Consider the following 144,179-nt stretch of genomic DNA (forward strand, 5'->3'; position numbering starts at 1 on the left):
GACATGCAGTCAGTGTTCTCATGGATTATAGACTGGAGGCTCATCTATAAGAATGCTGCCATCATATGCATTCCCCATACTCAGAAATCTAGGTATCAGGAATGAAGTTGTCCTCATTAGCTTGAGGACTAGTGCCTTAATTTATGCAACAAAAGCTTCCAACTCTCGGGAAACTCTGCTCAGTTCAGCAGTCAAATCATGCCATACTCCTATCAGTGCATGCTTCTGTGTGCATTCCTATGCACATGTGGGCTTCATTGACCCTCAATGATTTAACCGTATTATCTCATCACATTCACTATGTGGTCCCTGGTTGGCTAGGACAGTGGTTCCCAACAGGTGGTCCGGGGACCCCCAGGGGTCCCCGAGCTATGCCAGACGGGTCCGCAAGATGCTATTAGAATAAAAAATATATTAAATATATTTCGTATGATAACAGATTTTTTGTTTTGTCCACTTCCTGCATGAGCAGAGTCTAGCGCAAAACTAGAATTAAATAGAGGCAGTAGTTCTGCTGTATGCCGTTAGGTGGCGCTTTACAAACACTACTGTTTTGCAAAGAGGCAGCGCACGCATTCTACTAATGCTCACCTCCCCAAGATGCTTTGCGCGCGTCGGCTTCATTTGTGCGCTACTGCGCAGGTACCCTGTCTTCTCCATTCCCCTCCCTCCTCCCTGGCGCGCGCTGCCTCTTTGCAAAACAGTAGTGTTTGTAAACAAAGCGTTGTTTTTCGCGGAAGCTACAGTTCGCGTAGTTAAAAATGGACCGTTGGTTAAAAAGTGGTTCATCTCATTAAGAACTGAAAATTAAAACCAACTGATGGAGTACTCTGTTGTAACTGTAAAAAAAATGTATAAATATAAAATATAAAAAGACTCTTAATTTGGCTCTCACTTTTTAATTTTAGGATTAGGAATTAATGGGGGTCCTTGCAACAATAGCAGCTCGATGAGGGGTCCTCGAGAAAATTTTGTTGGGAACCCCTGGGCTAGGATATTGTAGCAAAAGAAGCAGCCACCTGGTTAAAGACAAACAAACTGGTATTGAAGCAGCAGCAGAGCTGGAGAATGATGCCTGCAAATAGGCATAGAAAAGCAACGGGTACGGGTTTTTTTCTCATACTTGCACCCCTGCAAAAAGGACTTTTTTTGCATATGCTGTTCTGAAGGGGAAAATGTGCTACAGCTCTAATCTTAATGGGTGTTTAAGCTGAAGTAGCTTCTGTCTGAGGGGGGAGTACAACAGGCACCAACAGAAACTATAGAGTGGCAGTGAAAGATCTGGAAATTGGCAGAGGAGACACATGCTGTGATTAAAATTAAAGATTCCCCACTAAAGTTGGCAAAGTCCACTCAATACCAACTTGAATTGCAGTTGCTTAAGAAGATGTTCTGTGAACAGGCCTATGTCGCTGTTTGAAGGGTGTTTTTTTTTAAGTGATCTTTTCAATTATTGTTTCGTACCATCTTAATGCTGTTTTATCATTGTACGCCGCCCTGACGTTGCAGTATATAAATGGCAGTATATAAATACCTTTATAAATAAAGAATGCATTCAGGCTCTGTCAAGTCCAGGATGTGGACCACGAGTATTGATTTGTGTCTTTATTGTTGTTGTTTTTTTCATGTTGTAATTTTATAAAACTGGAGAGGGAAATTGCCCGCTTCCCCCTTCCCAGGCATTTAGGCCTGTCCTACACATGGACGGCATATGGGAACTGGGATAGAGATGGTGTGGGAGAGGAGTGAATTTCCCTGCCCATTGCAGGAAAGGAACTCTTGTGTTTGCTACACTGGACACTATTGTGCAAAACCTACTCTGAGGGCTACAAGACGGAATGCACATGAGCATCATCTTTGGGTGAGGAACGCTGCACCATTATTTCAGGTGTAAAAAAAAAATGGATGCCTTGCAACAAGCTCCCTTGCAGCCCTCTGCAGAAGCAGGTAAGGCTTGCAGAGCGACTGTTTCATTTTTTCCTCATGCTGTCATTGTTTCTTTAAGCAGCAAGTGTACAGTCTGCATTTACCAGCAGCCCATAAATAACTCTACTGGAGCCATCGGAAGTCAGCTCTTGGCAGAGTTTTGGTTCTCTCTGTGCCCGCTTTACAAAATGACTTATGCAGACAAAGTTGAGAGCATGGCTATTGCCTTGGGACATGACTGCGGCTCTCTAGATGTTGCTGAAGTCCAATGGCCACCATCCCTGACCATTAGCCATGCTGGCTGGAGCTGAGCAGCAGCCATTGTTAGCTGGTGGGGACTGGAGTCCAACATCTGCAGGGCCACCCATTCCCCGCTGCTGGCTACAAGATTGATGGTCAGTGGATTTAAAATAGCTCTCTCTGTGCATGTTAAAGCAGTCTAAAGCACCCAGTATCTTCACTCCAACATCTCCCATCAAATCCAACACATCTTCAGGTGTTTTCTTGCTCTTTGCTTCAGGAGGTTATTCACCCCATAATCCTATTATTTGGTGGTCGTCGCCCTGAGCCTGGTCCTGGCTGGGGAGGGCAGGGTATAAATAAAATTAATTTATTATTATTATTATTATTATTATTATTATTATTATTATTATTATTCTGTGGAGTTCCAACAAGAGCTATAATTGGCAGAGTGGTTTAATGATCAATCCCTCTTCCCAGGGAACTAACAATGTCCCCATAATTCACAGACAGTCTCCTCTTCATCTCCTCTCTCCTTCGGTACCGTGGGACATTGTGTGTATCTGACATCATTAAAAAAACCAAAAAAAAAAAACACACCACATATTTCTCTTTGACAAGGAAAACAACCAGTGCAGGAAGCCCTGAACCAGATTGTTTCCATAATAATGGGTAATTCCTTGACAACTTCCTGGCTATAAATAGCTGCTGCTAGATTGAAGCAACGTTACTGGACACACAATTGGTCGTGCTGAGCTGATGACACCTCACCACTCACTTCTCTCTCACTCCCATTTTTGTTTCCATAGAGCACTTCAACAGAAAGTTTGGGTCTCTCCAAATCTCCTTATATTGGTCCCCGAATAATCTTGGAAAATCCTCACTTGTTTACAGGAGCTGGTTGAGAAAGGAACCCAAGGTCATTGAACATAACACACTCTCACTGAATACTGGCAGATCCCAAACTTGAGGGGTCCTTCGAGTAAGAGGGATCTCCCAAGGCCTGCTAGTCTAACCCCCTGCTCAACCCAGCAAATCCAGGGATGGAGCATCTCCAAGATATGGCTGCCTAATCTTCACCTGAAGACCTCTAGAGTTGGAGAACCCACCAATCTCTAGGTTATGAGTTCCTTTGTTGAGCTGCTCTTACCACCCTAACGGACAACTAAAATTCCAACCTCCTCCTCTATGCCCATTAGATCTCATCCTGTCCTCAAGGATCACACAGAACAAGTCTTTGCCCTCTGCTGTGTGATAAGACAGTCAGGTATTTGTAGTGCTGTCAAGTCTCCTTGCCCCAGGCTTCTCGGTTTATGCTTGACTGGCCTTTGCGGGCAAGAGCAAAGCTGAGCTACAAAGGTTCAAATGCCTGTATTTGGAAAGTCAAAATTAAATTCCAAAACCATAATAATCACCATTGTCTATAGTAGTTAGTTCATAATGCAGAGTCCGGCTGGATCAGATCAAAGGCTCATCTTGTCCAGCTTTCTGAACCTACAAGGGCCAACCAGGTGACTATAGCATACCTGCCAAGTTCCTCTGTGAAAAATAAGGGACCTGACCGAAAGTAGCATACTGGAAGTAGCGCAGCAGCCATTTTGGAACTGGGCGGAGCAGCATCAAAAGTCGCTTCTGAGCATGCTCCGTCCAGTTCCAAAATGGCCGCTGCGCCAGAATAAACTGGGGAAAAACAAAAAAAAACATTTTTTTTGGCTGGGGACAGCTGGAAAAACGGGGGTTTCCCGGGGAAAACGGGAGACTTGGCAGCTATGGACTATAGGAAGACCCCTATGATGTGGAACATCAGTGTGAACTCTGGCTCATGTTCCCCAGTGACTGGCATTCAGAGGCATACTAACTCAGATTCATTCACTTTCTTACATTTGTACCCTACCTTTCTCCAGCCAGGGAGTCCAGGGTGGTGGGCATGGGGTTCCAGGCCCTGATCAGACCCAGACCTGCTGAACCTCAGCAAGATGGTGACCTCATGTGCCTTCAGACCATACCCTGGGTGTATAATATGACAAGTAGGCAATGAAAGTCTTAATCCACAATGTGGCAGCTAGACTGATGGCTGGGAGTGGCCTCACCTCTGCTACAGTGTGATGGGCTGTTGTGTTGAGAAACGTTCTTCAACAGAATGCTTGGAAGAGCAGTTCAAGAGAATTTCTCTGTGTGATTTATTTTTTCAAAATGGTGATAAATTAGACACTCCAGAAAGGTAACACACTATCAGAATTATTTTCTTTTTAATATAAAACAGCAAATGTTTTAAAACAGGTTTATTTTCCTCTCCTTCCTCTCCCCTTCGCCTTGCCCACACCAGTAAACATTAGGAAGGCAAGGCTGTTTACATTTTAATAAAATTAAGTTACTTGGTGCCACTTTCTATTATAGTCTTTATTGGGAAGTGGAGTAAAATTGCACACAGGGGAGTCATAAAAAGAGGGGGGTTGAAATCACTGTGAACAAAAGTATAGATTCTGAGATTCATTTCTTTAAAATGGATCATGGGGAAGATAGATATCTCCTCCTCCGAACAGAGGTCTGGGTTTCTTCCCGCTTTCGATTGGTGCTGGTAAAATTTGAAAACTTTTAGAGAGCAGAAGAGACCCATAGAGTCAGATGTGTCAAAAGGTAGGCAATTGGCCATATTCAGTTCGAATGGTGCATCTTCCAAGGAAAAAGGAGCCAGCGTTTAGAAACACAGGCCCACATGGATTACCCAAAGTACTAAGGTAGGAAGGTCCTCTTTTTTTGCCTGCTATCCACTGACATCATGGGAACAACAGGTTCATCTGCTGCCTGATTTCAGTTTTTAAAATGGAAGACCAGTTTCCTAGGCCAGTGCCAGGGCGCACCAAGAGTCTTGGCGAAGAGAAACGCTGAGTCCTGACTGCTGGGTCATGGTGGCCGCAGAGAAGGCGTAGTCCTCTGGCTCGTACTTGAACTGGGTGTGGCTGTCAGCCAGCGCATCTTCAGATTGGCCTGGACCCTACGAGGATTTGCAAGAAAGAAATGAATGGGCTTGCTGTCCCCATTACAGGTGAAATTTCTATTGCATTGATTGCTTTAACCCCTGCCGTACAGACTAATATGTTTAACACGGGTCAGTCTTCCAGTCTTCCTGATCTCTGCAGCTCCTGGCTGTATACACAAAGAATGGGAAACCTGTACCCCTCCAGATATCGTTGGACTACAGCTCCCATCATCCTTGAGCAGTGGCCATTGTTGGCTTGGGCTGATGGGAATTGGAGTCCAACAACATCCAGAGAGCCACAGGTTCCCCATCCCCAACACACACCCTTCTTTATGCCACCCTGCTTCTAGTTTCCCTTTCAGTGTTTCTCAAACTTGGGTCCCCAGCATACCTGCCAAGTTGCTGTCAGAGAAATAAGGGACCGGGCCGAAAATAGCAGACCGGAAGTAGCGCTGCCACCATTTTGGAACTGGGCAGAGCATGCTCAGAAGTGACTTTTGATGCTGCTTTGCCCAGTTCCAAAATGGCCGTCGCGCCAGAAGTCGCAATGCAGCCATTTTGGAACTGGGCAGAGCAGCATCAAAAGTCGCTTCTGAGCATGCTCCGCCCAGTTCCAAAATGGCCGCCGCACCAGAATAAACTGGGGGAAAACAAAAAAAATCCATTTTTTTCAGCTAGGAACAGCTGGAAAAACGGGGATTTCCCAGGGAAAACGGGAGACTTGGCAGCTATGGTCCCCGGCTGTGGTTGGACTACAACTCCCACCATCCCTAGCTAGCAGGATGAGTAGTCAGGGATGATGGGAGTTGTAGTTCAACAGCTAGGGAGAAACACTAAACTCTTCTATTCCTTCTTCAGGTCTCCCGTTCATTCTTCTGCAGGACTCATCTCCATTCCCATAATTCCTTTGGTCTACTGCCAACTATGTCTCCCCCTTTCATAGACCTCCGTTTTTAATACGGGCCTTTATTTCTGCTCCGGCCTGCCATACTCTAAGACAATGCCTGATTTCTAACTGGCCCAGGAGGCTTTGAAATTACGGCAGCTTGGCCAATCACTGCTAGAGGAGTCCATCATTATCATCTCTACCAGCAGCACAAAATCCACGAGCATGCTACATATCATATCTTATCATTTGTCAAGATGTTCTGCAGTTCACCATCATCCATTTACCTGGGAAGCTGCCACGATCGACTGCCCTGGATATTGCGATGTTACAGAGGGTTCCGTTTTTAAAGTGACGGTGCTTTCAGAATTTGTGATGGAGGAAGGGGAATTGGTGGTTGAATTGGTGGACCCTGCAAGATAAAACGGTTTAAAGAATTCATACGTTAATGGAAGTGTGAAGCAGAAGCAGATTGCATTATTACTGCTAGTTATAAGCCATATGATTTATTCATATTTCCATCTCCTTCAAACTTCTGACATCTGTGCAAGGCCTCTGAGACCAAACAATTGCTTCTTTCTCAGGGGCGAGGAACTGTAAGGTCCAGGGCTGAATGTGGCCCATGAGGGCTATCTATTTGGCCCTTGGGACCCTCCCTAGACCCTACCCCACCCCATACTTCTCACTGGCTCGCCTCTGGGTGTTGCTTGAGAACTTTTGCCCAGCTGCCATGTTTTCTGGAACTGTGATAATGGCTCTTGCTTTGGGGATGAAGGATGAAGAGGGAGGGAGGGAGGGGAATCTATTACTTCTTTATTGCTAGAATCTAGCCTACTGTACAAAGGCAGCAATCACATCCAGTGCTTTCCCTGCTTTTGCCTCTGTGGCCCCAGCCATGACTGCATGTGGCCCCCAGAAAGTTCCTGCAATGGAATGCAGCCCTCAGATTGGAAAAGGTTCCCTCCCTGTTGTTTTATCCCATTACTAATAGCAAACTCAACCCACTGAGTGTCAATCCTTTTGCAGCCAAAACAATACTGTCCACACACAAGAGGAGCAGTCTTAAGGGAACCCCAAGGCTTGCACAAATAGAAAATACTTTAGAAAAATATCTTAATGGGGACGACAACCCCAAATAGCCAAACAAGGACTAAGCGTTTTAATTTTATCATTTATAATTTAATCTTAATTTTTATAATTGTCATCCTTCAAGCTCACCCTTTGCCCTTGCTTTAACCCTTATCCTTTGTTATCACAGAGGGTCTAACTAGTTGGCCAGCAGAATCATATGAAATAATTCTTTCTGGGTTGCATCTCCTTCAGACTGTGGGTTTGGCTAGGGTTGGATGTGTGTGTGTGTGAAGGTTAAACACAGAGAGAAACCTTGGCTGAACTGTAGATCACACACACAGAGAAAGATGAACTCTCTGTGTGAACACATGGGGTGGATCTACACACAGGGAGGGGGACGCTATAAATAAGTCAGAAATTAAATCGTTTTAAGAAAAAACAATGCTATGAAAAATTACAAATAATTTTGTTTGCTCTCCAGCACCACCTGGTGTTGCATCTTTACAATGCATTCAAAACACTATTTTTTTATTTTGTTTTTTTTACTAATGTAGCTGACTCCATAGTGTGTGTGTGTGAACTGTGTGAGCACTTTGTGAATTCTGCTTCACAATGGTAGAAAGAGTCAACATCGAAGGATCAAATCATGCAGATACTGCCTTCCTTTCCTTAATTCTGCAGTGTAGAAGGTTGGATTGTAAGCTCTTTGGAGCAGAACATCCATGCATGCACTGGGGCGGCATTTATTTTATATTTACTATTATTATTGATACCTGTTGAGGATTTTCCTTTGGTGATATTTTTAGGTTTCCTCTTCCTTGTCTGGATGCTTTCTTTTTTCATTGCCAGAGGTCTGGGTACCTTGACATCAAAAAGAGGAAGAATCGTCAGTACCAGCTTGCCTTTCTGCAGAGCACTCCAGTATTCACTTTATAGTCATTGTATCTGTGCAATGCACATGGTGTCCTTGTCCTTCAAAGGGGTTCATTTTTCTCATTGGCAGTCCTTGGGCTAGTAAATGCATGAGGCAGAGTATTTGGAGAACCTTACGACAGACAGGCACGCACGCACACCCACCCATATTTCCTCCAGTTTCCTTCCTACGCTACTGATTAGGAGAAATAGCTGTGGCTGAAGAGTACAGTATTTTTACTTCTTGAACAAGGATAGTCTTCTGTCTCTGGGACAGGTGAAACCTAGGTCCGCATTTTTGAAAGACGCAAAGCACACTGGCACAGGTTCTGGCCTGGCGGGAGATTCCACTTCTGAACTCAAATCAAAATGCTGTCCTTGGTGCAAAAAGCCTTGGTCAGCTTTGGACCCTGATTCCTTATAGACTGCCTTACCTCATAAGTACTGACCCAGACACCCAGAATAGTTGTCTGAAAGCTTTTCTCTCAGTGCCCTCTCCAAGAAACTTTTAGAGGAGAGCAATGAGAGAACAGGCCCTTTCAGTGGTAGCCCCTCAGCTGCAAAACTGAGGCAAATACTTGTTTCTTTCTCAAGTATTTGGGAACTGATGGAGACCACTATATTGTGCTGCCTTGTCCATCCTGTTGTTGGGTAGAAGGGTTTTTGTGACTGATTCTTTTGTGAATTGACTTTTAGAGTCGTTGTTTTTAAAAACATACAGGCCACTCTCAATTTGTGTGCGTTTGATGCATGCATGTGCCATGTTCGGCACCGGAAGGAGGCGGGCTTAATGCGCTCTGCCAATGCATGTGGTGACCTGGAACGTAACTCCGGCGTAAACTGAGGTGTGCGTGCCTGTATTTATTTCTGTATAATGTACTTGTTTCTGCATTTATTATTTCTTTGGGGCTTTGTGTTTGAAGAGACACATGCATAGAATACAAGGCTATTGAAAACAAGCTCCTTACCCCATGCAGTTTCATGTATAATCCACATGCGTTGCAGACGGGCTCCCCTTCTGCATTCCGTCTCCAGAGCGTAGTGTTGGTCGTATGGCAGTTAGTGCAGCAGAGACCGGCACGTCTAGAGGAGGACTGAAAAGGAAGATAGATAGATCTGTATGTAGGGTGGTGCTGAAGTGATGCATCACACAGGAAATGATCAAATCGGATCAAATCAGAGATAAAGCCCATTTCCTAGAAGATGAGGGGTTGATGTGACATCAAATATAAACATATCTAATTGCCTTTTAAAGCTATCCAGGATGGTAGTCACCACTACATCTTGGGGGAATGAATTCCATAGCTTATAGCAGGCACCCCCAAACTTCGGCCCTCCAGATGTTTTGGACTACAATTCCCATCTTCCCCCGACCACTGGTACTGTTAGCTAGGGATCATGGGAATTGTAGGCCAAAACATCTGGAGGGCCACAGTTTGGGGATGCCTGGCTTACAGCTATGTAAGGGGTAGAGAAGGTAATAACTGCACATCTGTTTGTTTTGCTATTAAAAACTTGGTCCCCACAAATGATGAATTAAGTGATGGGGAGCAGGAATCAGAACAAGATGTATTGCAAAGACTACAGTGGTGACCAGCATTTCAGGAAGATATAGGGCAGGGGTTCCCAAACTAAGGCCCGGGGCCGGATGCGGCCCAATTGCCTTCTAAATCCGGCCCGCGGATGGTCTGGGAATCAGCATGTTTTTACATGAGTGGAATGTGTCCTTTTATGTAAAATGCATCTCTGGGTTATTTGTGGGGCATAGGAATTCGGTCAATTTTTTTTTTCAAACTATAGCCCGACACCCCACAAGGTCTGAGGGACAGTGGACCGGCCCCCTGCTGAAAAAGTTTGCTGCCCCCTGACATACGTAGGGGGTGACACATTTTAGCATTCTGGTTGTGAACTTCCTGAACCCACACTTTTGTTCCCCATTTCTAGGCACAGGTTTGGGCTTTCCAGGTCCAGGCCTGAGGGTTGTTTTTTTTTTTTTTTTTGTCCTGCTGCTTTATACAGTGGTACCTCGGTTTATGAACACAATTGGTTCCAGAAGTCTGTTCATAAACTGAAGCGTTCATAAACTGAAGCGAACTTTCCCATTGAAAGTAATGGAAAGTGGATTAATCCGTTCCAGACGGTCCGCGGAGTAACCATTCATAAACTGAAGCGAACTTTTCCATTGAAAGTAATGGAAAGTGGATTAATCCGTTCCAGACAGGTCCGCGAAGTACTTAAACTGAAGCGTTCATAAACTGAAACATGGGTGTAATTGGTTCCGGAAGTCTGTTCATAAACTGAAGCGTTCATAAACTGAAGCGAACTTTCCCATTAAAAGTAATGGAAAGTGAATTAATCCGTTCCAGATGGGTCCGCGGCGTTCATAAACCGAAAATTCATAAACCGAGGTGTTCATAAACCGAGGTTCCACTGTATAATAATATATAGCATGAGGTCATCCCTCCTCCTCTTCCAGGTCACGTTCAACAGCAACTACAGCAAAAATGGCCAACGCTACAGACCTCAACAAAATTATTGGTTAAACACTGTGTTCACGATAATGAAAAAAAGTGCCAACAGATCACAGTATTGTTAATTAAAGTAAAATCAACCAGGACTGTAAGGATTGTTGTGATACTGTTTGATCAAACAGTGGCATGGCTTTCCCCCAAAAAACATCCTTAAGCAATGTCCTTTCTTAAGGGTCTCCTATCAGCTATCAGCCCCCTTATCAAACCACAGTTCCTAGGAATTTTTTGGGGGAAGCCATGACTGTTTAAAGACATATAAGAGTGATTGAAACATATGGTGTGACTGTGACCATAGCAGATGAGCCCTGTAGGTAGGAAAAGGACTACTCTTCCAGAAGAGGAACCATCAGTTTACAAATTCTCTCCAGCATTTAATATTAGTAGTAAAAGACTAAGGTCTATTTTGGTTGTCAGGGAGGGAGGGAGGGAGGGAGACACGCCACATTTGTTGCAAAAGTTCCAGCATTATTCTTACTGTGTTTTTTTTAAAAAAGAGAAAGTGAATTCCTCCCCCCTCCTCCTATCCCACTCTGCCTTTGCAGAGCTTTGACCTTGGCTAGGAAGTTGTTGACTTCAACATTGCGCCCCAATGTGTTTGTTTATACAAAACCAGACCGAGCCCTTAAAACAGAAAGTCCACCCCAGACTGCGTTCGGCAGCCAAATGCAGCTGATAAGCTTTTGGTATCGTGGACTTTGTAATGTGTTTCATTCAAAGCACGCAGGAAAGGCTCGTATGCAGCTTCAGCTACAAAGCCAGAGAACTGAACCAAGATGGAGAGTCTCACCCAGAGTCACTGTGGCTCAAACAACACATGATACTCAGCTGAACAATTATTTTCTCCAATTCTTTATGAGGTTGACTCTACACACAAGGGTTTGTGTGAAAGGCAGCTCCACTGTTTTGTACTCTGGTGTACACTCGTTGAATGTTACATGTGAATAAACGCGCCAGTGTGCAGCTCAGTGATTTGTCTGCACAAATTGTACATCTGTTGATCATACTGTGTGAGCACCCAAGGAACAGCCATGGGTCCATGCACCACTTTGGGCAAAAGATGCCTGCATTGCAGGGGGTTGGACTAGATGATCCTCATGGTCCCTTCCTATGATTCTGAGGGGAAGAGATGGACAACTCTCCCCTCTCTGGCTAATCTTCTCAAGGCACTTTAGTTCTTAGTCAAACTCTGGTTCCAGATGCAATATTAACCAGCAATATTAGGAAAGAGCTTATCTTCATGTCCAACTACTCTATTCCGAAGTTAAAAATGGGAAGCGTAATGCTGGTGGGTCAACAAAAGAGGTTCAAAGACTCTCTCAAGGCAACTCTTAAAAAATGTAGTATAAACACCAACAACTGGGAAACACTGGCCTGCGAGCGCTCCAATTGGAGAACAGCCTCTACCAAAGGTGCCATGGGCTTTGAAGACACTCAAACTCAGGATGAAAGGGAGAAACATGCTAAGAGGAAGGCACGCTTGGCAAACCCTCACCATGATCAACTCCTGCCCAGAAACCTATGTCCCCACTGTGGAAGGACGTGTGGATCCAGAATTGGCCTCCACAGTTACTTACGGACTCACTGATTGGAAGAAGAAGAAGAAGAAGAAGAAGAAGAAGAAGAAGAAGAAGAAGAAGAAGAAGAAGAAGAAGAAGAAGAAGAAGAAGAAGAAGAAGAAGAACAGCAAAACTAGGAAAGGGCTTATCTTCATGCACCATTGTGATTAGAATTGGACACTTTGCCCAGAATCTCCCCCTTTCTAACTTTGATTAAGGCAGATTCCAGGTGCACACTGACCAGCTGCCATCATGTATTTTTCTCTCCCTTTCCAATACTATGTTTAGGGCTTGAATAGTTTTAATCCGGCAAAGACAGATGAAGGTCATGGGAAATACCTTTGGAATCCCAAGGACAAGTCAACATTTCTGCTGCCAGGGATGTAAGATATATTCTCTAAACAACTGAAGGGGGAGGGAAGAATGTTATACTTTAAAGCTCGTTGAGTAACAGTGGAAGGGAAAGACGCATTGGGTTGTATCCAATGCTATTCCTGCTCAGAGTAGACCCATTGAAATTGATGAACGTGACTAACTCAGGGTCATTACTTTCAGTGGGTCTACTCCGAGTTAGCTGGAGTCCAGCCACAGAGTATAAAATTAGATGAAGTGTGAACTTGCTAAATGTAAACACAGGCAGTCTTGACTCCAACCATGAGGCGCCAGAGTTTCGCAGACTGAATCTGGGGAATGGCTGTGCATTTTGAAAGCTTGGGCTTCCTTTATGAAACCTAAAATCGAAACCCCAAACCTGAAAAGCAGGCAAAAAGAGAGAGAGCAGGGTATGCCTGGGGATTTGGGGGAAGAGAATAACAGTCACAATGGTTTTAAAGCCTGCATTTGGATGTATTCAAAATTAAATTGCAAGCAGATAAAGTCACATATTAGGGTGGCGCTGTGGGTTAAACCACTGAGCCTAGGGCTTGCTGATCAGAAGGTCAGCGGCTCGAATCCCTTTGACGGGGTGAGCTCCGTTGCTCGGTCCCAGCTCCTGCCAACCTAGCAGTTCGAAAGCACGTCAAAATTCAAGTAGATAAATAGGAACCGCTACAGCGGGAAGGTAAATGGTGTTTCTGTGTGCTGCTCTGGTTCGCCAGAAGCGGCTTTGTCATGCTGGCCACATGACCTGGAAGCTATACGCCGGCTCCCTCGGCCAATAATGCGAGATGAGCGCGCAACCCCAGAGTCGGTCACGACTGGACCTAATGGTCAGGGGTCCCTTTAAAGTCACATATATATTAAGAACATTTTGCAAAAGGTTCCATAAAAGTTCCTACACTGAATGCACACTTTCTTGCTGAAGAGAGTCTGACCCTGTAGGCATCCTGAGATGTGTCTCAGTGGCAGAATGCAAAGATCAGGCAGAGGAATGGGGAATAAGGATGATCTCATCTGCACATTGGCTCCAGGTTGCTTAAGACTTTGTATATCACCCACCTCCAAGATACAGGCACCACCCAGCCACAATGCTTCCAGATTCTCTGGATGTAAACTAAAGCTTATTAAACTGGATTAGACAGATTCCTGGTGGATAAGGCTACTCACCAGGATGGCTCTGTGCCTTCAGTACAGGCGGCAGTAAGCCTCTGAATACCAGTTGTTGGAAATCACAAGTGTGGAGAGGAGTCTTGCACCCGGGGGTCTTGCTTGTGGGCTTCCCATAGGCACCTCGTTGGTTGCTATGAGAACGGAATGTTGGACTAAATGGGCCTTGGGCCTGATCCGGGGGGGTTCTGGCAGGCACCTTTCCTTGTGCAGGAGGAGAGAGCAGCCCCAAGGTCTCTAGAGCATTGGCATCCACTCAGTTTGCAAAGAGCTTCAGAATATAAGCAGTCGCCTGCTGGATCAGACCCATGGTGTGTGTGGGGGTAGGACACACACACAGAGGGGGGGGGAGACCAGCACCCTATTTTAACTAGTATCATGCCAGATACTTCCAGGAAGCCCATTAACCAGAACAGGAAGGCACAGCAACTGGTATGTAGATGTTACTGACTCTGAAAATGGAGGTTCTAATCTGCCTATTAGGTTAGAAGCAAAAGAGGGAAGCAAGGGCTCTGTGGAAATCAGTCTGCTCACTCAAAATTATAACACTATGCATTCCAGACCACAGTATTATAGCTCAGTTGGTAGAACATGAGACTTTTAGTCTCAGGGTTGTAGGTTCAAGCCCCCCATTGGGCAAAAGATTCCTGCATTGGACTAGATGACCCCCGTGATCTCTTCCAAGTCTACAATTTCTATGATTCTATGACAGGGGTCCCCAAACTAAGGCCCGGGGGCCGGATGCGACCCAATCACCTTCTAAATCCAGCCCGCGGACAGTCTGGGAATCAGCATGTTTTTACATGAGTAGAATGTGTCCTTTTATTTAAAATGCATTTCTGGGTTATTTGTGGGGCCTGCCTGGTGTTTTTACATGAGTAGAATGTGTCCTTTATTTAAAATGCATCTCTGGGTTATTTGTGGGGCATAGGAATTCGTTCTTTTTTTTTTTCAAAATATAGTCCGCCCCCCCCCCAAGGTCTGAGGGACAGTGGACTGGCCCCCTGCTGAAAAAGTTTGCTGACCCCTGTTCTATGATTTATTCATTTCTACATCGAAAATCTCTCCCTCCCTCTTTCCTCCCATGCAATGTGCAGAGCCTCAACTAAACAATGTAAGGAATAAAATCCAATGGAAATACAGAAATGGGTTGGGTCATCTGACAAGAAGCTGGTAAAAACTGTAAATCGTTTTCATAAGGCGGCTTGCTGAAATAATCAAAAATTAAGTTGGCTTGTGAAGCTGACTGCAGACGATGCCAACTTGATTTCACTGGAAAGAGAATTCCATACCCCTGGTACATCTGCAAGCAGAGAGAATGTGGATTTCAGACCCAAATGTGGCCCCAAGGCATTTCAATCTGAAACCGTAGAAATCTGCCCAGATCTCATACCTTTTCCAGGCCCATGACCAGATCTCTGGCTCACCTGGATGGAAAGTGGCATGTGTCTGGCCACACCCACCATAGGTATGTGGCCCCTGAAAGGTTGCTCATGACTGAGTGTGGCCCCTGGCCTGAAAAATGTCCCCTCCCCTGACACCTAAGACCCCCAGAAGCAGTAAACACAAAAGGCAATCCAATATTAAAGACCAGGCAAGGTGGAAGTGGAGAATCCTTTAGTAAAACAGAAGCCAACTGAGGGTTATTCAGACTTACCAGCCTTTTCTGGGGCTTGATGAGAGGCCGGTTAATGCCATTCATTTTGTGATATAGACCACAGGCGTTGCACAGGTAATGCCCTGTCCCATCTTTCCTCCAAAGGGGAGTGGACATCGCTCCACAGTTAACACATTCTCTGCCATCCCCGGGGAATTCCTCCAAGAACTCTGAAAGTGAAATGAAAGGCGAGACACATTTCGTTAGGCATTCAAGTGGGGACTCGGTCCCTTCATAGCATCGAGACAAGAGACACCGTAGCACATCTCAGAAATGGTAAATCTCCTAACTTGAAGTCATGGAATGGGAATGATGGCATCAGAAAGCCCACAGGCTAGGTTTTGAAGCTCCTTACAGAGGCTCCCTCCAGACATCCTTTCCATTGCATTCATGACAATTTGTGCTCATGATGGGGCAGGACAGTCACAAGAGATCCCACTGTCAATACTGCTTGTACCTTCAATTTGGGGTGCGGTTGCCTCATTGCTTCACATCTAATTGGTGCATATCCCCTTAACTTCCTGCTGAAATCCCACAGGATCCATACCACAAATATTCTGGTTTATTTTTGTCCCGCTTTTGGTACGCCATAGCCTCTTGGGGCAGCAGTAAATGGTGGATTGGGGAACTAGGCAGAGGGCCTTCTCACTAGTGGCCCCCACCCTGTGGAACACCATCCCATCAGATGTCAAGGAAATAAACAACTACAGTGGTACCTCGGGTTACAGGCGCTTCAGGTTACAGACTCCACTAACCCAGAAATAGTACCTCCGGTTAAGAACTTTGCTTCAGGATGAGAACAGAAATCGTGCGGTGGCGGCAGTGGGAGGCCCCATTAGCTAAAGTGGTACCTCGGGTTAAGAACAGTTTCAGGTTAAGAACGGACCTCCAGAATGAATTAAGTTCTTAACCTAAGGTACCACTGTACCTGACTTTTAGAAGACTTCTGAAGGCAGCCCTGTTTAGGGAGGTTTTTAATGCTTGATGTTTTGTGGTGCTTTTAATTCTGTTGGGAGCCACCCAGAATAGCTAGGGAAACCCAGACAGATGGGCTGGGTATAAATAATAAATTTATTTTTATTATCATCATCATCATCATCATCATCATCGCAACTGATGAACAGGAACAAATCCACCACTAACATCCTTTTATCATGTCAATAATGTTACAGGATGAACCTGCCCCCCCCCACTTTCCCCCAGAGAAATCCATTGCATTCCCTGGGAGTGACAGAAGGGCAAAGAATTTCAAGGAAGGATGAACCTCGTAGAGGACATTCCTTCCTGCTCTCCTCAAACACAGCTTCGGGGTTATTGTGTGCACAAACATCTGTGAGTCGGGTATAACATTGGACTAAGGGCAAGAAGCTCAATCAGTGTGACCAAGAGACAAGAAAATGACCACAATGTGTATACAGTACTGTATATTTAACACAAGGGACTGGGCTTGGGCCCTGAAAGAGAGAACCAGCCTGGATGGGTTGTGTCTTAGGTGAGAGCCAAGAGGTTGAGAGATAATAATAATAATAATAATAATAATAATAATAATAATAATAACTTTTATTTATACCCCGCCCTCCCCAGTCAAAACTAGGCTCAGGGCGGCTCACACCAATAAAATTACAATTAAACATAAAAAGCAATTGATTAAAATACAGATTAAAATACAGTATTAAAATTTATCCATTCTTAAGGAAATCAGCCCTGAGTGCTCCCTGGAAGGACAGATCGTGAAGCTGAGGCTCCAATACTTTGGCCACCTCATGAGAAGAGAAGACTCCCTGGAAAAGACCCTGATGTTGGGAAAGATTGAGGGCACTAGGAGAAAGGGACGACAGAGGACGAGATGGTTGGACAGTGTTCTCGAAGCTACGAACATGAGTTTGACCAAACTGCGGGAGGCAGTGCAAGACAGGAGTGCCTGGCGTGCTATGGTCCATGGGGTCACGAAGAGTCGGACACGACTAAACGACTAAACAACAACAATTAAAATTTAAAATGCAGCCTGATTTAAAGTAGTCTATAAATCCAAGCCATGAGGGAGGAAAACACAGGGGTCAGACTAAGTCCAACCCAAAGGCCAGGCGGAACAGCTCTGACTTGCAGGCCCTGCGGAAAGATGACAAATCCCACAGGGCCCTGGTCTCCTGTGAAAGAGCGTTCCACCAAGTTGGGGCCAATACTGAAAAGGCCCTGGCCCTAGTTGAGGCCAATCTAGCCACCTTATGGCTCGGGATCTCCAGAATATTGTTGTTTGTGGACCTTAAGGTCCTCCACGGGGCATACCATCTTGAAAACAGAGGTGAGTTGGAAGGAAAAAGAGGGCATGAGGTACCACCAGTACTCAGTTACAGTATTGCTATCAGTATATAGAACTTTAGCTGAAATTCCTGCATTGCTTTCCTGGATTAGATGACCCTTTGTGTCCCTGACAACTCTACAAGTCTATGATATGAGAAGTGAACACTTAAAACCAATAGTTTCCACTTTGTATTATTGGAGAAGGTAAAAAAAGGTAAAGGACCCCTGGGCGGTTAAGTCCAGTCAAAGGCAACCATGGGGTTGAGGTGCTCATCTCGCTTTTCAGACCGAGGGAGCCGACATTTGTCCACAGACAGCTTTCCAGGTCATGTGGCCAATGTGACTAAACCACTTAGCCAAAGCACATGGAAACACAGTTTACCTTGCCACCTCAGAGGTACCTATTTATCTACTCGCACTGCTATGCTTTTGAAGTGCTAGGTTGGCAGAACCTGGGACAGAGCAACGGGAGCTCACCCATTTGTGCAGCTTCGAACCACCGACCTTCCGATCGGCAAGCCCAAGAGGCTCAGTGGAGACCACAGCGCCACCCGCATCCATATTGTATCATTGGTATCTTCTTCCAGATTGCATTTTATCCCTGCAATCTGCAACGTGCTGTACAGTCATACCTAGGTTTGCAACCGCAATTCGTTCCAGGGAGCCGGTTGCTCCCCGAGTTCATTGTAAACCGAGGGGTTCTTCTGTGCATGCACGAAGTGCCGATAGAGCGCTTCTGTGCATGTGCGTGCTGCGCAGAAGGCTTCTGCGCATCCGCGCACCATGGAACCCGGATGTAAACACTTCCGGGTCCGCGGCGGTCGCAAACCGATCGGTCGCAAATGGAGGCGGTCGCAAACCGAGGTATGACTGTATTATTTTGGGGTTATGAGTGCAGCTGTGTGTACTGTTGTAGTTTTAACTGTGTTTTTACATGCCTTCCTATGAGAGACAGGATAGAAATACAAACAAAATAGATTGTTAGGATTTCACTGATGTTCATGAAGCTGAGGTGTATTTTGCCCGAGGGGTTTAGGATCAGAGAATTAAAAGGATCAAATTTCCAATACTTGTCTCTTTCTTATGTTTTTAAGAGGCAGCCATGTCTCTCCTGAACTAGACAAGTAGAAAAATGATCTACATCCCCTCCAGTCAGTCCACACACCCCTTTTCAGTTCATTTCTTGTATTCTTTAATTAGTAATAAATGTATTGTCAATGAAGCGGCCATAACTAATAGCCACTGACATCCGAGGAGACTCGGAGGAGTGTATGGCTTCCATTTGCCCCCAGAAAAAATCCTTGCTTTGTGCTGTTTGAATGGGCGAGATGAAGTGCGACCCAGCTTGGTTGTAAAAATAAATGATCGGGATGATGTTATTGTAAGATGATAAAAGGGGAGGCGGAGGAGATGGGGAGACTTCCCTGATTTCAATCAAGCGGTGCTGCTTGCTGACTGGTGGCGACAGGCAGACTGGACAAGACCTGGTGGAATGTCTTTGGCTGATGGAGAAGGTTGGGGGATACTGAGCCCTGGGTATCAATCACACCGACAGCTCAGAGCTGACAAATGACAGACTCCGGGTAGAGGTTCGGAGTCAGTTTTACAGCATTACGCCGGCCAAATACTGACCTCGTGGTAGGCAAGGACTCGAGAACTCTGCTCCGGTGGAGGGTCAGAGCTGAGCCTGCAGGCACACATATTTGCCCTATGCTTAGCTTTTAGGGCTGCAGAGTTTTAAAGGAGTCAGATCCATGTTAAATGCCAGCAAAGACTGATTTCTCTTTAATTCCTTTCAGCAGATACACACCACAGCCAAATCAGGCGCAATAGTTTTAATAGTAAGGACCGACTTAGCTTGTCAGATGGGAGGGCAGCATCTCCTACGGTGTGCAGTAAGTGAAGTCTGTCTACCCCTTCCTGGCTTAGCCTCACTCTGGATTATTATTATTATTATTATTATTATTATTATTATTATTATTATTAGTTTGTATGCTTGGAGAATGGTAACTCAATATTTGAGGGAAAGAGGACACTGCAGTTTTTGGACCCCGCACCAAGAATGCCTCACACGCACCTTAGCTACATAGGCTTGTATCATAAGAGGATATAATTTAGAAGGTGCTCTTGACCAAATAAAAAGGGCAGATTCACAGCCGACCTCCATCAATGCACTTTCGGAGCTGTATGCCGCTGCAATGAATCAAGAGACCATTAAATAAAATAGAGATTGAATCTGATAATCTTAAAATGGAGGTATAGGTACAACAGACACATTTTATCCAGGAGAAGGATAAATATAGGGAATATATAGATATGGGCTGCATCCAGCTAGTGCTTAATCATGGTGAGCTGTGCAATCCTATGCAAGGCAGAAGCAAGTCCTGCTATGTTTAATCTACTCCCATCTAAAAGAGTGAACGGGACGCAGGTGGCACTGTGGGTTAAACCACAGAGCCTAGGGCTTGCCGGTAAGAAGGTCGGCGGTTCGAATCCCCACAACGGGGTGAGCTCCCGTTGCTCGGTCCCAGCTCCTGCCAACCTAGCAGTTCGAAAGCACGTCAAAATACAAGTAGATAAATAGTAGATAAACAAGTAGATAAACAGCGGGAAGGTAAATGGCATTTCCGTGCTGCTGCTCTGGTTTACCAGAAGCAGCTTTGTCATGCTGACCACATGACCTGGAAGCTGTACGCCGGCTCCCTCGGCCAATAATGTGAGATGAGCCCCGTAACCCCAGAGTCAGTCACGACTGCACCTAATGGTCAGGGGTCCCTTTACCTTTAAAAGAGTGAACAGGGTTGTAGCCTTAAAGTCATATAATAGCTAGGGTGGGGGCCACACGAAGAAGACCATGCATGTGGTGTTCTTATTGTCATTTTTAGTTATTCAGTTTTTTACCTACCCTTCACTACAAGGTCTCTGCAATTTAAAATGCAATGCTAAAATCAATTTAAAACAAATGTCAAGGTATGTATATGAAGAGATGTGGGAAAGAGTGTTGAATATGCATGCATACATTAAAGTGAACATATGCTAGTCTACATTTATAAATGGAATTGCATGACAGGCATATGTCAAGAATGCTTTGGTGGTGTTTCCTGCTTGGCAGGGGGTTGGACTGGATGGCCCTTGTGGTCTCTTCCAACTCTATGATTCTATGATACATGCAATCCTAAGCATAGGGTGTGTTGACTACACATCAAGATGACTGCCTCTCTGGTGCCATATGAAGTCACATGCGTTTTAGAGAGATACTCCCTCATCCAGTTGTATTTAGAGATCTTCTAGACACAATGTGGTGTGTTATTCCCCATCAGTTTCAGATTCTATATGCAGTTGGACCAAGAAATGTCAAATTATGTGGAGCATTGGGCAGACACATAAAGTGACAGATATGCCCACAGACTATTTTGCTGATGTGAGGGCACTCACACAACCAAGGAAGCCAACCCATGCAGAATACCCAGAGGGGATGTCTATCGTGCCAGTGGAGGCTGGTCCATTAGAGTGAATATGGCACTGCCCCACACCAACCAGAGTCTGCCCTCAGCCAGCCCCCACCTGCCTATCTTATATCTTTCATCCAGTCCATAGGGTGGCAGTGCCTGTCAGCTTCCTCCTCCTCAGTCTCAGTGTTGCTCTGGGAGAGCTCAGCAGGGAGAAGGATGGGGTCCTGTCGTTGGTTCTGGCTCTCCATATATTCTTGGATCTTCCTGCCCTCTGCCCTACCAGTCACCAATGGATTCCAGTCACCAGTCCAGGTCACCCCACCCCAATACACACAAAAAACATGCAGAGGAGCTACAAGCATACTCCAGTGGTTGCTGCTGAAAGTCCCAACACGGGGACTTTTTGCTCTCGCACGAAATAAAGATGGACAGCTTGACAGCAGCCAGAAACAGGAACCCTGTGGTGCAGTTTGCAAAAGCATGCACAGGCATGCTCAGGGGACTTCCAGTTCAAATCTGCACCAGGGAATTCCTCTTCCATTTCCAGGTTGCAATCACCAAGTTGAAGAGGTGATCGCCAGCAATTGGGTGTCAAGTTACACCATATCCTAGGCTTTTGACACAGGAGTGGCTTTTGTTGTCTTGCCTTTCATTGAAGTCAATGGTAGGGAAATGTCCCATGCCCTCTAGGCATAGTCATGTCCTAGGCATGTGTGAAGTGTATCACCCATCTTGCCACATTGCAGCCATGGCACCAGAGGAGTTTCACTGGTGTAGCTGTGATGCCCTGTAGAATGCATCTGGTGTTGCAGAAACAGAGCCCAAAAACTCCAGTACAGGAATGCATCCTTAATCGATATAGAGACAGGTTAAAGGTAAAGGTAAAGGGACCCCTGACCATTAGGTCCAGTCGTGACCGACTCTGGGGTTGCGCGCTCATCTCGCATTATTGGCCGAGGGAGCCGGCATATAGCTTCCAGGTCATGTGGCCAGCATGACAAAGCCACTTCTGGCAAACCAGAGCAGCACATGGAAATGCCGTTTACCTTCCTGCTGTAGCGGTTCCTATTTATCTACTTGCATTTTGACGTGCTTTCGAACTGCTAGGTTGGCAGGAGCTGGGACCAAGCAACGGGAGCTCACCCCGTCACAGGGATTTGAACCGCCGACCTTCTGATCAGCAAGCCCTAGGCTCAGTGGTTTAACCACAGCACCACCTTAATCGATATAGAGACAGGTTAAAAATAATTAAAAGGGTTTCTTCTGCTATGTCTGAAGTTGAAGTAAGAGGAAGAACAAGCAAGTGGTAGGTCCTCTGTATTGGGAACACGGAGAAATGCTACTGGGTGACTGAGCAACACTGAGACTGAGGAGGAGAAAGCGGACAATTTAAGAAGGGTGTTGACAAGCTGGAAGGTGTGCAGAGGAGGGCAACCAAGGTGATCAAGGGTCTGGAAACTAAGCCTTATGAGGAGCGCTTGAAGAAGCTGGGTATCTTTAGCCTGGAAAAGAGGAGACATAGGCAGTCACATGGAAGAGGGAGCATGCTTGTCTTCTCCTGCTCTTGAGGGTAGGACTCAAACCAATGGCTTCAAGTTGCAAGAAAGGAGATTCCAACTAAACATTCGGGGGGGAAACTTTCTGCCAGTAAGAGCTGTTCAGCAGTGGAACAGACTCCAACGAGAGGTGAAGGACTCTCCTTCCTTGGAGGTTTTCAAGCAAAGGTTGGGTGGCTGCCTGTCATGGACACTGGTTTTGATTCCTGCAGTGCAGGGGGTTGGACTAGATGACCCTCAGGGTCCCTTCGAACTCTAATTCTGTGATCTATTCTTTACAGATGAAACAACAGGGACCACCTTTTCCCCCTCTATTCATTTTTAGTTACTGAAATAATGTTCAATTTATTTCGGTATTTATACACTTTATATAAAGCTTCAGTGATAAACCCTTCAGGCAATGAGCTCCCATTTCTATAGTGGCCATTGTTGTAAAGAGGATCTATTTAAAAGTCATTCAACAGGCAACTTCAAAGGAGAGCTGTTCCTATTTCTCTCACTAGAAGAAATGCCTTGTTTTAAAATAGGTCACCTACTACCTACATGGTTTTGTTTTAGCCCTTTCACTTTTGATACAGCAGCTTAAAAATTCATAGATCTGCTGCTCTGTTAAAGGGGTAGCTCCTCTGATATGTAGAGATATATTATATGTTAAAATAATCAAACCAGGGAAACAACCAGGAAGAATTTGATTTTCAGGTAAATACTGTTGTGTGCGGGGGGGGGGGGGACCCAGGTGGCGCTGTGGGTTAAATCACTGAGCCTAGGGCTTGCTGATCAGAAGGTTGGAGGTTCGAATCCCTGTGACGGGGTGAGCTCCTGTTGCTTGGTCCCAGCTCCTGCGAACCTAGCAGTTCGAAAGCACGTCAAAATGCAAGTAGATAAATAGGTACCGCTACAGCGGGAAGGTAAACGGCATTTCCATGTGCTGCTCTGGTTCACCAGAAGCAGCTTTGTCATGCTGGCCAGATGAGCGCGCAACCCCAGAGTCGGTCACGACTGGACCTAATGGTCAGGGGTCCCTTTACCTTTTTTACCTTTACTGTTGTGTGCACATCTGCCAATACCAGAAAATAGAATACAGCCACCCTCAACTCATTCATGGGAAAGTTTTATTGAATACCACTGGTTTATTTCCAAGTAAAACGTGGACCGGGCTTCATATCTAGACATTTAACTCTGGATTGAAATCAAGGGATATGTACTTAGCCAAGCCATTGTAAAGTAAAAAAAAAAAAAGAAGTATCAAGTTCACAAACTGAGAAAACAGTACTGAGTGCTTACTATTAAAAGAAACCAACCCTGCAGCTCATGGAACATTAAGAGCAAACAATGAAGGAGGAATAAGCAAGGCTTAAACAGTTTGTGAAAAAGGAGTTGCCTCAATGCTAATTTATTTCAGTGATGCACAGCATCGCTCCTTCCCAAGGATATTTACATGAATGCAAATTCAACTGATCCCTTCCACCATCAATACCTCTGCATACATTTCACATCACAGACCAACAGACCAGTCTTATTATATGTTTACTTCTGAACTTTCGCTGGGCTCAGTAGGGTTTACTTCCTGATTAAGGGTGCAATCCTAAATGCACTGGAATGTAAGAACAACTGAAACAAGGATTTGCATTTTGAGTAAATGAACAGAGGACTGCTGATTCTAGTCACTCAACTATAATTAGAAGGTACAATCATATATACACAGGGGGGGAAATGTATTGATTTGATATGAAAATTATAAATATGCTTAAGAGTTGATATGACTTTTAATCTAATCTAGCACCCCTATCCAAAGACAAGTCATTTCAAATATCTAAATAATTTAGTTGATCACTTGTTTGATGGAGTTAATCTGTTACAGCTCAACAATTTCCGTAAAACAATAAAATAAAACAATACACCCCAAACCTCAGTAGAAGTATGGCTGTACAAAATGATCAGTAGACTGAATTCTGTAATATAAGATTGCAAAACTGCTACTACCGGTAACTTTTTCTATAAAAGAGTGTAAAATAGGCTGGGAAAGGAGATGCAAATGTGATGTGCAGTTTGATGCCATCCACAATACTTCATATTCCAGGTAGACACTATGGAAATCAACAGTCTTCAGTCATTTATTTCAATGGTCCTCCTCTAAGCATGACTTAGGAATACAATTCATACATGCAATGACTCTGATCTCTGCAAGCTCAGAAAAGAGAATAAGCAAGTGAAAAACTGGTGGTTATGTTTGAAATGAGTTCTTAACGACATGCTCCTTTGCAATTTAATATATTGATTTAAACAACTGAGAAAATTCCAAATGTAAGTAGCAGGAAGGGGAAAGACATGCCATTTTGATACTGATGGAAGTGTAAAGGGACCCAACTTTTTGTTACCGTATTCTTGTTAGAACGTGAAAATTCCTTGCAGGTTGAAAATGTTGCATTTTTCCACTGTCACATCCAGAATTATTTCACACATCGTCCTGGACTCTTCGGTTGAAGATCAGTTTAGAATTTAAGGAAATGATGTACACAAATAGTACATAGAATTTCAGCCTACTAGCGCCACAGAATTAAGTAACACGTTCAACTCTCTTCTTATGTACTTATTCAAAAGTAAATTCCACTTTTAGGGAATTTGTGTTCAGGGATCTACTCCCAGATCACCTAGGCATATTATTATTTTGTAAATCCTAAACTGCAAGGCTGAACCTCCATACATTTGGGGTGTGTGTGTAGATTAATACTGCAATAAATTAAACTTGTTTCAAAGTAAAAAAATTCCAGTGGTTTAATTAGGGCTGCAGTCTTCTGATCACTTACTTGAGAGTAAATCCCATTGAAGACAGTGGGATTTCCGAATAAAAATGCACACGACCTGTCAAAACTACAGGTTGCAGCTCCTAAATATAGAAACAATGCCTTTTGGAAAATCCAAGAGAATTTCCTGCTATGCTAGGGAGACCTGGTTGGGTGGGTTTTGCAAAATCCAGCTGAACTGAAAGGGCAGCGGCGAAGTCACATCGCAAAGGGCTCTTTGCTTGCTTCTTTTATTCGAATGAGAAAATAATTCCAGCGATGAAAAGTAGGAGAAAGGCAGTGTTTAGAATGGCGTTCCCCGGTGAGGCGGGTGGGATTTGGGTCCCAACCCCCAAATCTTACTCTCGAAGCCTTTCCGTTCACTCTGGCGGTGGGACTCAAGGTTAAAGCACTTTTTCTTCTTTTAAGAGTCGAGGACTAATTCTGCTTTGTTCTTAGGATAAAGATAAAGGGCGGAAAAAAGCAGAGACAGGGCCATCCAACCAAGATAACAAAAAGATTAAGTCGTCTTTCAAAAGGACTCAAAAGGGACTTCGGAACGTAAAGCCCAAATGAAGGGACAGTTGCAGGAACCAGATCGAGGCGGGTTTTATTAGCCAAGCGCCTGCTTGAGAAAGTGCGTTTGATTGAGATTCTGTTCTGTTTCTGTTTCTGTTTTGTTATTTTGTTTTTTTAAAAAAGCAGTGGGAACCCAAAGCGAAGCGAAGCGGCTTTGATGGTCCTGTGGCTGGGCGATTTTGAGCGGGTGTTGATGGATGGTGCCACGGCGCACGTAGCCGGGGAGGGCGAGAGATTTGTTTGGGCGAAGGCGAATTAGGAGCCTTGGAGTCTGTTCAGATCTCAACTCATTTACCCCAATAAATTACTTTTAAAAGGCGAAACGGCTGTAAATCTGCTCACCTCATTTAAACACCAAACAGCGTCACCTCTGAAAGCTGCACAACATGGATATTGTGGAGGGAGGCAGATTACTCCGGGCGCCCAAAACCACCGCTGTTATTTCTGACTCCACGGGGAAAGTGTAACCAACCCCGTGGCTCTTTCATAGCGTATATGTGACTATAGAAAGGCTATTCACCAAGGCAGCTTTTGGAAGGGCGCAACAACAAAAAAATCTTTTTCCCTTCTGAAGTTTTGCAAGGAAGGGTTTGGGAAGAGAGAAAGGGATTTTGGAAGCAACGAATCCCGGCAGAATTGAGGGCTGGTTGTGGAATGGAATGCAAGAATCCTCTGCCTGCTTAATTAGGAGCAAGCCTAACTGAATTCAGCGGATTTACAGTCAAGTAAACTTGCATAGGAGACCAGGCTATATGGCATCAAGGTACAGATATAAAAGTTATTGCATGTGTATTGGAGACTAGCCCATTTTCCGTTGGATTGTCAATCTTCCCTTGTCAGTCACCATTCTTGTAACTTTAAGCATTAAACTTTGAGCCATAATCCAATTCAGTAGAAACACCCACCAATTTAAAACTGGAATTCAGACCCTTGTTTTGAAATGATTCTTTTAAAGTGACAGATAAAATCTCAGGGAACTGGATTTTAAGTCAAATGTCCAAAGAACAGAAGAGGGGAAGTTTTCAGCACTGCAGATTAAAAATAGGACCTTCATTTGAAGACTGTCATCTCTTTCTTTTTTATGTTAACAGGTGACAGCTAACAAGAAATGTTATCAGAAAATCAAAATCCTCACCCAGCACCACGTTACTACAACTACAACCCTTCCAAAATATTCCCAGGAGAAAGCTCAATTGCCTCCCAGCCCAATGGGACAATATGCTATTATCCTAAGACAGGGGTCAGCAAACTTTTTCAGCAGGGGGCCGGTCCACTGTCCCTCAGACATTGTGGGGGGCCGGAGTATATTTTTTGGGGAAAAACACGAATTCCTATTCCCCACAAATAACCCAGAGATGCATTTTAAATAAAAGGACACATTCTACTCATGTAAAAACATGCTGATTCCCGGACCATCCGCGGGCTGGATTTAGAAGGTGATGGGGCCGCATCCGGCCCCCGGGCCTTAGTTTGGGTACCCCTGTCCTAAGATATGCTGCAATGGCATATAAAATAGCTGATAGCATAGTGCTAGTCCCCATGCTAAATCAAGACTTCCCAATTCCATTCTGAAACGTCTGAAACGTAGGTAAAAATCCCCTACCGATGGTAATTGATTGAAAACTCACTGCAGTGCAGTTGTTCATTCAAAGGAAATAGAGCACACTTTCACACACCCACACAGACCCAAATCCATGTGCAAAGCAAAGCAAGGCCAAAGCTTGATATAGATGAGCATTTGACCCCAGAATTCCTTCCCATTTGCGCTGCTCTTGATGGGGGTAAAGATCTAAGGGCAATATGCTGATGAGGCACAGGGAACACTCCATCCCTAGTTCAGATTTCGAAGTCATGAACTCAGATGCAGACTTAGGCGCAAGTGCCCTGCATGCAAATCAGCGCCAGCTTGCTTCCAAATGAACAGTGGCTTCAGGCTAGACCAGTGGTGTGCAGTGAAATTTTTCGCAGGGGAACAGTTAGGCCAGGGGCACCAGCTTGCGGGGGCGATGGGGTGGGGGAGTCACAAGCGCCAGGCCTCTGACAAGATGCTGCAGCCCTCCTGCCTCCTTCCCAAAGCCAGGAAGGTGTAGGGAGAGCTCTTGGACCCTGTTGGAGCACCATGCCTCCCTCCCTGAGCCAGGCAGAATCTTCCCAGGCTTTGGGAAGGAGGCACCAGGCTTTGATACTTTAATTTACCAGGAACATTTAGAGGACTAGTCTAGTCCCCATAGTCCACTTGACTGCACACCACTGGGCTAGATCCTGCACTTTCAGTCTCATGTCAGCCCCATTGCTATCTGCATTCGTAGAAATATTTCTGAAGTGCTGTGAACATTTGATGCAATGTAGTGCGACAATACAGAGCATTGCCATCAAAGCCTTTTCTCCCTCTTGGAGGCAGTTTTATACATTAACACCCCACCCCCACCCCATAGAAAGGCACTTTGCCTAGGAAACAGCATAACAAATATAACATCATGGAGCAATTGCACACTGAGCAAAATGCACATAGGTTTATGAATATATTGAAAGCTACTGCCAGCCAAAACATATCCAGCACACAAGCGCTTACTGAGAGACAAGCAGATGAATTCATTGCCTGGAACAATCTACATTGCTCCTTCCCATATAGGGCATGAAAAATATCCTAGTGTTTTTCTCAAGCTCCTTTGTATCTGAGCACTAACTACATTTGATCAGGCACATCTTCTAAACCAATGGGTTCCTGTATATTGCCTGTCTGCAGCCACACCAAGGACAGAATTTGACTTCCAAAGCCATGTCCCATGCACACAGAACCCCAGAAATAGTTCTTACCATTTCCAAGCCAAGGCAGCATTTGCTGGAGATTCTTGAATGCTAGGGTGTGGGGACGATTTGTCTTGGCCAAAGTTTTCATTCTTCTAATATTCCATAGTTGCTACATCTCATCCCTCTCTCCAGTGCCCCCCCCATTTACAACACTACCTCTAGCAGATTATTCTATAAAAGGAGACTTAGTATTTTTAAAATGAATGATGTAGTTATGTATGCACCCACATAAAACAAAACAAAAAATCCAGGACAAACTTTCCAGCCAATTTCAAACCAGTTTAAGGACACCAAGAGAGCCATCAATCTAGTTCAGCTTTCCGTTTTCAACAGTGTTGACTCAAATGCCTTCTTGCCTTGTGGTGGGCTTTCCAGATGAGCCAAGGATAGCCATCATAGCCAATGTCACTCAGACACCTCTTGGAAGCAGCTTCTTCTTAAATAATCCCCCCTTTCACACACCTATAATTTCCAGCGGACCTTAGAGGAGAACCAATTACAAATCAACTACTGGTTTCAGTACAGCCTTAAAGCACCCTTAGGCCATGGGTGGTGAATTTCTGTCCCTCTGGATGTTGCTGGACTCCAGCTCCCATCATCCCTCACCCTCTGGCCATGCTGGCTGGGGCTGATGGGAGTTTGAGTCCGAAAAGTTCTAGAGGACCATAGCTTCCCCATCCCTGCCTTTGACTACATGCACTTTTTGACTCAAAGTGGATTTACAGAATTTTCCAGGTTCTGGAACTGGGGTGGGTTTGCTCATGACAAATTAAGACCAGAGACAGATTGTAGGTCAAACAGACATGTACTGAACACCGTGTGATGCACTCAACATAGTCCTTGTTTGCATAGAATGCCAGGTCAAGCCATGGCTTAGCATGAACAAGCAAACATGCAGGCTTCTGGAGAGGAGACAGTGGCTGTTTTGATCTTCCAGTCATTCTGCTGCTGCGTCGAGCGGAACCATGGTTTGGCTTAGCTGCATGTTGCCCAAACCCAAGCTTGTGGTTTAACACTCCCAGACAAACCATAAGGACAGATTTTGGTTACAGCTCATGGTTTATCAGAAGTGAGGTAAACCACAACCCTGGGATTGGCTGATGCGCTAAGCCAAACCATGGCTTCAGTCAGTGCAAGGCAGAAGCAGAAGAGCCCGAGGAGAAGCAAAACAACTCTGGGAGCCTGTGTGTTTCCTCATTCATGTTATTATGCCACCATTCAGCTTCATGTTATGTGTGAACCGGGCCATAGACCGCACACTTCTTTAACATTCATTGACAGGTTTTGCAGACTTTCATGGTGCTTTTTAAACTACTGTTTTAATGATGATGTCTGGACAAAATAAATTAGTGATAAAGCCTCCATCAGAATGCCCTCAGGTCTTAAAAAAGTGTCCCACCCAGAATCAAAAGGCGCTCAATAGCAGAGAACCAATGGCTTCTGAGAGTTGGACTGGGTCTCTTCATGGGTATAGCCAGGATTTATGTTGTTGGGGGGGGGGGAGGACACCCACCTGTTAACATCCTCTGTCTGGCTCTGTCCAGCAGATTCGGAATGAAATGTCTCAACAACCATTGTTTTAAATTACTTTCTTTTGACCCCAAGTGCTCAGAAAAACCTGTCATGTTTTTTTCTATAACTTCTACTTTTAGTTAAGTATCTTTACTTATTTACTTGATTTAGGGGCCCAGCTGTTCCCCTTGCCCCCTAGCTATGCCCATGAGTCTCTTCCAAGTCCACAATTCTATTACCGTAGTGGGAGATATGCTACATACCAAATGTGGGTCTCCGGCCAGGCAAGCCCCCCTGTCGCGTCTGAAGGCTGTGCAAGACGCTGCTCTCGAAGTGCCCTGCAGTCCAAGATGGCGGCATCTCCGCAGAGCTGACGTAAGCCCCGGGATAAGGGCTGGAGTAGGACCCGTTGACCGAGCGCACCAGTGAATTGCCATACTGGTCGCGTCCCCCGGTGCCCAGCAACAAGGGGCTCTGGTAGCCTGCTTCTCGTCCGGCACCACTACCGCCAGGGGGGCTGTGGGAGTAGGAGAACCCCGGCGGTGCGTGAGGGCTGCTGGCATTGAAGTGCGAGGCCTCGGCGCTGGCCGGCTGCGCCCATCCTGGGTGGCTGCTCAGGGGGTGGCCCTGGTGGGCAGGTTCGCAGCTCTGCAGGTAAGGCAGGCTCTGGAGCATGGAAGGCATCCGGCTGGTGGGAACGTAGACGGCAGGGCTGGCTGGCGAGTGCAGGAAGTTGCTGGAGTCATGGGAGTATGCCGATTGGCCAGGGTTGGGGGCAAGAGTTAAGCTCTGGTACATTTTGTATCCTTCAAGGCAGGAGCAGCGCAGCTGGTGGGGCACAAACAAGGCAGTTGGACGGCAAGGGCCGGAGGTTTGACATGAAGAACTCGGCTAATCCTCCCACACAGATACAACTGAAGCAGCTTTCAGGCACCTGGAAAACAGGAAAGAGGATAAATAAGGAGATGCTTTTGAGTCCTGTATCTTGGCTCCTTCTGGCAAATGACAAGTTGCTTCTTTTGCTCATCTGTCAGTTACATAAAAGAAATTATTCAAAACATTCACTCTAGGGTAACATCCAGCTGTTCTACTATCTGCTAAGCAATATTTACCCACTCTTCAGACCCAAATGTCTCAAATTCATTCATTTTCCTTTGCACATAAGAAGTCCAAAATGGGTTCTCTAATTATTATTAGTAGTAGTAGTAAATGTGAAGAATGATTTTTCTCTAATCAAGCGTATCAATTTTGCTTCCTGTAGCTTCCATCCCTGCCCAAGAAAACTTAGCAAGAGTGGTTTGAACATCACAGCAAAGGTGGGAAAGGAAAACTGGAGCTCACAGCATTTGAAATTTGGAGTAAAACGTCTCCTAAAAAAACTTACTTAACTGGAGATTAATTTTTTTGTATCAATGACTTGAAAAGGGCTGGTAAAAATAAAGAGGCATTTACATATCCTAGCCTATTGTCATTTTTATTTTATTTTATTTTGCCTGTTCTCTTACTAGGTCAGGGTAGCAAACATGCAGGTACCCCATTGCTGTTGCCATTTTTAAATTATGAAATGTACAACTTCAGTGTTCAGCAAGGGCAGCATAAAGTTAAGAAAATATAAGCTATATAATTAAGGGGAAAGATAAGGTCTTTACAATACCCCTGTGAGGTAGGTTAGGTTCAGAGGGTGAGAGGCTTAGGTCACCTAGAGAGCTTTATTGCTAAGGGCAAAGAGATGGAGAACTCTGTGCTGGACACCAGCCAGCCAGTTCTGAAGTGGTTGAAGCACTTTTTGCAATCAGAAGCCAGAGGAGAGACATTTGCACCTCACTGATGCCCCCCCCATTCATGTATATTTGGAAGTAAGGCCCACAGAGTTCCAAAAGGCTTGCTCCCAAGAAAGCCTGCAAAGGATTGCATCCTCAGATCTGGTGCAGCTCACAAGCCACTAAAATCAAACTCATGTAGATTCCAGTTATCCCTATATTACACACCCCCAGTGTATAATCAACATGATGGTGACTTCAATTTATTTATGCCTACCCAGCACAATCCCACTGAGCCCCATTGGGTAATGTTGCAATGAATGAGTTGAGGATTACAGCCTGCATCTGAGGTCTGACAGATGCAAAGAGAAATGGAACAATTGGCTATTTTTAAAAAAGTATTTTGAAAACAATACAAGAATGCATTGTTTGTACCCTAACAGCAAATTCTTTTGCGAGGCTACATGGAATTGAGATCCACCCTTGTCAGTGGTGCTTATCCCCTAGCAAGTGTGCATTGCAGTCTCCAAGCACACTTCCCGACAGGGCCTTACACAGGGAGCAAGTGGCAGTGAGCTCAAGCCTACTCATTTTGAAGTAGTCCTATCACCTTTGTAAGAACAGCCTCCTGGATCCAGGCCACTGGCCCTTATCGTCCAGCATCCTGTTCTCACAGTGGCCAACCAGATGCCTATGGAAAGCCCAAAAGCAGGACCCAAGTGCCACAGCAGTTGGATTACTCTAGAAGTAGTAGCTGGATCCACTTTGAGATGCTCCATAGGAAGTGACTGGTAAACGAAATATTACTGAGTTGCAGCTACTACAAGCAGATGCATTGGAGAGTCTTGTGGCATCTTAAAGGCTAACAAATTTACTGTGACATAAACTTTCGAGCACAGGGGATCCACTTCCTATGCCATTCGCTATATTCAGAAGTTGTGGATTGAAGCGTAACAGCCTTCCGACTTCAAGTGATTTTGTTTTGCGGAGGCAGAAATATAATTTATGAACAAAAAGTCACATGGAACCCATTTGAGGCTCAAGAATGACACTGTTAACCAGATGGAATATCCTCTTCAGCTATGAGTGAATTGATCCATCTATTATGAATTAACCAAGGGCGTCATCCAGATAAGGTTCCTCCTTGCCACCTAGCTGAAAAGCTAATCTCTTACAAATACTTCTGGTGAGTATGGAGAACACATTTGCATGAAATGTGCCCAATTAAAATTATTAAGTGTAAGCAGTGGTGCTCTTGGGTGTGTGTGTGTGTGCGGTTACTATTAATGATAATTAATTAATTTTTATAACTCCTCCCAAAGGAGCTCAGTTTACCATCTGTTAGGAATGCAAAGGATTACAGCCCCTTATATATATATATATATACACACACAAGATTGAAAGCTTCAGAATAAGAAAGAGAAATACTTGGCACACAAATAACATGTGGCATTCACACCCAGAAGATGTTGTGATGGCCACCAACTTTGGGGAAATATATACGGTATATAAAACTAAAATGCAATGAGTGCTTGAGGGACACCAGGAATCCATTCAGAAGAAGTTGCTATTGGAAGGCCAGGTTCCAGGAAGGAACAAGGAGAGACATCAAGACAAGGACCATCCAGCTGGCCACGGTCAAACACAGAAAGGACTTTTGGCCTCATTTGGCTGTCCTTATTAGGCAAGTGGATAGTGTGTTAACTGATGCCCCAGGCTCCAAGTTCATTTACACCCCGGTCCCAAAAGCGCTGTCAGGGTTGAGTTTCATCGGCCCTGATGGATAATGAAGCCCGTTTAGAACCACATTGCCCGGTTGTGGTGAATGCACTGCGCCAATATAAATGCCAGCCAGAAATAGGATACTTTCTGTGCACTGAACTACATCCAAAAGCTCAGCCTATAATATTTAGACAGAAGGCTAGCAGCTTAACAGAACACACTGCAACACAGTTGTTCTTAACTGAGTTTGGAATTGGGCTAAGTACTAACTATTAATCCTGCGTGCTCCCAGTATCCACAGTAGATTTTGTCCTAATCATCACATACACGTGTAAATAAGTCCCACTTCTTTGAAAAGAACCAGGTTCCAGGTAAGTGGATGTAGAATTTTGTCCTCAAAGGGGTTATAAACTGGCGTCAAAGTATGCCATTATAGATGTAGTAACAAATTGCATTTAAAAAAGAAATATTAGTAATATTACTGCTGCTAATACTATTTGCAGATTTTTTTTATTTTTAATTGTTTTTATTAAGGATTTTCTTGGGTTATGATTTCTATGCCAGTCTACTCAGAAGCCGGGCCTAAATTCAATTAGTTGCCCTCCATTTGCTTGAACTGCAGTCTGTGTTCCATGCCATTTACAAGGAAATAAGTCGTGCCTAATTTGGTGAGCCATTTTTGCAAAGGATTGGACCCAGAACTTTGGAAGGAACCCCCAATCTAGGGGTTCATAGTTCTTGGAACACTCTTGAATTATTTATCCTCTCTCCCCTGCCCATAATGGTTTGGATAATTCGGATATGTGAAAGCTCTCCCCCAAAATACACTACTATCCAATAGCCACTTGCCACCCTAATGAAAATTTAGGGGGGGAACCAAAAGCACTAAATCCACTTCCCCTAGAAGGTGGCATTAAAATATAGACTTCTAAAGCAACCCCAAAACCTCATGCCACATATAAAAGCAACACTCTGCTCGAACACTTTAGAGAGCTGGCGATGAATTAAGAGTGCTGGACTAGGAATTGCCCGAGGTAAGGGTGGACTGTGTTCAAATTCCACTCAGCCAAAAAGCTACTTGAGTGACCTTGGAAATGGGTGCTTAACCTACGGTTCTTTTTAAAGTTTCAAAAAGTAAATAAAGAAATAAAGTAGCTGAAAGGGTGAGGAGGTGAAGAAACGCAGAATAAGTACAGCCCTCTGAATGTTTACACGGAAGCAAAATTAACTCAGCTCTTGTAAAAAGAAAGAAAGAATAAAAATAGAAAAAAAATGCATGAAATGAAAATAGTAGTAACCCTTTTGAAGAGTTCAGTAGGAAATCCAGATCTCTGACCCATCACATATTCAAAAAATATCTAGGAAGCCCCTGATGCCCTGCAAATTAACATTGCAGTTGGAGGGCATCAGTGTTTTAATTTCACTAAAACAATTTTATGCAATACAAAATAGCAGCAATCTTTCTGACGTCGTTAGCGGGTTTTGGCTCCTGAAACACAGGAACCAAAGCAGGACGCGTTACTTCCGAAGGCCGACTTAAACCTACACCTGTAACATTTTACTCCAAAGTAAGCTTCTGGTCTCAGGAAGCTGGTCAACTTTACTCTGTGGCTGCGATCTCGGCCGCGGTCCCATTCACTCGGAAGTAAAGGCTGTCGCTGAAATTAAATGGGATTTACAGTGTGCCAACCTCGCTTTCAGAGGATCTCTAGAACAGACTGGAGTTTATTTCCAACGAGCTTTAGGATCGGTAACCAATTTCGCTACTCTACGCAGCTTTCCTTGCGGAAACAAGAGTTCCCCATACAACTTTCGAGGATTAGAATCCCACTGATTTCAGAAGAATTTACTTCCGAGTAAAGCATAGCTTGGCTCCATGTTTACTAGGAAGTAAAAAAAAAAAATACTGGAAGGACAGATCGTGAAGCTGAGGCTCCAATACTTTGGCCACCTCATGAGAAGAGAAGAATCCTTGGAAAAGACCCTGATGTTGGGAAAGATTGAGGGCACTAGGAGAAGGGGACGACAGAGGACAAGATGGTTGGACAGTGTTCTCGAAGCTACGAACATGAGTTTGACCAAACTGCGGGAGGCAGTGCAAGACAGGAGTGCCTGGCGTGCTATGGTCCATGGGGTCACGAAGAGTCGGACACGACTAAACGACTAAACAACAACAAAAATATATATATATCCGAGGAAGAAGCGGCGCGCTACTTGCTGACGGCTTAGCTTTTTATTAAAAAGCACACATACTGAACACACTGAATTCCAACTCCGAATTAAGCGGTTCGCGATAGCATGATTTACTCCGAAGTCAGTCCAATTGCGCTTAACTCCGAATTAAAACTCGAATAGGATTTGCAAGATCATCAGACTGCAATGTTTTAGGCATGTTGTTGGTTTTGTTTTTTTCACGGATACATGCAAAAGTTCTAAAGAAGTAAAAAGCCATTAATGCTAAAATGGGACGTAAAAATATCCAATGTATTTGCTTTTAGGATTCGGGTGGAGCCAAGGAGAGCAAGTTCAGTAAAGGGGATCGGCGGCGGCGAGATAGATCCTTTGCAAGATCTAATGGGGAAGAAGAATGTTTCCTGGGCCCATCCTATATAACCAATCCTCTTGTTAAACGGGGGGAGGGCGTCCTCTCCCTATCAGTTCTTCTGACTGTAGGAAAACATTATCTGAACAGGGTTTCCCCCACCCTTACAAAAAAAAAGATAAAAAATGGGGGATTAATCAGGAAACTCGTAAATCACAGACACGGTTATCAATAGTGGGCTTTTGCAGAGCTAATAGAGCCCCCCCCCTTCCCCCGCCGTTCCCTTTCCCCACTTCTCCGAGTGTGGCATTATCTGGGTAGATAAGCCCAGCTTGCACGAGAGATAATTTAGAGAGAGAGATACTTACGCTGGAGCAGGCAAACTTCTGAGTTGAGACGATTCGAAACAAAGTAAAAGAATTTTAAAAAAAATCCAAAAGGGGGGGGAAATCCCAGGCAAAAGGAAAAGGGTTGTGTGTAAAGGGAGTCTAATGCCAGTATCTCTCCCCCCCCCGTCAAAAAAAATGCAAAACGGGGTCTTGCTCAGTTGCCCATCCCTTTGAAGCGCGGCTCTGCTGCGTCGCCGCTGCTCCGGCTGCGCCTCTTATCTCTGATCCGCTGCGCTGATAGCTGCTGGGGACCCGGCTCGCCTATCGCGCCTGGAGACGAGCTCCTCTCTCGCCTAATCTCGGCCTTAAAGTGATTCCCTTCATCTGCAGCTCGGCCCCTTTACGGCCGGGGAGAGGGGGCCGCGTCACGTGACCGCCCCCCCTCCTGGCAAGCTGGAGAGAGAGGCATGTAGGGCAAGGTTGGGTTGGGTGGCGACCATTTAAAAAGGAGGAGGGGGGAAAGTTCGGGAGATTTCCCTGCCCCAAAGCCAGAAAGTAACTTAAGGGTGTGTTTTTTTAAAAGCAGGGTATGGATTCTCTTGCAGTGCCAAGGCCTCTTGATTTCTCCCTCGATTATTTCCTTTTCAGAGCTGCCTCCCTGGCTGGCAGAGGAAGTCGTGCGTGCTTGTGAATATACAGGAAAGAGGGTTTGTTCAGGGTGCCCGGAATGGTAGCTCTGGGGAGGGAGTAAACTATAGTTCCCAGGGTTCTTCCATATATATAGAGAGAGAAATTGGCTTTTAAATGTCTGAGGTTACATGATAGAGGGCGGAATTTAAAGGCTATAACCCTTAAACACCCTTGCGTGGGAATAAATCCCTTGGACTTCTAGCTGAGTCAATAATGCAGAGTCGTGCTACGTTTATTACTTCTGGGAAATCTTATTAACATCAATGGGACTTTTAAAGGGTTTTTTTCTCTCCCCAATCTCTCAGCATTCCCCCCCATTACTTTTCTCTGTTCTGACCGTTCACCCCTATTGTGCCGACATCTCCCCCCCTTTTGAAATCCTTTCTTAGGTTCTAAATTTTTCGTATCATTAAATCCCAGTTATTCCGTATTCGCTTCCCGTCTGAATTCTCTGAAACTGACACGCATCTGTACATCTATATCTCTGCAAATTCTCTAAGGCAACTAAACCACCCCCCCACGCTTAAAAATGACACGAATTAAACCGGCTTTAACTGTGAGAGAGCAGCCTTGCTTTGCTATCATTCATTCGAAACCTTAAAAAAATGTATGTAATAATATATGAAGGAGGATTTTCTCACCCAGGAAATCAACTCAAAATTATAAGCGGCATGAAGTTTTGGCTTAAGGAGAAAGGTTTGCTTCGGATACCGACCAGCCAGGTCTAGGGTCACATTTGTTGCATAGCCTATTCATATGTAGCATTCACTAGGGTTGATTAACACTTCTCTTCTCCCTAAAGGGGACCATCCTTGCCCTGGGGCTTTTTTCGAAGACTCATAAAAAGGGGGAGGAGGGAGAGAAGATCTGGCGCACCAGCTGACAAACTCTGAAAACCGAGCTTTCTCCCACCGCAGAAAACCCTCACACTGAACTTGCAAATTTTAGGGTGCATTAAAACCGACCGACCGTTTTGCAGTTGTGCCACTGGGCTGTAAGGCGAGCTTGTCAGTTTCACGAAACTGTCCCGAAACCTCATTGAGCGAGTTTGTTCGCTTATTCCACGCGGAACTGGAACCGACCCCAGCCGAAATTTGAAGTAGAGGATGCAACGCTTCCTTCTTCTCATTAGATGTTAAAAGTCAGGGAAAGAAGAGGGTGCGCGAAAGAGCTCGTGAATTCTCAAGCTCCAGGACAGGGTGACTTTTTTAAAAAAAGTATATTTCTGTCTCGGGCACAACAGAGTTAAGCAGAAATACTGTGGTTTCAAAACGATCTCGCCCCCTCCCCCAAATCCTTGATGGCGCTACTAGGTCAAAGTTCGAGGGGAAGACCTTAAAAAAGAAAATGAAAAAGCGAATCTGGTTTCTGGCTGATAGCGAGGAATTTGTCAGATTTGGCCGGGCTTCGAATCAGCGCAGCCAACCACATCCTCGTAAGCTAATATGACACTATATAGCTTGATATATTTCCATTAAGCGGTTAATCTTCTCCTTTCGGACTGAAATAGGCTTTTCCACTGCTGATTCTAGCCCTATTCTACATATTCTGTAGTATGCAGTCTCGAGTCTTGTTAAGTTTAAATAGAGTTTACTCCCCAAATAACCGTGCGTAAGCCTACAGCCACAACAACCCATTCCCAGCGACGTTTACTTGGAAGTAGGTTGTTTCAATGGGTTCGCCACACTTACTTAGGAGTAAGCCCCATTAAAGAACAAACTCGCAGAGGTAGGATTGGATTGTTGACTTCCAGAGAGTTGAGTCTGCTAGCTGGAATACTTGGGTTGGATTTTGCGCTGTTTCCAAATACATCCGGATAGGTGAGATTTACCGGCTCTGGCGATTTTGAGATTAGCGTAAAAATGTACCGGTAAGTAGATGCATCAAACCCGAAGCCTATTCATTTCTGATTTGCATTATAAAAACGACAATCAAAGCCTCCTGGATTTCAATCCGAACCGAAGCTTCAAATAATTTCGGGAGGGGGGGGGCTCAGAAAAATGGTTGTTGGTTGTACCCTGAGCAGGCCCTAGATTCATAAGTGTTCCTGCTTTTATGTAGTCTAAACGCAAGCACCTGTTGCCCTCTGGCAACTCTTTACAGGAAAGACGGAATGCTAAGAGTGATCATTAAGGGCGATACCAGTTTCTTAGGACTTCCGAACCCACCTTAATTTGCAAATCTCTTGCGCTAGAATTGGTTTCTGCAGAAGGTCCCAGGTTCGGGGTCCGGCATCTCCGGGTAGAGTTGGGAAAGACCCTCTTCCTGGAGAGCCGTTGCCAGCCAGTTTAGACAACACTGAACTAGAGGTGGCGTCTTCTGTTCTCCACGGCATGCCCTCGAATGATATCCTAGACCTAGATAACTACCCCCTGCTCAGTTGCTTAAAGGACAAAATGAATTGGATGTGACTTACGTAAAAGGGGATCAGGAAAACACGCGATTCTTTCCAGAGCAGCCCTGCTCTCTTTCCTGGGCCCAGCTGATTCAAACCAGTATTACATCGGATGTGGAGGGTCATTTATCAAAGCAGACTCCACCTAGGCCTCCGAAGTTCAAAGAAGCTCCTCTTCATCTGGCTCCGACTTATTTTAAACTAGTGAGTTAGGAGCCTTAAAACTGAAAGCCCCAGGTTGGTCTTAATGATCTAAAAATCGAAGTGACTTCGGTTTAACTAGCTTGTGACTTCGAATCAGAAAGATGCCCTGACATTCTGAATGTTCGTTGAACCTCCTCTCCCGCTACAGAACAAATTAGGAAACCGAGAACCTCTCAGCCGCCAAGGAAAGCGAGGTCTCTAGCACCATCGATCCAGCTAACACAAGCGAATAAAGAGGAAAGCAAGCGTGTACCCACCTCCCCACTCCCGAACAAATGCTTTCTGCTATGAGCAGTTGCCTGTCAGGCAGTAATCCAACAGGTGTGGCTTCTCACAGCTACCTTGTCCTCAGTTAAAAATAACAGCCCTGCTTTTAGGGCTGAAAAAGAGATGGCCAAGTCGCATTTCTTTTGCAAATGTAAGCTGCCCCCACCCCCAAAATCAATTTGTTTTTGAACGCAACCAGCACCTTTGTGTTGACGTGCCTCAAGCAGTAACGTCGCTGGAGACAGTTGTCCCTTGGACAACTTAGTTTTAGTATTTATTTTTCCACTGGGTTTTCGTGTCGATTATTTAAAAAATTTAAAATTTGGGAGCCGCCTTGAAAGACGGTTGCGGTGGAGAAGCGAGATCTGAACTCCCAGGATGTTCAGCGTGACTGACCTAAATACAGCCTAACCTCTCTGGGTTTAGGTTGTTGTAGTCTTAGACTTTCCTGGGAGTAAATCGCATTGCACTTGGTGGACTTACTTCCGAGTAGACGTGCTTACCGTAGGCTTGCAGTGATTTCCTGAGACGGAGATTGAAGGAAAGGCGAAGACACCTTATTGTATTTTCTAAAGCCAGATTCTTTGCCTTGATGAAATCTCGCTCTGAACAGGTATTACGGTGGAGATGTGAACATATAACATCCCAAGATACTTCCCGTCCATATCTGTCGTCTTCAAATTTCAACAGCTCTTAACTATTCCTAATTCCTCTCCCTTCTCTGCTGAATATATATATATAATTTCCTGCAATCACGTTCACTCACAGAAACAAAACATTCAGAGACAAATGATCTCTGAAACACAAGAAAAAAGCATGCATGAACATCCAGCTACATCTCCATCTCCCTTTATTATGGTTTTATTATTAAACGGATTGCGATTGCATCGTCCTTGCCTACTTTTATTTGAAATAAGAATCTCTGGCCTTATTTTGCTGGTTGATAATCTGCTTTTTAGAAGACGGTGGACAGAAGGTAGATCTCGGCAAAATTTGCAGCAGAACCTTAAGGATTTAGCAAGACCCCCAGCAAAACGACCCCTTCTCCCTGACCTAAACGGCCCTGCTGAAATGGACGTTTGGACGGAACAGGACTGCGCAGAAGGACTTAGTTCTGGAACTCAGAACAAATTCCTGGGCTCAGAATCCTTAAATTCTCTAGCTTTCCTTTCAGTCTCTGACTGGTGCATCCTTCACTTCCAGCCAAAATAAAAGTCGATCACACAAACCCGAAGAATCCTCGTTCTCTAGCATACATCACATTTCTTAAAAACAATTTTTTAAAATACTTCAAAGCACGAAAAAGCAACTCGCAGTCTCTCAAGATAATAAGAGCAACGTAACAGACACACGAAGCTGCGGTGGATGTCTTGCAATGCATACGGAGAAACGATTGCATAAAGAAATAAAGGGGGGCAACGGTGTCCCGGGGGCGGGGAACAGCCCTTATCGCTTATTTGCTAATGTCTCTGGTCAGTTTCCCCCTCTGCAAAATGGGGAGAAAATGGCCTGCGCTGCGACGCCTAGTCTTGCAGCAGCCCCCATCCTACGCACGTGTAGCCAAGATCAGTTTCCCACTGCTCAGTGGGATGTACTCCCAGGTAAGTGCGCAGGATAGATTAATTGCAGCTCCTGCATGCAATGTCGGGGACTTCTTAGAGATGGGGTATGCCCCCTCCCCTTTTAGATTCACTAATATTGCGTCAGAACGTGGAATTATCCCCCCTCCCCCCAGTCCTGGTGGCATTCAGTGGGGAACAAAGATCCTCACGCCAAAGGAAATTCTACTGAGTTCAGTGGATGATGGTTTTGATTACCTATACTTATTTATATCCCACCCTTTTTCATTGACAGGGACTCAAGGTAGCTTACAGATCAAATGAGAACAGCTAAAAACACCCTATCTTTTTTAAAAAAACCAATTAAACATTACTAGAATGAAACTATATTTATACTGTATATAGTTTTATGATTATATAAAGATAGTTTTAATTCTATTGCTATATAACTGTTTATTTATCGATCCAGATTAAGGGTGCTTTGTAGGTCTACAGCTCAAAATGCATTTTGTTATGGTACCGATAGGCACCGATTAATTTAACCCATGGGTAGGCAAACTAAGTCCCAGGGGCCGGACAGTCTCAGCTGCCTCCATCTCCCCCTACCCACTGACTCGAAATCAGGCCAAATTCCCCACCCCTGCCTTGTAACCTTGCCATTGGGACATCAACTTAAGCTGCAGGGGGGGGGGGAGTCCTCTGTAATGAATTAATCCAGACCTCTGACAAGAGTAATCTTTGCCCAGAAGGGTGTCAGGAAAGGGACAGAAGAAAAGAGAGGAAAGGGTGTGGTAGAAAATGTGTGAGAGAGAAGGGTGTGGAAGAAAGAGAGAAAAACAGGTGGAGAGGGAGAGGGAGACAGGAAAGAAGGTGGCTGCTGTGAGAAAAGGGTATTGGACTAGATGGGCCATTGTCTCTTTTTATGTTGATACACATAAAGAGAGGATTAAGTGACAGGATGAGAGGAGAAGTGCACTTTTGACTCTAGCCCTGCCCCACCACTTGCCTTAGTCTGCCAGCAAGTGGCTCCTGAAAGATTACTCTCAAGGGAATTTGGCCCAGGGCAGGAAAATGAAAGCTGCCCCACCCCTGCTCTAGGTGGAATTGAGAAGAAAACAGGCTTCCAAGCCCCTACTGTGACATCAGGCAGAGGTGGCTTTTGCAGGCAGGGCAGGGGAAAGATGCAGGAGGCTTGGGGTGGGGGTGGGGGTGGCAGGAGGGGTAGGGGGTCAAGTCTGGGAGGGGTGGGGGGTCAGGTCTGACTCTCTTAGAAGGAAGTGCTATGAAGAAGGTGGATTGGTCATATTTGGCAGGATGAGGGTGATGGAGACTTTCTGAGGTTTGCAGCTTAAGGCTGTAGGACCTGTGGGCAGGAAATGAAGCAGCTCTGAGGCTAACCTGAGCCACTCGACTGGAGATGTGGAACCCCAATAATGGGGAGCTTGGACAGGCTTCCCTACACACACACACACACACACACACACACATACACACACACACACACACATTCTCCCTCTCCCTCTCCCTCCCTCTCATCATTTTCCATTTTCCATCAGACCAAAAAATATTGTTTTACATCAAATTTCAACACCCCATTTTGACCTCCCTCCCCACTTTCTGTGGTTGTTTATATTTGTAATATTTTTCCTGCATCTCCTTATTTAAGCCCAATTATTACTTATCCCATATATTCAAAATTGGTTTTATCTCACTGCACACCTTTAGGTTAATCCTGCTAATGATTGTATCTGTTTGCAATATTTTTTTTAAAAAAATATTCAATGAATGATTTCCACTCTGAATTAAAGACTCGGTCATCTTGATTTCTTATTTCTTCCTGTAAGTTTCACCATTTCTGCATATTCCAATAGTTTTTGCTGCCATCCTTTATTGGTCGAGACGTTATCTTCGTTCCATCTTTGGGCAAATATCATATGAGCTGCTGTGGTCATATACATAAATAAGTTTTTATATTGTTTAGGTACCTATAATCCCATTACCCCCAAAAGAAAAGTCTATGTTTTCTTAGAAGAGGTTATCTTAAACTTTTTTTTCAACTCATGAGGCTTCTCTACTCTCCTGAACGAGTGGGGCTTAAGGGAATGCCAGCCACTCTCATTACCCTCATTTATTTACAGTTGAGCAGTATGCAAATGTTGTTCGATAAATAAATCTGGCAGGGGCTTGTTCACCCCAAACAGTTCAGATGACTTAATAAAATGTAGCCCTAGTTCCAGCCAATCTCTTATGTGTTGGCTCTTTATTCCTACCTCTGTCTGCAAAGCCACACTCTGGTTGCACAGCTTCCCTTCATTTCAATTGGATTGAATCAGGCCTGCAAGAATTGAAAGTGACTATGATTCAGTCCTTGGGACCCAGGTGGCGCTGTGGGTTAAACCACTGAGCCTAGGGCTTGCTAATCAGAAGGTCGGCGGTTCGAATCCCTGTGATGGGGTGAGCTCCCGTTGCTTGGTCCCAGCTCCTGCCAACCTAGCAGTTCGAAAGCACGTCAAAATACAAGTAGATAAATAGGAACCGCTACAGCAGGAAGTTAAACAGTGTTTCCGTGTGCTGCTCTGGTTTGCCAGAAGCGGCTTTGTCATGCTGGCCACATGACCTGGAAGCTGTATGCCGGCTCCCTCGGCCAATAATGCAAGATGAGTGCGCAACCCCAGAGTCGGTCACGACTGGACCTAATGGTCAGGGGTCCCTTTACCTTTACCTTTATGATTCAGTCCTAAATACTCCCATGGAAAGAGGGGAGAATCAAGCCACTTCCTTGTCATCTCCAGAAAAATAAAAATGACCCAGGCACCCGGTGCTTGTCAGAAAACAGAGCGAGTGGCTGAGGAACTTTAGTTCACCTTTTCTGGCTTGACATGACTGCAGAGAAGCTAGTACCGGTAAAGCAATTATCAGGATCTCTGCCCTCTAGTCATTTCAGCTCTCATTGCCTTGCTAGGTCATAAGGTATTGGTCCAGTACCAACTATCTTGGATCTTAGGATCAGATGGTGAAGCCTTGTTGGTGGTGCTGACATTGGGGGCTGCTTGGATGGCAGCAACCATCCACAGGGCATTTTGGGTGGTGGTTCTCATTTTGTGGAATGCCCTCCCTCGAGAGTTGCATCTGCCTCCCTCTTTATTGACTTTCAGGATATATTTTAAAACATTATGGTTTACCTAGCCATTTGATGGTTGAAGAACATTGTTCCTGGCAATGCTTAGATCACCAGTTGAGAATTGTTTTAGCTGTTTTACAGAATGTTTTAAACTGTTTTTAGTTGTTGTGTTTTAATGTTTCATCATCACTCTGTCTGCTGCCCTTGGACCCTTCAGGAGGAAAGGTGGGAGAAAAATTGAATGAAGTAATAGAGAAATAAGAACATAAGAACCTACTGGATCAGGGCAATGGCCTACTAGCCCGGCGTTCTGTTTTCACAGCGGCCAACCAGAGGCCTATGAGAGGCAGCAATTGAGTGCAGCAGTGCTCTGTCCATCTGTGATTCCTTGCAACTGGTATTCAGAAGCATACAGGGGTGGAACATAGTCATCATTGATAGAAGCCGCTTATCCACCATGAATTGACCTATCCTCCTTCAAAGTCATCTAAGTTGGTGGCCATCACTACCACTTGTGGAAGTGAATTCCATAGTGTCACTTTGTGCTATGTGAATAAATACTTTCCTCTGTCTGCCCTGAATCTTCCAGCCGTCAGCTTCATTGGATGTCCACGAGTCCCAGTGCTATGAGAAGTGTGGTGGCAGAAATCTCTATCCACTTTCCCTATACCATCCATCATTTCATACACTTCTATCATGTTGCCTCTGACTCACCTTTCCTCTAAACCAGAAAGTCTCCTTATCTCTGGATTTTTTTATCTGTGGTTTGCTGGAAACCACAGGAGGGGAGAACTCTGTTGTGCTTGAGTTCTACTTGAGGCAGGCCCGGCTCTAGGTGTAGTCCCGGTGGCGTGGGGCGTCAGGTGGGGCACTGCGCGACAAAGCCGCGCAGAAGCCGTGCTTCACGCTGCGAGGGCGGGGGCGCTGGAGCGATCTCCGCGCCTCAGCGCCAGGGCGCCCCACCTGCTTGAGACAGCCCTGACTTGAGGGTTCCCCCCAGGCATCTGGTTGACCATTATGGCCCATCCAGTCTGGACTGGATGGGCCATTGGCCTGATTCAGCAGGGTCTTTTATGTTCTCCTTCGAAACAAGCCAAGCTTACCAGCTTGCTCTCCTGATAGGGCTACTATAGCACAACCGGACGCCTTCATCTGCCCCAGCTGCAACAAAACGTGTCTCTCCCTACAGCCAAAGCAGGTGCTGCAACCTTCCAACAGCTGGACCTCACCCCCAAAGGCGCACTCCTCCACTGTCTCTCAAGACAGACGGGTCCCAGCCTGTTGGGCAATGGGCACAGCTTCTCCCTTCACAGTGATGGGGAAAGCTGCATTTACACTGTAATTACACTGAACTCAATGGGACTCATTTCTGAGCTAACAGCATTCCACAACCACAGAGCATGCCCAGTCCCGACTGGGTAGTTTTTCTGGGTCCCCCACCCTCTCAAATATATTTTTTTCCTACTTCTGAATATGTTGGGATTCTTTCAGTCTGTGCAGGGGTGGTGCCATTTTTCTGTATAATGAGTACATGCTTCCTTTGAACATTGGAAATACAGTATGATTATAATGCCTCAGGCAGTTCTATTTTTAGCTATTGTGCTTTTAATGGACATTAATAGGCCTGCCTGCCATTCATTTCCCTAACGTTTTATAAGAACTGCCTTGCTGCACCTCAGTCCGTATATAACAATCCAATATCAGGTGTGGGCAATGGTTGGTCCTCCAACTACAGCTCCCATCATCCTTTGCCATTTACTTTGTTAGGTGGGGCTGATGGAAGTTGTAGTTCGGCAACCTCTGGAGGGACAAAGTTTTTTTTCTTTTTCTTTTTGATGTACAGTACAGAGATCTTCTTCTAGTAACAATCTTGACTGTCTCTACTCTAGTAGAAATTCACTGATCTTCAAAAGCACAGCCTCGCTTGTCTACACTGTACAGTATTGCAGAAGAATCTTGCGAGTCACTCTTGAATACAGTTGGCAGTATAAGACTTCGTGGGTGTAGATAAGGAGGAAGCATTTAAACAGAAGCATTAAGAATACAGGTGGCGGCGGAGCAGATCTCAGAAGCAATAGTCTCTGGGAAGACACAGAAAGCGAGATGATTCCAGGGAGCGAGCCTCTGCAAGCACTTGTTGGAAGTGAAATCAAATCAAATCCCCAAACCACATTTTATTTGCAAGGGGGAAATTCCTTTGGATTGCCAAAACACAACTGTATGCATTGCCAGGACGCAATTATATGCGGTAACATGGATAAGACAGATTTTTTTGAGTGCGTGTGTGCGGAGATAAGAAAATAAATAAATGAGTGCAGGATCCAAATAGTTCATTCTTCCTCCTCTTTATATTGCTTCTCTTACAAAAAGCATGGCCAGATAAAGGACCGTAATTACCCTAGCATTGTTTTCCAGCGCACGGCCAGAAGTACTCCGAGCGCTGGGTATTAATAATTCGCAGCTGGGCTGAATGCAAAGGTTGAGGGGAGGGGGAGGGGGAGGGGAGAGGAGAGTAGATTTAGGAGGGTTGAGCTGTCCAGGTAAGTTTTCTTCCAGGACCCTGCAACAGACAGAGCGGCGCCCTTTAGACGCCCCACGCCTAATCCATCCCCTCCCCACACGTTTCGCTTTTGATTTGTGGACCTGTCGCCCTAACAAAGACACGTGGCGTCCTTAGCAGGGGTTGAGAATCGGAATCGGTGGCTTTCCACAGAATCCGGGGCTGCTTGCCGGCGGCGAGGAAGGGGCCGAATCAAACTGCCGCCTCAAAGGCAAACAGGCCCGGCATTAGGAGGAGACCTGGGTTCGGATCCTGTCTTTTTCATGGACCCGGAGAACACAGGACTTTGCGCACACCACTCCTTCCCAGATGCCCCTCTCTGCCCGCAAAATGGAAACATTTCAGAGATTGAGTCTCTCAATCCCGAATCTGTTTTTAACAGGGTTGAGCAGGGGTGCCAACTTTAATAAAATACTGAGGGGAGGGGCAGGTAAGCCCCGCCCCGCAAATTGATCACATGACGAGGTGCACGCACACCATTTAACTGACAATGCCCATTAACTTGGGGAGCGGTCTCCTCAAATATTTTATGGGGGTGACAAAAACCCGCTCGGCCCCTAGGAGTTGGTTCCTATGGGGCTGAGCGTTTAAAACTGTGGCTCCCAAACTTTGTCGCCCCCCCATTTGGGTCCAGTGCTTTTTACCCTGCCCTATAAAAAGCATTTTTCAAAACAGGGGTTTGCACGACCCCCTAAGGAAGACAATTCAAAACAGTAACAATTAACTTCACACTGATTCAGACTCCAGTTTAAAGTTACTGTATTTAGTTTGATTAGTTAAACAAAACTGATGAACTTGATCCAATGATTCCAGCTTTTCAAAATCTGATGGTCATTTACATGGCCATAGTCAAGGGGGGGTAGCTCCCCATCTCCCCACCTAAATCAATCAAAATCAATACAAATCTAAGGTTCTGCCCCCCCCATCAACAATCATTTACACCTCCAGTGACACCCTGCCACACTCGGCACTTAAGAAGCAGAGTCTGTGATAATTCTTATTATGTGCACATATTTATAACATTCGAATGCCTCCTTCCTCCAAAGAGCTGAGTCTCTCCCCCCCCCCCCCGCTTTATCCTCACGCCAACCCTGTAAGACTGAGACATCAGCTGACCTAAGGTCATCTAAGCTTTGCGTCTGAGTGGGGATTTTGCAGCTAAGTCCCCTGCTGTAATGGCAATGCACTAACCACTATACCAGACTGCACTTGAGGCATGTTTGAAGGGGCACCTTGACCCAGAAGTAATCCCCACTGCATTCAGGGGTTCTTGCTCCTAAGTAAGCAGGTATAGCATTGTGGGCTTAGGGTGTTCAACACAGTGCATGCTGAAAGTGTTGGGATACAACTCAGCTTGCACTAAAGGCTGATGCGTCTGCCTGGGAGAATGGAGAGAAAAAAAGACCCAAGTTTCCTAGCCTGTACTTTCTGAACTCACCTGTGCTGTTCATTTCCTCAGCTAGCCTTATGTACTCTTAGGGTTGTTAACCTCATTTGCTAAGTCCCTTTTCAGCTCCACCTTGGGAGAAGAGACATATTTGTGAGTGTCTCCTGCTGAGATGCCAGAGCACGCATGACTCCAGGCATCTGCAACTAAGTTACACAGAACTAGGAATCACACACCCCCAATTCCTCCCACCCCATTTTGCAATTAGTTTTTTTTAAATTAACTTGCAATTTGTTTCTTGATTCAGGAAGCCCCAGGAAGGGGCTTGGTTGATTCAGGGGGCTCTCTCGCCCCGACTCTCTTATTTTTAATTACAGTGCTATGTCATTTAAATGGGATTGTTTTGGTGTATATTTTAATAAGGGGTGATTCTACTTTTCTGTTGCAACGGGATGGTTTTATTTCGCGTTAATTTTAATTCTGTATATTAATTAATGCACGTGTGATTGGTTTTTTATACTTGTGAACTGTTGGGAAGCCTATTCTGCATTCGGCAGGATATGAAGAAAGAAACAACATTAGTAAATCAAATCTCCATTCCTCCACGATCTTTCTATGCCAAAGCCACTTATTCTCTCACCACACTTTTCCATTTGCGATATGGTAATAATCATGCTGGCCTATATTTGAGCATTTACCCTATTTAAGTACCAGCAAGTATTTATTTTAACCCTTACTCCGCCTTTCTTGGACCGTGCACAGTCCCAACTAGAAGCTTAGAAGCCGACCCCTCAGATACTTCTTCTTCATTGAGGAGGGTTGCCTCGAGAGAATTTCTACCCTCCCCTCAAAGCGCCAGGAGTTCTGCCTGTGAATTCCCCTTAAAAGCTGCCCTATAGCCTCTACTGGTAGAGAGCTGGGGTCCCATCATCTCAGCCCCAGCCAGCATGCCCAATGGTCAGGGAGGATGGGAGCTGCGAGCACAAGAGCGCCTGGAAAGCTACAGGTTGCCTGTCCCTCTGCTCCGACCTTCTCCTCCACGTAATCTGAAAACCATGGGGTCAGCCCAAGAGGCTTCCTGCTACTTGCATTGCATTTGCAGACGTGGTCGCTCTGCTGCATGGCTTTTCTTTCCCAAGAAGGAGACTTTTCACAGCCACATTTCTGTGTATCTCTCTGACAGGGGTTCCAACTTATATTGGGGGGGGATGTTTACAGGTAAGTTCCGCCCCGCACAATGGATCGCATGACAACGGTGCATGCACACCCTTTGAATGGCAATGCTCATCAGCTTGGAGGGGGAAGCCCCTTCAAGTATTTTATTGGGGGTGGGGGCGAAGACCGCCTCGGCCCCTAGGAGTTGGCTCCTGTGCACTCTGATGCTTCCGCCGTCGAACATTCACCGGGTGGCGACTTCCCATCTCTTTTCCTTAGAGTCTCTCTCCATTGAAATGGAAGAGATGCCCAGCGGAGTCGCCTCTAATGAAATATAACATACATTCAGCATCGGGTCTTTTTTGTGAGCCTCACCAGAAACACCTGACTGTCCGTCGTTGGAAACAGAAAACTGGGTTAGATGAAACTTCGGTATTTGAGCTAGCGGTACTTCTCATAGGTTCCCAATGTTACTATCTATCTATCTATCTATCTATCTATCTATCTATCTATCTATCTATCTATCTATCTATCTATCTATCTATCTATGCAAATGATAATACTTTATAAAAAGGCTAGAAATTGTCTATTCTCCCTCAAATACAGTAACTGGAGCTTCCAGGAAACCGTCCCGCTGTTCCTTTCTAGAGCTCGGGGCAAGAGAAAGTCGGCATTTGCGTCAGAAAAACGGCCGTTTCGGTCCACCCTACTTATTTCACATGGAAGAGATTTAAGGGTGTTTCCCCCTGTCTCAGCCCAGGACATGCGTTGCCCGACTCGGACGTAAGCTCCCTTTTCTTTAATGAGGCTTACGATGCTGACAATTAAATGTGGAGCAGGATCGCAGTCTTAAAAGTACAGTGGAACCTCTGTTTATGAACACCTCGGTTTATGAATTTTCAGTTTATGAACGCCGCGGACCCATCTGGAACGGATTAATTCACTTTCCATTACTTTTAATGGGAAAGTTCGCTTCAGTTTATGAACGCTTCAGTTTATGAACAGACTTCCGAAACCAATTACACCCATGTTTCAGTTTATGAACGCTTCAGTTTAAGTACTTCGCGGACCCGTCTGGAACGGATTAATCCACTTTCCATTACTTTCAATGGAAAAGTTCGCTTCAATTTATGAACGATTACTCCGCGGACCGTCTGGAACGGATTAATCCACTTTCCATTACTTTCAATGGGAAAGTTCGCTTCAGTTTATGAACGCTTCAGTTTATGAACAGACTTCCGGAACCAATTGTGTTCATAAACCGAGGTACCACTGTACTTCATTTTGGCTGGGTCTTGTCCCGCCTTCATCCCGCTTAATTAAACTCGGCTAAAATAAGCTGAAATAAGAGCCTGGCGTGATCTGGTCCATGGGGCCAGGGAGAGTCCGACACGGCTAAACAACAACAAAAATAAGTTTCAAATCTGGCTGCCAAAACCTGAGCACAGAGAACCTTCCCTAAAGCTGGAAATCCACTTCCATAGCTGAAAAATCACGCAGGACCTCAAGAGCAAATTCAAAATGCAGATCCTTGATATCTTCTGATTCCCCCCCCCCCCGATTGATTAGGGAGTGGAAACTTGAGTGACAATTTTCTGCCCGTCTTAATTACTCCCTTGTCATGGTTGAATGATGTGTATTGGATCTGTGCAGAATTCATTGTAGGTGATAGTCTGTGAATTATGAGCCATCTTTAAAAATCAGAAGATAGACTGTTCCGTATTCAACTCATGGACATATATCGTCTGTTTTAGAGTATGCCTCTAGAATAATTTAATTTATGCTGTTTAAAGTGATTTTTAGATCTAGATGACATGCATGCCATCTTTAAAATAGATACTGTACACCCATTCATACCAAGACTTTTTGTGTCAACCACATCTGTACTCTTACACGGTGATGTGTTTCCTGTTTGGGTAGCATTATAAACTTGACAACGCATGTAAAATATAAAATGCTTCTTAAAAAACCCACACACAATCATTTTATATTGTTTATAATATATGTATATATGTATATTCCGCACAACTTTTTTTTTAATGTGGCCGCGTGCGCGCTCGTGTGATTTACTAACAATTTCCAGAGGGGAATACATCTGTTAGTATTTGCGGTGCCACAAAGCTCATTTTTATGTGTTCGCTCGCTGCAACCTCTCTGAAAAACGTACAAAATAGATTTCTATTGTTTGTAGATTCCCACTGACAAGTTAAGGTGTCTGGGATCGCTGTGCTCTGCGTTAACAAGTTCAGATCCAATCAATCAATCAATCAATCAATCAATCATTATTTACAGTTTTCAGCAACGGTTAAATAATGTTTAATATTTGGATAGTATTAACTGGGACCCAAGCGCAGCATTTAACCGATGTCGAGTTACCAACTCAATTCTTCATTAGGATGTTAAATTAGGCTTTAATGAACTGTATTCATTAAGGATGGGGCGTCAGTCGATTTTATATCTCGATGAGGCGATTTGTCTGCCATATATTTGTCTGTCCATCTATTTGCTCAAGTGATCTAAGAACTAGCGATTTCTTTAAAACCCTTTTTTCCTGGAGTTGTCCAATCTATAGTCAGTGAATACCGGCTCCAATGCAAGCTGAGATCTATCGAGTAAACCGATCACTCCCTACTCCCCCGGTGCTAATAAAATACAATAATAAAAAATAATAAATATATCGATGAAACACCTTGAGATTTGTTTTCTTCAAAGGCACACCTGATCTCTCAAATGATTAAAAACAAGCAGGAAGCGCTCTGCAGGACGTGGACACAGCTGCCCAGCACTTCAGGCGCAATCCCAGACTACTGGGACTTACTTTCGAGTACAGTAATAAGCTTGTTCGGTACCAACTCACGAGACACTTTGTTTAGAAGATCGACTTCGGGGAGCAAATTGCGAATGACACTGATTGGAACTGGGGAGGAATTATTCTAGGGAAAAGAAAATCTGCTCTCGATGAGCGGACAGCGAAGGACTTAGGCCCCCGCGATCTCAGGCTGTATTGACACTACACATTATTTGCCTCGAACAGTTCTGGGAATTATAGTTTGGAAAGGGTGCTGGGAATTATAGCTCTGTGAGCGGGAAAACTACAGCTCCCAAGATTCCTTGAGGGAAATAATGTGCTTTAAATGTATGCATAGGCACCAACCCGGTTTGAACCACATATTTCGGCTTAGCCTGTTTGGGGATCGGGCTGATGGTCAGGTTAACCTAGCAATGTCTTTCCTTCCAAATAAGATGTGCGAGCAGGCAAAGCAATCCGTTTTGGAGAGCGGCTGCTGAATTATTTATTGCCTCTTCCCTTGACTTGCATAATCGACCCCGCCCCACCCCGAAATGCAACCTGGTTAAAGCGACTAACTTTGATTAAAACCCGCGCAGGCCACTTAAAACTTGGCGATCACCTCGCCATCACCTTAAATCACGGGAGTCGCAGTTTTATGTTTTTCAGCCGTTAGCTCAACGCGAAGCAATTTCAGCGGGTCTCGTTTCGCGGTGAAATTGACTTAACACCACAGCCTGCAAAAGCCCTGAAACTGCCAAGGCAACTGCATGCTGTGTGAAATTAACATTTAGGATCCCAGAGTGCGTGTTCTATATAGCGCACACCCGACGATCGAAACTTCAGTTTCATAACCTGATGGTGGATCAGTTCAGGAAGCAAACCTTCCCCTCGAAAGCCCAGAGAAGATTCAAATCCACACACACACACACACACACCCGCCTCGCTACCTGTCCAGAGTAGTTTTTCTCTAGGCGTTTTGGGTCCCGATTCCAAGCGCCTCTTGCAAGGAACAAGCGAGGAGGCGCTTCCGCCAGGCGCGCAGCAACAGAAAAAAGGAGAAGATTGCCGGGGGAGGGGGAGAGAGACATGCATCTTATTTGGAAAGTGGGAGAGGAGAGATTATTTTGGAAAGTGGAAGGTAGAACGCGATAAAAGATAGGAGAAGAGAGACCTAGACAGAGGGATCGAGAGAGGGAGCCCGAGGGAGGGGAGTGGCAAGGCAGAGATGTTATGCGAAGTGAAAAGGAACAGCCTCGCGGGCTGGTTGGAAGGAAAGGAAGATAAGAAGGGTCGGTGGGGAGGAGGGCGAAGAGGCATCTCGGGAAGCCGGAGGAACCCGTCTCTGGAAAGGGTTAAACAAACAGATCGCCCTGCAGGGGAATAATATTATTTGCCTTGCTTGACTCCGGCTGGCGGGGATTCCCTTTGGGTGAGCAAATGCCAAACCGGGCTCAGTCCTCCAAACGGGTTTCCTCACCCTCCACCCGCAGGACAGTCTTAAGGCAGGGATCGCTTTCTTAGGATTTCCTGTGAATTATATTTATTGTGATTCCTGCATTGCAAAAGGGTTGCATTAGATGAGTCTTTGGGTCCTTTCCAGCTCTACGGTTCTATCATCCTTTAGCACCTTAAACGTTAAGGCTAAGGTCCTAAGATCCTAAGCGCACGTGCCGAATAGCCAGCGTCAATGGAGGCCTAGATTAGGGCTCCTCTGAAATCCATGGCGCAAATTCAGGGAGGTCGGTGCTTTCCAATCCTATCCACGCTTCCTCAGAATCCAGGGCCATTCATTTCAACGGGAATAACCCCTCAGTATGTAGCATCGCTTCTCCCAACGCTTGAAACCCTAAAAGGCCTCTTTACGCAGAAGTAAGTCTCGGCAAGTTCGAGGGCGCTTGCTCTCAAGTAAGTGCGCCCTAGGATCACAGCCTAAGGAATTTACCCTTCAGTTAACCCTCGCGGGATGGAGTCCAGTTGGTGGCATGCAGTTCCATAGGGAGGGATAAATTCAATAAATTTATCGCGAAAATGGCAAGGTGGTGCATTTTTTTTGGGAGGGATGACCTGACATTTCTAAATATGAGATGGGGAGGATGAGGGAGGAAAAGAACTCGTGATCGTGGGAGCGGGGCACAAAGCAAACCCACCCACAATTTTGCTAACTAGAACATTGCACTTTGAAGGTGACGCGTAGCTTCATGCAGGATCGTGTGAACAGGACCCCGTTGGAATTCAGTAGAAAATGCTGGTCGCGTTGCTCAGATTTCGGGTGATAGGCACGAAGAACACAATTCACTTGCTCTAGAGGGGAACCAATTTGCGGGGAGGCATGCTGAAAGAACAATTTCTCTGGGTTTCAGCCCGCTTGCCAAATGCTTTTCAAATCTGAATGGATGTTCTGCTGGATTTAAAGGTTTTATGGGCTGTAAAGGGGAACAAGAAGTACTATACAGTCAAAGCTTAACCCTATTAAATGTCTTTGATTTTAAGTAGAGAGTTAAGAACATGCGTACATGCCTCCCACTGAATGCAATGGGACTTGAAAATGCTTAAATTTGTTCTGATTATATCCAAGATGTATTTTTCCCTTGCAGGTTAGACATCATGATTGCCAAAGAATTCATCAGCAAAATTTAAGATTTTAGAGGGTATCTGTTTTTTCAAAACGAAGTGTATCTAAAAAATGCGTTTCAAAAGGAAGTTCCAAAACTTGTGGAAGTTCCAGAACGTGAATCATATTTCTGAAAGTTTGCCTAAAGTTTAATGTGTGTGAAATCATCAGCCTTAAGGCGCTTGGGCATTCCATCGATGCCAGTGGGGTTCAATTTCATGTAAATGTGCCTGGCTGCCTTAAAGAAGGTCTTTAAGCAATTCTATGAGGAAGATCTATCTTGCTCATAGAATTGTGGTGTTGGAAGGGGCTCTGGGGGATCATCTAGTCCAGGGTTTCCCAAACTTGGGTCTCCAGCTGTTTTTGGACTACAGTTTCCAGCACCCTTGACCACTGGTCCTGCTAGCTAGGGATGATGGGAGTTGTAGTCCAATCCAAAAACAGCTGGAGACCCAAGTTTGGGAAACCCTGATAGTCTAGCCCCCTGCAATGCAGGAATATGCAGTTGTCCCATATGGGGATTGAACCTGCAGCCTTGACATTATCACCTGCAAACTTGGCATTATTAGCACCATGCTCTAACCAACTGAGCTTATCCAGCTTTATTTTGCCTACAGAAAGCCTTTAACCCGATTTGTGGCTTTGTGCCTCGGCTGGAATGCCCCCATTTTGATCACCACCACTTGGTGGAACACGGTTGACAGGGCATCTCTGTCTGTGGAGCAGATGTAGCCCAGGTAGCTACATCTAGAAACCTGTAGCTGGCTGAATGCCGTCTGTAGAATTGCAGCCTTAAATCTATGCACAACTCTCTGTGATATCAATTGGGAGTAAGGAACTTTTGTTTGGAATGGTGTGCAGGATGCTACATTTAATTGACAGGCCATGTTAAAATGTAATTTTTGGAGTGACGCTCATATCCTAGTTCTGAACCATCAGCATGCTGCCATTGAGCAGCTTGTCTTGCAGAAGTTCTGTTGGGATGAATTGGAAATAAAGTTGCACAGGAGCACATTGCCGCCTCAGAGTGTCTCAAACGGTGCATCGTTCAAGGAAAAAGTGGTGGCTTCCAATGGGGCTCATAGATTTTTATTACCCTGGGATGCTGTGGAACACCCAAGGCATTCTGGGAAAATTGAAGTTTCCTATGCTGCCGCCGCCACTAATACTACCATCACAGGGGAGCAGCAGGGAGGAAAAAAATGAGTTAAAGAAATGGGGGTGGGGGTGGCGGTGGGGGGAGTCACAGAAACAAAAATGAAACAAGCAATGTGGAACCAATAATGAAACAAGTGTGACTTTTATGAATGAGCAATTGAACACACAAGATAATGAATAACGAAAATGGATGGAATAATAAAACGAACATTTCCCCCCTCACACATTCAGATGAACATTTAGGAAGTGGTCACATGTAGCCACTTGGAAACACCGCAGAGGTTACTATATTGCCCCTGTGGGACAGCTTTGCCATTTGTGGCATCTTGGCCACAGCTGGAAGATGTAGCCACACCTCGGGTGCAGATGTGTGCTAAAACATGTGGTGGAATGTGTGATTTGCTAGGGCTGCAAATTGGGAAATGGTACAGAGAGTTTTGCTCCACAGGAGGTGAGGTTATAAAAAGGTGTGCCAACATGGTCATCTGTGTGAATCCTTATGGTAGGTAAGCTCCTTATAGGTGAATCTGTCCAATTCTCTTTTCCCCCAATCTTAAATTCATTTTAAAATATATATTCCCACACCAGTTTGCATTTTTTAAAGTCCTCAAGAGAAAAGCATTTTAGAGCAAATGCCTTCTAATATACACGTGCTTGTAGCCTACATTACTTTTTGCAAATAAATCTTACGGTACCTACTAGAATGCATTTTTCTATGTTATTTTCATAAAATATGCACATTTATGCACATTTTAACTCAGTGTGTGTATTTTTGTATGCGGTACTTGGCCCGATAACCGCACTGCAGAATTTGGAGAAATGGGGATTTTAGTTCTCATACAATTTTGGAAGTGCAAATTAGGTAGGTTCACATTCAAATGGGAATGGGAATCAAATTTCTCCTCCATCCCTACCGTAGCTGTTTGTCAGCTTCCATCCTGGGTGAGATGCAGAAGTAGCCACAGGCCTGGTGGAGTGTCTGGCCTAATGAGCAGAAGAACTCGTGCCCCTATGGACCAGTTGCTGAGAATGAAAGTCCCCACCTCCCCACAGCTGTCTAAGTCCCCTCCTTTCCAAGGATTTCCCCAAGCAATCAGAGACTGTGCCTGTGTGAAGCCAACCTCTCATCCACCTTTTTCATACCTCTTCTGGTTCCGGGAGACAAGCAGGTGGGGTGGGGTACACCTATGACTCTTCACCAACCTGACTCATCTCTGCCTCTTGGCCTTCCCCCTCCCCCTTTCCTGCTTCAGCTTCTGCCTGATTCTGAACTTCTGTCTGTCACAGCCTCTACCAGTTCACTAAGTCCTGTTGCCTTTTTAGCATCCAGCACCACCTCCTCCCAGCCTTCTCCCTCTGACCACTCGTCACCCCCACTCCCTGGGCTCTGAGCCTTCGTCCCTTGGGAGTTCCCCAGCTGTCCTCTTACCATTCTGTGTTCAAGCAGTCCATGACGAGTAGGAATGCTGAGGTAAAACTACGGGTGGATCTATACACAGGAAAAACCCGCTATAAATAAGTCATAAATTAAATCATTATAACAAAAGAAAAAAAACACCCTATGTAAAAACACATAGAAAAGTTTTGCGCTCTACAGCGCCATGTATTGCTGCATGTTTATAATGTATTTAAAATGTTGCTTTTTGACTAATGTAGTTGGGTCCTATTGCTTTGGACCTAATAGAGGATTAATATATTGGGATTTTAGGATTAATAATGTGCACTGTTGCCACCATTAAATCATGGGAGGGTTTTTTCCAGCTATCTCACCCCTTGCCCTCGGAAGCCTTATAAGAAACTGTTGCGGAAGAGGGACTGCAAGCAACATTATGGGAGGAGTGAAACTCTGAAGCTCCCTTGTTATTTTTTGCTATTGGATGCTACATGTTGATTAAGTAATAGCATTGGAATGTGAGTTTTTTTGGCAAGTTATTACATTTGCTATCGTTTTGCTAACTTATTTTTTTAAAAAAAGGTAAAGGTCCCCTGACAGTTAAGTCTAGTTATGAACAACTCTGGGGTTGCGGCGCTTATCTCACTTTATAGGCCAAGGGAACCGGCGTTTGTCCGCAGACAGTTTTTCCAGGTCATGTGGCCAGCATGACTAAGCCGCTTCTAGCAAAACCAGAGCAGCGCATGGAAACGCCGTTTACCTTCCCGCTGGAGTGGTACCTATTTATCTATTTGCACTTTGACATGCTTTTGAAATGCTAGGTTAGCAGAAGCTGGGACTGTGCAATGGGAGCTCACCCCGCCACGGGGATTCAAATCACTGACCTTTTGATCGGCAAGCCCTAGGCTCAGTGGTTTAGACCACAGCACCACCTGCGTCCCTAACTTATTATGACATTGTTATTGTTTTGCTATGTTATTATGACATTGTGTTCATAGTGTTTGTCTGAAATGCATCTCAGTTTCTTTGTTGTAAGCTGCCTTGAGCATGATTTTTGTGTGTGTGTGTGTGTAAAAGTGTCATACAAATAAAATAATAACAATAACAATAATTTCCTTATACCCCACCCATCTGGCTGTGTTTCCCCAGCCACTCTGGGCGGCTTCCAACAGAATATTAAAATACAATAGTCCATCAAACATTAAAAGCTTTCCTAAACAGGGCTGCCTTCAGATGTCTTCTAAAAGTCTGGTAGTTGTTTTTCTCTTTGACATCTGGTGGAAGGGCGTTCCACAGGGCGGGTGCCACAAAATGAATGAATGAGTGAATGAATGAATGAAAATGTGAAAATTGGTTCCATGTTGCAGCTTGGGAGTCGGAAACCGGTCTTGGATCTGGACCAGCTGAAGGCCACTCCTGCTGTGATGGGCTGCATAAACGTTAGGACACTTCTAGGCTGTTGCTATGCGCAGGTGGGATTCAGTTCCATGGAAGCAAATTCAGCTAAAGTGGATCCAGTGCTCTAGCACAACCAACCCCCTCCACCAAACCAGACTTAATGCAGTAAGGAAAGTGACAGGGAAAGTGTGGGATAACAATTGCTTGATGTGATTTTGTCTAACCACCCCGCAAACAAATCAGAACGGGTGCTCAGTAAATAGCCAACATCATCCAACCTCCCCACAAACTTTGTGTAAACTAGTCGGGATGAATGCTTAATAAGCAGATAATCTGGATGCAACCTTAAATGACAGCTGGGATATCCTTATGCTGCCTGTATCTGGGTGCTTCCAGATGACCTGATTATTGAGCATCCATGGGTGTAGTCGGGGGGGGGGGCGGGCAGGGAGGGGCAGCTGCCCTCCCTTAAGTAAAACAATAGAAATACTTACCGGTAACTGGCAAATCACAGTGGTTCTGCCCCTCTAACAAAAGTCCTAGCTATGCCCATGTAAGCATCCATCCTGATTTGTTTGCAGGGAGGTTAGACAATGTGGCATCAAAGCAAGAACCATCTCATGCTTCCCCCCCCCAATCACTTTCCTCATTGCAAAACATTCCAGTTGATATAGGCAAAAATCTGCCCTTATTCCCTTATTGGGTTCTCCATTGGTTGGAGAATATAACAGAGGCCAACCAGAGAAGTTTGAGAAGCAAAGCCTTTATTTTCGCTGTTGCAACAGGGTCCTTCCTCTCACGCAGGAGAACAAGGAAGGAACCCCAAACAAAGGTGTCCTGCCCTTAAAAAGAAATTTGAAATTGGTTTCAGCCCACCCCCCAGAAGCATCATCCATATGTCACAGAAGGGGTGTAGCCCAAGACCGCCCTCCCTAGATTCATCATAGGTACATCATGAAAGGGGAGGTCTGGTGGCAGTAATCTGAGCAGTCTGGACCCTGCCCCCTGCCCCCAAAACCTAATCAACAAAAGAGAGAGATATTTACATTTCCCTGTTTCCCAGCCAAGTTAATCACACCCTTTTGTCTGGCACCCAGGTATCAGGATGCCAGGGATTATCACTTTAATTCCTGAGACAATGAGAAGGTTCCCCCCGCCCCCCTTCTTCCTTGCAGAGGAACACCTGGTCAGAGAGAGAGTCAAAATGGTGTCAGTCAGGCCTGTCTTCCTGTGCTGCTTCAGACATGTGCCTGTACTGTACAATATATATATAACCTCAAAATTCTTATAACACAGTCTTTTGGGAAAGAGGATTTCTTGTGGAAGAACACCAAATCAGCTATAACTGAGCAACCTAGATTTACTGGTATGTGAATGAATCTCACCCAAATACTGTGCCAGTCTGAAAACACCCTCAGTCTAAACCACGGGTGTCAAACACAAGGCCCGGGGGCCTAATCCGGCCCGCCAGACCTCGTCATGTGGCCCGCGTAGCTGCCGCCGACAATAGCCGCTGACAGTAGTTCTGGAGCCTGTGATTGGCCGAGGGTCAAAACCGGGGGCGGGGCTGCAGGCGGAGGCCTTGGCCAGGGAATTTCAATTTCGAATGAGGCTGAGGGAGGCGGTGGCACAGCGGCCAGACGGGGAAGTGAGATGCAGGAGGAGGAGGAGGAAGCCCGCCGAGGAGGTAGGAAAGCCCTACAGGCACCGCCGGCAAAGTTGGTCCCGGGACGGAGCAGCGATAGATTTTTTTTTGGCAGGCTTTGCTGTTGTCTCCGAGAGCGAGTGAGGCGGCACTGGGGAGCCGCCGCCCGCCGCTTCCCTTCCTCTCCTCGGCTGCATCCAGGAGGTGGGCGAGCGAGCGGGCGAAAGGGACGCGGAGTGAGCCTGAGGGGGAAGTAGGCGAAGCGCAACAGTCGCTCTCTTGATGGAGCCGGGTTTCTCTTCCCTCTTCCCCCGTTTTCTCCTCATAGACACTCGGGAGGGTGCCTGGCTTTTGCTCTGCCCCCCATCCCCGAGCCGCCCTTTGGCTTCTCAGTTCCGGCGGAGCTGCTCCCTGAGGGGCGGACGGGAGGGAGGCGGTGACGACGGCACGGGTTCCTGCTCTTCCCGCTCTGCCGCCGCCTCCTCTCAGCCCCTCGTGATGTAGGGCTCCAGATGGAGTCGCCTCGCGGTTTGAGTAGGTGGGAGGGGGATTTTTTTGGGGGGGGAGGTTTTCAAGCCTCCTCTGCCTGCAGTCCCGGTAGGGAGAGGCGGCGGCGAAGACGACAACAGCGCGGGTGGGGGGAAGAGCAGCTCTGAGGCGAAGATGCACGTCCGCTGGGGCTGCCGCCGCCGCCTTCCTCCTCGGGAAATCCGCTGCCCTCCCTCAGCGCGAGGGGAAGGGACTCTGGCGCTGAGGAGGGAGGATGTAAAAGCAAAGCAGGGAGTTGCCGCTGCACCGCATGTTCCTGCCCCTCTCCAAAGCATGGGGTGGGTTGCAGCGTGTGGCATCCTGCCTAGCGGGATTTGGGTGTGCGCAGGGCGGGAGAGGGAAGCCCTCTTTCCATCTGCAGGTTTTTAATCCCAGCAGTGGCTTTCTCCTTCCTGCCGAAGGTTTAGTTGAGCCCCCCCCCCCCGGAAGCCGTCGATCCCCACCTTTTGTTCAAATTTCCCTCGTTTACATCCCCTCCCACACACGCGCCATGACGCAGGAATGTGATCCGCGTGGGGGCGGGAATGAGCTTACATTATTACAAAAAAACAGTAATAATTGAATGCAGTGACAACAATTTATGATAATAAAGAGTGGACACATAGTCCTACAGACACAACCGGCCCTTTGAGGGTGACCAAACTGCTGATGCGGCCCCCGATGAATTTGAGTTTGACACCCCTGGTCTAAACCAAGCCGTAGTGTCTTGCTTTCCAGAATCTCATGACCCTTGCACACCCTCCGACATTTCTCCAATGGAAATAGGGACGTCCTATTCCACAATAATAACAACAACAACAATTTTACTATTTATATCCTGCCCATCTGACTTGGTTGGCCCAACCACTCGGAATGGCTTCCAACTTATATAAAAACATAACAAAACTTTAAACATAAAAAACTTCCCTGTACAGGGCTGCCTTCAGATGGCTTGGGGGTCGGATAACTCCATACCCTCCAACATTTCTCTGCTGAAAATCGGGACATCCTATGGAAAAGCGGGACATTCCGGGATCAAATCAGAAACTGGGACAGCTTCTGTAAATCCAGGACTGTCCCTGGAAAATAGGGACACTTGGAGGGCCTGCCCTTGTTTCCATAAAAGAAGGGTCCCTTTTCCAACAATACTTGGTTTTCCTTCCTGAATTTCCTGATTCTCCACCCCAGAGCCCATAAAGAGGGGGAAGGGCAGGAGGAGGAGGCTATTTTGGTTTATTAACCTCCTTGCGGCCAGGTGAAAGGTTAAATTCACATGATTCATTGGAGGCCGGGAGACAGCACTTTGTTGCTAGGAGTGTGGGGAATGTGCAGGGCTCCAGTGAAGGAGTCTGACTAATCTTTAAGGGAGAGAGCCAGGCTCCTGTCTGACTGCTGCAGCCCCAGCAGTTCTGTGTTTCATTTCAGACTGTCATTCTCCTATCTCTCAGCTCACTCCCAGTTCTAGCCTCCTGCCAGATCCTGGGAACTGTTTGCTCAGGCAAATTTATAGATGAGGAGAAGCGAGGAGGTGGAGGGAGGAGGCGCAATCGCAGAGAGGAAGGGAAGCCCAGCTCACTATTGTTCATCTGGGCCAAAGGAAAAGCTGCAACCTTCGCGAACTGTGACATAATCTTGAACGGAGGACACACATGGGGAGACTGCGGCCCTCTCATGGTTGAACAACCTCCCCCATCACCCCTGAGTCGGGTCATGCTGTCTGGGACTGATGAGAGTTAAGAGTCCAATGATATCTGGAGAGCCGCAGCTTCCTGGTCCCTGCAGTAGAGTGAGGGGGTTGTTGTTATTGTTATTATTAATTTATTTATTGACTTATTGCATTTATAATATTATGAGGGTTTTTTTGGCGGGAGGGTTAGGCAGTATGCCCAAGTCCCTCCTAATGCTGGGATCCAGCAAAGATTCAGTTGTTGCGAATAGCTAGGCTAACTTAATGGCCTATGTAAAGGGCCTGAAAATAGCAAAGAAAATGGATTTGTGCCAGAGGGAAAGTGCGTGGGCTCTCCCTCCCTCCCTCAATTGGCTGGTAGTTAGAAGGATGAAAGCCAGAGGCTGAGATGTTCATGAGCTAGAAGTTAGAAGCAGGCAGCATGCGGAAGGAAGGAAGCCTGTAAGGGAGAGAAATGCTTGATTTCTGCTGGAAACCAATTCTGTGGCTATGGGAGAAACAAGACCTTCTTGCAGTGTTAATGTTGTGAGCCCCTCAGGTTGTATACAGCCATACCTTGCTTTTCAAACTGCTTAGTTCTTGAACGCTTTGGTTCCCAAACGATGCAAACCCGGAAGTGAGTGTTCCGGTTTGTGAACTATTTTGGGAAGCTGAACGTTCGATGGGGCTTCCGAACGTTTTGGAAGTTGAACAGACTTCCGGAACGGATTCCATCCAACTTCCGAGGTACGGCTATATGTGCAAATAAACCATATATCATAAAGACACCACGGTCTTCTCATTCCAAGGAATCTTAACCCTGGCTAAGCTCCTGGAACCACTGGAAACTCGCAACACTGGGGTGAGATTGGGGTGGCGTGCAACACTATCTCACCTTCTTCCCCCTGCCAGGAGCTCAAGATGAGGTTCTCCCCCTCCTCATTTAATCCCCACAACAACCCTGTGAGATAGGTTAGGCTGAGAGGCAGTGACTGGCCCAAGATCACCCAGTGAATGTCATGGCTGTTTTGAGATTTGAACCTTGGTCTCCCAGCTCCTAATCTGAAACTCTACTCACTGTACTACATTGCCAAGGAACTGCCTGCCACCATCAGCACCATCAGCTATGAAGGTTGCTTGTTTCTCCTTCTCTCCCCACCCCCATGAAATATTCAGTGTGTCCCAGTTTGACCTTTCAAGTTAGGAGCGTTTCCAAACATTCAAATAGGAGAGAGGGCAGAGGGACTGTTGTCGCAACAGCCCTTTACTGTGTGATATTCTTTTTTTAAAAAAAACTGTTTCTAGAGGGATGGTCCACTTCAAGGTCTCTGTCCCTAGAAAAGAGGCCATGAGTTTCCCCAAACCAGTCTATTCCCTTCCCCTCTATCTCAGCTTTCTAATAGTACTTTTAAAAAAAACAACACATCCTGAAGCACAGCCTTGAAGAGTTGGTCAAAAAGACGGTTCACACATTGTGCCAAGTACATTGAACATCTCTACTCATTCCAACCCCCTAACCTGCCCAGCACACAGGAAGTTTGGATTGCACCCCAAATTATGCTTTTATGGTCTACTTACATTAATAGATATCGAGGGATAGTAGCCTCTGAACACATTTTCAGTCTGATCCCCAAGAAGAGAGGAGATCCAGCCAGCTCTGCTCTCTCACCAGGGGCCTGAGCTTTCTCACTCCTAACTAGGGTTGCCAGACTCAATAGAGGACAGGACTTCTGTGCCTTTAATTGCCCTGCTCTCTTTTGAGTCTGGAAACCTTAAAGCAGGCACCCCCAAACTGCGGCCCTCCAGATATTTTGGCCTAAAACTCCCCTTATCCTTAGCTAACAGGACCAGTGGTTGGGGAAGATGGGAATTGTAGTCCAAAACATCTGGAGGGCCGAAGTTTGGGGATGCCTGCCTTAAAGAGAAAGCAGCAGACCCTTTGTTTAATTTCCAAGCAAAGGGTCTGCTGGTTTCTCTTTAAGGTTTCCAGACTCAAAAGAGAGCAGGGCAATTAAAGGCACAGAAGTCCTGTCCTCTATTGAGTCTGGCAACCCTGGTCCTAAACTTTATCAAACAGTAGCATTTTCTCCCTAGCTACCAGGGCTTAGTGGCTGGTAGATGGGAGGTGATCAGACAGGCACCGACCACAGAAACATAGTGAGTTGCAAATGACTCGTTAGCATAGCTAGTACACTTAGGTTGGCCTTCATCTGTCTTGGGAGACAATGGAGTGAGCCTTTGGGGGTGAAGTCAAACTGTTGGAAGATTACAGTGTCTGCTGTGGCTGTAGAGGCCAATACTGGGAGAGACATGTTTTGTTGCAGCTGGGGCAGATGAAGACATCTGGTTGTGCTACTGCAGATGCACAATGGTGTTTCTTCTCTCTGTGCTCCTTCCAGCAGTTATTCCTCCTCTGGTCACTGCAGTCATCAGCAAGGGATTCCCACTCAGCAGGGTTGATGTTGCCAGCCTTCACGTCACGTTTGCAGATCTTTGTAACACATAGTTGGGACTCGGCTACATGAGTTTTGAAAAAGCGTTTTAAATGGGTTTATATCGTGAAGCTGAGGCTCCAATACTTTGGCCACCTCATGAGAAGAGAAGACTCCCTGGAAAAGACCCTGATGTTGGGAAAGATTGAGGGCACAAGGAGAAGGGGATGACAGAGGATGAGATGGTTGGACAGTGTTCTCGAAGCTACGAACATGAGTTTGACCAAACTGCGGGAGACAGTGCAAGACAGGAGTGCCTGGCATGCTATGGTCCATGGGGTCACGAAGAGTCGAACACGACTAAACGACTAAACAACAACATATGAGATTATTTCAATTTTAACCTATAAGTTGTTATTGTATACTGTTTTAAATGTCTATTTCACTTTTGTGAAAGTAGTCTTTCTTGTGCTTCTTGAACTGGTCTTTGATCATCATCATAATAAATAATAATAATAATAAATAATAATAATAATAATAATAATAATTACACGGTGACACCAGATGGTGCTGTAGAGTTCAATCCTTTGGCAACCGGATTTCCCATTAGGAGCTTTACAACACATTTTCCTGAAATGTTTTTTTTTTTATGTATCTAGATCCAGCTTTCATCTCCCAATGGGCCTGGTGCCTGAAGCCAGCTCCCCATAGAGCATTTCCTTGGGGATCTTCAGCTAACATTTTCTATAAGAGAAAGGTCGCTGCTTTTGCAATGGGACTCCCCCCTCCCCAAATCTGTTCCAGAGTGGAACCCCTAAAACAAATTTAGGGGGTGTAGGGGGAGGAGAGAGGAGACAGATCCTTTTGTGCATGTAGAAATCCTTGCACAGACTTTCCCCTGCTTTGGATACAGCCCATATAATAATTTCAACTCACCATCATTTAAATGAGCCGCTGCTCTAGAATAATGCATCAAAACTTTCGCCAGCTCCTAGTTCTGAATTCAGAGATGATAATGTACGGTGGCTACAGAATGTTGAGTACCTGTTTGGGAGGGGGGCATTAAATGCCAGGGTGATGGTGAAATGGAATATCCTAAAAGAAGGCATGGCTGGCTGGCTGGCTGGAGCCCTGAACAGGAACACTGCACACCTAACATTTTATTTTAGATTCTCCTTGCTGTGTATATTTAATGTAATGTGGGCACATAACACTTCCATTTCTTGGTTTGTTCCACAATGGGATTTCATGTCTCTCTGCCTAAGGTTCTCTCATTCCTCCACACTTTCACTGAATGCCTTTTAATCTCATTTTTTATTTTCATGTTCTCTCTCACATCCTTCTGCAAGTTTCTGCTAAATAAATAAATAAATCTCTGTGGAATAGCTTTACATCTACCTCTCCTTTGACCGCATTTCTCATTTGACTGATTTCATTCTTCATTCACATTTATTCCTCGGTCCTTCACTTTCATATCTCAGTCAATTTCTCTCATCCTACCTCCTTTGGCATATTGATGGAGCTGAGCAAAAGCAGAGATGTTAAGTGCATGGATGCGCATGCTAGAAATGTGTGCATCCCTGTGTGTCTTAAATGCGCCATTGCTGTTGCTGTTGTTTGATTTGCATGCCACTTTTCAAAGACACTCCTAAGGTGAGTTGCAATCCAAAGGCCCTAAACAAAGAAACACAACAGTGAAGTATCAGAACAATCCCATCAATGAAATAACATGCAAATCAGACAAATTTTCAAAAAATTAACAGAGCAGATTTCGTGTGTGTGTGTGTGTGTGTGTGTGTGTGTGTGTGTGTGCATGAATACTTTGGGGGATGGCTCTGCTGACTTTGAGCATTGCATGATTGTCATCATAGGTGCCAAGTTCTGGATTGAAAAATCTGGGATCAGCAGCACCGCGGCACCAGAAGTCACTTCTACACACTTCTGGACATGCGTAGAAGCAACTTCCAATGCTGCTGTGCCCATTTCCAAAATGTCCGCAGCGCCAGAACTCGCTTCTATGCACTTCCGGACATGCGTAGAAGTGACTTCTGGTGCTGCGGACATTTTGGAAATGGGCACAGCAGCATCGGAAGTCGCTTCTACGCATGTCCGGAAGTGCATAGAAGCGACTTCCGGTGCCGGCACGGCACCAGAAGAACATGGGAGCTGGCAGGAGCTCTGTAATCCGGGGGAATACAGGGTATTTTGCCATTCGGGACACCTGCTGGAAATGGTAAGAAAATACGGGGGTTTCCCAGGGAAAATGGGGTACTTGGCAGCTATGGATTGTCATGGCTAGTATCTATCAGTCATCAAATGCCTGGGTAAGCAGGAATGGTTTTTAATTTCTCCTGAAAGTCAATAATGAGGGAGACAGTTGCACTTCACCAGGAAGCAGAGTTGGCCAACCTATTAGGAGAGCGGAAGCCCATGAAGCAGTGCTCCCATGGGTGCCCCACCCACCATACTGACTCTGCTGGTGAAGCAGCACTGGCAGTGGAGCCAGTTTCTTACTAGGTCTCGTGAGATATCACCCAAATCTCACGACATTTTGCTGGAACTCACTGCGGCCACTTCAAAATGGGATGGGCCACCCCTGCCATGGAGGGCACTCCCCAATAGGGGGACCATCACTGAGCAGGCCCTATCATGGGTCAGTGACAAAAAAGGCAGCAGCCGGAGGTGGCACCACCAACAGGACTTATCCTGCTGATTGTAGGACTGAGATGGTTGATACTGGAGAAGGTGCTCTTTTGGATCCCAAGCCATTTAGCACTTTGTACACTTACACAATGGTAGTAGTGCAGCTAGTGCAGAGGTTTCAGGACCAGTGAGCTGCCCCACCTACCAACTTAGCAGCTGTATTCTGCTATAGCTGCAGCCTCTGGGCCGTCTTCAAGGGCAACCCTACATAGAGTACTTTACAGGAGTCAAAGCAGGAGGTCACTAGATACTTCAGAATCTTCTTGACACAGGTAACACTGTGCCAACATCAGCTGCACACCTTCATTCCAGGCAATATGTTGCTAAAGGGGGTCATTGGGTTATTACTCTATGTTGCCAGTTCTAACCACCTGGTATCTTGAACTCCAGTGGTTAAATATCCAATTGGGGCATGTTTTGAGCCCATTTCTCCCAGCTGTTTCCTAAATGGATTGACCACCATTGTTCATTCTGAAGACCAAGGCAGCTGAGGTCAGGTCATATGAGACCTCCATTGATCAGCATCCGATGTTTCTTCCAGAGTTGAAGTTGAGGTCACCCCTTGAATAGGCTGACTTTGAGAGCTCTTGTTGACCAAGCAGAATTTGTTAACCAAGACAGACATTGACAGGTCTGATGTTGCATTTGACAGGGTGAATGTTGCAATGATTTACAGTCCAGGTGCTGTTGTAAAAAGCAAGATATTTACCAGAGATTCCAAGGAAAGTTAAATTTTAATCCTTAAGGCATTTTGCTATTGGGACTCATTTGGAAATGTCCATTTTGACCCAAATTTGCAATATTTTTCTCTCTCTTCTGTTTCTTTTATATGGCAAACCCCTCAAAAACTAAACCAGGTGAGATGGGAATACTGGCAAGGTTGTTCTAATGGAGTTTGCATGAGCACGGGGTGAATATTGATCCCAAGCAATCCTTAAATGCCATTTCCACTGTTTTGTGTGTTCCTTTATATTCTGTTAGAAGCCACCCACAATGGCTGGGGCCATAGCTGCCAAGTTATCCCTTTTTTAAAGGGATTTTCCAATATGCTGAATAGGCTTCCTCGCGAGAAAAGGGAAAACTTGGCAGCTATGGCTGGGGCAATGTAGTCACATGGGTGGGATACAAGTAAATTATTATTAATAATAATGACATTGATTTCAATTGAATAACAACCATCTTTATGCTTTTGTTTTTCCTTTCCTTTGGCCTTTTCTTTAGCGAAAGGAAACCCATAACGATTTTACCTTAAAACACAACTGTTTGGCAGTGTTGAATATAAATGGAAAGGAGAGATCATTTCCACTCTCCCATCCTGTGTGGCACATGGAGTGAGGCTTGAGCAAAAGAACTTGATGGGGTATTCTTGAGCTTTTCACAAGGACCCTCCATCCAAATAATCTTGTGCTTGGATCCCACTTGAGAGTTTCCCACAGACATCTGGTTGCCACTGTGAGAACAGGATCCTGGACTAGATTGGCATGATCTAACAGGCTCTTCTTATGTTCTTATCTCCAGCTTGTATGACAAGAGACATATTGTCCAACTGCAGCTTACACAAAACCATAGGGTTATGTCCAACACTAGTTTTATGTGGCACAAACCTACTGAAAATAATGAACATGACTAACTTGGGTCCATTAATTTCAGTGGGTCTTTGCTGAGTAAAACTAACTTGGACGCAACCCATAGTGTTGGAAGGGATCTTGGTGGCCATTTGGTTGAAACCCCTGCAACTACAACATCCACGACAGATGGTTGCCCAACCTCTCCTTAACCACAACTGAGATCCTACTACCTTCCACCAAGGCAGTTTGGCCCAGTGCCAAGCAGCCTCTTGCTTGGCTGAATAGCACAGTGTTTCTCAACCAGTGTGCCTCCAGATGTTTTGGGACTACAACTCCCATCATCCCTAGCTAGCAAGACCAGTGGTCAGGAATGATGGGAGTTGTAGTCCCAAAACATCTGGAGGCACACTGGTTGAGAAACACTGGAATAGCAGATGGAGAGACATGTTTGTCTGTGTGTAGAATCCTCTAGCTTTTGTATGGCTGAAAAATGTGCTACTGTACAACAGCAACAATCAGATCCAGTTTGTTCACCCACTTTTGCTTCTGGACTTGTTCACCTTTTGTCTCTGGCTGCTCCAATCTTTGCCTCTGGCCTCCACCCAGCAGGGTCATGCTGAAAAAAGTTCTCCACCCTTACCAGACCATAGCATGGCCCTCTATTAGGTGGGCCTCAAGCTCATTATACACTTACATCTCAAAGGAAGAGGAAAGGACAGAACTTAGCTCTGTTCTTCTGCACAGATGATCAGTGCTATCATTGTGACTAGAGTAATGATGAGATTCTGGACCACATGAACAACATCTGAAATGTTGTACACACATCTTTCTCCAGTTAGGTGCTCATGTATGGAATATTCCTTCTACAAAGGATGCCTCTTGGTGATCAGGACTTGACTGCCATCTCCCTGGGTGAGAGGCGCGACGAGTTGGCCCCAGGCTCACGCTCCCCACGCACCTCCGGAGCTTTGTGCAGGGAACGCGAGCCTGGGGCCGCCTCCACTGCGCCTCTCAGCTCTTCAGCGGCTTCAGGCTGCTCTCCGGAAGCTGCTCAACAGCTGAGAGGTGCAGTGGTGGCGGCCCCAGGCAGTGGTGGTGGGCGGGGGGCAGCGGCGGGCAGACTGGTCAGCGCCCCCTCCATTTTGGCGCCCTAGGCAGCTGCCTAGTTCGCCTTAATGGATGCGCCGGCCCTGGTAACAGCCTTACTAGAAAAGCTAACCAAGAAACTGAAACTGACGGGGGGGGGGGCACAAATAGAAGAGGATGCCTTCACCCCAGTATGACTCCCCTTTATCACATGCATAGCCCAGCAAGACAAGAACCCACCAACAGCATATGAATCAATATGGCTTACTTGACCCAACAAGTGCCCCCCCTCACAAATGCAAACAAACCCCATTGCAGCCAACCACAGATAACCAACCACACCCTGGACCCCGAACACCTCTCAACACCAAGGGAAAGTGAATAGAAAGACAACCTATGTACTGGTAAGTTGATGCTGACACAAAACCCCACATGTAAACTGTAAAAAAAACATAAATTTTAACACCACCTCTCCTCTCCCCTTCTCTTCCCCTGACCTTATACCAGGCATCCCCAAACTGTGGCCCTCCAGATGTTTTGGCCTACAACTCCCATGATCCCTAGCTAAGAGGACCAGTGGTCAGAGATGATGGGAATTGTAGTCCAAAACATCTGGAGGGCCAAAGTTTGGGGATGCCTGCCTTATACTGTACTCAACACTAATGTCTCATAACAAAGACTAGAAAAGACTGTACAACTTGAAAAAAGAGACAAGGCATGTGCTTTTGTAAACCAAGACAATCTTCAATAAAAAATTAAGATAGTAAACTAGGACAATGGGTTGTTGTATTCAACTGAGTCCTATTCAGAGTAGACCCATTGAAACTAATGGAATTGAGTTAGTCATGTCAATTAATTTCAATGGAACTACTTTGAGTAGGGCTAGCACTGAATATAACCCGACATTTATAACCCATTACCACACATGCATGTCATGAAGGCAAACAAGATAAGGGCTTTGAAAGCCATTTGTGTGCCGAAGGTGATAGATACAAATCTATCACCTTCTATTAGTAAATTACTAATAACAACAAATGACACCTCCTTCATGAAGGAGTAAATATCATCTTTGCCAGTATATATGCCTTATTGCTGTGTTTTGATTATTGCTGGGCAATTTGTGAAAGAATCACAGTTCCTGGGCATGTACAACATCCAGCAGGCAAGCTGGTGATCATACTCCAAACCTATTAGCTGTAAATTATTTTAACGTGAGTGACATCACACTTGACTCTTGGCAAAACAGTGTTAAGTTAGTGGGTAATAAAACAGCTTGACACTAATGATGGGCTCTGCCTGATAAATGACTGTCAGGGATCAGATAAGGGTTCTTGAGAGTAACCTTGAACCAAATTTCTCTCTCTCTTGCTGTGTCTTGTGTGCAGATCTTTCCCTCTCAACTAGGAAAATTAAGTACCAAGGGACCCAGACCAGAAAAATGCTGTGTGTGAGAAAATACTCACCCCCATGTGTATTCACAGCTGCAAGCATCATCTTCTGAATGAACAGCCTCCCATCTTTTATTTTGCTTATCATTTTCATACTGCGACCCAAATAATAGCAGTGATTTTGGTGATGGAATAATGGTGCATTCTAGATTTGCTTAAAGAATCTGAAGCAAGATTGACACCTGAACAAAACAAAACAAACTGGCAGTGCCCCTGTGCTTAAAGAAGCCTGAAACATAATGGTAAATTTGAAGGATGGGAAAAAGAGCAAAACTTCCATCATATTATGAAAATCACAAGCTTCATGCCAGGATCTCAACAGCCTTTTGGAGAAATCCAGACCTGATCAAAGAGGCTTTGATTTCCATTGTCAGGGAGAAAAAAAGTGCAGGATATTCTCCACAGTTTTGTAGCTTTTCAGCAGATCACCTGAACAGGGTTTGCAGACCATAGTTTGACTTGACAACTTCTGGTCTAATCCTTTAAGATTGCTTCTGAGTTTGTGGCCATCGTGAATGAGTGAATCCCAACAGCGATTGGACATTTGGTTCAGAATTTCCCCCAGTATTTCGTCTTAAATGTACCGCCAACCAACTTCATCAGGTGAGCCTAAAAGTTCTTGGCTCTTGTTCTCCAAACAAACTACAGCCCTGCAATAAATATCCATCTTTTTGTGGGACAATAAAGGCAATGTTAGTATTCTTGATGGAATGTATTTGTGAACTTTACCATCATTAGAGATGTAAACCGAAGGCAACAAGATAACCTCTCTTCCAAATGTTCTATTTATTTCTGTAAAGTAATTTGTATGATTTATCTTAGAGACGCAGGTTTATGGCTCACTTTGAACTCCAGGTTCTTAACTCTGTGGCTGCCTGCTTGGGCTGCAGCCGGTAAGTGATGCCATGACCCCAAGTGGGAGATGAAAGAGACGAGACAAAAACAAGACAGGCTTCTGGGATTCTCGGACCCCACATTTCTATACTCCGCTGACATCTCCGGGTTAAATATTTCCCTTCGGAGGAACTTACAATGTCTTTCCCCACGTTGCACAGTCATTAGGGGACCGGCCAAAGTTGAAAATCCTGGCATCCTTTAATGGAAGGCATACTGAAAGATTACAAAACAAACCTTGGAGGATGGATGAGATGTTCCGAAACGACTCTTGATTTTCTCATTCGTCTAAGAGGCTTCCCATTTCTGCTGTGATTTATAGCAACAGGCAGGGTTCATACAACCCAACAGAACTGTACAGCCCAACTCTTCCTCCCTCCCTCCTCAATCCACAATCACATTGTTTTGTTTCATTGCTTTTCATTTCCCTGAGTGGCAGAAAGTTTCGGTGGTGGGGTCACTGCAGAAATAGGGGAGGCAACTAGAGCCCTCTTCCCAAGTCTAAATCTGGTTTCCAGGGATTTCTCAGAGAACCCTCAGCATCCAAGTAGGAGACATATTTGCCAAGCTTAGATACAACCGAGGCAATATCAGCTGAAGTTTGCAGAAGAATTAAATACTTTAGAAAAGAAACCCTGAGGTGGGGAGGGGAAAGAACCCAAAAAAGCCGAATGAAGTCTGCACATGCTCAGAGGGCACAGAATGCTGACTGACTGGTCAGCTGGAAAAGGGGTGGGAAATTGAGAGGAGGTCAATGGAATGGAGTATACTGGAACAGGGCATGGCTGGCTGGAACCCTGAATAGGAGCACTTCATAGTACGGCAACATTTTGTTGTAAGTCCCAATTGCATCCATTAATCCCAAATACTCACCACTGCAATAAGCACCTCGGGTAACTATTTTACTTTGCATATTTGACAAAAGGGAATGTGCCAGACTATCTGCGTAATAAAACAAACTGGCATTTCACAGGGGTTGAGTAGTGGAGCCTTTTGATGGGTTGATAATGTGTATAATTTGATATGCTGCTTAGTATGTTTTATTCATTATGTATTATGTACCATTATTCCTCCTCTTCCTCCAGTTTATTACCTGCTTTTCACCAGCAGGTCCCAGGGCAGGTTACAATCATTTAAAACTGCATATTAAAAAGAGTTTAAAAGAAATTATTGTCAGAGGAATAGGGTGGGTCTGGAAAACACTGATCTCAGGTGTCAAAGGCCAGGGTAAAGAGGTTTCGTACACTCTTTGGAGCCGCAGACGTCAACATCTATTGTTATGTATTGCTTAATATTTGAATTGTATTTCTATAACTTTTTTGGGGTATTGTTTGGATCTTATGTTATGCATTTATAGTATAATGTTTATTATGTTCCCCGTGGGTCTTCTGATGAAGGGTGGAATACTACTACTACTACTACTACTACTACTACTAATAATAATAATAATAAAATTCAATAGGTGAATATTATAATAATTATTATAATAATGAAAATACATTGACATCCATGTACAGGGCTGAACATGCAGACAGGGAGTGGGATTCGGTGCCCTAATGTTACACCATGTATTTTGAGCATGGAGCCCAAAGAGGGAAAGCTGAACATGCATTGGCTTTCATGTGATCAAGAACCCCAATTGCTCAGGGCTCCAGATCATGTGAAAGTCTAGGTATGTTCAGCTGCACATGCATAGGAGTCCCATTTGCAGATGTGAGTCCAATGCATGGACTTACTGGGGGTGGGCCCCGTGGGCTGTGCAACAGTTGGCCAGAGATCATTCTAGTCCACCCACTCACTTGGCACGATGCATGACCAACAATGTCTGCAAAGCAGACACGCTGGTGTTTGAAGTGTTGCTTCCTTCCGCCAAAAGCAAACGGTATGTCAAAGTGGTAACAGAGATGAAGGAAGGATAATTGAGGATTGTATCTTCCCCGTGTCAAGGATCAGCTCGATGGGAGCAGAGCTGGGACCCAAGAACTCAGCGTCGTGGAGAAGAGTCATAGCTCAGTATAAAAAGACACATGTCTTGAATGTAGAAGGTCCCAGGTTCAATCCTCAGCATCTCCATGCAGGGATGGACAACAGTCCTGACTCAAACCCTGGAGATACATCATCAACATCAACATCATCATCTATTATTTATAGCCTGCCCATCTGGCTGGGTTTGCCCAGCCACTCTGGGCAGCTCCCAACAGAATATTAAAAACACAATTCTCGCCAGAAGTTCCTCGGAGCTGGACCTCAGGCTGAATGATGGGGGTGGAGATGCTCCTTCAGGTATACTGGGCCAAGGCTGTTTGGGGCTTTAAAGGTCAGCACCAACACTTTGAATTGTGCTCGGAAACGTCCTGGAGGCCAATGTAGGTCTTTCAGGACCAGTGTTATATGGTCTCAATGGCCACTCCCAGTCACCAGTCTGGCTGTCGCATTCTGGATTAGTTGTAGTTTCAATGGTAGCCCCACTTAGAGTGCATTGCAGTAGTCCAAGTGGGAAATAACTAAAGCATGCACCACTCTGGCGAGACAGTCTGCGGGCAGGTAGGGTCTCAGCCAGCATACTAGATGGAGCTGGTAGACAGCTGCCCTGGACACAGAATTCACCTGTACCTCCATGGACAGCTGTGAGTCCAAAATAACTCCCAGACTGTGCACCTGGTCCTTCAGGGGCACAGTTACCCCATTCAGGACCAGGGAGTCCCCCACCCCACCCCCACCCACCCCCTGTCCCTCTGCCAGTCAATGTAGACAGCACTGAACTTAAGGGGACGATGGTGTGACTTGGTGTAAAGCATGTCCCTATGTCCTACCATGTTATCAGGGGAAAAGATCTCCTGATCTCAAGTGAGCCAGCCTTGGTCTCATGTGAGCCAGCAAGACCAACCTGCCCCAGTGGAGATGTTCTGGTTGTCCATGTTAAAAACGGCATCCTGTTCCAGCTGGGAAAAACCTGATCAGCCCTGCCAATGAGTATTTGTTGTGCGACCTGCCAAAGGAGAGATCAAGCAAAGGTCATCTCCAGAGCAGAGCTCAGTGATTGCCTTTGTGCTTATCTGTTGTGTCTCTTGGTGTGTGGGATCAGCATGGTGAAAGCAGCTGCCAAGGAATGGGCTTGATAAGGTCACCAGCGGGTTATGAGAAATTGTCACCTGAGATGATGAGAACACACTCCCTGGTCAAATTCAGAAGTTAAGAAGGGATAGGAAAATTCTGTGCATCATTTGGCATTGGCAAAGAATAGTTCAGTCCTTATTGATGCCTTTTAACGTCTTGATCCAAAAGCATGGTGTAATGAAACATAGCTTTCCTGAAACTACTGTATATTCCGGCATATAAGACAACTGGGCATATAAGACGACCCCCAACTTTTCCAGTTAAAATATAGAGTTTGGGATATACTCACCGTATAAAGAAATACGACCCGGCGTATAAAACGACCCCCAACTTTTGAGAAGATTTTCCTGGGTTAAAAAGTAGTCTTATATGCAGGAATATACAGTATATAGATCTGCACAATCCCAGAATTAGAGACCACTTTATCGACACGATTTTGAGTTCCCACATGCAAAGGAGCCAGGAAAGAAATGTAACACACAACCTCAGAATATTTAGATATCCACCACTATCCTCATGAGCAAAAAGCGACTTAAGGCTGCAATCCTGAACCCTTTAACCTGGGAGCAAACTCCACTGAACTCCACTGAACTCCACAGGATTTCTAAGTAGACCCATATATGATCACACTGTATGTTTGTTTGAAAGACGGAATAAAATGTACCCGTTCATGTTTAGGGAAGTTTTTAATCTATGATATTTTAATGTATTTTGGTATTTGTTGGAAGCCGCCCGCCCAGAGTGGCAGGGGAAACAAATAATAAATAATAATATTAATTCATGCAACAGTAACTACCAAGCTGTCACCCCGCTATTGGTCTGCCTTTGTGAGTTTTATCCAACTAAGTGTTACTCAGAGTAGACCTATTGAAAATAATGAGCCCAAGTTAGTCAAGGTCATTCTTTGCAAAGTATTTACTCTGAAGACTAGCATTGGATACAACCCGATATATCAATTCTGGTTTTCTGCTGTATTTGATGGCATGGAGTTGTGGAAGTGCTGGTTTATTTATTTTTCAATGGAAAATAAAAGAGCAGTTTGTATTTCTACAACTTCATAATGAGAAAAGTTCTGGTAATGCAATCCTCCCGCATTTGCATCTCCCCCTTTTACAAATATATATATATATATATATATATATATATATATATATATATATATACATACATACATACATATACATACAAGATTACTAATAAAGAGCATTGCTTGCTACTCTTTTGAATGACCATCCCAGAAGTCAATTTCTCCCTTTCATACATCTGTGAAATGTCAGAGGCACGGCCAGCTTAAATCAGGTTTTATTAATTGTACAGATACCTGGAGCCGGCAGTTGGCTTGGACTTCAAGGTTTACAAAGACACTTACCTTTTAATTCACCATAGGCTTAACCTTTGGTACTGGGGAATTCCTGGGATCAGTGCCAGATTTTTATTTGGGGAGGGGGTGGAGAGAGAAGGGGTGCCAATTGTAAGACAAATCTCAGCATCTTATTAGTTTAGACAGGAAGGAGCTTGGGAGGAGATGAGAGCCCATAGCTCTGGGAAATATGTACCATCTTTGGCTTGGAAACAGGAATGGAAAAAAAGCACTTTCATTGGCTCAAAACCAGTAAGGTATAGCTGCACTATAGATTTCTATTCATTTTATACACAGCTCTCCCCAAAGACTCCTGGGAATTGTAGTTTGGTCAGGCTCAGGGCATATCTTCTGCACTGCTGACTTAGGATGCTTTTGTGTGCTGTCACTTTTTGCAGGATCCCATCACATACCAGCAAATTCAGCTGTGCAGTTGTACTTGATTGGGAGGTGTAGTAGTGCAACGGAAACAAAAGACTGGCCCTTTCTCAAGAAGGAAAGTGATGGGTAATGTGCCAGAAAGTGCAGAATAGCACTGGCTTTGATGCAACACCATCTAGCCTCTCTGCAAACAAAATCAGAATGAATTAAATAGCCGGCGTTTTCTGCTCTCCTTTCGAGGAAATCAGGCAGTATCATACCAACTTTAAACAGCCATGGCTTCCCTCAAAGAATTCTGGGAAGGGTAGTTTGTTAAGGGTTATTAAAGGTAAAGGGACCCCTGACCATTAGGTCCAGTCGTGACTGACTCTGGGGTTGCACGCTCATCTCGCATTATTGGCCGAGGGAGCCGGCGTATGGCTTCCAGGTCATGTGGCCAGCATGACAAAGCCACTTCTGGCGAACCAGAGCAGCACATGGAAACACAGTTTACCTTCCTGCTGTAGTGGTTCCTATTTATCTACTTGCATTTCGACATGCTTTCAAACTGCTAGGTTGGCAGGAGCTGGGACCGAGCAATGGGAGCTCACCCCGTCACAGGGATTCGAACCGCTGACCTTCTGATCAGCAAGCCCTAGGCTCTGTGGTTTAACCCACAGCGCCAGGAGATCCCTATTCATCTCACAGAGCTACAATTCCCAGAGTTCTTTGGGAAAAGGAACTGGGTATTAAATCACTCTGGAAATTCTAGCTCTGTGAGAGGAACTCTCGGCACCCTTAACAACTACGTTTCCCAGGATTCTTGGGGGGGGGGGAGGAGGCATTGCTCTAGCATAGATATGACCTTAGCAGTGCTATATTTCTAGAAAAAGAGGTGCCAGAACTCACCATAAATGCCTCCCTCGTTCTCTTAGAATGGCAATGGTGCACACTTGGAGTGGTGCCGGAAGTGAGCACTGGCTGAAAAACACACACCATGGACCTTAGTTGAAGCTTACTGGTGTAATGCTCTTTCACCTCTGTCTATCTTTCTTAGCCTTATTCTACCTAAGCCCTGCCCTCCAACTAAGGCCTGTTAATGCCCGAGGATATATGGAGATGGACTTGACCCCTTATCGAGATCTCGAGTCCAGCCATTTCCCCAACACAGAAAATATTTCACCAGCAGCCTTCATCAACATTATCGCTCCCGGCCTTTCATGATCCTCTTGGATCTTCCTTTTGTTTACACTAAAGTTTGAGAAGGAATGAACGGAAGGTACTGGCGAGAGAGAGGTCAGCAGGCATAGTTCAAGCAGAATGAGGGAGCTGCCCTCCTGCCTTGCTTTGATCTGCGGAGAATTTATTCCATCCATCCGAAGGACCAGAGATGGACACTGGGGAGTAGCATCATCATCATCCAGATGCCCATCTCCCATTGGAGCCACACTGGAGGGGCCCCGTCAGTGCCCCTCCCTCCCTGGCCCTACATTGCTGCAACAGTCTCTACTGTTTATGGCTGGAAAGGGTATGAGTCAACCAGTCTCGTAATTGGCAGTACCAGGCTCCAGGGCCTTTTCGTCACATTGCCGGTGCTGAGCTATTTGCGATTGCTGCTGAGCCAGGCTGTTTGCTTCTGCCACGTTTCACGGCAATACTGGAGAGGCTGACAAAGGGCTGGAGTTTAATCAGACGTTTCTCAAAGCACCCTTTCCAGGCTCTTCTGCCCTGTAGTCCAAAGTCTGGGACATGCTTTTTGCAGATTGGTTTGTTTTCTATATGTGATTTGGTTTTGATCATTTTCTCCTGGTTTCTTTCTTTCTTTCTTTTTTTAAACCCCCTCAAACATATATTTTGATATAGATTGTTTATGTGGTTCATAGTTCTTTTACTAACATTTAGAGGTGGGTTTCACAGGGTTGGACTAGATGATCCCCGTGGTCCCTTCCAACTCTACAATTTTATGATTCTATATATATTTAATTATGTTACTTAAAATGTAATTCCACCTAAACATTAGGAAGAACTTCCTGACAGTAAGAGCTGTTCGGCAGTGGAATTTGCTGCCAAGGAGTGTGGTGGAGTCTCCTTCTTTGGAGGTCTTTAAGCAGAGGCTTGACAGCCATCTGTCAGGAATGCTTTGATGGTGTTTCCTGCTTGGCAGGGGGTTAGACTGGATGGCCCTTGTGGTCTCTTCCAACTCTATGATTCTATGATTCTATGTAGGATGATGCTACGGATTAGTAACGCACTGCATCCACACCATAGATATCTAGCACTATGATGCCACTTTAAATGGCCATGGCTTCCCGTAAAGAATCCTGGGAGCTGTAGTTTGTTAAGGGTGTTGAGAGATGTTAGGAGACCCCTATTCTGCTCCCTGAGTTGTAGTTCCAAAGTGGCTTAACAATCAATCAATCAATCAATCAATCAATCAATCAATCCCTCTTCACAGTTACTGGTGCGGTGCGGGGACCGACTTCCGGGTTGATGGCGCCCGTGCGCATGCGCACGGGTGCTCCTCTGACCAGAATATTGGCCAGAAATAGCATGTGCACACGTGTGCAGGACAGAGAAGCGCCCGTGCGCATGCACACACACTATTTCTGGCACACTTCCGGGTTGGAGGACCGCCGGAAATAGCGTGTGCACATGGAAGACTGCACATGCACACACACTCCGGCCCATCCTCTGACGGACGGAGCGTCGACCGGACCATCCTCGGCTAAGGTTGCCGGCCTCTGATATAGGGGTAGTACACCAGCAAATTTCATCCACTTCTGCAAGGGGGGGGGAGTTACAGCTTTATTTTGTTTCCCCTGTACCAGTGAAGGGTGGTGGCAGTGGAGGAGAAGCGTTGTGGACCCAGATGAACCAGGCAGTCTATTAAGTGCCTCAGGCCAAGGTGGGCTGTTTCCTGAAGCTCCACATTAGGGTCCTAACCAAATCTTGTACAGTAGTCAGTACACACTCCTAAAAATACACAATGGAAGGAGAGCAAATACTTTACACCGGGTTGCCATTCCCTGTCAATTCCCCTTCCACACTTCCTCATGCTTTTTCTTTCCTCTTGAAACCATTTTTACTTCCCAATACTTTTATTTTCTCCTTATCTGCTTTTGAAATGTTAAACTCACTGAGTCAACTAAGGCCTAATGTTTCAGGTTGTTGTTTCAAGAGAATTATCAGCTCCACCAGAGCTGTTAAGGAGACATTATTTGCAAAAGTTTGTTTCAAATATTTGAAAGACAGGGCAGTGAATGGAACTATTTCTTTGTCCTCTTTCTTTTTCTTTTTCTTTTTAAGAACACCGTGTCATAAAAATGCAAGAGGGAAAATGGCCCCAAATCCATCTGGATTTTCTTGAAAGCAATCCTCCTTGAAATGAATGTCAGATCCACCAGGCAGATGTATGGCTTCTGCATATTTGCCAAACTATTTGCCCATCTGTCTACTCTGCTTTTCAATGGTTCTCCTGCTTCTCAGGAAGAGGCTCTTCCCCATTACCCAAGATCCTTTTTTATGGGGGATGCTGATGACAGAAACTGGGACCTTCTTATATGGAGCTTGTGATCTTCCATTGAGTTATGGTCATTCTCATAACTCCCCCAGGTTTATACTTGTCTTTCCTCTTCTAGGAAACTCAGCCTAAGGTGGGAACTTGGAGAAGCTTAGCTGCTGGCTTCAATATTTCAGCTATGTGACTGTGACAATGCATAGATACCTCTGGATTACCCGTGGGTATTTTGGACACCCACCTGCATGTTGAATGCCAGATATAATTATAATTATGATGACTTATTAAATTTGTATACTGCCCTTCATCTGAAAATCGCAAGGTGTTTCAAAGCATACAAATAGAAAATGAGAATACAAAATACAGTTTAAAAAGCCCCCTCCTACAAACACATTTAAAAGGCCATAGAATGTTGATCAGCCAAAGTTTGGCTGGTTAGAGAGAAATATTTTCACCTGGCGCCTAAAGATATTAAATGAAGGCACCAGGCAAGCCTCCATGGGGAGAGCATCACACTAACAGGGAGCTAACAGCAGAAAAGGCCCATTTTCATGTGGCCACCCCCTGGACCTCTTGTGGAGGAGATGATGACATCAGATGACAACGACAGGGTCTGAGTTGGTTCATATGGGGAGAGGCAGTCCTTGAGGCACTGCTGTCTTGAGTTGCAGTCCTGGCATCATTTGCATATTATTTACACCATTATGCAAAACCACCCTATAGTCATTTCCCAGAATTCTTAATGTGCAAATCTCCCGATCAGTTTCTTAACAAGGAACGGACATAGAAATTATGAGATGTTTTTCAGTCCCCCCAAACCCAAGCTTGGGTCTCCAGCTGTTTTTGGCCTACACTTCCCGTCATCCTTGGCTAGCAAGACCAGTGGTCAGGGATGATGGGAATTGTAGTCTGAAAAAAACAGCTGGAGACCTAAGTTTAGGAAACACTGGTGTAGAATGAGATGGACTAATGGTCTGACTCAGTAGAAGGCAGCTTTCTATGTTATGAGCCCAAAGGACAGGGCCTTTTTGGTGGTGGCGTCACTTTGGAATGATCTCTCTATTTAAATCTGCCAGGCTCCTTTTTTGTATCAAAACAGGCCATCCTGTTTCGATTAGGTTTTAATGTGCTTTTTGCTATGTTTTTATTATGCTTTTATCCTTGATGTTTTGTAATGTGTTTCTAATATTGTACACTGTCCTGAGATCTTTTGATAAAGGATGGAATATAAATTGTAATAATAATAATAATAATAATAATAATAATAATAATAATATCATTTTTGCTTCATTGCAGTCAGATTTTAGTGTTGTTGTAGATCACTGCTTTTAGTAATTTGTTTAATGTATTTTTATGATTATATTGTATTATAGTTATGCTGTAAGTCATTCAGCAATAGACGAGTGGGAGAATAATAACAGTAATTATTATTACAACATATATTGCGTTCCAGGGGGAAAGTAAAATGAGCATTGAGGTGAAAGCTATGAGATGTAGGCTGAAATTGGTATTTAGCACATCCATTTGCATACATACTGACATCTTAAAAGCTGAAGTGTAAAATGAAGCAATAATTTTTAGCTGATTAATCACCTGCCTTTTAACTGACTGGCAGGTGACATTTAATTAATTTGCACATTAATTACCAAAACCTCAGTAGAGGTGACTTTTTGAGATAGCTTGCAATTAAAGAAAAGGTGCTGCTGATGGTTTCAAGGCAGGTCCACCTTATAGTAACACACCAGAAACATAATAGCACTGAAACAAAAGCAAACCAGTGTGCCTTTAACTCTTAGACTCGCCACTTAATAGCACTGACTGATTCATCATCAACGCATGTCCCCTTCTTTTGAGTGGGGCTTGGAGTCAAGTAGCATCCGCTCATGCCGTTTGTTCTATTCTTCCATAGCTCTATCTTCTCTTCCATCCTTGGATGGCATATTTATTCACTGATTCCCTTCTCTTTTCCCAGGGTGCCCAGAGCAGTACTTTAAAGCCCCACAACAACCCTGTGAAGCAGGCCAGACCGAGAGAGATACAGGAGAGCAGGTCGTCTGGAAACACCCTGACTTGTTTGCACATAGTTTGTGGACATCAAGCATTGTTTATCGAGCATTCATTCTGATTCTTGCTCGCAGGGAGGTTATACGAGGTCATGCCAAACAATTGCTACCCAACACTTTTCAGTGTATTTCCCCGTCACTTTCCTGAAGTTAAAAAGTCTGATTTTTGGGGCAGGGGCTGGGAAGTTGCATAAGAGCACCAAATCCACTTTAATTGTGCAACCTGATTTTGCGGATTGAAACCCACCTGCAAAAATAGCAGCAGGCTGGAAGTGGCCATGGGGAATGTCCCAAAGCTTCCCAGGCGAGCAGAGCTTTCAGTCTCAATTTGTACTCAACACTAGCTTTTGCACACACTGGCTCATGTGTTTCCTTTCTGTTTGTTTCTAGGTTTGTAACTAGGCGCTGCCTACTCAAACTAATCAGCTACTTCCATTAATAAGTAACCTTTGCCCAGTATGGAAGAGACTGGGTCCTTGTCCCCAGATGAGGTGGTCAACTTGTGGCCGCACCACTTCACAATATAGGTGTGTGTGTGTGGAGGCGGGGCTGTTGCATGATTTAATGCTCTTACATAAAAATAAAAATAAAATCCCTGCACACAGAAACATCAGGGCTAAGGGTAGGCCAGAATTTTTCTCTGCTAGTTTTCTGTGTTCAGGGTTGTGGTTCTTTTGGTGTGCACAAGGGGGGGGGCTTTAATTAATTGGGGGGGGGAGCAGGAGACAGTGTGTGAGAGAGATAGAAAAGGGTGAAGGAAAGAGGATCGTGATGAGTATCAGCACATTTTTTTGTTGTTGTTGAGAAAAAAGCACTGTACACACTTTTACTATATGCAAATCTGTGGCCTCTTTTTAGGTGATGCATGAGAGCAGGGGTTAGCAAGCTTTTTCAGCCGTGGGCCGGTCCACGGTCCCTCAGACCATGTGGTGGGCCGGACTATATTTTGAAAAAAAAGATGAACGAATTCCTATGCCCCACAAATAACCCACAGATGCATTTTAAATAAAAGCACACATTATACTCATGTAAAAACACGCTGATTCCCGGACCGTCCACGGGCTGGATTGAGAAGGCGATTGGGCTGGATCCGGCCCACGGGCCTTAGGTTGCCTACCCCTGCATTAGAGTCAGGGGCCTTATGCCTCCAAACACCAGTTGCTGGGAATCACAGGTGGAGAGAGGGCACTTGCAGACTTCACACACATCTGGTCAGCCATTGTGATAACAGGATGCTGGATTAGGTGGGCCATTGGCCTGATTCAGCCCGGCCATTGATCCATCTAGCATGGTATTGTCCGCACTGATTGGCAGCAATTCTCTGGGATTTCGGACAGGGAGTCTCTCCCAGCCCTACCTGGAAATGCTAGGAATTGAACCCAGGACTGTCTCCATGAAAAACAGATACTCTACTACTCAGCTATGGCCTTCCCTAAAATCCGGCATAAGGGTTTCACTCACCTTGGCCTATGATCCACTCCCAGAAATCAGTTTTCCAAAAAATATACTCTTGGAGGAACTTGGAAAGCAGAAGTAATCATCATCAGGGGCATAGCTGTCAAGTTTTCCCTTTTCTCGCGAGGAAGCCTATTCAGCATAAGGGAATTTCCCTTAAAAAAGGGAAGACAGCTATGATCAGGGGAAACAAGTAACCTTTTAAAATAATAATAATAATAATAATAATAATAAATTTTTAAAAAAACAGAAAATGAGACAATTTTGGGTAGAAAAGTAGAGGTGGGGAAAGAATATTGCTTTACCTCCTGCCAGGCCATGCAGTGCTTTCAGAAACCCCAACCCCCCCCCCAGTGGTTTAGGGCTCCATCAGGACCCAGACAGAATCCTGCCCGCACCACACTTCCTTGCTCCCTTCGTTTCGCTGTCTGCAAGACCCACAGTGGCCTCTGCTGCTTTCTCTCCAGCAAGCCCTAATCGGGTAGCGTAATGTACGGCAACATGCATTTTTTATGAGCAATATGAACTTTTGGTTTATGGGTACCCGGAAGGCTCGATGCTGGTGTGGGGGGGAACACAAAAATGTGAGCGTCCTTGCCTCTCACTCATGGACATTCTTGAGTGCCATCTTCAGGCTAATCGAAGACACTGCGGGCACCAAAGGCTGGAAGCTCTTGGAAAAGGAAGGAGCTGGCTGCTTCAAAGGCCCAAAGGCACATGCATGCAGTTAGAATTAGCATGTGTGCAATTGAAAAAGAAGTAGTTGGTTGGGAAGGGGTTCTGGCTTAGTGGCATCATGCATGAGGTCCCAGGTTGAACCTCCCCTCACCCCGTTACTTAAAAGAGGGATCTCAACTTACCTGCTTCTGAATCCTTGGAAAGCTAGTGCTAGTCAGAGTACTACCGGTATACTGTACTCCTCCTCCTCCTCCTATCTAGGAGGAATGGCTGGAGGTCACTGGTGGAGTATCTAATAATTTGCATGCAGTTGGTCCCTGGTTTACTCCTTGGCAGCCCTATATAGGGCTGGGAAAGATCCTGTCTGAAATCCTAGACCAGGCATCCCCAAACTTGGCCCTCCAGATGTTTGGGGACCACAACTCCCATCATCCCTAGCTAACAGGACCAGTGGTCAGGGATGGTGGGAATTGTAGTCCCAAAACATCTGGAGGGCCAAGTTTGGGGGTGCCTGTCCTAGACAGCTGCTGCCAGCCTGGGTAGGCATTACTGAACTATTGAAAAGCATCTTCCTCTGCCCCTCCCCTCTGCTGCTCATAGAGCCCGCAAGAGCAGCTTAGATCAACGAAAAGGCAAGAATCACAAAAACTGATGACAAATAAAACAGAGGAAGAAATTACAATAAAAAAGAAGCAGTTGAAAAACAGCATCCTCAGTTAGGATGGCTAGGAACAGAAGAAGCTTCCTTGTCCATCTAGCTCAATATTGTCTGCATTCTGGCAGTGACAGTCCAGCCGTTTCAGGCAGGGGACATTCCCATTTCCTACCTGGAGATGTCAGTGATCATTTTCTGTATAGAAGCGAATCCATGAATGTATGCCCCTACCGGCTGTCTGAAGTGGTATAGTCCAGGCAGACTGCATCAACTGCCTATGTCAGAACTAGGCTTAATTTTGCTCAGTACCTTAGTAAGGATGGCAGGCCGGGAAGAGCCAGTATCTAGCATTTCATCTGTTGCTTTGCGAAAACATCTAATTGTTCCGAATGGAAAAGAATGTGGCATGTGCATTGTGTTAAAAGTATTTTGCACCGATGTGAAGTGTGTATATTGTTCTATCCTAGTTACACCACTGGGAGGGAGTCCTGTTCTTCCCTTTCATAGAGATCTGTTTCAGCCGTGGAGAATTCAGTTCATTGGTACTAGAGCTAAGAACTCTGGGATATTCCCACAAAGACTCATATTCAGTGCACTTCCTGTGTGTTTATGGAGACTGTTACATATTCCGGAACTTAAATACAAATGTAAGTGGTATAGAAGTCAGGCAAATGACCACCAGAGGCTGGCAGGATTAGTTGGTGGGCACTACACCTAGCAGGGGTCCACAGACTGCCAGGTGATGGAGAGCATGTGTGGCATAGAGGGGCTTGACTGGATCCCAAATGTTTCTTGGAAAAATATATACCGTAGTTTATAGTTTAAGGAAGAGAGGAAGCTGTTGGAATATGCTGGAAGCTTCAGTGTGTGAGACAGTTCATGAGTGGGGGGGAGGAGAGACAAAATAGGCACATATTAATTTGTATGTACAAATGTAAAGCTTTAAAAAGATCAGTGAGAAGTTTGAATGAATGAATGCAGATTTTTCCTCCAGCTTTTTATCACTGACTTAAAAACATGTTTCTGTTTTACTCTATTGTTGAGATTTTTTTAAAAAAACATCAAAGTTGGGTACATCAAATTTATGACATCCCCTCCACAAGCTGGAGAAGGTTATTACTGATGATTAGGTTGATACAGAACCATAGCTGTCAAGTTCTCCCTTTTTAAAAGGGAAATTCCCTTATGCTGAGTAGGCTTCCTCATGAGAAAAGGGAAAACTTGACAGCTATGCACAGAACCAGATAGAAAAATAGTATATTTCCCCACTTTCTCTTAAAGAGAGGGAGAGAGAGAGAGAGAGAGAGAGAGAGAGAGAGAGAGAGAGAGAGAGAGAGAGAGAGAGAGAACAACATCTTTCTAACATCAAAGTTAACAACAGCAGTGAAGCAGGATACTGACCTTCCACAGCATCCCTGATAGGGTGGATCATTGCATGTCAGCAGCCACCCACCTGCAATATAAACTATACCTGCTTTTGATGAGGCCCATTCAATGCTAGACGTAATACTGGGCCACTTTCCCCCAATAGGAAACTATCAACTACCATGCGTGCCAAAAGGACAGTCACGAGAAACCAAACTTTGCTTGTGCTTCAAGCATCAGGGCACTGTTATCCAGTTAATGGCTGCAGTTCTGAACCTGCTTATCAGGAGCTTAAGACTCATTGTAGTGAGATTTACTTCTGGAAAAGTTTTGCTGGGATGATCATATGAAGAGCTTTGCTGGATGAGACCAAAAGACCAGCAAGACCAGCATTCCGTTCTCACAGTGGCCAACCAGGTGTCCCTGAAGGTTCACAAAGCCATGACCTTGGTGCAACTATGCAGACCTGGATTTGACTAGTGACTGGATGGGTGACCATCTGAGAACCACATGCTGGCTGCCACGGGACTCACAGTGGAAGGAAGCTGTGATATAAATGGAAAAAGTTGGTGCAATTCAATGTAAAGAAGTGTACACTGATGAACGGCAGAACAAAAAACCTTAATTTCCCATATATGCTCATGGGGTTTGAAATGGTGATGACGGATGCATGTATGTATAAACCAATGCAGGACTTCGCGATTCTAAGACTGTAAGAAGAACTCTGCTGGATCAGGCCAATGGCCCATCTAGTCCAGCATCTTGTTCTCACAGTGGCCAAACAGATGTCTGTGGGGAAACCTGCAAGAATAATAGAATCACAGAATTGTAGGATTGGAAGGGCCCATGAGGGTCAAGAATCTCAACTAAAGCATCCATAACAGGTGGCTATCCACATGCAGTGTTCAGAAGCATCACTGGCTCCGATCACAGAGGCAGAGCATGGCCACCATAGCTAGTAACCATTGATAGCTTTATTCTCCATGAATTTGTCTAACTCTCTTTGAAAGCCATGCAAATTGGTGGCCACCGCTGCATCTTGTGGGAGTGAGTTCCATAGTATAACTGTGCACTAGATTGCATAGCTTCCAAGTACCCCGTATTTCCCGGGAAACCCCCGTTTTTCCTTACCATTTCCCGGAGGTCTCCCGTTCCAGCTCCTTTCCCGTTAATTTCCCTTATTTTGGTTCCTGTCGGCGGCCATTTTTCTGGTGCCGCTTTGCCCATCTATGGGCACCAGAAAATGGCCGGCGCTGGTGCCGGCACCGGAAACCGCGTCTACGTATGTCCGGAAGTGCGTAGACGCAACTTCCGGTGTCACTTTGCCCATCTATAGGCACCGAAAATGGCCGGTGCCAACACTAGAAGTTGCATCTATGCACTTCCGGAAATGTGTAGACGTGACTTCCATTCGGTGCCCATAGATGGGCAAAGCGACACCGGAAGTTGCGTCTACGCAACATCCGGTGTCGCACGGCTGCTGATCCCGGATTTCTCGGTGAGAGACTTGTATCTCAGCTTCTAAGGTGCATACACCTATAGGGTGTGCACACAGTGGCACACCCTGCGCAACCTTTGGACAGAGAAGTCACAATGCCTTCTATAACTCTCAAAGATGTTCTCTTTCCTGTAAGCATAGTCCCTTCCCTGCAGAACTTCTTTGTTTGAAGAACAGCCTCTTCCACCAGTCATTCAGGGAAACAGTAGGGTCTGCTGGGCTCCAGATCTGTTGTCTGCTTTACATTTTGGTCCATAAAACATCTTTAGGTGGATTTATTACAAGCCTGCAAGGAAGTTTTGTTTCAGAAAGGGAAATATTTATGGATGTGTAAGGGAACTTGGGGAAGAAAATCTGGGAACACAGAACCAGAGGGATCCAATTCTGAGGCAGGGTAGCCAAGGGCGTACCCACCATTCGGCAAGTTAGGGCAGCTGCCCTACTCTAGAAGCAGGGCTGGTGGGCAGAGGCGGAGCACAGCCCGGCGGAGCGCGAGTTCGCCATTCCCGCCGCACCGCGCCGCACCCTCCCTCCAGCTCCCCGGCGCGCCCTCAGGCAAGGCCAAGCGCGGCGGGGAACCAGGGAGCGCGGCGCGGCGGGCGGGAACGCTGAACTCGCGCTCCGCTGGGCTGGGCTCCGCCTCCGCCCACCAGCCCTGCTTCTAGGGAGGGGCACAGCCCGGCGGAGCGCGAGTTCGCTGTTCCCGCCCACTTTGTGGCCCCTCCCCTTCCGTGCCTTGGCCCCTCCCCTTGCCCCCCCCTAGTTTTGATCCTGGGTACGCCCATGAGGGTAGCTCTGGCAGGTGAAGTGGACCTCCTGTTAAGAATTTATGAAGCACCAAGGTTTCATTCGGTCTTAAAGCCTTGCACATACTTTCCTGCATTTCCCTGCTTAAAATTGAGGCTGTTGGGGGAAAAGGATTAACAAAAGAAAAGAAAAAAAGTCTTTTTGGATTTTTTTTTTTGAATGGCCATGCTAAATAAAGCACAAGTTGCTTGCTTCCAGTTACCTATTATTCTAAGTGTCTAATCGTTAAAGCTAAATGAAAGTGGAATGTCGGCTAAAAAGCCTTTGCAGTCCCTCCTTGGAATGCAAATTGAAGTCATTACAGTCAGCCAGTGCTAGCATAGCAAAGGCCAAGGAGATTCAGTATGGTAATCAGCTGGATCCTTAAACTTCGGGTGGCAAGCACAACATATATGTTGATCCGGCCCAGCCTTGGACAAGTGGGTCATTTGGCCAGGAGCATATGCTCTCTGGAGATGCCGAGAAGTCACCCACCAGACCCACCTTTGTCCACCACCATTTTGACAGCTCTCAGGCAGTGTCTAGTAAGTATCCCTGAGCAGAGCTGGGAGGGAGAGGACTCGGGTGCAGAGCAAACTTGAGGCAACTAACTCTGCACTTGTGTACAGACTCAGGGGACTGCTTCTGAGGTGGGGATGGGGAGTCTGTGGTCCTTTGGATCTTGCTGGAAGATAAGTCCCATCAACATATGAAGATCCCACAAGAAGACCCTAGAAGGCCCATCTAGTCCAACGTCTCACAGTATCAGGAACCAGGTAGAGGAGGAATGGTGGAGACGGCCTCCCCAGCTTGACCCTTCCAGGAATAGGAAAACAGTTTGGATTTAGACAGGGGCGGAGCAAGCGCCCCGGGAACTGCCCTGGAGGGGGTGTCACTCGGGGCCGCGCCCCCACCCCGCGATTCGTGCCTCCAAAGCCGCGCGCCTCACTCCAGCTATAAACTCCAGGAAAAAAGCCCGCTCAGCGCATGCATGTTACGTAGCGGGGTATCACCGCCCCCCTGTGCCCCCAAAGCTGCGCACCTTGCTCCAGCTACAGGCTTTTTACCTGGAGTTTGTAGCTGGAGCAAGGCGCGCGACTTTGGAGGTGCGGAGGGGGGGGAGAGGCGATACCCCGCCACGTAACGATGCATGCGTCGTTATGTAGCGACACCGCGCCCACCCGGGTGCATGGCAATTTGCCGCCCTGGGTGTCGCGGCACCTCACTATGCCCCTGGATTTACAACAGGGGTTTGAGGGAGGTCACAGCTCAGAGGCAGATGAGGGCGAAAGTTGGGAAATAATGGGAGAGGAGGAGGAAGCACCAAGGGGGTGACAGCTGATGGTTCCAGTGTCTTTAGAAAGCATTCCAGACCCCCCTTCCAGAACCCAGCGAGCCTTGAAAGTAGGAGAGCAAAGAGCTCAAAGACAGAGGGCAGATAGCAGCACCTGTAGAAGAGATGATGAGAATGACAAATGAGGAAGTGGGAGATTCACTCGGGACAATGCCATTATCCAAGAGGCTGGGTTGTATAGCCTCTATCGTAAAGACCGAGTAAAAAGAGGGCGGTAATAAACATTTCCATGTCTTTGTACATTCCTGGGCAACCATCCATGCGTCTCTGGCAGCAGCCTGACATGCAGTGACCCACTTACGAGAAGTCCACAAACAGAACCTGAGTGCAACAGCCCTCTCCCCACTGGTGGTTCCCAGTGGCTGATATTCAGAGCATACTGCATCCAAGAGTGGAGGTGGAACATGGGTAGTAGCCGTTGAGAACTTTAGCCTCCTTCACTTGAGGATTTTAAGCAGAGCTTGGATGGCCACCGGTCATGTAGGATCTAGCTGAGATTCCTGCATTGCTAGATGACCCTTGGTGTCCCTTCCAACTTGACCATGCTATGATTCTATGAACTGTGGTCTTAAGAACTTAACTATCTGCTTATGTGGCATTGATTTAGCTCCTGGTTGGGGGACCTGTGTCCCTCCAGATGTTGCTGGACTATCTCCCATCAGCCCCAGGTAGCATGGCCAATAGTAAGGCGGGATAGGAGTTATAGACCAGCAATATCTGGAGACACACAAGTTCCCTACCACTGATTTAGCATTTTGCACCTATTACAGTAAAGAAGATCATCTCTGGGGAAGCTCAGTGGCAGAATATCTGCAGAAGGTCCCTGATACAATCTTTGGCATCTCTAGGTAGGGCCAGGAATATCCATATCCTGAAACCCTGGGGATTTGCTGTGCAGACAATACTGGGCTGTATGGAGTGATGGGTCTGTAGTATAGGGCAGCTTAATGGGTGTTCCTTGTGAGGAATGGAATGTATACTTGAAGCAGAACTGGAACAGGATAGCTCCGTTGGTTAGAGCGTGATGCTGATAAATGCCTAGGACTGGTTGCAGGTTCAATCCCCATACGGGACAGCTGCATATTCCTGCATTGCAGGGGGTTGGTCTAAATGATCCTCAGGGTCCATTCCAACTCCACAGCTCTATGATTCACCCATCCACTAGATGTATGTTTTTTGGGAAAAAATATTAAGAGTTTTAATAGTGTGTATACCCTGAAAGGTCGCTGCTGAAGTCCTCAGCACAAAAAATATATCATTCCAAACCTGACGTTGTATAACCCCTGAAGAGAACATTTATAGCTGCATTTTGGCCAATGGATATGATCACCCAGCCCCTAAACCAGTCTGATTTATAAGGAAAATTCATCAGTTTAGAGCTGACAATTTAAGGGTTCAGAATCCAGGATGGCAATGACGCTTCAGTCATCAAGGAATATGGCCGTAATGTTTTATTGAAATGCCTGATGCCTTCTTCCATGAACCTCCTCCTCCTCCTCCTCCTCTCGCTACAGGCATGAAATACACAAGGCTTTTGCTTCAAGAAGTCCTTACACATTGAGCCATAAAGGCAAACCTGAGTGATCTTGTATCTTCTGGGGGCTTTATGGCGTTATAAAATATGTTTTATGTCCCAATCAGTGGCAACAATTTATGAACAGAGAGGCTCCAAAAGATATAACATCAGACTATGTATTTTAATACAGTTTGAGCGAACGGTAAAGCTCTGGATGACATTTGCTCTCTACGCTCATGGAAAATGAATAGTAATGCGGGAAGATTGATGGCTTATTCCATCAGGAAGGGGGTTCCGGAGAGATGTGTTTTATGAGCGATGCAGACAATAACTAGTTGGCTTAAAGAACAGGATTGATTGGACCATGTGCTCACCCTTCTTAAAGAACGCTCACACTTTCCCTGTCTCTGTTTGTGCAATTTCACCACTAACAATTCCAAATGCTTTATTTTATTTTTTAAGGAAACATCGTTAGGTCTGCCGGTAGGTACCAGCAGCTGCTGTGGTTGCCTCGTTTTATTTACACGGACGCGCCAGTTATGAGGAAGCATCATGGGGTAATAATGAAATGATCCCCTTTTTATGGGCAGCTTCCTTGTGAAATTAAAATGAGGCTCGTTTTGAAGCAAAATAAATAAATAAGGGGGCATTAACTTGCGCAAGGATTAGGGCTTGCACGTGCTGCGAGGAATCTGCCACACTTAAGCATCGTGCCGCAAACGATGCACACTGAGTTTCTGCCACAAAAAGCTGCCCTCGGGTGACATTGCAGGCAATGTCCTGCTGTCCTTTGCGAGAGGGAGAGACCCCTTCTCATTACTGCATAACGTTATATTGATATCCTGATGCCCTGACTCTGAAATGACTTTCTGTTGATGCTTAGAAGAATGAGATTTCACCATGCAGACAAGTATGGGTATGAACACTGCTCATTGCTGGATGCTGGATGCGGTCCTAGCCAAATGAGAAGGAAGACGTGAAACCAGGAACCCCAAGAATTGGGTGTGGGAGCATGTCAGGGGACCTCCGTACAGGGAGCCTCCGCCTCTCCTGTTGACCAGCACTTCGCCCAGTGAGAACAGCAGCAGCGGGTCAGGTGGGGGGAATGAGGAAGTTAGTGGGTTGGAGGAGTCTGGGCTCGGCTATGATAGAGAGCCATTGCAACGCCCTGATCAACAGGTGGAGGGAAACAGGCAGCCCCTTCCGGCGCCCGAATTAAGGCACGCCACCAAACGTAAGGTCGGGAGGAGGCGTTTCGGGGTGCCCAAACTCTTATGTTGGGCACGTAACAGGAAACATCCACTCCTGGATTCTGCGAGTGACTGAGAGGTCATGTTTTCTGCTATCTCTGCACTGTAAATACTATGCACAATAAAACTCTTAAGGACAGAGCGGACTCAGGCATCTTTACTCAAGAGTAGCTGCAACAGCACCATTACAGGGCAGGAATGGAAAAATACCCCCCAAAGCTAGTATTGGTCAAACTCATGTTGGTAGCTTCGAGAACACTGGAGAAGTTTGATCCTCTTGCAGTCCATGGGACTCCTCCAGCACAATGAGTCTCCTCCAGCACCATAATTCAAAAGCATCACTTCTTCGGCGATCAACCTTCTTTATGGTCCAGCTCTCACTTCCATACATCACTACTGGGAAAACCATAGCTTTAACTATACAGACCTTTGTCGGCAAGGTGATGTCTCTGCTTTTTAAGATGCTGTCTAGGTTTGTCCAGTCAAATGTGACTATTGGGTTGCGGCGCTCATCTTGCTTCAGGCCGAGGGAGCTGGCGTTTGTCCACAGGCAGCTTTCTGGGTCATGTGGCCAGCAGGACTAAACCGCTTCTGACACAACAGAAGACCATGAGGGAAACCAGAGCTCACGGAAATGCCATTTATCTTCTCGCCACAGCAGTACCTATTTATCTATTTGCACTGGCATGCTTTTGAGCTGCTAGGTTGGCAGGAGCTGGGGCAAAACAACAGGGGCTCACCCTGTTGCGGGGATTCGAACTGCCGACTTTCTGATCAGCAAGCCCAATCAAGAACTGTGTTAAGAATAACAGAATGGGGACATGGATGTTAAAGGAAGAATGAGGAATTGAAATTGCCATGCCAAGAGGAATGTTAGAACATGAGGGGATGGGTAAGAAGATTGTGGTTAGGCAGGTACCTAATATGAGGGTGAAACCAGGATAAGTCATTTAAATTGTCTCTGTGGATGTCAGGTCCATTACTTCTTCATGTAGGCTCAGTGCCCAGGCATGGACGGGAGAAACTGGAGATTCGTCTTTGCATGCAGGAAGTCCCAGGTTCAATTCCTGGCCTCTCTATTTAAAAATAAAATAAAATGAGGGGGCGGATTATGGGAAAGATCTTTGCCTGAGACCCTGGGGGAACTGCTGCTAATGAAAATAGCCAATGCTGTGCTATATGGACAAATAGTTTAGCCTGATAGGAGGTCTCTTCCTATGATTTCCACATGTCATAAGTCCAGGGTCTGACCACCCCTTCCACATCTTCAGAAGGTGAGACTGGGCAACCAGAGAAGTGGGAAAGGGACCAGCTTCCTTCAGAACCAGCTCCAGAAGTTCCCATTGCCCTGGAAGCTCAAGCAAAAGAGGATCCCCTCTTGCCAGCACCCGAGCAGGTTACATGGGTGCCTTGGACTCAGTGCTTCAACCTAGAAACCCCAACAGAATCATGGTCTCCCCTATGTGTCAGGGTCAGTGACTACTGAAGTATGCTAGTGTCAGGGAGCAAGATTCCTCATCATCTGGTGATGGAGAAGAGTACTCTGAACCCAACGAAGAGGAACATGCAGGGCCAGCCTCAGAAGCACTGCTTTGAGAGGATGTGGCACTGCCATCTTCTGACTCAGAGGACTCCACAGTAGAAGACCCAGGAAGACCAATAGGACACAACTAGACTGGGTCCCTTTCAGTAGAGCAACATCTTATAGTACTGGTACATGTGGTGCTAGTAATTAGGCTATACCTGGTGTTACTGCTTTAAAAAAGCTCAGTGGCAGCACCTTCCTTGCTAGAGCAGCTTCAAGGCTCTGTGTTCCTGGGAGTCCAGGCTGAACTTGTTCCTTGCAGCTGAGCAGGACATATTGGTCTCTTTAACTGAGAAGTCCTTTCACACTGAAGGTGGAACTAGTCACTCAGATGCAACCGTAGCTCTCTTTGATGCTCAACCTGGGTTTGATTCTCTAAAGGTGAATGTTATGTGAAGCTATCCAGGGTGCTACCTACTGTGTCTGGAATTTGCCTTATCAGAACCTGACCTCTACTTTGCTTGGGCTTTGCCTTATTTGGTCTGGAGCCTTGCTTTGCTTAATCAGAACCTGAAATTGGACTTGCTTGACTTAGCTCTGTGCTTAGCGATTTTGGGCCTAGAATCCCAACTGGTTGAGACTCCTACCTGAAACTAAACACTACAGTCGTACCTCGGAAGCTGAACTCCTTGGCTCCTGAACAAATTGGCCCCTGAACAATCGAAACCCGGAAGCGAGTGTTCTGGTTTTCAAACGATTTTTGGATTTTGGTATTCAGAGAGGAGAAAAGGCACAGCAGATACAAACTCTAGACACTAACTAGGTGTGATGATAAGTGCCACCCCAATTTCTACTGTGCTCCTGTAGGGTGTTGAAAGTGAGAATGCGAGCTTTGAGTTGCAATAAAGTATTAATGCAGACCCACCCACTGGAAAGTGTTAGAAAGCTTTATTGCCAAGCAAGAAAGGGGCGGAGGAGCCACATTGATTTAGGGAATGCGATTCACATGGTAATTTCCACAGCACCTTAAGAACTGCCGCAAAGTGATCTCAAGAAGGCAGCAAATTAGATGCAAAATCACAGTGATAACATAAATCATGGCTGGCCTGCTCAGTGTTAATAATGCTTAAGCTGTGTGTACAACTAAGGGAATTGCTTTGTAATTCGGTATCAACGCACCATTATTTTAAAGGGTTACTAGAGTCAAAACTGGAAATGGGAATCTTTATATGGCGGCTGTGGGTAGCACTGTGGTCTAAACCACTGAGCCTAGGGCTTGCCAATCAGAAGGTAAGTGATTCGAATCCCCGCAACGGGGTGAGCTCTCGTTGTTCGGTCCCAGCTACTGCCCACCTAGCAGTTTGAAAGCATGCCAGTGCAGGTAGATAAATAGGTACTGCTGTGACAGGAAGGTAAACGGTGTTTCTGTGTGCTGCTCTGGTTTGCCAGAAGTGGCTTAGTTATGCTGGCCACATGACCTGGAAGCTGTCTGCGGACAAACGCCAGCTCCCTCGGCCTATAGAGCAAGATGAGCGCCACAACCCCAGCAGGGCCATCTCAAGCGGGTCAGGCGCCCTGGTGCTGAGGCGCAGAGATCGCTCTGGCACCCCCGCCCTCGCCGCGCAGCACCCCCCCTGCCAGCCTGGCGCCCTGGCGCCCCATGCCACCAGGACTATACCTAGAGCCGGGCCTGAACCCCAGAGTCATCTGCGACTGGACCTAACGGCCAGTGGTACCGTTACCTTTTATATGGCGACAAGGCCTGGGAATGGCAGGTGCACCCCACAGGGTGCTAACGGTGGCTAAACAACTTGTGCTGTGAGGTTGAAGGGGCTTTTCTGCTCATGTCCTTGTGCTCGCTGGCCTCAGTGGCTCTGTTCCCAACTTTATCACTCCAAGCAGGAAGGTATAAATGGATTGCATTGGGTTGAACAAGCTTAGAAGCCTCCTTGATATTAGGGGTGTGCATGTTTCAGACTTATTATTATTATTCTGGGTCATGTGGCCAGCAGGACTAAACCGCTTCTGGTGCAATGGAACACCGTGATGGAAACCAGAGCGCACAGAAACGCCATTCACCTTCCTGCTGCAGCAGTACCTATTTATCTACTTGCACTGGCATGCTTTTGAACTGCTAGGTGGGCAGGAGCTGGGACAGAGCAATGGGAACAGGATGCTGGACTAGATGGGCCTCTGGCCTGATCCATCCTGCTTTTGTTCAGGGGTGGACTTTTCTGTGAGAGAGCCATGCTCTCCATTCAGTTCTGGTCCTGAAAACAAACCCCTTAGCTCAGAATATGCTGAGAGGCACTCTCTTCTTTAAGCCTGCAATAAAACTGAGAAGATTTTGAGGGTGAAGGGGAGACGAAAGAAAGGCAAAGTTCCCTTGTACTAGTAAGAGAGCTGCTGTGCATGTAGAGCAAAAGCATCAGATAGTACTTTTTGCACCTGGTTCTGGTTAGTAGATTTTCTGTTTCTAGTGAAAAACGGGGAGTCTCAAAGCGGCTAACATTCTCCTTTCCCTTCCTCCCCCACAACAAACACTCTGTGAGGTGAATGTGACTAGCCCAACGTCATCCAGCAGCTGCATGTGGAGGAGCGGAGACGCGAACCCGGTTCCCCAGATTACGAGTCTACTGCTCTTAACTATTGCACCACACTGGAAGCCAAGGGTCCGAGGGTCAGAGAGCTGGGAGTCAACAAGTCAAGGGTCCGAGGGTCAGGAACGAGGAGTCAAGAAGCCAAACGCAGCAAGGCAGGAAGCGTGTTGCTGTGGCAAAGAGCCAAAGGGATATGCTGACCTTATATCCCTTCCTGGCTCTTGCCACCAGGTGCTGTGCATTACCAATCGGCCTCACCTGTGCGGCCATGCCATGCCTCTTCAGAACAAATTTAGGAAAGCCCCAGTCCTGCAAAGCCCTACTGGTCACAGGGCCTGGCTTCTGCACGCGCTCCTGACAACTACACCTCTTCTTTCCCACTTCTTTAGTGTTTTTTAATTAAGAGCCCTGGAAAAGATTCTCTGGGGTCTCTCCGCAGATAAAAGACAGATGCAGCACTTAGGGTAAGAATGCCAGCGCACGTCTTCATAGAATAATGGAACCCAAGGGAGTCCCTCATATCACTACAAATTACAAGGCCGTCAGACACCCCCTTCATTAGAGGAAGGAGTGCAGGAAAACTTTGCTTTCCATAAATAATGAGCGCACCTGAAACCCGTCTGATCAGCTCGCTTGGTTTGTCAAGCTGCCACTGTATTGTACAGAGGCTCGTTTGACCCATGATGCAGGAAGAGGTCCACTCAAATGAGCAAGAGATTGACGCAGTGGTGGATGGCTCTAAGGAGGTAATTTCACTTCCAACAACTGCATGTAGACCTGCACCTCTTCTATATGAATCACCAAAGCTTCTGGGCATGTACAGTAGCTGCAGTTGCAGCCTCTCTTGCTAGAAGGTGGGCAGTGATTTTATGGTCATTACGTCTTCTGTTCAGATTCCAGAGTTGGGACCCTTTCAGATGACTTATTCCCACCCACCCACCAAGGGAATTGAAAGAGGACATGACGTCTTATGGTCCAAACCTGCAGCACAACAATCTCTAAACCCAGAGATCAGGGCTGGCCTCAGCAACAGGCATCCTTGATACAGCTGCTCGGAGGACTCACTGCCCCTGCAAAGCCTATGTCGGACACCTACCCCAGACCCATTTTTATCAGGACTTCAGTGAGTAATGAGGTAGCTTGGAGTTTTCAATTAAGTTTCCTACAATGCCTGGACCTAGTGTCGCATTTGGGCAGTAACAGTGGCAGCTCTAAGCCACCTTGGTGATCATGGCAGTGCCCCCTGCTGCTGCTCACTATTATAGTGGTTCTCAAAGGGTGTGGCATGCCACACTGAGGTGGCAGGAGAGGATGCCAAGTGTTGTGGGAAGTTTCAAGGACAATCAAAGAAACATTTAAACATGTCTGTAGTGTAGTGTAGTGTAGTGTAGTGTAGTGTAGTGTAGTGCAGTACAGTATCAAAAAATATTTTTTGATAGACAACCAGAAACAGCATCTTGCAGATTTTACATATAGAATACGAGAACAAGAAGAATATACATTTAAAGAAGACTGGAAAATGTTTCCTGAATATATGGGTGAAAATTGTGTTCATTTAAAACCACCGGTAGCATTAAGATAAGATAAAAACAGCATAAATAAGTTTCGATGGATGTGACAAAAGGTTTACTGAATGGCTTAGTTCATGTAAAATATGCAGGGATGTTTGGTGTGCAAAATGAACCACAGAAAGAGAAGGGATGTCACTGGTTTAAAAGTGTCTAAATGAATATTTCGAAATGTAGATTAGAAAATTTAATTTTATACACACACACACACAGAGAGAGAGAGAGAGAGAGAGAGTATCCACGCCTCTCTTCAAGAGCATTGGCTATTATTCTACAGGTCTCCATGACACATTGTTGTGAACCGAGATTTTCAACTCGGACAAACATGAAGAATCAGAAAAGAGAAAGGTTGATTTGTGTTGGTGAGGAGATGAGAGTTTGCCTGTCTCAAATTAGACCTAATATAAGTGAGATTACCCGGCAGAAGCAAGCTCATACCTCTCATTGAGTTTGCAAACATCCTTAAGCTACATATACATATATAAGAGGCTCATTTATAATTACTAATTTGGGAATGATTCATGTTCTTAGGCCTTATACTTTCTAGATGTCCCATGATCGTGCTATAAAGTAGTTGTGTTCTATGTTATAAATCAAGTCCTGCTAGGAGCTGTTTCTTTCTGTTTTCCAATTTTCCAATTTTCCGGTGGCAACCATTGAGTGTAGGGCAGGGGTCAGCAACCTAAGGCTCATGGGCCAGAAACAGCCCACGGAGGTAGCTTGACCAGCCCATGAACCCCCCCCGAACCGAGCTGCCCACTCGCACGCTGCACTAAACCAGCACAGCACGGTGCAGGGACTAGCTTCCACGGTGCTGGAAATCGCATCTGCGCAGACACAGATGCCGAAAATCACAGGTGCACAAGCTCACGCACGTGCGCGATCCAGCCCACGGAGGGATCTTTGCAGGACCAATCCTGCCCAGGCAAGATAAACCTTGCTGACCCCTGGTGTAGGGGTTCCATTTCTGGCCCCGGAGCACGTATAAGTGCATCCTGCCCTGGTCTTCCTTCTTCTGGGTCCAAAAGGACCCACGTGTCCGTGATCGTGTGCCAATTGCCTAAAATGGTCTCTGCCTGTTATTTCTTATCAATAGGCAATTTGGTGTGGCACAAGCAAGTTTTTATTCTCAAAGTGTGGCTCAGAGAAAATGTTTGTGAACCACTGCACTATTTAGGTAAGCCACCAGAGCACGTTTGGGACAAAGATATGGAGGGCCCACCAGAGGTCATTATACTGAGGGTCCTCTCGTACCCACAGAAGGTCCTTTAATCACATAGTAATGTGCAAAGTCCATTCTTCTCTTGAAGCCAAAGCCAAATGTCGAAATCTGGTTTTTCAGCTTCGATGGATGTACCCTGTTTCTCCTATTTTAAGACGTAGTCATAAAATAAACCATAGCAGGATTTTTAAGCATTCAAGGAATAAAAGCCATACCCCGAAAATAAGACATAGTGATAGGCGCAGCAGCAATGCTGGCCGCTGCAGGAGGAGGAGGGGGGGGAAATAAGACATCTCCTGAAAATAAGCCATCGTGTGTTTTTTTGAGGAAAAATAAATATAAGACGGTGTCTTATTTTTGGAGAAACACGGTATTCAGATTCAAAATGTGTGAATTTAAGAAGACTCCTTTGTCCTGCCCAAATTCATTCCAGCTGTGGCCAATGTCCTACCAGCCACTGCCGGCCCCCTAGGAATTGCAGGCGGTATTTCCTGCTGATTTAATGGTCTGAGCCAATGTCAACTCAGTTATTTCTATTGACAGTTCTATGAAATACTTGCAAAACCAACAGCCATAAGGAAAGCCAGGGCCGTCATAAAGCTGGGACGGTGGCTGTGTCTTCCACAATCAAGCCTTTTAAAACCTAATTACCTCTCGGTGACATCAGCCATATATTATCATGTAAAATCATGCCGCCATGTGACTGCCTTGCAGAATAAAGGGAAACAAATGAGGTCTTGTAACAAGGGAGAGATGAGAGTGATCATTTTGAATCTGCAAGCAAGCGCGGGCCGATGAAGTTTAATACAGCTTGTTAAATCCCCTAATAAGCGAAGCAGTGATTAAGTATCACCCTCCAGCCCGAGGGGAAATGGGATCGGCTCTTTAACGGGATGGAGAATGATGGGACTCTGCCCTTGCAATGGATGGAGTGGCGGGCAAAGTAACTTCTAATGATCTGAGTCCACTTTGAGCCATAAAGGTTTAGAAGGAACAATATTTTTTAAAATGATCAACTTCTCGCTTTTTACTGGGGAGGATAAAGAACACTCCTCCGGGGAGGAAATTGCATGGGATGGATTGCTGCAGTTTCATCACCTGCTGACAATGCTGGAAGAATTCCGTAGGGACCTAATTGGGAGTCCATCATCACCGCAGAGCAGACTGGCGGCGTGTCACGTAGCGGCTTAGAGAGCGAGGAGTGAACCAGTAAGACCCAGGTTCGAATCTTGCCTCTGCCACTAACTGAGGAGAAGAGCTATCCTAATTTCAGCTCTAATCTCGCAGGGCCTGAAATATCCAAAGGATACCAGCCTAGAAGAGAGACAAGAACAGTGTCACCCCATTCCCACAGCCCTTTCTTTCCCAAACTTGTCTTTCCATTTCTGGGGAAGAGAAAGCATCTAAGCGGGCCAGTGAAACTCTGCCTCTAGTATGGGAAATCTTATCTAGTAGCCGCTCTGATTTCTGAACTTTCAACAGACATAACACTTGCAATCATAAGGGCTAGTAATTTGCTTGTATTTTTTTTTTTTAAAAAAAAACCTCTAGGATTCTATAACGTGGATTTCTGTGCCACAATCTGCTCTTGCGCTCCGTACAGAATCACAGCATATACACAACCTTCCATGCTACGTATTATCCGAGCAACAACCCCCTTTGGAAAGGAGCCAGCGGTTAACCGAGCACCTTCCATCCGGAGCCTTTGCCGTTTCTTTTTATGGCACAGTTAGTCATAACTATCTGTGTCAGAACATGCAAACCAAGCTGGCGATGATCCCACCTCCGGGTCAGGAGGTCAGGGCAGAATCCAGAAACAATTGCAGCGGTGATAATTCCCAACGCAGACACTGCAATGCAGGGTCTATGCAGAGTTCTCCAAAGAGGGAGGGAGATGCATTGTTAGAAGCTGCCTGTCTTTGGATAATAAGGTCACTTCAAAGGAATTTGTCTGTTATAGCCACAGAAAGGGGTTCTAGGCACCGTATGCATTGCATGCTGTGTGTCTATCTTCTCCCATTTGGGGTGGGCCTGATCCTGCTCCGTTGCAGCTGGCAGCGGCTATGACCTTGCTCTCATTGAAAAATCAATCCCAGTGGCTTGGATAAAAGCCACATTTTGTGTTTCATTGGCTGCACAAACCCCCTCTTGGTCCCTTCAGTGACTCAGAGCCATTTCACAACTTACATTTTCAAAGGTGGTCATCTAAAACAGGGGCTGGCCATGCTCTTTGAACCCATGGGCCCATTTGCAAACAGGAGAAACTGTCGGAGACACTACAGACCCACACCAAAACCCTAGAACTTAATAAATGCTATGTAGGATTTTGGTTATTTGTGATATGAAGGGAGAATGCAAGCTGCAAAGGGATTCCTGGCTGGCTTATGCAAACCAGCCTGACTGGCTGGGTGAAGAGCAAACCTATTAACATGAGAAAAGGTGTTGATGGGCCATCAGGGAGGGATCCTTTGGAATGGGGAGTCAATTGTTACAAAGGTTGCCAGGGTAACTGTGTGTTTGAAGTGACAGAAAAGGGGAGATCTTCAAGCAAGGGTTGCTGGGAGGAAGAAGAGGTGAGATCCATCTTGGAGAGGAAGGCAGAAGGATTCCTGCACTGCTGCCTCTTGAAGTGACCGTGCCGTAAGATCTGGACTCCCTCCATCCAGACTGAAGGTGTAAATAGGTGAACAAGCCATCTTTCTTAAAGCATGACAGTCTCTGCCATGTTTTCCATTCTCCAAAGAGACACAGACCCTGTGTTTGTGCCTGGTACCCCATGAGCTCTTGCCACCGCTTGGCAGAGAGAGGGGCAGGTATCTGGCTTTTGTAACAGTATAATGATTCATTTAAAGTTAATTTCAGCAGGGGAAGGGACCCAGTGGTTGCTAGGGAAGGCCTCTGTGGGCACACTGGTGACCCTGATCTAAAGATTTTCAGGGTTTTTCCAAAAGTATAATAAAGAATGGGGAATTTATAAAGAATATTTAACTGAACATTGTCCACAACTGAAAACATGGGCATGCTTTGACTAAACTCCGCAATCGGTAAGTTAGATAAAGAAGATATAAGATAAAATAAAAGAAAGAAATGGAGATAAGGAATATGGAAGCAGTGATAATAAGAAGGGGGGGAAAGATGAACCCTCAATGAGGAGATTGGAAGTCATATGGAGAAATTAAGAAATTGTGAATTAAATAATACAAGTCTTCTTTAGGAATTTAAGGATTTATACATATTTATTTGGTAATTTGTTGTTCCTTTTGTATTTTATTTGGACTTACCATGTAAGAAAATAAATAAAAAAGCATATTAAAATAATAAAATAAAGATTTTCAGGAGATTTTTCCACACAGAAACATGTGTATACTTGGAGAAAATTGTACTAAAATGCTAATGATCTTTTGTAGGGATTTTTTTTTTTAAAAAAGTCACAAATTGCTGCAGAAATGTAGAGCAATGAATTTAAGACTAGCAAATTGAGAGAACTGCAATTGAGTGACCCACCCATCCCTCATGGCAGGTGACTATGTTACTAAAGCGGTATTCACTTCCCAGCAATGTTCCAGACACTGCAAGGAACATTGCCTCCCTCGTCTTCCCCCACCTTCTGGCAAGCTCATCACCTGAAACGAATTTGGCATGGATTTGCCAAAGCGCACGGCATTTCTTTTTATGGCTTCCTGGCAATGTTTCGGATTTGAGGATATGCTGGCCAGAGCTAACCTGGCAGAGGGCACATAGCGAAGAAGGCAAGTGGGTCTATAGTGCATGAGAGCACGGGAGATGCGCACAACAGACTGAGACCTGGGATAATAAAAGAGTCCAGTGTTATGTTTCAATTTTCTTTCCTTAAAAAAAAGGAGGGCTATCCATACAATGCACCCCCAACAAATGCCCTCAAATAGTTCCTTGAAATCAGCAAGGGAAGCATGCCCAATATTTCATCCTTCAGCTGACTGTGATTGGGTACTCTTAGTTTTTTTATTTGAAATGATGAGAACTGGTAACATGGGAGTTGTATGCAGAATACCCACACAATGGGCAGAAACTGAACAGACTTGATGAGATAAGCTATAAGTCGGACCTGAAACAAAATACAGTATGAGACCAGGACACTTGAAAGAACATCTCACCCCATGTATACCCAGCTGATTATTGCACTATTTGGGAGAGGCTTCCTGCAGATGCCATCTTACCAGCTGGTCCATTCTGCAAATTATTATTATTATTATTATTATTATTATTATTATTATTATTATTATTTTATTTATACCCCACCCATCTGGCTGGGTTTCCCCAGCCACTCTGGGCGGCTTCCAGCAAATACAAAAATACATAAAAATATCACAGATTAAAAACTTCCCTAAACAGAGCTGCCTTTAGGTGTTTTCTAAATGTCAGGTAGTTGTTCATCTCCCTGACCTCCGATGGAAGGGCATTCCACAGGGCGGGCACCACTACCGAGAAGGGCCTTAAGTGTGGTAGCACCTTCCTTTCAGAATAAGGATTTTCTAACAGCTTTTTCTTAAAAGCTTGGGCTTGCTGATCGGAAGGTCGGCGGTTCGAATCCCTGCAACGGGGTTCGAATCCCTGCAACGGGGTGAGCTCCCATTGTTCGGTCCCAGCTCCTACCAACCTAGCAGTTCGAAAGCATGTCAAAGTGCAAGTAGATAAATAGGTACCTCCCCGGTGGGAAGGTAAACAACGTTTCCGTGCGCTGCTCTGGTTTCACCAGAAGCGGCTTAGTCATGTTGGCCACATGATCCGGAAAAACTGTCTGTGGACAAACGTCGGCTCCCTCGGCCAGTAAAGTGAGATGAGCACCACAACCCCAGTCATTCGCAACTGGACTTAATTGTCAGGGGTCCTTTACCTTTACCAACTTAGAAGGCTATTGCTCCCAAGACTCTTGGGGGGATGCCATGGCTGCTAAAGTAGTATAGCAGAGCACTTTTCTGTGACTTAAAATAACGGTGGACATGATTTCCAACACCTCTGTCCATTATTCCAGGATTCAGTCAGCTTCTTGAATGATAAAATGACCATTATCATGCCTGAGAATAGCTGCAGATGCAAAACCCAGCCCATAATTCTTTGTGTCGGCTAGATGAGGTCATGGCAAAGAGGTCAGGCATCAAAAATAGAGCTGGTGTCTTAGTCAGCCATTTCCAAAGTGAAGGCCAGCCAGCTTCCCAGTCCTGTTGGCAATTCTGCTGCAACAGCCCTATAAGCAGCACTTAGGGGGCATTCAGAAATGGGATACATTGTATTAGTTGAACCAGTTATTCTGCTAGCATTCTGTCCCGTTTTCTAACATTGCTTTCACACTGCAGTACCTGTTGAGCTACAGAACCGTGATTTTTTTGACCAATTTACTGGCATGTCACACTGAAGTTCATTCGCAGCATTGAGTGTGATATGACACAACAATGAATGTAATTGGACAACCGTCCTTCACCCTTTCTGCAAATGCATGCTTTGTTCTCCTGTGATGCCCTCCCATTAAAAACAACAGAAAATAACTGTATCCTGATATACCGCCGAAAATTTGCCACACCTTTGATTCTCAGCGCTGAGGGGTTTTTATGTCACATCAAAGCTAAAACATAATGTGGAAATGAACAGTTAGGGAAATATCGGGGAACTAGAATGAACTGTCTTCCAGTTCACGATGCCCCAATTCGGCTGCCTGAAGCAGCCAACTCACATTTGTTTGTTTGTTTGTTTATACCCTGCCTAATGGTAGGGCTGACCCTGTGACTACTGCCGTTTCCCCCAATATGGGTTGACCTTGAATACATCAGGGCAGATTTCACCACTGTGTTAAGCAGCGGGGCGATTATCTTATCGACTGCTATTTCTCAAGTAGCAAACTTGGGTCTTGGACAACCACAAAATAGGGTTGGTCCTAGTAGATGTCAATTTCAGTTACTCTTACATCGCAATTGAAAGCCAAGATCCGCTGGGATGAGCGAGTTTGGCTGAGCCACGGCTCAGTCATGGCTATACTGGGATAGCTCCATCATCCTGGCTCACTTGGAGCTATGCCAGCTCCCTCAACCTGGTTGAGTCCGAGCTATGCAGGCTTAGCCTGTGGAAATGAAGCAATCAGAAATTATGCTGGAGACACAGAGGTGAGCAAGGAAAGATGGCAAATGGAAGGAAGAGGAGGGAGGAAAGAGGGGGAGAAGGTAAAAAAATGGGAGGACATAGAGGCGTCTTGCCAAATGCAAGGTGGTTTTTTAAATATGAGATTCAGAAGTAATACAAAACACAAGTGAGTGAGAAGATTAAAGATTCTATTCCAAACAGCAAGATACACACACACACACACACACACACACACACACACACCAAGCCAGCACTTTAATCTGCAACTTGAAAGCCCTCAAGAAGCAGTGAAGTGACTCCTCAGGTAGTCTCAGGTTGCATGGCCCCGCGGCCATCATTCCATGCACGAGCTTTCCCTCTCACTCTGCTCACAGCCATCCAATTTATAGATAGCTAATCTGTGTGGTATGCCCGACTGACTACATGTAGCTCACTAGCTACGTGCAGATTATTCATTAGCCATCTTCTCCCAACACCTCATTTTCTTGAAACAATGTCGAACATCAAAGAAGGTACTCACCACTATCGCTTTCTTCCAACAGATTACAGGGGTCAGCAAACTTTTTCAGCAGGGGGCGGGTCCACTGTCTCATGGACCTTGTGGGGGCCCGGACTATATTTTGAAGGAAAAGAAAAAAGAACGAATTCTGATGCCCCACAAATAACCCAGAGTTGCATTTTAAATAAAAGGACACATTCTACTCATGTAAAAACACACTGATTCCCAGACCGTCTACAGGCCGGATTTAGAAGGCAATTGGGCCAGATCTGGCCCCCAGACCTTAGTTTGCCTACCCATGGATTAGGACAGGGGTGGCCAACTCCCAAGAGACTGTGATATACTCACAGAGTTTAAAAAGTGGCAGTGATCTACCCCCCTTTTGGGGGAGCCACAGTTGTTCAGCTTCTTTGGGGGGAGCCAATGATCTACCACAGACATCCAGTGATCTACCAGTAGATCACGATCTACCTGTTGGACATGCCTGGATTAGGACATTAAAGGTTGTTCTCATGCCATCAAAGAGCTTAACAAAAGATAGGGAAAAGGAAGGAACAGGGGGCAGGAAGGATAACTATGTTAGATCAAACAAAATAAAAAAATTTCTTCCAGTAGCACCTTAGAGACCAACTAAGTTTGTCATTGGTATGAGCTTTCGTGTGCATGCACACTTCCACATGAAAGCTCATACCAATGACAAACTTAGTTGGTCTCTAAGGTGCTACTGGAAGGAATGTTTTTTTATTTTGTTTCAACTATGTCAGACCAATACAGCTACCTACATGTTAGATCACTAACTCCTCAAAATACAAATATATTCTGGGAAGATTGCCCATACAAAAGGGTTCTGCAAAAAAAGAGGGAGTAGATGGCATGGGTATGGGGGTGAAGGTGAAAGCAGGGGTATGCAGAATAGGAAGGGTGGCTTCATAACGGTGAGGAAGGAAGATGCAGGAAGTTGCCATACGGTTTGTGTGCAAGGTAGGGATTTCACAAAAGGAGAGGGAGGTATGAGGTGAAGGTGAAAGGAGGAGTGCAAAGCAGGGGAGAAGTAGCTTCAGAAATGGGGTTAGGAAGGTGAAAAGGGAGCTTAGCTGTCTAGGGTGGGAAGGGGAGGCTGGGAGAGCTCATGCTAAGAGCATGAGGCTCTTAATCTTAGGGTCGTGGGTTCATATTGCAGGGGGCTGGCCTAGATGACCCTTGTGGTCCCTTTCCAACTCTACAAGTCTAGGATTCTAGGGGGCTAATGTGGGGGTGGTGGGGTGGGATGGGGTTGGCAAGCAGAGGAACAGCCCTTAGTTTTTTGCCTATTGTCTCATTTGGCCCTAAGCACACACACCCTGGTTTATAGGCAAAGGGAAGCGGGTGGGCATGCGAAAACGAAATGAGTGTCCAACATCATTATGGATATAGCTCGGCCTCGAGCCGTTCACTCAGAAGTGCTTAAACGTTCCAAATAAATTGGCCATTTAAGGATTTCCCCATAATTCCAATTTGCTCGTGGAGTATTTCTGATGGACACTGAGAGAGGAGCGATTCTTTCCCAGCCAAATGTTTGCTTCGTGCATGTGTGTGTGGAATAAGTGAATTTATCTCACAGGGAGAGGGAAAAGGAAGAAATATGGCATTAAAATATGCAGATCTGGGCTGAACATATTTCTCATATACAGGGGAAAGCATGATTTAAACGCCCTCCATTTCCAATCTTTAATAAAAGCCATAATTCAGGATGCAAAGCTGAAACCCTGAGCATTGATACAGTGATTTGAGGAGGGGGGTGAGGGGGTAACACGGTCACCCCCTTCCTCAGTAAAGTAGCTACACTTTAAGGCATTTGTCTCCAGGCCTAAATTAGCTTTGAGATGCAATCTTTCTTATATAAAGAGACATCGATACAGCAACAATTATGTGTGATCAATGAAGTTCAGCTCAAGAAGCCCCAGTGACTCAAGCTTCCATCGTATTTATGGATGGAAGCCTTCCCATTATCATTTTGTTCCTTAAAAGAATAACTGGGTTGACGAATGTGCTTATGTAGAACTAAGCTTTCCACAGGTATTTATAAGTCATGGGAAAATGGAAGCAAGGGGGGGAATAGTATTTTTTTTTCTTTTGAATTTCATTAGGGTTTATAGAGAAAAACACAAAAACTTAATATCAAATATCTCTTCCTTTTTTGGGTCCAAACTAAGACTTTGATCTAAATACAATAAAAACATAAAGAGAAGCGGGCAGGAAAGAAAGGCATAATGAGAGAGAAATAAAGAAAAAGAAATAGAAGAGTGGATATTGATGAGGATAAAATGACAAACAAGAAGTGATTTTGCATGACAAAGGACCACAGATACTTTTGGATTTGTTTAGGCTTTAGTAGGGTATTCTATTGTGGAATAGAAACTTGTTTTTGTTAAAAAGGAAGCTAGCATTCCTTGCATTCAAGGCCACATGACACATTGTAAAGCATAGCCACGGGCATACATACAGACAACCATATGGCAGAATAATCCCTGAGTCAAGGGGCTTTAACTATGAAACTTTTGACTGAAGTGATCCACAATATAACAAAGTATAAATAATAGGATGTTATTGAGACAATGTCTCAGTAAACAAATAGGAAAGCTGATACCATTCCAGTAAGCTTGGGACAGGATCTGAGTGCTTGTATTTGCCTTGAATGAAAGCATATATCATCTCTGTGATAGTCCAGGTGAGTTATAGTTCTACCAGATCCCTTTCACCAGCAATATGTTTGTGATCCCATGGAATGATGACAAACATTCTAACTGCCCAAGAAGAATATATATCCAGACTCAAGGACTTGAGGTATGAAAGAAGGACATGTTTTAAAAGAGGAATAAAACCTGCAAGAGCCCCCCTAGTCCAGAGAATGTTATATAATGAAGCCCCCCCCCCTCATGCTTTTCTTCGAGACAAGGTCAGCTTCTTTGGCCAAAAACCAAAGAAGTTAATATCTTCATGCAAAAGATCCACACCTGTCACGGGCGATGTGTTGCGACTACTTTAGAGTAACAACTCTCCAGACCTTTGCCCTTTCATGCTTTTATTAAGTGCAGGCTATTTACAGTGCTAGAGCTATACAGGATACATCCGCTTAGTCTGACCCAGAACCCTGGAATGGCGCGCTCCGCGTCTTCTTCCAACATAAGAGTCTGGGCACCCCAAATCTCCTCCCGCGTTTCCTCCTGCGTAATTCCGGAACCGGAGGGAAAAAGGGTCTCCTTTCCATGTTTTCCTTCTCCCCCTCTTCCCCTCCTCTCTTCCTCTCCCACGTGCAGCAGGGGCTCTCCTATGCTGCCAGAGCCCCTTCTCCTCCTTCCTCACTGGACTCTTCCCCCTCCCCGCTGGCGCTACTGCTGGTGGAGGAGCTGCTCCTCAGGATGGGGGGGGGCTCTCTGTACACTTTGCCCCTCACAACACCTAACACAACTTTGCTGGTGTCTTGAACCTGAGATATCTCTATGCCACCATAAACCCTGGTAAAGGGACCCCTGACCATTAGGTCCAGTTGTGACTGACTCTGGGGTTGCAGCACTCATCTCGCTTTATTGGCCGAGGGAGCCAGTGTACAGCTTCCAGGGCATGTGGCCAGCATGAGTAAGCCACTTCTGGCAAACCAGAGCAGCACACGGAAATGCCGTTTACCTACCCACTGCAGCAGTACCTATTTATCTACTTGCACTTTGATGTGCTTTCAAACTGCTAGGCTGGCAGGAGCTGGAACAGAATAACGGGAGCTCACCCCATTGCAGGGATTCGAACCACTGACCTAGGCAAGCCCTAGGTCAGCAAGCCCTAGGCTCAGTGGTTTAACCCACAGCGCCACCCTGGTAGAAAACACCAAAAGCACGGGAGACAGCTCCATCCTGCATCCACACTAGCAGGCCCGGCTCTAGGTAGAGTCCCGGTGGCGTAGGGTGCCAGGGCGCTGGGCCGGTAGGCGGGGCGCTGCGTGGCGAAGCCGTGCGGAAGCCATGCTACACGCTGCGAGGGCGGGGGCGCCGGAGCAATCTCCGCCCCTCAGCGCCAGGGCGCCCGACCTGCTCGAGACTGCCCTGCACACTAGCAAGAGGCAATTGGAGGTCACATTCCACCCAGACAAAAAAAATGTGGAAAGTATGCACAGAACAGCTGGCAAGGAGTGTGGCCTGGGGAGAGTACTGAGGGCCTGATAGAGCGGCTCAGAGGGCCACAGCCAGTCTTCAAGCTTCACTGCCCTGGGTCCAGTTCTAACTCAGCATGCCAATCCTGGCACAATCCTGGCTCAAACCTCACAGCATTTCCAGCCTAGTCCAATATTTTCTGCTTGTTCTCATTCTGATGCTTTCGCATGAATGGAAAACAAAAGAAAAAATAACCTCCTAACCAAATTGCTCCTTGAATGAATATACGCCGATGGCTTGGGGCATTAGAACAAATTTACAATTTAACTCATGGCTGCAGTGGAAAATGTGTTGTTTTTGACATGGTAGGGAGGAGAAAGCTAAAAAGGATGGGGCTTGCCTGATTCAGCTGGTTTACCCCTTTGCCCGAGAAGGGCTACGGAGAGGGACGGCTCTTGAAATTAGGATGCCATCACTCAGTTAAGCACCATTTAAATGTTAAAGATATAGTTTCGTGGGGTTTAATGGCCCCATTACGTCTGATCTATAACCTGAGGTAAAGACTCTGATTGGACTCTCTTTCAGGATATTTCAAAGGTTAGACGAACAATTAGGTTCCTACCCAACACAATCTTTCATGTTTTACTTTTTTAAAATCTAACCAACTAGTTTAAAAAAAATCAAAGTGTTATCCTGAGATAATAACTCTTTAAGTACTGGATTCTTTACTCATTCCTCCTCATATAGATTAATAGGGCAGAACCTAATAATAATAATAATACCCCGCCCATCTGCGTTAAAAACCTCCAAGTACAGGGCTGCCTTCAGATGTCTTCTGAACGTTGTGTAATTCTTGACATCTGAAGGGAGGGCATTCTACAGGGAGGGCACCACTCCTGATAAAGCCCTTAAAGCACGCCCCACACAAATTTAGAAGATGTGCCTTTCTCCAAAGAATCCTGGGAAATGTAGTTTGTTAAGGGGGGTAAGAATTGCAGCTTGCTGAGGGAGAAACTACAGTTTCCAGGATTCTTTTGGGGAAGGTATGTTATTTAAATACACATTGGATGTGCTTTAAGTGCATGGGGTGGATCTGCCCTAAATGTGTTTGTGTTTGTGGGGAAGTTGCACCCACTTGTCTCTGCTCCATGTGCACAGCCCACAGACATTGCCTCTGACAACTGTGCTTTCAGTGTGATGTGTGTCATTTCAGCTTTACAGTAGAGGCCACCTAATTCACACTTTTGAAAATATTATGAAAACTGTAGCCGGGTCATTCTTTGAAATTTGTGCTTCGGGAAGAGCGGGGAGAATTCAAGCAGAGAAAACAGGATAAAATGAGAGATGACCAAAAACGGTATATCAACAATCGGAAGCATCTTTTACTTTTTTTATTCCTTTTTCTATTTTTTTTTTACTTTTATCTTTAATTTTTCTTTTTCTGTATCTTGGGAATTTATAGTTCTTATTTTCAGTTTATATATATATATATATATTCAGTTTTTGTATATATAATTTACAGTTATATATCTCTTTTGTGTTTTTTTTTAACTTTATTTTATGTTTTCTGTGTATCTATGTTACTCTGTATTTAGGTTATATATGATGATTTTTTTAATGTACTGTTTTAAAAGAAAGAAATAAAGGTTTGATTTTAAATGTAAAAAGAAAAAGAAATTTGCGCTTCTCCGAACTTCGCAGTGAAGTTCTCCAGGCAAGTAATATGTACATGAAAATGCATATACATTCATGAAAGGAATGCATTTCATGAAATTGCATTAATTCATGAAAACGCATTATATTAGAGAAATTCATTTTGCAAACGTTCCTATTAGGAAAAAACCTGCATACTAAAATATGCATGCAAGGAGAAATTTGCACAAAACTTCACACAAGCACTTGCATGTGTGTAGACTGTAGAGGCAGCTCAAACTTGGGTCCAGTGCAATGTGTGAACAAGCTGATCCCTACTTCCAATCTAGATTCAGGTTGAGTCACAGAATTGGAGGGGGTCTTGAACGTCATCTAGCCCAACCTGCTCCAACCATCTCCAGAAGATGGCTCTCCTTGAAGACCCTCAGTAAGGGAGAACCCTCCACCCCAGCTGTTTTGATGGCTCTGCTAGCGCAATCAGTGAACATAGGTAGCTATACGAAGTGCCTCCTCTCCCCCCTCCATCCTTCTTGCAATGTTTTTGATAGCACAAAGGCTAGGGGGTGAGGCAGAAGTGAGGTGGGGGGAAGAATGGGGTCTGGATTTGCCATAAAGTCACTTTTGCATTGGGGGTGGGGGCCTGGATTATCTGCCTGCCCTGCCCATCAAAGTGGCTTGCTAGGCAAAATGTGTTGCTGACCAGAGCTCACTTCGCTCTGCCAGATAACAATTTTTGTGCAGATAGAAGGCATGCATAGACCAGAGGAAGAGTTACAACCTTGCCACTCACCATTCATATTGGTGATTCGGTCCACAGGAGCTTTTAAGGAATGCAGGCATAATAAAGTACAACCTGTCTGCTTTAATCACAGCTGGAAGGTGTTGCTATCACCTGATTTGAGATTCAGCATTCCTTTCAGGTGGTACATCACAATTCTTTTTCATTTATTTTATTTTTATCACTAGTACAAGCTCCCACTGCAGGAAAGAATTGATGAACCAGAGCTGTTTCAATTCGATTTTCCCTTTTGAATGCATCACCCTTTCATTGTGTTCTTGGAATGAAGCATGGAACGCTGCCCAAATCCTGCTTGTTAAAAAACCAAACTGGAAGCTGCTTTTGTATGATCAAGATGCCCACTTTTGGAATGGGTGAGTTTTGAACTGCTCTTAGCATGGATTAAGCTGCGCTTTTGTTTATCTTGCTGCGGCAAAGGGTAAATCATTTTAACAGGAAACCTCATCGCAATTGCACATAGGTGTAAATCACTTGCGATCAGAAAAACTAGCTTCTCGGCCTGCATCTGTCCTCTGAATTGCATTTCATGCAAGGCTCAGATATGCCACAGGAAGAACCGGTTGAAAGTCAGATTTCAAGTTTTCTCTACATAATGTGCCTCCCACTCAAATGCCTTGCAGATTATTATTGCTACTACTGCCATTGCTATTATGATTTTCAAAGCATAAATGTAGGTGCTCATTGATAAATATTTACTAGATAAAGCGTGCTTGCATATAATAAAGAAAAGAGCATAAAGCAAAGCGGATCTGGAGACCATTGGGATGGATGGATTAGGGAGGTTATATTATACCAGGGAATTCAAGTCAAGAAAACAGTTCTGATAAAATAGAACTCTCCCCCCCCCCCCGAGTCACACTTAGCTTGGCAGCCGCTGATCAGTTATAAAGTCTTCCCCAAAGGCTTTGGGACTCCTTTCTAGGCTTTTTGCTGGAGGCCAAAATGGACATGGCTGGATGGTTCAAATATCTTAAAACTTCAAATAAGAGCTAATTGGGAGGTCCAATCCGATCAGAACCATGGTGGGAGGAGTTTAAAGCTCTTCCCTCTTGCCCCCATCATCATGGCCCTGTTGAAAAGTACCCTCCTGGCTGTTACTTGCATTGGAGCTGTTACTCCCCCACTGGCACTGGGTCTTTGCCCCCCCATAAAATATTTGGGGGGGGGGCGGAACTCCCAAAGTTGATAGGCATTGCCATTCAAATGGTGTCCTTTCCCCAGTCATGCAATTGATTATACAGGGCAGAGAGAGCTCACTTGCCCCCCCCCCATTTTATTCAAGCTGGCACACCTGGCTGCAGAAATGTACCAAACAGCCACAACTGCTAGCTCTTACCCAGCACATGTTTCCAAACATGTGCCTTCCCATCAAAATTTCCCATGTGCAAACTATCAGTGCAAATTAGAAACCCCTCTTCACCCTGAGTACAACTGGACGGCTTAAAACCATGCAACCAGGTAACAAGAATCCTGTATTTTACTTTGTGACCTTCCATTTTTAATTCTATATAGAAAGAGGCATCTTTTCAACAAAGTGATGGGGGAACTACTTTGTACCAGCCTATTCTGTTTATTTTTCTTTCGCCTGCTTCATTTCAAATATCCTGTAGAGATTTGTTTTTAAGTAAAAAGAAGAAGAAGCCTAAATCACCTTCGTTCCCCCCCCCCTAGTTAACCGCTTAATGCTTTTTGGGTTTTATTTCATCACTCTGCTTCAAAAGATACCCCTGCCTTGATCTTGGCTAGTTTGTTAAAGATAATTGCCATGCCATAACACGGAACTGGTGGCTGGACTGAGGCTGTGGGGATATTACTTTTAACACAAAATTTTAAGATGGTGACTTTCCTGTTGTTTCTCTCATTGCTGGATGTCAGAGAGATGTTTCTCCCGATGATCTGATATGCACACAAACACCGTTAGATGCTGCCCCCGCCCTGTTCAGCAGCAAGACCTCTTTTCCCTTCCCATCTTCCTCCCCGGCTCGTACTAAAGCAAGAGTCAAGAAGATTCAAAAGGCATCCATCCACCTCGGGGAATACTTTGGAGAGATCAAAAAAGTGCTGTTGCGCAAGCTGTTTCCTGTGGGAGGGGCATGGCAGAGCAATCAATCCAGGAATGCACTGTAAAATCAATGCTCTGTATAATTAGGGCACTCCAAGGGTAAAAAAACCCCTCTCCGAGGCATAACAGGCCTCTCAAACACAAGGGATCTGACATGGCTCCAAACAAACAATTTTTAAATAAAGTTCACAGGCAGGGGAATGTATAGCTTTGCGGGTTTTGGTTCAGGAAAGCCTCAGGAACCGACAACACACTTTCAAATGAAGACAGGTCCATCTAGCTGTTCAGTGTCTACACTGACAGGCAGCAGCTGTCTGGGGTTTTCAGGGAGGGGTTTCTCCCACCCCTACCAGGAGATGCCAGGGACTGAACCAGGGACCGTCTCTGCCTGCAAAGCAGATGCCCTACTGCTAAGCTACAGCCAGTGGCGTAGCAAGGTCAGGTGGTACCTGGTGCGGAAAATTTCTTGTCATCCCCCCTCCCCCAATTGAATTCTAGTTGGACTCCAAGGGACAGCGATCTACTCACAGTATAAAAAGACTGGCTGTGATCTACTCCATTGCCAGGAGTTGTTCAGCTTTTTTTAAGGAGAGGGTTGGCCAAAGTTGGGGTTACAGGGTTTGGGTCCTGAGGTTAGGGAGCTCCTGCTTCTCTCCTTCCCTCCACCCTCTGCTTGTTTGCTCACCTGCCTCCTTCCCGTCCTCTCCCTGCCTGCTTCCTCCAGCAGCCAGTGAGCATGGGGCTGTTGAAATGGCAAAGCGGCTCAGCTCCCCCCTTCCCACAGTGGCTTGGAGTAGGCAGGAGTTGCGGGCAGGCAATGCATAGAATGTCACCCCCCTCGGTAATGATACCTGGGGCAGTCCGCCCCCCCCGCCCCCACCTTGCTCTGCCCCTGGCTACAGTTTACAGTGAGCATAACATAAGAATATACAAATATACAAATAACACAAGAATATACAAAGAGCCTGCCAATGGCCCATCTAGTCCAGCATCCTGTTCTCAAAGTGGCCAACCAGGTGCCTGTGGGAGACCAGCAAGCTCTGATCTGAGCACAAGAGGACTCTCCCCTTTTGTGGTTTCCAGAAACTGCTATTCAGAAACTGGTATGCCTGCAACTGTGCTGTCAGAGAACCATGGGCGTACCCAGGATCAAAACTAGGGGGGGGGGGGCAAGGGGAGGGGCCAAGGCACGGAAGGGGAGGGGCCACAAAGTGGGCGGGAACGGCGAACTCGCGCTCCACCCCTCCCTAGAAGCAGGGCTGGTGGGCGGAGGCGGAGCCCAGCCCAGCGGAGCGCGAGTTCAGCGTTCCCGCCCGCCGCGCCGCGCTCTCTGGTTCCCCGCCGCGCTTGGCATTGCCAGAGGGCGCGACGGGGAGCTGGAGGGAGGGCGCAGCGCGGTGGGCGGGAACGGCGAACTCGCGCTCCGCCGGGCTGTGCCCCTCCCTAGAAGCAGGGCTGGTGGGCGGAGGCGGAGCCCAGCCCAGCGGAGCGCGAATTCGGCATTCCCGCCCACCGCGCCGCGCTCCCTGGTTCCCCGCCGCGCTTGGCCTTGCCTGAGGGCGCGCCGGGGAGCTGGAGGGAGGGTGCGGCGCGGCGGGAATGGTGAACTCGCGCTCCGCCTTTGCCCACCAGCCCTGCTTCTAGAGTAGGGCAGCTGCCCTAACTTGCCCCGTGGTGGGTACGCCCTTGCAGAGAACAGCCGTCATGGCTATTAGCCATCCTGACTAGCAGCCAATAGCCCTCCCCTCCATGAATTCGTCTAATGCTCTTTTAAAGCCATCTAGGTTGGTGCCCATCACTGCCTCCTGTGGCAGCGAGTTCCATAGTTTAACTATGTGCTGTGCAAAAAAAAGTGCTTTCTTTTATCCGTCCTGAATTTTCCAACGTTCAGCTTCATTGGATGTCCATGACTTCTGGTGTCTGGTTCTCTCCCCCACCTGTATGTTCTGGTGGCGCAGGATTGGGTGAGTATGATTTTAATGCTTGTTCATCCCTCCATCTTTTTGGATGGGTCTTTCATCCGCACACACCTGCTTTGAAAAAGTCCAGAAATTCACTTAGACTTCCCTTCCCCTTTGTCCAACTTTGCCCTATGGCCTACCACCTCCAAAGCTTCCTTGTTTACTCTCTCCATTCCCATAGCACACATTCCTTCTTGCTCTTGGGCCCTGGGCAATGCTTTGGCCACTCTCCTTTTTATTTAGTTAAAAATACTTTTACGTTGCTTTCCGTTTAAAAACCACAGCACAGTGCACACAGTGCACACTACAATGTTAGCATTGCAATAAAACCAATGCCTATACAATATTCACTGTTAAAAAAGAAGATGCAGGAAATCCAAAGCAAACAAATTACGAACAGACTTGTATTAATTGCCAGCAAAATGCTTGCGGGGAAGAGATGAGCTTTTTTTAAAGCAGGGAGCAAACAGCATCAATCTAGGCACCTGCTATGATTCAGAGGGGAGATGGTTCCATCGAGAGGATGTCACAACAGCAAATGATCTCTTCCTGGTTACTGCAAGCTGGGCCTTTTCGGAAGGGCCATAGCTCAGTGGAAGAGCATTTGCTCTGCATGCAGATGGTCCCTAGTTCAGTCCCCAGCATCTCCAATTAGGACCCGCAATATCCCTTCCCTGACACCCAGGAGAGCTTCCACCAGTCAGTGTAGATAATTCTGAGCCAGGAGAACCAAGGACCTGGAATGGCATAAGCCAGATTCCAATCTTCCTATGACCTCTGCTGTGCTCCAAGCCCAGATTAACTGGGATGTTTCATACCTATTGCTCCAAGCACGCTCTAGGGTTGTGGAAAGTATCCTTCTTTGCATGCCTTTTAGTAGTTTGATAGCAGAAGGTGCTGCTTCGTGGCCTTTGGTGGTTGGTGGCTGCTCTCCAAGCCACAGAAATCAATTTGTCTCGTCTACTCCTGACTTTAGAGGAATTGAAGCCGCCTGCCTATGTGGAAGTTTGCAGCACACGAATTCATACCCTCCCAACATTCGTCAGAAGAAAATACAGTGGACCCTCCGGATACGAACTTAATTCATTCTGGGGGTCCTTACGTTCCCTGAAAAGTCCTCAAAATGAGGCACCGCTTCTGTGCATGCACGTGGTGTGATAGAGCGCTTCTGTGCATGCGCACAGGGGTGAAACCTGGAAGTATACACTTCTGGGTTTGCCAGGTTAGCAACCCAGAAGTTACGTTACCTGTAGGTAACATAACCCAAGGATCCACTGTAGGGACATTTGTCACACCCTTCCGCTGACCCTCCTTGACTCCCCCAGTTTTGCCCCCCTCCCACCGGCAGAGCATATCCTATGAAGAGAAGGGGTGTGTGCCCCCACTACTACACCAATGGGACACAGCACACATGCCCTCCACTGAGAAAATCCCTTAATCCCTATTTTATTTTATTCTCTGGTAGATTTACTAAAAGAAAAATACACACCAATTCAATAAATTTTATAAATGGGCAAGATTAGATGTGGATGCCCAAAGCATTTAAATTTTTTTTAATTCAAGTCTTCTTTGCACTCTGCTCCACTCCCTCTTTCTTCTCTCCCAGGGTGGCCCTGCCCTCTGCCTGCCCCTCAAAGCTGATGCATCACAAGGGGCTGGGCCTTGGCAGCAGCCACAGCCTTTCCTTCTCCTTGCTTTGCTCTTCAGCAGCCACTAGAAGCTGCCTGAGGGAAGAGGCCAGCAGCAGCAGCAGTTATGGAGAGATAATGGGGTGCTCACTCACAGCATCCCCCCACCGCTGCCACCGCTTGGAACATCCCCCTCCCTGAGCTCGGTGGCGGCAGCGCTGGTGGGGGAACTATGGATGTCCAATCAGAAGCCGAGATGGCTTTCGTAATTCCCGTACTGTCACTGGAAAATCGGGACACTTGGAGGGTGTGTGAATTCAGGGAAAGTCTTCAGCATCTCTCTCCACCCCTCCCCGCAATGAGTACTACTAGAAACTTGCTTTTTTTAAAAAATAAGAGGGCTGTGATCCTCAACATTCCATTACTGCCCCTGGGCCTTATTCCACAGGGCAACTAATTCCCAAGCCCCTTGCCTAAAGTCAAACTGCCAAAAGACGACATGGAGTTAAATCCAGCTTCTTCCTTTTTTCAACCGAGCCATTAAAAAAATTACAATAGCTAGGTGAGCAAAACTAATAAGAATCAGAACATCTATAAAAGCAGTTTGGCTCCAGCCCACCATTTTGCCCGGCTAATTTTGGAAAGAGACTGGCTGGTGGCCCGAGGCTGTTATCCTGTCTATGAAAAATGAATGTGTTCGTTTTTGAATACATGGCATGCCCCGATTTAATTTGCTATAGTTTTTAAGTGCTGCGCATTGTGTTATTGCTTTCAGACATTCATATTCATACCTGGTCCCAAGCAAAACTCAAGACTCTAATGGACTTTGTATTACACCCTTGGTTCCTCTGCAGTGTCAGCAGAGGAACATGAAGCCTTTTGCTAAGCTGGCCTTTCCCAACCTGATGTTCTCCAGATGTTGCTGGACGGACCACATCTCCAACCATCACAGATGCTGCTGCCCCTGAGGCTGATGGGAGTTGGAGTTTTAGGAAGGTATCCTGAAGCTAAATACAGCCAGTATCTACAATACCGTATATAAACCTCTGTTTTCCTGTTTTCCTGGGACCATGAAATGCATCAAGCGCCCAGAATGCTCGGATACCGTTAACACATTAGTTCTCCATGCCCAGGGCGCATGTGCATGCATGGAGGGGTGTGTGTGTGCATGCCAAAGACATGGGGCATGGAGGGTTATCTCATTGTGGGTAGGGGGGGCTCCGTACTGACCCAGGGCCACAACAACAGCAAAGGTATACTTGCTTGCACACCTTCTCACCTCATTGCCATTCCTTGAGCAGCAGGTCTGTTTGGAACAGAAATAAGATAAGAGACATATTGACTATCTCTTAGTGCAGACACACATCACTGGGCCTGAGCTTCCACAGCCATTGTTTGCCATGAACCACCAGTTACAGGATTGGCAGCCACAGCTTATGTTCTGTGCTTATGAGAATATTTTCTTCTCCTCTATGTTGTTGTTTAGTCATGTCCAACTCTTCGTGACCCCATGGACTAGAGCATGCCAGGCACTCCTGTCTTCCACTGACTCCCGCAGTTTGGTCAAACTCATGTTCGTAGCTTTGAGAACACTGTCCAACCATCTCGTCCTCTGTCATCCCTTTCTCCTTGTGCCCTCCATCTTTCCCAACATCAGGGTCTTTTCCAGGGAGTCTTCTCTTCTCATGAGGTGGCCAAAGTATTGGAGCCTCAGCTTCAGGATCTGTCCTTCCAGGGAGCACTCAGGGCTGATTTCCTTCAGAATGGAGAGGTTTGATCTTCTTGCAGTCCATGGGACTCTCAAGAGTCTCCTCCAGCACCATAATTCAAAAGCATCAATTCTCCTCTATATGCTGTTTTAAATGTGGATTTTATATTTGACTTCCTTTAGTAATGTTTCAATCTTAAAGAGAATGTTTTAGTTTCTTGTCAATTATGTTCCTTTCAATGTGTAATTTATATTTGATCCCCCCCCCTCCAGTGATTGTTCTATTCTGCATTGTTTGATTTGATGATTTAACCATGTTGTAAACCTCTTTGAGGTTTCCTCTTAAAAATACAAAGTGGTGTAGAAATGAAATGAATAATAATAATAATAATAATAATAATAATAATAATAATAATAATAATGTTGGCCAGGCAGCTGAAAGGAGGCAATTCCAGTTTTCGTGCAAAGTGGGATAATGCAGGGATGACATGCAAATTCATCCCTCAAATCCTTTCTGTATGCACGGGTTTAAACACGCACCCGCTCTGCCTCTCTCCTGCTCCAGCAAAGAAGACATCGCTTATGGAAAGTTACTCGCAGTGCCAGACCCATTGCAGTTAAGTTGCAAATCTGCAAGTTCAGTGTGTTGGATGGGAGGCTCCTTTGCCGTGCCTCAGCATTATTCCGGCCTGAGTCTGCAAAAATTCAATCAGAAATCCTGCAATTGCAGGATCTCCATGCAAGGTTTTCCGGGCATTTGTCCTCCTCCGTTCTTGGCTATCGCCCACCACTGCAGATGTTGAGGCAGACATTAGTATCTGCTGAAAGAGCTTTGCGCTGAGAGAAGGAAGAGGGGGACATTCTAGGAAAGAGAACTGGCGCTCTCGGCCTCCAAACATAGGCAGAGAAGACGGCCAGAAAAGGGTCGGATCTGAGCTGGACCACTCGACACAGCACTCAGGACTTGCAGTTTCCTGCTGCTATGTGCACAGATGTGGGACAAATGGCTCCAGTAATTTCTTTTGGCTGGGCTGAGGACACACCAGACACCAGGTAGGGACAAGCCCACAAATGTCATTAGTCCATGAGGATACTTTCTTGATCAGGGGTGGGGAACCTGTAGCTCCCCAGATGTTGTTTGATGACATCTCCCATCAAAGGAGCATGGGAAGCTGCCTTACATTGAATCAGGCCATTAGTCCACCTAGCTCAGTTCTGTCTAGACAGACTGGCAGCAGCTCTCCAGGGTTTCAGACCAGGGACATTCCTAGCCCTACCTGGCGATGCTGGGGATTGAACTTGGGACCTTCTGCATGCAAGGCAGATGTTCTACCACTGAACTATGGTCATTCCCTAAGGATCACCCATGACCACTGACGATGTTAGCAAGGGATAATGGAAGTTAAAGTCCAACAACATCTGGAGGACCAAGGTTACCCTTCCTTATTTAATGGTAGGTGATTTATGATCAAAAAGAGGTGGTGAATGTGCAGAGCTTTGCCTGGTTGATTTTAGTGATTCATTTTATTTGTATCCCAACCTCCCTCCAAAGAGTTTAAGGCGGCATAAGTGTTTTTCTCTGACCCTCACAACAGACCTGTGAGGCAGCCTAGGCTATGAGCTTTGTAGCTGAGCCAGAGCCTGTAACCACTACACCACACTGTCCTGAAGCTCTTTGCAAGTCATAGCAATTGACAGATGCATTTTAATGAAGATTTTTCCCTAGTGTATGCATTTTTGTACACAATACTTGGCTGGGGAAGTGTATCGTAAAATTCAAAAAAATGTGAATTTTGAAAGATTTGTAAATGTTTTACTGATGATTTGTTAATTATTCTATATGAGTCATGAGATTTTTGTGATGTTCTATTAGGTTATTGTTATTTATTGTTTATAGAATTATATAAGTGTAGAATTGGAGGGGATTGTGAGGATCATCTAGTCCAACCCCCTGCAATACAGAAATATTTTGCTCAACGTGGGGCTTGAACTCATGACCTTGGCATTAAGAGTTTCATGCTCTACCAACTGAGCTATTCTTAAGGCCACAGCTCAAAGAATCATAGAAATATAGAATTGTAGAGTTGGAAGGGTCACCGAGGGCCATCTAGTCCAACCCCCTGCCATGCAGAAATCTTGAGATATTTGAAGATTGTTATCATATCTCCTCTCAGTTTCCTCTTTTCCAGACCAAACATACCCAGATCCTTCAACCATTCCTCATAAGGCTTGGTTTCCAGACCCTCGATCATCTTGGTCACCTTCCTCTGCAATTGTTCCAGCTTCTCAGTATCCTTCATTTGAGTGAAAAGTCTCACCTTCAAGTTTCTCTTCTACAGGGACCATAGAGCTGCATTCAACTAATTCACTGTGCTAGCAAAACCATTGGAGGGATTCTTACAAGCTCAGTGGATCTTCCCTCCTCTCTTCCCTCTCCCTGCCCCTGTGCCTCCCCTAAATCTTATTTGGAGGGTTGCAATAACCTCCAGAACAGTGGGAGGGGAGAAGAAGCAGAGATGTCTGTGCTGGGGCAAAGATGAAGTGCACCAAACTGAAAGCAAGCAACATTGACAGTTTTGTCCACCACTAACCACCAATCTGTTGATACCTCTTTCTTGTGGTGGAATTTTGGCTAGATAAGCATAAACAATCAGACAAGGTAAATTGGTATTAGTATATAGATGGTAGCTGAAAATTCCCTTCTTGTTCAAAGGCTAGCAAATATCTGAGGTTGTTAAAATATCAACAACCTCAGATATGCAGATGACACAACCTTGATGGCAGAAAGTGAGGAGGAATTAAAGAACCTTTTAATGAGGGTGAAAGAGGAGAACGCAAAATATGGTCTGAAGCTCAACATCAAAAAAACCAAGATCATGGCCACTGGTCCCATCACCTCCTGGCAAATAGAAGGGGAAGAAATGGAGGCAGTGAGAGATTTTACTTTCTTGGGCTCCTTGATCACTGCAGATGGTGACAGCAGTCACGAAATTAAAAGACGCCTGCTTCTTGGGAGAAAAGCAATGACAAACCTAGACAGCATCTTAAAAAGCAGAGGCATCACCTTGCCGACTAAGGTCCGTATAGTTAAAGCTATGGTTTTCCCAGTAGTGATGTATGGAAGTGAGAGCTGGACCATAAAGAAGGCTGATCGCCGAAGAATTGATGCTTTTGAATTATGGTGCTGGAGGAGACTCTTGAGAGTCCCATGGACTGCAAGATCAAACCTATCCATTCTTAAGGAAATCAGCCCTGAGTGCTCCCTGGAAGGACAGATCGTGAAGCTGAGGCTCCAATACTTTGGCCACCTCATGAGAAGAGAAGAATCATTGGAAAAGACCCTGATGTTGGGAAAGATTGAGGGCACTAGGAGAAGGGGACGACAGAGGACGAGATGGTTGGACAGTGTTCTCGAAGCTACCAACATGAGTTTGACCAAACTGTGGGAGGCAGTGGAAGACAGGAGTGCCTGGCGTGCTCTGGTCCATGGGGTCACGAAGAGTCGGACACGACTAAACGACTAAACAACAACAACAACAGCAAATACTTATTGCTGCAGGTGTCAAGGTTAACTCCAGTCAACTGAATTCACCACCCCTGAAAAAGTCTTATTGGCCAAAGATGTATGTAGTCACTCACTGCACCTGTGTGAAGAGCACTGGATCAGAACATTGGATAGTTTGAAAAGTCAGGAGGAATGAAAAAATGAAGACAACTCACAAGGATCTGAATTTTGTATACGTAGTGCTTAGAAAACACACAGTAGACTTTGATTTCAACTGAGAGCTGACACACACTTACGTGAGGGATGATCCCATAGAACTCAGGTGGGTTTACTTCTGAGTAAACATAGGCAGGAAGGGTCTGTAAAACATTTCCTGTAGATCTGTTCAGTGATCAGAACCAGAAGCACGAACTCATATTCCTTGCGATATTCCTGGCTTAACTTCTCTCAAGTGCATAATTAGTCATTATACACATTGTCCATGTGGAGGTGGTTTTCAGTTCCAGAACAAAGGAAATGGCTTTGTATTCTAATGCAGGCCTCAGAGGGGAACATTATGTGTTCACGGGACTGTCTGCAAATTTGGCAAGAGCCCTGATGCTCAGAAAGACGGATAACCCCAAATATTAGGACAGGCAGGTTTTCATCAGCAGGAAATTAGAGATCTCTTGTGGATGCCCCAATCATTATCTATCAAGGCGTAAATTGGACTGACCGTCTCTTAACTGGTTTTATAGTACTTGATGCCCTGAAGAGAAGTGACCTTTGCATTCCAAGCTATGCTCCTTTCATTGGGTATTTAATTAGCTGTACAAATAGCAGCGGCTTTCTGGTAAATCATTTTATGTCCTAATTCCCACCAGAATCAAGTAATTACTAACACTTTTTAAAAATGGGATCAGTGGCCTGGGTGCATTTGCCTGATGCCAAAACCTGAAACATCTCAGTCCTAATTTATTCGGAAAGGAGAGTGGATTCAGATTAAACATTTTACCACACACGCACACCTACGGTAATAAAAGTAATCTTTGCTCGGGTGATGTACACACAACTGATTAACCGTATGGGTTGCATATACAATGTGACAACTTAGCACTTGAGAAATGTTTGCCACTGGTATCCACCAAGTTTTAAATCCCTTCAGATTAAGTATATATAAAATGGCAGCATTTTTTTAACGCCATGGTAAGGCTATTTTGAATCAGTGTGTGATTTTTACCTCTCTCAGCTTTACTGTTCTTGTCTATGTGAACCCATCTTCTTTGCCTCACATCTTTCCCATTTTTCTCCCCTCTTGCCTTCGGCCTCTCTTCTCTTTGTCCCTTTCTTTGGACCTTGATTTTCCTCTCTTTCCTGATTCTGACTCCTTTGACCTTCACTAAGGTCACAGCAGTTCAGCCAATGACAGGCAGGGGTTCTTAGGATCAGAGTGACTGACCCAGCCAACAGCAAATAGGATTGGAGCAGCTCAGCCAATGGCAGTCAGAGATCCATTTGATTGGCTTGCTGCTTTGTGAATGAGCTGAGCTCATCCCTGCCTGATGCTTCATCACTACTATAGAATCCCTGAGTAAATGACAATATAGATTTTAGTGACTGTGGTGGTTTCATAGTCTTCACAGAGTGCTGTCATGGACTGGCTGGATGCAGAACAGTGGTGGGAACCCCCAAGGGAAGAAGGCTGATTTGTGGTAGGTAGGCGATTTGTGGTAGGTAGGATGACTACAATATCAGCTACAATGGATTTCTTCATTCAAGCCTAATTTCAGTTGCGGGGAGAGGTGTGGGAGCACCAGGAAAAGCCTTTGGGCACTCATAGGCACCATGCCTGGAGAAGAGAAGGTTAAGGGGTGATATGATAGCCATGTTCAAATATATAAAAGGATGTCATATAGAGGAGGGAGAAAGGTTGTTTTCTGCTGCTCCAGAGAAGCGGACATGGAGCAATGGATTCAAACTACTGTACAAGAAAGAAGATTCCACCTAAACATTAGGAAGAACTTCCTGACAGTAAGAGCTGTGGAATTTGCTACCAAGGAGTGTGGTGGATTCTCCTTCTTTGGAGGTCTTTAAGCAGAGGCTTGACAGGCATATGTCAAGAATGCTCTGATGGTGTTTCCTGCTTGGCAGGGGGTTGGACTGGATGGCCCTTGTGGTCTCTTCCAACTCTACGATTCTATGATTCTATGCTGGCAAACCCTGTTATATACATATCAGGCTCTGTACTAGGCATGCATTGAAAGAATTAGCCACCTTTTCTACAGCTACCTGAATCTCTCGCCAAGCAGTTTTATTGGATGACTCCAATTTAGCTTTAGCAACATAGACATAGAATCATAGAGTTGGAAGGTACCCTGAGGATCATCTAGTCCAGGGGTCAGCAAACTTTTTCAGCAGGGGGCCAGTCTACTGTCCCTCAGACCTTGTTGGGGGGGGCAGGACTATATTTTGGAGAGAGAAAAAGGAACAAATTCCTATGCTCCATAAATAACCCAGAGATGCATTTTAAATAAAAGGACACATTCTACTCATGTAAAAACACACTGATTCCCAGACTGTCCATGGACCAGATTTAGAAGGCGATTGAGCCAGATCCGGCCCCCTGGGCCTTAGTTTGCCTTCCCATGATCTAGTCCAATCCCCTGCTATATAGGAATATATAGCTTTCCCTTACAGGGGTTGAACCCACAACCTTGCTGTTATCAGCACAACGCTGTAACCAAGTCAGCTATCCATGCTCCTGATTCTTTTATTCACACCCAAGGTTTGACATTTCTCAATAACACTGCTGTGGTTCTTAAAACCCGACCCTGAAGGACGCCCTTAAAAACCATTGTCTTATTTTTGCAATTTAATTTTCTAAGAGTGGAGAATCGCGTCCCTTCTGCTGTAACGCCTTGCTGATGATTGTGAGTCCTCCTCTCTACTAAAATGATGCCACACCGCTATGCCTTCCAAAGTACGTTGCATCTGTGCTGGAACAGTAGCAAACGAAAGGCACTTCACCGGGTAGAATTGTGGCTGTATTGCACTGCAAAAAGCAGAAGAGCGATGCCAGTCCAAAAGCTGGCAACCCCAACACAAATACAATTCACTCTCCCGTAATTTATTTCCCGTGAGCAAAGTAATGGCCCATGGCAGACTGCCTGGTGTCCTCTACCACCACACTAACACCGCGCCACCTGGCCGCAGATGGAGCGAGCCGCCAGCAGAGAGCAGCGTTGAGAAACTCCAGCTCCGATTTCTGCTGTTGGCTTGCTGGCTTCCCCACCGAGCCCGAGAACAAAGCCAATTGTATAGGCATTTAATTCCGGTGGGAGCTGTATTGTTTCATTAAAGCACCGAGTTGAGTGGTGTCAGCATTTCAGATGGAGGGGACGGCTAAGGAATTCATTAGAAAAATGAATCTTTGACTGCGGCGTAATACCAAAGGCCCACCATTGCTGCTCCATGTGGCAACCATCTCATGAATTCTTAATGTCAACATGTGTGACGTATGGGAGGTGCCGTCGGGCGACATATTGTTTGGCTGTCAGCGTCTTCAATAAAAAGGAAAAGGAAAAAGAAAAAGGAAAGAAGAGAGGAGAGGCCTCGGGCCATTGAGGCTCAATGGGAGAAATGAACATCTTGTATGCTAATTGTCTGGAGGTACTTAAGAACCAGATTACAGCTCACTGTGTTATCGCACATCGCTCGGAATTTCTCTGATGAACCAGGAAGGGGTGGGGGTGGGGAGAGAGAAATAAAGGAGCACCCCCGTCCAAGGCACAAAAGACTGGCGCAAAAGATCCCTGGGAGATCAGAAAGCGGAAAGACGGTTGTCTTAGATGCATGCGAACACGAATGGAGTGTGGCGACTGTTGCAGAACGCTGCAAATGAGCATGAGGGCATCAGAGGAGCCTGCTGGATCAGGCCCATGGCAGGGCAAGGCAAGGCAGATCAGCGCACTGGGCAGCTTTCAACGATCCCTGCTGGCTGAGTATGGGAAGATGTTGTCTCAGCAAAAGCTGAGAGTCATCTGAAGCCACAAGAAGCCTGGCAGAGGTTGACCGAGTAGCAGCTTTGATCCTCTGGGGAAGGTGTTTGCTCCATTCCTGCAGTCATCTGCTCCTGCATGGTGGTGGAGCAGGAGAATCTGCAGGGGGAATCATTCTCTGACTTCCAAGGATGGTGGAATAGCCATCAGTCCTCAGGCTGGGGCAAGTAGAAGGGGTGCCAAGGTCTCCCCGAAAACAGGTTGACTCGTGCACCATCCAAATCAGAGCTCTCATCAAGACAACAGGGTGGACCCTGAGGCAGGAGACATGAGACCCTGCGTGAATAAATGATTGGGACTAGTTTCTTTCCATGCAGGTGGCATATCCGACGCAATGTCTCATGCAGTCATACAGAGGTGGATTGAGAGCAGAGCAAAAATGCCTTCTGCTTTCACAGTCCTATTTATGAACCTCAAAAATGGGAAGGGGGAGCATTTTGGCTACTTTCAGGAGCTGAGGAGAGTTTGGAGGACAGAAGTTGTGGGATTTACTGCTGCTCCCCATGGCTACCACAAAGTAGCATCATTCCATGAAGAATTATCTGAAAAGGTGGCAGGTCCTACCTGCAGTTTCCATTTCCCACAGAATACCTTTCAAAACAATGTCGTGCCATAATGAAGAGAAATTCACTGGCATATAAATGGTAGTCAGAAGCAGCAAGGAAGAAGGCAAATGAGCGTTGTCTTCCCAACTCCCAACATTTTCCCCAGCCCACAGTGCAAAGAAGGGATGCAATTCCATCTTTCATTTTGCACATTTCGCCTCCCCCTTCTTTAAAAATTCAGATTTCTCCAGATTTTTCCAATGCAGTTCTCCTACTTGAGAAAGCTGTATGAAAGGGTATAAATTAGTGTAACATGTGCATAACAATGCATACATGCGTGAAAATAACACAAAAAGTGCATTATATTAGAGGAAATGGCTTGCAGAATTATGCATATCGGGCAACATGGTATACGGAAAATATGTGTATCAGGGAAGGTCATTCAAGTTCCAGCAAATTTTCAGGAGGACTTTTTCAAAAATGCAGGTGGATGCAGAAATGTAGCAAAATGAATTGGAAAACACTTCAAACAGAGAGGAAATTGAGATTGACAAGATTTATTCATCCCTACCGAAAAGTAACATTTTGGGGTTGGTAGATACATTTTTAACTTCCATTATCAGCTGGTTTGGGAGAATTAATCATGGGCCTCTCCCACTGTCTCTGCAGAGTTACAAATAGACCCCAAACACACCTAGTTGTCACTCTGGTATCTTGATGTTCTTTTGTTTTGAGTTTTTTTTTAACCCTCTGCAACCTTCATTTGTCGGAGTGGACTCAGTCCCCGAAGGCGATCCCTCTGCCGAATTAGGCTCACTGCAGATCGGGTGGATGCAAGGCAATTCCAACAGTGTAAATCTCAAGTGTAGCACTGAGAAGCATTGAGGAGCAATAAGCAGCTGACAGATGTGCAATTACATCGACTCTGACTGCAGTGTAAATATTTACACTAATATTGATGGACAACTCAAGCACCATGAATGCTTAAGACTGAAATTGTTTCCCTGTTCTTCATTATTAAGGAAGGCAGCTGAGAATCTGTCTTTTTTGGGGGGGGGGGGAGACTTTGCACCAGTCATAAGCTGTGGGGGGCATTGAATTATGACTGGCGCATTTGTATTGCATAAATTGGAAACCCAATGGAACGGGGCTTATTCAATAGGGAGGCAGACACAGATTTTGGTCTTTCGAAACTCAGCTGTACCCCGTGCAAGGCCAAAATCCAGCATCTCTTTGCCCCTTGCCTTTTGTTCTGTTCGATTCGCTACATCATAGTTGCATTGCCCTGAGACATCCCCTAGGCTTGGTGCCTGGTGTGAGATCATCTCTCACCTTTTCTTCCCTGCCTGAAGGGGAGATGTGGGCTTTTGTGGTTTGCTTTTGGTGCACCCCCTTCTTTTATCTTTGCCCACTTGGAATTGCCTCAGAGCTGCTGAAGTGAAGCAGCGGCTTCATGTTTTGTGGAATCCTCTCCACAATCAATAGAAGCTGCTGAAATCTGCTGTCCGGCTGCCTGAAACTGCTGAGTCAGCAATCAGCTGTCGAAAAGAGAACTTACAACTCTGATGCTTTACTGGGTGGGTCAGGGGAGACGTAAAATAATAAGAGTTGGTGGGGGGGTAGGCTTGCAGCCTCCCCCTGCTTGGTGCAAGAAATCTGGAGCTAAAGCACCCCTGATGGATGTAATAATAATAATAATAATAATAATAATAATAATAATAATAGGCATACCCTTCACTCTAAAGTCCCAGGGTAGGTTGCAACATTAAAATCCAGCATTAAAAACAGTTTAAAACAACTTACAATCACAGAAATATAAGCCCCATGCAAAGGGCTGGAATGAGCAAATATCAGTCCCTGGCCTCAAAGAGAGCAGCCAGCCACGGCTGCTGGTCAATAAATGGCGCTGACATTTTTTGGGGGGGGGAAAGTTGTTTGGACTTTCAGGAGCTGAGGACAGGTTGTGCTGAGTGGCAATTCCCTCCCCCTAGCTCAGCCACAAATAAACAGCTTTTCTCTGCAGGAAAGAAAAAGAAAACGAAGATCCATGGGAGGCAATGCTGCGTAAGGTAAAATCACGTTAGTGCTGTGCTTGGGGATTCCCCTTGCAGGGCGCAGCAGGGGGCAAAGATCCAATGACAGTTTGGGTGCCAGAAGGGGAGAGTTGGGAGAGGGTTCCCTTTCCCCGGTAGCTAGAGAACTAGCCGTTGGAAACAGATGCTCTTTGAGGGATGCTGCCCTCTCACCTGGTCTTGGCTCCAGAATCCAGTCACAGGAGCACATGATGTGATAATAAGGAACCATAATCTTGGAAGGGACTGTGCATTTCATCTCGTCCAACTCGCTGCTTAATGCAAGATCTGCAATGCAGGACAGAACTGCAGCAGCCTTGACGGACGGCTATCGGGCCTCTGCTTAGATTCCTCCAGCAAAAGAGAGCCCCCTACTTATCAAGGCAGGCTGTCCTGAGGCTTGATGGTCCAATCCGGCACAAAGTAGCTTCACACCCAAAGCAGCTTGCCAGGTGAGACAGAGCCACCAGGCTAGCTTACTTGCAGGCACTGGTGTAGTGGTCTGGGATCAGAGAGGAGTGTGCATGCAGGGTCCCTGCCTCCAGCACCCCAGAACTGCCCTGTTATCATGAAAGGGGAGCTTTTTAACCACTGTATGCCCCAAAGCTAAACCTTTAGGAACATTGAAAACACAAGGTGCTCTAGTTTCAAGAGAATGGTGTGCAAGTTTCGATACATGCAGTGGGACTTCCCAGAAAATGTAACTTAAGTCGCCCGAAAAGAAGTTATTGGAACACTCAAAAACATTTCCCAAGTATGTGCACAGAAAATAGCAGATCTAGCTGAAAGACAACACATGCCGCTCTGCATGGATTGTTGCAATGCACCCTTAATCATCATTATTGTAAGATTATTGTATAATTTTAGAAGGTTGCATAATCTTAGAAGGGACGTGGCTGTGAGGAGATGTGATTATGACTACCATGAATGGACTTCTGAATTTGCCACTACACTACAGCCTGCAGACTGGTCACTTCTGCTTACCAGGAGGAAGAGGAGAAGGAGGAGGAAGAAGAGGAGGAACAAGGTGGTGGGTGTGGTGTACACTTACTGGCAGGAGCATTAGATGGGCTCTGCCAGCGCATTTGCACTGCACCAACCTCCCCTCCCGCCTTCCCTTCTGGTAAGTGACAGCAACCTGCCTGCTGGGTAGCAAGTGTAGCGGCCACTCCTGCATTACAAGCTTATGTGTATTTCAGAAGAAGGTCAATCCCCAGTTGATGTTGATATTGATATTGGGGGATAAGATTGTTTGAGACTCAGTTTGATTCCACTGCAAAGTAAGGCACGGTAAACACATCATAAAAATTCCCAAGGGGAACTGCTGCACCTTTCCATATTGTATAATTAATTGCACTTTTGAGTGATGGAAAACGCAGCACCTCTCAGCTCATAACCGAAGTGCAGCCTTGGGAGAAGACATAGGAGCTCTGTGGAATGCATCAGAAAGCAATGCACATATATTGTGCTGAACTGGGTATGTTGAAAGACCTTTAGTCCTCTTCATATATCTAACAAAGTAGGCTGTTGCCTGTGAAAGCCCCATCCCAAATACATCAGCTACAGCTCAAGCATATGTGTGTTTACTCAGAAGTAAGTCCATTTGAGTTCTACAGGGCTTAATCTCACGATGCTCAGGAAACTTCTCTTTGTCCACTTTCTGTATACCAGGGATAGGACCAGTATGGCCACTGGTCAGGGATGATGGGAGCTGTAGGCCATCTGGGGTGCCATAGGCTCTCTGTCCCTGCCCTATTTGATGTGCAATTGTATACACTTCATGTTCCTACCCAAGAAGCCCCAAATCTTGCTTTAACACTTCCTAAAAGGAGAGTTTCTCCAGATACCCCTCCCCAAATCATTTTGGTCGCTGTCACCATTGGAATGAATTGTGCAAAACTTAAGTTCTGCCTTCCCTTAAAAAGGTCAAGATGGCTTACTTGGCACAATTAAATTTGCCATTCTCTCCTAAGCACCTTTTGCACAGAGTTCAACGCACCTCCCTCCCTTGTAAGTTATTCTGAGCATTGAAGCCACAGTCCTCCACCTTGATTGTGGAAATCATTTTTCCAGTTCCATCCAGTTGTGCGCATGCATTTTGCAACAAGAGCTAGAAACTTTCTTTAATAAACGCGAAGAAATAAATCTCCTGGGATTTATTGTTGGACTAGTAAGTAAAATGTTATATATATATATATGATTATGAATAATGAACACATTTTTGCCTGCAGCCAGACGTTTAGCCAGAAACACACTTTAGAAGAAAAGTACTGCAAAGTTTCCCTGCTTGATTTTTTTTGGGGAGGACGGGGAGGGTGTGCAAATATAAATTAAAACACCAAAGTTTCTAAAATAGCAACTCAGATTCTTAGAATGTTGGGTGCCCCCATAGTTTCAGTTGCACTAGGCTGTTTGTATTAATTTAAATTCCATTTAAACTAGGGGTGGGTGAAATAGGATTCAGTTTCTCTTGGTTTCTCAGTCTGTCCGTCCCCAGTCTTAAGTTCAATTGTCCACATTTCCACATCAGTTTGCTTTTTTCAAAAGCCCTCATGAAAATTCACCAGTGAATTTCTCCTAAAGAACACATTTTTTGCAAAGCATTTCCCCCTAATATAGTGCATTGTTAATGTTATGTTTGCTAATATATCCATCTTTATGCATCGTTTGCATTTTTATGCATATTACTTGGCTGGAGACCTGCATTGCAAAATTCAGAGATGTGTGGATTTTGAAGGCTTGCTTGTTCTCAGTTTACGTCTTGTTTTGGGAACTGTGAATTAGGTAGGCTCACCTTTAAATGTGAACCTGGTTTCTCCTTCACCCCTGATTGTGACCCTGTTGCTGTTTCTTTCATCTCCAATAAAAGATCATGGCAGTGTTGCATTTGTGTTCCCAGAAGTCTCCCTGCCTCGGCATAAAGATTAAGCACCCCTGGCCTGTGTGATACAGAATAATACTTTATGGTTAAGTTACGAAAGATGACACAAGCAAAAGGAAGGCATTCGGTCCAGATGGTGCCATTCTCCTTTAGAGCCTTGCCTACAGTCGTTCACACCCAGTTTATTAATCGGGCCTGCTCATGTGCATAGATTAGGGATGACACGGCACAGTTTTCCCCACAATATTTTAAAATGGATGACTCTTTTCAGCCCGACGCCCCCAAATTGATGTGCCTTCCATTTGACACCATCGCCTGTAGCTTCTGATTAACTGACGCGCAACCCATCCATGCGTTATTTTAATTGCTCCCTTCCCACATTAAACAAAACATTATACATACAGGACCGGCTGAGATATGGACTTTTCATCCCATGCTGACTTCCGTTAGCCCCTTGCCTACCTGCTGTCAGCTTTTTATATAGGCCGTTTGGATGGGTGCAAGTGAGACAAACTAACAGCAAATCGGTAAGATGCAAATGCTCTTTAATTCTTTGTGTCAAAGTAGAGAAGGGGGGAGTGTAAAGTTGTCACAAATTCTTCCAGTGTGTGCTGCCAGAGGGACTGCATGTTTCTTCTTGCTAGTGTGATAGAGCAAAGCAGAGTTTCTTTAGAGTCTGCATTACGATGTCCTACAGCTTGTCTCTTTGCTGGCATCTATCTAACTAAGAATGGATTGAAACACATCTCTGTAGAGCTCCCAGTACGTTTCTGAGCACAATTCAAAGTGTTGGTGCTGACCTTTAAAGCCCTAAATGGCCTCGGTCCAGTATACCTGAAGGAGCGTCTCCACCTCCATCATTCTGCCCGGACACTGAGGTCCAGCACTGAGGGCCTTCTGGCGGTTCCCTCGTTGCGAGAAGCCAAGTTGCAAGGAACTAGGCAGAGGGCCTTCTCGGTGGTGGCACCTACCCTGTGGAATGCCCTCCCAACAGATGTCAAAAAGGAAAACAACTACCAGACTTTTAGGAGACATCTGAAGGCAGCCCTGTTCAGGGAGGCTTTAAATGTTTAATAGATTATTGTGTTTTATTCTTCTGTTGGAAGCCGCCCAGAGTGGCTGGGGAGACCCGGCCATATGGGCGGGGTATAAATAATATATTATTATTATTATTATTATTATTATTATTATTATTATTATTATTTGGGTAACTTGGCAAAGGGGAAAGAATGTAGGCTCGCATTTAAATGCAGTTTGAATCAGATTTCTTGCCCATCCCTAGCAATGGTCTGACTCAGTAAGAGATATTTCCTATTCTAATTAATTCATTGAGAGCCAGTGTGGTGTAGTGGTTAAGAGCAGTAAACTCGTAATCTGGGGAACCGGGTTCGTGTCTCCGCTCCTCCACATGCAGCTGCTGGGTGACCTTGGGATACCGTAGTCACACTTCTCTGAAGTCTCTCAGCCCCATTCACCTCACAGAGTGTTTGTTGTGGAAGGAAGGGGGAGGAAGGGAAAGGAGAATGCTAGCTGCTTTGAGACTCCTTCGGGTTGTGATAAAGCAGGAAATCAAATCCAAACTCTTCTCCAAGAGGGTTCTGGAAGCTTCTCTGTGTGAAAGAAAGAAGTAGAAAGTTCATGATGTTTGGGTTATTACTTCAGCGAAGCTGAGTGCAGCTGGCTTAAACTGGTTTTGTTATCTCTTCTGTCAAAGTCACGCTGACTATAAAAGTGAGGCCAGAAGGAGCCTGGGTTTCACTTTCTCTTTCTATCTCTCTTCCTTCTGGTATGTGGTGTTCTGTACATAGTATACGTAGTATTAGGATTTAGACTTCTTATAAGATTGTAGATTTAAGTAATAAATCTGCTGCAACTGGATTTCTTATGGACAGTGCCAATCCTGAATGTATTGGATTTGTGACCATTATGCTCATTTGCCTTCAGTAGCAGTAAAGCTCTGCTGGATGAAATACAATTGTCTTTGGTCTATTTTTGGGGGGTGGGTGGGGGGAATCCTACATCATATTTAAGTTTTTACTCTGCTAACTATACATCGGAGTTCTGTTCTGGATCAATATTGAGTAGAATTTCATGGCAGATCATCTGTAGTCTTCATGGCAGCTAGGGAAGTGTGGCAGGAAAGGAGAGGGGTTCTGTCCATTGGGGATCTCTTTCTGGCAGGGATAGCTTTCCTACACTCTCCGATGAGCACTCAAGTGCCACACTGGAAGCCTGGGATGCAGTCTTAGCATCGCCACGACGGCTTTGGTGACAGGCAGCAGGGACAGGCTTCCTTGGCCCTCGGTAAAGCTTCAGTGTAGATGTGAATGCAGAAAGGGAAATGCAGTCATCCTGGCCTTGTTTTGCTTGCCTTCCAGATAAGAAAGCCATTTCGAGAGTGCCTTTGAAAGAGGCGAGTGCTCGATAAGCATTCTCTACTTGAGCAGGGGCTGCATCAACAACCAAGTCCTTTTCAAAATGACTCTCTTGCGTTGCTGAGGATAATGAGTTCCCAGCCTTCATCCTCTCCCGGTTGCGTACTCAAGAGGGATAGATTGCATTTGTTAGGCCTACAGAGATCTTTGGATCAATTCAGGCCTATAAGCCTCATGAGGAGGGATTGTTCTGTTGTGCATTTTTATTGTAATACTGGATGCTTATAATTTCATGTTTGTGCCAATGGTTTTTAGACTTGAAAAACACCTAGAAGCCTAATCTGGCATTAAGCAGTATATAGATCAATTAGGGACCCAGGTGGCGCTGTGGGTTAAACCACTGAGCCTAGGGCTTGCTGATCAGAAGGTTGGTGGTTCGAATCCCTGTGACGGGGTGAGCTCCTGTTGCTCGGTCCCAGCTCCTGCCAACCTAGCAGTTCGAAAGCACGTTCAACTGCAAGTAGATAAATAGGTACCGCTACAGCGGGAAGGTAAATGGTGTTTCCATGTGCTGCTCTGGTTCGCCAGAAGCAGCTTTGTCATGCTGGCCACATGACCTGGAAGCTGTACGCCGGCTCCCTCGGCCAATAACGCGAGATGGGCGCCGCAACCCCAGAGTCGGTCACGACTGGACCTAATGGTCAGGGGTCCCTTTACCTTTACCTTAGATCAATTAAATGATGTTGATAAAAATTGTTGCTGTTACTAAAATGAGCAGAGACAGTCTAAAAGTCAGATAATGATGATGATAGGTGCAGGGACCCCCAAATTTTGCCAGGAATTTAATCTTTTGCTCCCCAACCATGATCCCAAAGCAAATCATGCACCTCAGCCTGTAATTAGTCTTAGGAGAAAAAGCTCCAATTGGTGCCCCAATATGGTGGGAGATAAAGGCACCTCCCATTTTCATGGGAGTTGAACCCTTCTTCCCCAAACATGATTGCAATGCAAACCATGTCCTCTCACCCAAAATTATCCTTAGGACAAAAACTCCCACTGGTGTCCAGGTGGGGTGGGGGTGGGGGGAAGAGGAGAGACATTTTGTACAGGGAGGCACCTAACTGGGGTGAAATAAATTTGGCCACAGCAAAGCACTGCAAAGATATAAGATGTGCACAAATCTGGAAAACCTTTGAGGTTTTTGCACATCTTGCCAGAAAAAGGTCGTGAAAAGGACTCCTCTTCCCTCAGCCAGGAGTTCTGCTTTCAGCGTTTGTGACTGATAGGCACTGTCTACCTCATTACTGTGCAATGAAACTTTATTGTTCCCTTTGTTCTATTGATTTTTATGTCTTATGAGAAGCATATTGGGAAAAAAATATTGAAATGAGTGTCTGTCAAAGAAGAATAGCAAGAACAGCAGCCATTTATCTGCATATTTTAAAGGATTGCAGAGGGCTTCCATCCTGGAAGTATTTGATGGCACTTGCTGAATGAGTTGTGCTTTTAATTCTGTTGGGAGCCGCCCAGAGTGGCTGGGGAAACCCAGCCAGATGGGCGGGGATATTAATAATAATAATAATAACAATAATACCTGAAGGAGCGTCTCCACCTCCATCATTCTGCCCGGACACTGAGGTCCAGCACCGAGGGCCTTCTGGCGGTTCCATCATTGCGAGAAGCCAAGTTGCAGGGAACCAGGCAGAGGGCCTTCTCGGTAGTGGCGCCCACCCTGTGGAACGCCCTCCCATCAGATGTCAAAGAGAAAAACAACTACCAGACTTTTAGAAGACATCTGAAGGCAGCCTTGTTTAGGGAGGCTTTTAATGTTTAATAGATCACTGTGTTTTATTTTTCTGTTGGAAGCCGCCCAGAGTGGCTGGGGAAACCCAGCCAGATTGGGGGGGGGGTTATATATATATATATATATATATATATATATATATATATATATATATATATATATAATTACTGAGGGTTTTTTAAGGAAACCACCAAAAACAGCTGGAACTTGGGGTCAAAGTTTTGCATGGGATTGGGACTGGAATTGATATATACTGAGCTAGACAAATGGTACTTCTAGTTTAGTGTTGTCTACACTGTTGCAAAGCAAGAGCTGGTAAGAATGAAATTGTGGGGAAACAATATTAAACACATATTGATTACAGTGGAACCTCGGTTTATGAACACCTCGGTTTATGAATTTTCAGTTTATGAACGCCGCGGACCCATCTGGAACGGATTAATTCATTTTCCATTACTTTCAATGGGAAAGTTCGCTTCAGTTTATGAACACTTCAGTTTATGAACAGACTTCCGGAACCAATTACACCCATGCTTCAGTTTATGAACGCTTCAGTTTAAGTACTCCGCAGACCCATCTGGAACGGATTAATCCACTTTCCATTACTTTCAATGGGAAAGTTCGCTTCAGTTTATGAACACTTCAGTTTAAGTACCCCACGGACCATCTGGAATGGATTAATCCACTTTCCATTACTTTCAATGGGAAAGTTCGCTTCAGTTTATGAACGCTTCAGTTTATGAACAGACTTCCGGAACCAATTGTGTTCATAAACCGAGGTACCACTGTATATGGTATAAATTGAAATACAAACTATCTCCTGGCCCATCACTTTGTTCTTTTGCAATGAAAAGTATAACCCTGCTTTTTTATTTATTTATTTACTTTTCCCTGCCCAAAGCAACTTGAAGCGACTTAAGGTTAGTTTTGCTCAATTTAAGAATGGATGACCTAATAATACTACTCTTCCTTACCAGGAAGTTTTCCATGAAATGAATGGGAGAATTATGAATGCTCTAGAATATCTACAAGGTAAAAGTGTGGCATTAACATTATTGCAAAAATATCTCATTGCCTGGGATCTAACAGAAGCGGGGAAAATAACACCTTCCTCTCAAGATGAAGGGAGCTAGTACAGATGGTTTAAACTATTATTGAGCATAGATTTTTATGCTTAAGTGGCAAAGCTCAGAAATGGCTCAGTTGCCAAAGATGAATGGAGACGGCTGTATAAAAAACATAATAAAAATGCTATTCCAATAACATGAAAATAAAACTTCTGTAAAATCATATATAGATGGTATCTTGCACCAAACTGTTTAACGGAAATTTACAATCTACAAGAAAATAACTGCTGGAGATGCAAAAATAAAGGGGAAGATATCTTACATATATTCTGAACTTGTCCTAAATTATTATTTCTTTTGGAAGAGATGTTGGAAGTTATAAATGAAATTCTTGGAAGGGATATAACTTTACCACCAAGATATGTTATACTAAGACATCTGAAAGATACTATAAATAAGGATGATTTGGAACAGCTATGATAAGTGTGCCCAGAGAATTAATAGCAAATAATTGGAAATCAGATAAACCAGTGGAATATTGCAGTCGTCCAAGAAGCTTTGGAACTTAGCATTGTCCATTGAATTTACTGCCTGCAAAAGTGACATTGACAGGTCTGTACCAAGCAAATTTACTGAGAACTGGAACTTGCATGTTAATTGCTGGAAGATAAAATTATAAAATAATTGTTTTATTATCCCCTCCCCCCGTGTGCTACTGTCATGAATGAGCCAGTTCTCAGGGAAGGTTTGCAGTCAGCTCCCAGGGAAGGGTTGCTGCCAACTGAAGAAAGCAGTCAGGAACAGAGAGGAACAGAGAATGAGCATTGGCTAGTGCAAACTCCCCCACCCCTTGGAATGCCAGCTGATAAGGGAATGGTGAGTGGGAATGCAGTGAAAGCTCACCAGAAGCACAAACAGGCAGGAAAGAGTTAAGAGACAGCCTCTCAGAGAATGGGGAGGAGGAGGGAGCTAACCCCCTCAGACCGAGGTATTGAAGAATAGGAGGGCTGCAAGATAGGAAGCTAAACAAAAGACATACGAAGCTAAAGTTCAGTTGCTTCTGGTCATGCCGGAAGCAGTCTTCAGAAGGGTCATCTTGATTGACAAAGCTGGAGGCTATGTTACAGCCATCCAGGGCTATCTATATGTTTTTGCAATAAATCCTCCTTTTTCATTAACGACGCTTACTGTGTTATCAAGACGGGAACTTTTTGCAATAAATCCTCCTTTTTCATCAATGACGCTTACTGTGTTATCAAGATGGGAACATGACAATTCCCTAAATCTGTTCTGGGGATTTCCTACCCACCCCCCAGTGCAGATTTGGGGAGAGTACAGGGATGCAGGTGGCGCTGTGGTCTAAACCACAGAGCCTAGGGCTTGCCGATCAGAAGGTCAGCGGTTCGAATCCCCATGACGGGGTGAGCTCCTGTTGTTTGGTCCCAGCTCCTGCCCACCTAGCAGTTCGAAAGCATGTCAAAGTCCAAGTAGATAAATAGGTGCCGCTCCGGCGGGAAGGTAAATGGAGTTTCCATGCGCTGCTCTGGTTTGCCAGAAGCGGCTTAGTCATGCTGGCCACATGACCCGGAAGCTGTCTGCAGACAAATGCTGGCTCCCTTGGCCTATAGAGCAAGATGAGCACAGCAACCCCAGAGTCGTTCGCGACTGGACTTAACGGTCAGGGGTACCTTACAGGGTGTGTCTAGAGGGAGGAAAGAGGAAGACGTTCCATTGCACAAGTGCAAATCCTGGATAATTCCCTAAGTTTGTTATATGTTATTTGTGTTAGATGTATAGACGAAATTATTTTTGTGCAATGGTGTTATTTTTAGCAATAGTCTTTTAAAATAAATAAGGAGCATTTTATGTGAGGGAGTGGCTCAGGTCAGACTGCATCTTTAACAACAAAGCCAGCCCTACTGTAGGGTAGAATGAGGCAGCTGCCTCAGGTAGCAGATATTGGGGTAGCCAGTGGGCATAGAAAATGGTAATTGCCCACAGGTTCCATTCCCTATTTTAATACAAGGAAGCTTTCAAAAATGCACCCCCCCCCAAGTCTAAAGTGATATATCTCATTCTGCCACATCTTCAGAATTCTGTCATTTCATTCTGCTGCATGCAGCTAGACCTGTTAATTTAGTCTGAGGAGATGTTGCTCAGATAGGATGTGGACACGGGCAGTATCTCTGACTCTTTCTGGTTTTATTTTGTCTGATTTGCAGTGTACCAAATTCTGGCAACTAGGGATAGAAGGATCTGTCGCAACCTTAAATTACACTCTCTATATTTCTGCAGCAATTTGAATTTTTTTTAAAAAAGAAGAAAACCATCCTCATGAAAATTCATCAGCATTTTATTGTGAATTTCTTCTAATAAATGCATTTTTGTATGCAGATTTCATAAAACTAATGTATGTGCATTGCAAGCAATTTCCCCTAATATAGTGCATGTTTGTATGTTATTTTCACTAATATGGAGAGATCATAGAATCATAGAATCATAGAGTTGGAAGAGACCACAAGGGCCATCCAGTCCACCTCCCTGCCAAGCAGGAAACACCATCAAAGCATTATTGACATATGCCTATCAAGCCTCTGCTTAAAGACCTCCAAAGAAGGAGACTCCACCACACTCCTTGGCAGCAAATTCCACTGCCGAACAGCTCTTACTGTCAGGAAGTTCTTCCTAATGTTTAGGTGGAATCTTCTTTCTTGTAGTTTGAATCCATTGCTCCGTGTCCGCTTCTCTGGAGCAGCAGAAAACAATCTTTCTCCTTCCTCTATATGACATCCTTTTATATATTTGAACATGGCTATCATATCACCCCTTAACCTTCTCTTCTCCAGGCTAAACATGCCCAGCTCCCTAAGCCGTTCCTCATAAGGCATTGTTTCCAGGCCTTTGACCATTTTGGTTGCCCTCTTCTGGACACGTTCCAGCTTGTCAGCATCCTTCTTGAACTGTGGTGCCCTGAACTGGACACAGTACTCCAGGTGAGGTCTGACCAGAGCAGAGTACAGTGGTACTATTACTTCCCTTGATCTAGATGCTATATTCCTATTGATGCAGCCCAGAATTGCATTGGCTTTTTTAGCTGCTGCATCACACTGTTGACTCATGTCAAGTTTGTGGTCTACCAAGACTCCTAGATCCTTTTCACATGTACTGCTCTCAAGCCAGGTGTCTCCCATCCTGTATTTGTGCCTTTCTTTCTTTTTTTGCCCAAGTGTAGTACTTTACATTTCTCCTTGTTAGAATTCATCTTGTTTGCCTTGGCCCAGTTGTCTAATCTGTTAAGGTCATTCTGAAGTGTGATCCTGTCCTCTGGGGTATTAACCACCCCTCCCAATTTGGTGTCATCTGCAAACTTGGGAAGATGGGAAGCAGAGCTAAGTCCGTCGGGTCTGCTATGACAGGCCAGCTCTATCAGGCCTCCATTCCCATAACTGTCACCTGGGGGCAGCCATTCTCTCAGAGGACTTCTGTGGGAGAGATAGGAATTGGGGCTCATGTCACCAGCTTTGCTGGAAGCTCAGCTCCATCAGGCACTTCCTGCCCCTGAACTGTGCCAGCTGGTCAATATAGGAACAACTGTTTAGAAATTGGTACCTGAGTTCCGGTTTTCCTCTTCCCTCCCTTTACCTTTTCCCTTGTGTGCCATATCTTTTTAGACTGTAAGTCTGAAGGTAGGGCCTGTCTGGTCTTGATTGTATGTATAAGCCACTCTGGGAGTCTTTTTGGCTGAAGAGTGGCGTACAAATGCCCCAAAGAATTTTTATGCACAATCCCCCCTAATATAATACATTTTTTAAAAACATTGTTTGTTTGGCTTACTGCATCACAAAATTAAGATAAATGTGAATTTCAAAGGTGGACTGTTCCGGATCTCATATGGTTTCGGAATGTGTGAATTTGATAGGTTTTTCCCTTAAATGCAAACTGAATTGAATTTCTCCCCCACTCCTACTGCTAACCCCAGACAGCAATTTGATTGCAGAAAACCCTGAGAAGCACTGTTGTTGTTATTATTTTTGTTTGCAAAACCAGGGCATTTGAAATGACTGCGGCCTCTCAACTTGGAACTGAATGCACTCCAGGGGCAAGAAAACAGTTGCTCTAGAGTCTAAACTTAGATCGGATAATTGTCTCATT

The 144,179-nt window shown here is 45.4% G+C and overlaps 1 protein-coding gene across 2 annotated transcripts; it reads right to left on the reverse strand.

Moving 5' to 3' along the window:
- Nucleotides 1-4,322: 4,322 nt before the first annotated feature.
- Nucleotides 4,323-54,055, reverse strand: GATA5 (GATA binding protein 5). Of its 2 annotated transcripts, none has more exons than XM_035122892.3 (7): nucleotides 53,728-54,055; nucleotides 30,562-31,232; nucleotides 15,305-15,474; nucleotides 8,984-9,109; nucleotides 7,877-7,964; nucleotides 6,320-6,444; nucleotides 4,323-5,161 (listed from the first exon to the last, which is right to left on the reverse strand). In XM_035122892.3, the coding sequence occupies exons 2-7, from the start codon at nucleotides 31,094-31,096 to the stop codon at nucleotides 5,006-5,008; spliced, it is 1,200 nt and encodes a 399-aa protein (XP_034978783.1). In that variant the 5' UTR covers nucleotides 31,097-31,232; nucleotides 53,728-54,055; the 3' UTR covers nucleotides 4,323-5,005. The 2 variants fall into 2 exon arrangements, with proteins under 2 accessions (XP_034978783.1, XP_034978782.1); XM_035122891.3 differs by lacking the exon at nucleotides 53,728-54,055 and adding an exon at nucleotides 36,691-38,876.
- Nucleotides 54,056-144,179: the final 90,124 nt, after the last annotated feature.

The sequence above is a fragment of the Zootoca vivipara genome, chromosome 7 (assembly GCF_965207765.1).
Source record: "Zootoca vivipara chromosome 7, rZooViv2.hap1.1, whole genome shotgun sequence".
Lineage (NCBI taxonomy): Eukaryota > Metazoa > Chordata > Lepidosauria > Squamata > Lacertidae > Zootoca > Zootoca vivipara.

Excerpts from the sequence above, each read along its gene's own strand:
- GATA5 (XM_035122892.3), bottom strand. The coding sequence starts at position 31,096 with ATGTACCAGAGCTTAACTCTTGCCCCCAACCCTGGCCAATCGGCATAC. Across the intron at positions 15,475-30,561 it reads TGGCCGGAGACCCACATTTG|AGTTCTTGGAGGAATTCCCC; the intron begins GTATGTAGCATA and ends TTTCACTTTCAG. Across the intron at positions 7,965-8,983 it reads TATACATGAAACTGCATGGG|GTACCCAGACCTCTGGCAAT; the intron begins GTAAGGAGCTTG and ends TTTGATGTCAAG.